The sequence below is a fragment of the Oncorhynchus keta genome, chromosome 20 (assembly GCF_023373465.1).
Source record: "Oncorhynchus keta strain PuntledgeMale-10-30-2019 chromosome 20, Oket_V2, whole genome shotgun sequence".
Classification (NCBI taxonomy): Eukaryota; Metazoa; Chordata; class Actinopteri; order Salmoniformes; family Salmonidae; genus Oncorhynchus; species Oncorhynchus keta.
Genome location: NC_068440.1, coordinates 3,914,921 through 4,059,099, shown reverse-complemented (window position 1 = coordinate 4,059,099; position 144,179 = coordinate 3,914,921). Strand labels below are relative to the sequence as shown.

The following is a 144,179-nucleotide window of genomic DNA, read 5'->3' as shown; positions in this document are numbered from 1 at the left end:
GTTGTCTGTGAATTTATAGCACGACTTTTGATGTTCCTTGGTTGGGGTCTGAGCAGATTATTTGTTGCAATTGCAAACATAATAAAATGGTGGTCTGATAGTCCAGGATTATGAGGAAAAACATTAAAATCCACAACATTTATTCCATGGGACAAAACTAGGTCCAGAGTATAACTGTGACAGTGAGTAGGTCCTGAGACATGTTGGACAAAACCCACTGAGTCGATGATGGCTCCGAAAGCCTTTTGGAGTGGGTCTGTGAAATCCACAACTTGGATCCCTCCACAGCCTCATAGAGTATCTAGATCCTTTTTCTAACCTCTCTGGATTACAAGCAAATTATGATAAGTGTACTATATAATGTATTGGATCACCCACCCATAGCACTCGCTCCAGCAGGTATATTTCACTGGTCACCCCCAAAGCCAACTCCTCCTTTGGCCGCCATTTCTTCCAGTTCTCTTCTGCCAATGACTGGAACGAATTGCAAAAATCACTGAAGCTGGAGACTCATATCTCCCTCACTAACTTTAAGCATCAGCTGTCAGAGCAGCTTACAGATCATTGCACCTGTACATAGCCCATTCTGTAAATAACCCACCCAATCTACCTTTTGCCAATGCTTTTCCCCGCCCGTGCGCCTATACAATCAATGGCTTTAAGGACTTTGTTCACAATAGGGGAGAACATGTGCCACACGAGCTGAGACCACTGCTTAACTGTACATATCTCCATTGCTTGACTTGGGCAGGAGCTCACTAGAGCTGAGTCCCAGCACCTCAAATGTTCTACTGCTTGAGCTCCTGTTCCTCTTATAGAATATTAGCGCAAAAGTATTCTGGAGCTCCTGCACCTAAATAAACAGTACCAGCACCAGCACCTAAAATTAGAACCTATTTCAGTCTAAATCCTGCATATCTAATTTCCTGCAGCGCCAGAGTGTGAGACGGGGTTTAGCTACGTTAACCTTATCACACCAATGAGTTCTAGGATCCATATTCACCATGTCTGCCTTGATGTTCATGCAACTCCATGGTTCCCCTCTTGCGCAGTAGAACACAGATTGATATGTGAGCAGGCCAGAGGAGCCACAGCAAAGCCCAAGGAGACTGACCCTCTCTGGAAGTTGCTTGCGCCCGGCTTGGGATATTTTAGCCTATATTGGCTATTGCTTGAGACGCAGCCCCTGTTCTGGCTTGGTATGTCAGGGTGGGCAATTGGAAATGTGAATTGGTCCAAGTTGGCAGTAATAATGCATTAAGGTAATAGTTTAACGCACCACACCAAAAGCTTAATTTAGTTAGTTTTCTGCAATTCTATATAGTAATGTTATATGTTCAGTACTTGGCCAATTGATTTGATACCATTTTTAATATCTGCAAATAAATATGAATTGATAGTTCACCGTTTTTCTTTTATTCTGTAATAGGGTTTACTGTAACCATGTGTTCAAGCTAATCAAATCAAAGTTCATTTATGATAGTGTAATGTAAGCTACACAATACAATGAGATGCCTACTCGCAACTTAAGCTCTCCTCGCAAACAATATAATGATATTTAGCAATATGCGTTTGCATTTACATTAGGCTATAGTCTACAAATAGCTACAGTATACCATGTAGTCGTAGACCTATGGAACATAAACACAAGGAGTCTGGAAGCAAAAGCAGTATGAGTTTAATGAAAACGAACATGGGAACTAATACAAAACATGTCCAACAAGGAAAACATAACCAATACTACCCGAAGAGTGATGCTAGGGAGTGCTAGATTTAAAATCAAATCAAATGTTATTAGTCACAATACAACAACCTTACAGTGAAATGCTTACTTACGAGCCCCGAACCTACAATGCGGTTTAAAAAAAATACAGATAAGAATAAGAGATAAAAGAAACAAGTAATTAAAGAGCAGCAGTGAAATAACAAGACAGAGACTATATACATACGGGGGGTACCGATACAAAGTCAATGTTGTTTGAGGTTGTATGTACATGTAGGTAGAGTTATTAAAGTGACTATGCATAGATGATAACAGAGAGTAGCAGTGGTGTAAAGAGGGGGTGATAGAGGGTGGCGGGGCACTGCAAATAGTCTGGGTAGCCATTTGCCTAGATGTTCAGGAGTCTTATGGCTTGGAGGTAGAAGCTGTTTAGAAGCCTCTTGGACCTAGACTTGGCGCTCCGGTACCGCTTGCCATGCGGTAGAAGAGAGAACAGTCTATGACTAGGGTGGCTGGAGTCTTTGACAAGTTCTAGGGCCTTCCTCTGACACCGCCTGGTATAGAGGTTTTGGATGGCAGGAAGCTTGGCCCCAGTGATGTACTGGGCCGCTCGCACTACCCTCTGTAGTGCCTTGCCGTCAGAGGCAGAGCAGTTGCCATACCAGGCAGTGATGCAACCAGTGCTCTTGGTGGTGCAGCTGTAAAACATTTTGAGGATCTGAGGACCAATGACAAATCTTTTCAGTCTCCTAGGGGGAATAGGTTTTGTCGTGCCCTCTTCACGACTGTCTTGGTGTGCTTGGACCATGTTAGATTGTTGGTGATGTGGACACCAAGGAACTTGAAGCTCTCACTGCAGCTCTGATGATGAGAATGGGGGCGTGCTTGGCCTTCTTTTTCCTTTCGTCCACAATCATCTCCTTTGTCTTGATCACGTTGAGGGAGAGGTTGTTGTCCTGGCACCACATGGACAGGTCTCTGACCTCCTCCCTATAAGCAGTCTCATCGTTGTCGGTGATCAGGCCTACCACTGTTGTGTCATCGACAAATGTAATGGTGTTGGAGTCGTGACTGGCCTTGCAGTCATGAGTGAACAGGGAGTACTGGAGGGGACTGAATATGCATCCCTGAGGGGCCCTGTGTTGAGGATCAGCATGGCAGATGTGTTGTTACCTACCCTTATCACCTGGGGGCGGCCCGTCAGGAAGACCAGGATCCAGTTGCAGAGAGGTGTTTAGTCCCAGGGTCCTTAGCTTATTGATGAGCTTCTTGGGCACTATGGTGTTGAACGCTGAGCTGTAGTCAATGAATAGCATTCTCACATAGGTGTTCCTTTGTCCAGGTGGGAAAGGGCAGTGTGGAGTGCAATGGAGACTGCATCATCTGTGGATCTGTTGGGGCGGTATGCAAATTGGAGTGGGTCTAGGATTTCTGGGATGATGGTGTTGATGTGAGCCATAACCAACCTTTCAAGGCACTTCATGGCTACAGACGTGAGTGCTACGGGTCAGTAGTCGTTTAGGCAGGCTAGTAAAAAAAAGTTAACATGAGCCAAAACTCAGTGGGCAGGATATATGCTTTGATTGAAACAAAATACAAGACATGTTAGTCTTTTGTAAATACCATCTCCTCTAATTCGCCCACAAAACATTAATTCTAAATGTCGAGGGGTAGGTACAGTATGTAGGTTTGTGGGGACCTTTAGCACCAGTGTTCAGTTTGTCAACAATGACTATGTTACGAATATCTTTTGGCCCGACAGTCTAGGGGGGATGGTAATGAGACCCGTAACAACTCATGCAAATTATAATTGTGACAAAGTAAAAGTGAGAACGAAATAACCACGACAACTGAAATCTACCGTCAAACTCAGGGTTTATTAATAAACACACGGTAATGGGGGGAGCAGGGAAAGGGGCTGAGCTGGACCCAAGGAAAGAAACAATAAGTATTCAAAAACACCCCTAAGCTAGACTAGCCTACTTTAACAACAGCTAACTAACCAAAAATACAGTGGGTGGTCCGCCCAGTTCTAACTAGTGTATTTAACAAAGTCTACCTACGGGTAATGTATGCCCATGGGTGACTTGTCTTGGTTTCCCCGTTTCCCACCAGCAAACAAACAAACACCATAACCAAAAACAATACTCACAGGTGAGGACAAAGTGCTATGGAGGTGCTCAAACAAAAGATAGCTCAATACACAAAGAGAGTGACACAGAAAGATCTACAGACATGGCATTTACAGAGAGATTGAGCTCTAGAGCAAACAACTGATGGGGTTTTTAAACCAAGGGAAAGGAACTGTGATTGGGTAGGAAACAGGAGGAGGTGTGTCTTCTGATTGATGATTGTTGACTGATTGGGGATTGATGATTTTCACCTGTGAGGGGAGAAGGAGAGAAAATAAACACACACACAGGATACACACACAGGATACTTGTATCCGTAACAGACTATGACAGAAAATATTTGTCAAATACCTATTTTTCCTGCGGAAAACTAATGCTGGTAACGAGACAAGATGCCCTGATAAAAATATAACTATTTACAAATTCTTTTTCATTCAAGTTGATTATTTATTTATTTTTATTCTATCCAATTTTGTCATGTCCAAATAAGATCTTGTGTCATCGCAGCAACTCCCGAACGGGCTCGGGAAAGGCGAAGGTCGAGTCATGCGTCCTCCGAAACATGACCAGCTAAACCGTGCTCCTATACACCCTTCCGCTTAACCAGGAAGCCAGCCGCACCAATGTGTCGGAGTAAACACCATTCAACTGACGACAGAAGTCAGCCTTCAGGCGTTGAGTTGCTAGAGCGCGATGAGCCAAAGAAGCCAACCCTGGCCAAACCCTCCCCTTACCCTTACCACGCCGCACTTTGGTCCTCCGATCCTTCTCGCCTCTCCTCTTCAGATGAAGAGGAGGACGTCCGTGACAACAGTGCTGTGAAGAAGGTAGAAACTAGGGCCTGTAGGTAGAGCAGCACTTTATTATGGACATACTTCTCCTCATCTTAGCTACTGTTGTATCAATATGTTTTCACCATGACAGTTTACAATCCAGGGAAACTCCAAGCTGTTGAGTCATCTCAAGCTGCTCAATTTCCACATTTTATTACAAGATTTAGTTGAGGTTTAGGGTTTAGTGAATGATCTGACCCAAATATAATGCTTTTAGTTTTGGAAATATTTAGGACTAACTGATTCCATGCCACCCACTCTGAAACTAACTGCAACTCTTTTTTAAGTGTTGCAGTCATTTCAGTCGCTGTAGTGGCTGAAATGTATAGTATTGAGTCACCCGTATACATAGACACTCTGGCTTCCCTCAAAACCAGTGGCAATTCATGAGTAAAGATTTGAAAAAAGTAAGGGGCCAAGACAACTGCCTAGACAATTAATGATTCTACCTGGAACATGCTGGATAGGCTTCCATTAAAGAACACCCTCTGTGTTCTGTTAGAAAGGTAACTCTTTATCCACAATATAGCAGGGGGTGTAAAGCCATAACAGACATGTTTTTCCAGCAACAGACTGATCGATAATGTCAAAAGCTACACTGAAGTCTAACAAAACACCAGCCACAATCTTTTTATAATCAATTTCTCTCAGCCAATAATCAGTCATTTGTGTAAGTGCTGTGCTTGTTGAATGTCCTTCTCTATAAGCATGTTGAACGTTTGTTGTCAATTTGTTCACTGTAAAAAAAACATTGTATCTGGTCAACACCATTTTTTCCAGAAGTTTACTATGGGTTGGTAAAAGGCTGTTTTGGTTGACTATTTGAGCCAGTAAAGGGGGCTTTACTATTCTTAGGGAAGTGAATGATTTTTGCTTCCCTCCAGGCCTGAGGGCACACACATTCCAGTAGGCTTAAATTGAAGATGTGGCAAATAGGAGTGGCAATATCATCTGCGATTATCCTCAGTCATTTTCCATCCAGGTTGTCAGAACCCGGTGGCTTGTCATTGTTGATAGACAACAATAATTTTTTCACCTCTTCCACATTAACTTTACATAATTTATGTGTAGTGTCAGCATTTGCTGCTGGCATATTATGCCTAAATTTACTAATCTTGCCAATGAAAAAATCATTAAAGTTCTTGGCAGTGTCAGTTGGTTTTGTGATGAATGAACCATCTGTTTCACTGAATGATGAGTCACAGGATTTCTCATTTTGCAGTAAGTTTGCCAATCGGTTGTGCAGCCAGACTTATTTGCCATTACTTTTGCTTCATCACGCCTCATACTTTTGCCTTAATTCCTGATCAATCAACAGTGATTTAACAATTTTTAATGCCATTTTTTTAATGGGTGCATGCTTATTAGCAACTGGAATAAGCAATTTCATAATTGTGTCAAGTGCAGTGTCTGGTTGTTCCTCATTACACACCATGGACCAACAGATATTCTTTACATCAATAACATAGGAATCTCTACAAAACTTCTTGTATGACCTTATACACTATATTAGGCCCAGCCTTTGGAACTTTGGTTTTCCTAGATATGGCTACTATATTGTTGTCACCAGATCCAATGGACCTGGATACTGTGTTAAAGCTCATTTCTGCAGCATTAGTAAAAATGTAATCAACACTTGGTGGTCTACAGCAGCTTCCCACCAGAATGGGCTTTAGGTGAGGCAGATTAATCTGTAGCTGTATTACTTCAGCAGTATTTGACATGAGATCCTCTCTAATCTTTATAGGAATGTGGTTCTGAATAGAAACAGCAACACCTCCACCACTGGCATTTCTGTCTTTTCGGTAAATGTTATAAACTTGTATTGCAAAACACTGTATCGTCAAAGGTATTATCTCAGTGAGTGTCAGAGATAGTCAGAACACGAATGTCATCTCTTAATAGCAAATGATTGATTTCATGAACCTTGTTTCTTAAGCTACATATATTAACGTGGGCTATTTTGAGCACTTGATGGACTGTTGCTTCTCTTTGCTTATTTGAGCTGTTCTTGCCATAATATGGACTTGGTCTTTTACCAAATAGGGCTATCTTCTGTATACCACCTCTACCTTGTCACAACACAACTGATTAGCTGAAACGCATTAAGAAGGAAAGAAATTCCACAAATCAACTTTTAACAAGGCACACCTGTTAATTGAAATGCATTCCAGGTGACTACCTCATGAAGTTTGCTGAGAGAATGCCAAGAGTGTGCAAAACTGTCAGCAAGGCAAAGGGTGGCTACTTTGAAGAATCTCAATTGTGAAATATATTTTGATTTGTTGAACACTTTTTTTGTTACTACATGATTCCATATGTGTTATTTCATAGTTTTGTTGTCTTCACTATTATTTTACCATTTAGAAAATAGTCAAAATAAAGAAAAACCCTTGAATGAGAATGTGTGTCCAAACGTTATATATTTATTTATATAATATTTTCCTGCTGTTGCTCTGGCTCTATAATAATCACTTTGTTGCTGTACACATGTATCAGAATCCCACGGTTATTACCTTTCTAAGAGTACTAAGAATACATTTGTAGGACTTGTAGTTTTGAAATCAAAATGTATTTAACGAAGGTAGTTTACAATTTGTGTCATTGACAAAATGCCACCAGAGGGTGTCAGAGTTTAAAAGGTTAAACCATTTTTAAGGGAATCACTATTATTTACCTATCACAAGATTATGATGGGGAGAAAATCTGAGCTAGCGGCCTAAATTGTTTAAAGTGTATCCAAGGCTTTGTATTCTATATGGTAAATTATGGCTGGTATTGGTTACAATCTGCTGCAATAGCAATGTTTCCAGTTATATGAGGGCCAGGTTGAACTAGGCTATCTTAATGTGTACATTATGGAAGTTACAAGTAAATATGAGTTATTTCATGGAGAAAGAACAGTTTAATGTGATTAAAATGGCTGTGACTACAACTAGACAAAATTTTTTAGTTTTAGTAGATTGATTATGACGACAACTATGAACGATGAAATGACTAAAATGGGACTAAGACTAAAAAGTATTTTAGACAAAAGATTTTTGTTGGTTGGATTTAAGATGGTCATACCAAGGATCATTTAGGTATTTGATTTGTAATTTTAGGGCCACTGTAGGTATAAATATATATATTTTTGTATTATTTAATGAAATATTGAATTTGGCCTTGCTGGTATTATCCCATAGAAACGCATTGAATAACATATTCATACTTATAAACAGATAGTAAAAAAATACATTGAAAGGAAGTAGGTTTTGAAGTGTCTGTCCTTTATCTGAGAGAAATAAGGATTTATTTAAAAAAATAAAAAATGACCCATTTTTAATAACCTCTTAGAGCAAGGTGAGACGCCATCAGGAATGCAAATGCGCAACGCCAAATGCTAATAGTACTCGCTAAAACTCAAACTTTCATTAAAACACACATGCAGGGTACTAAATTAAAGCTACACTCGTTGTGAATCTAGCCAACAAGTCAGATTTTTAAAATGCTTTTCGGCGAAAGTATGAGAAGCTATTATCTGATAGCATGCAACACCCCGAAATACCTGAAGGGGACGTAAACAAAAGAATTAGCGTAGCCGGCGCTACACAAAACACAGAAATAAAATATAAAACATTCATTACCTTTGACGAGCTTCTTTGTTGGCACTCCTATATGTCCCATAAACATCACAATTGGGTATTTTTTCAGATTAAATCCGTCCATGTATACCCAAAATGTCCATTTATGAATCCCGTCTTATCCAGGAAAAAACTGCTTTACAAAACGCAACGTCATTTTTTTAAATTAAAAAAGTTGCCTATAAACTTTGACAAAACACTTCAAACTACTTTTGTAATCCTACTTTAGGTATTAGTAAACGTTAATAATTGATCAAATTGATCACGGGGCGATGTGTATTCAATAGCTCCACGTCTTGAAATGATGGTCGATATTCTCCCTTTCAAAACTTCCTGTCGTGTATCGGATGACATGAAGTGCCTCTTCTTCATTTCACCAAGGATCAACTTCAAGCCAATTGCCAAGACATGCGACATCGTGTGGAAGCTGTAGGACTTGTAAACTGGGAGCTATATCTATTTTCCCTTGTCATAGACAATACAGCCAACTGGCGGATTGATTTTTTTTTTTTTTTTGGTGATCAGTTTTCCTTGGGGTTTTGCCTGTTAAACACGTTCCGTTATAGTCACAGACATGGTTTAACCAGTTCTATAAACTTCAGAGTGTTTTCTATCCACACATACTAATCATATGCATATACTATATTCCTGGCATGAGTAGCAGGACTTTGAAATTTGCGCGGTTTTTAACAAAAAAATACATAAAAATCGCGCTATCTTTAAGAGGTTTTAGCCTCTTTTTGGGGGGGCACTAAAGTACTTCCATTCTTTCAATCATTTTTTAAACTGGTACCGGGTTACCTTCAGATGAGTCTTGTGGGCGTCACAGAGCAAACCATGTACATGTTCATGAGAGGATCAGCTTTCGATGGTGGGGGGTAATATTCGTTTGTAGACCAAACCATTCGAATGATAAAGACGTTTTCGTGAGAAGACCAGTTTTGGGGATGTCTCCTGGTCTGACAAACACGCCGTAGCTCTGCAACATTCCAACACAGATGCTGAAGGCCGACCTTAGCGGATGCGGTGGATTGAGATGCAGCATGTCAATTGACTCTAGTGGGTCTATTAAGGACGAACTACATACATGTTTGATAGCTGGGATATACACTATATATACAAAAGTATGTGGACACGTCTTCAAATGAGTGAAGACTATTTCAGCCATACCCGTTGCTGACAGGTGTATAAAATAGAGCACACAGCCATGCAATCTCCATAGAAAATATTGTCAGTGGAATGGCCTTAACTGAAAAGCTCAGTGACATTCAACTTCACACCGTCATACAAGGCCACCTTTCCAACAAGTCAGTTTATCAAATTTCTGCCCTGCTATATCTGCCCCGGTCAACTGTAAATGCTGTTATTGTGAAGTTGTTAACGTTACAGCATACAATTACATTCTAGATGATTCAGTGGTTCCAACTTTGTGGCAACAGTTTGGGGAAAGCCCTTTCCTGTTTCAGCATGACAATGCCTCTGTGCACAAAAATAAGTCCAATTAGAATTGGTTTGCTGAGATTGGTGTGGAAGAACATGACTGGGCTGAACAGAGCCCTGACCTCAACACCATCAAAAACTTTTGGGATGAAAAACCTGGCCTAATCGCCCAGCATCAGCTCCCGACCTCACTAACGTTCTTGTGGCTGAATGGAACCAAGTCTAGTGGAAAGCCTTCCCAGAAGAGTGAAGGTTGTTAAAACAGCAAAGGGGGGGACCAACTTCATAATAATTCCTATGGTTTTGTAATGGATTTTTCGATGAATACGTGTCGACATACTTTTGGTCATGTGGTGTATCAGTTAGCAGTTAACCATTTACAGTAACAACAGTTCAGTAATAAGTTATTAAAACCTATCATTGTTGTGGCTAGCTTACATGACTAACCTTAACTCTAAAGTAGAAATGGAGAAATACCACGTCATCTTGGCATTAAAGCGGGAATCTGTAGTTGAAACAATAACAAAGCGTTCACCTTGCCACTTTTTCTTGTAAATTGGTGAGAGATAGGCCTGTCACATTCATAGACAGACCTATGGATGCAAGGTCTGACCGTCCATGTTCTCAGAATTATAGTTCTAACCATGTCTTGAGTCGATATACAGTCTTGTTAACATTTACAGTGTTGACAAAGTTTTGATGGTGTGCGACAGTTGAACTAAGCTCATAAGGCATACATTTTATTCTTCAATAATCAATGGGTATATATCATTAATTAGTCAAATTAAGGATTCTAGCATTTACAGATTAATGAATAGCTTGGATTGATGGATAATATACAGTTGAAGTCGGAAGTTTACATACAACTTAGCCAAATAGATTTCAACTCACTTTCTCACAATTCCTGACATTTAATCCTCGTAAGAATTCCCTGTCTTAGGTCAGTTAGGATCACCACTTTTTTTTAAGAATGTGAAATATCAGAATAATAGCAGAGAGAATGATTAATTTCAGGTTTTATTTCTTTCGACACATTTCAAGTGGATCAGAAGTTTGCATACACTCAATTAGTATTTTGGAGCATTGACTTTAAATAGTTTAACTTGGGTCAAACGTTTACAGTAGCCTTCCACAAGCTTCCCACAATAAGTTGGGTGAATTTTGGCCCATTCCTCCTGACAGAGCTGCTGTAACTGAGTCAGGTTTGTAGGCCTCCTTTTTCGCACATGCTTTTCAGTTCTGCCCACAAATTTTCTATAGGATTGAGGTCAGGGCTTTGTGATGGCCACTCCAATACCTTGACTTTGTTGTCCTTAAGCAGTTTTGCCACATTTTTGGAAGTATGCTTGGTGTCATTGTCCATTTTGGAAGACCCATTTGCGACCAAGCTTTAACTTCCTGACTGATGTCTTGAGATGTTGCTTCAATATATCCACATAATTTTCCTGCCTCATAAAGCCATCTATTTTGTGAAGTGCACCAGTCCCTCCTGCAGCAAAGCACCCCCACAACATGATGCTGCCAGCCTCGTGCTTCACGGTTGGGATGGTGTTCTTCGGCTTGCAAGCCTCCCACTTTTTCCTCCAAACATAACGATGTTCATTATGGCTAAACAGTTCTATTTTTGTTTCATCAGACCGTAGGACATTTCTCCAAAAAGTACAATCTTTGTCCCCATGTTCAGTTGCAAACCGTAGTCTGGCTTTTTTATGGTGGTTTTGGAGCAGTGGCTTCTTCCTTGCTGAGCAGCCTTTCAGGTTATGTCGATATAGGACTCGTTTTACTGTGGATATAGATACATTTGTACCTGTTTCCTCCAGCATCTGTTTCCTCCAGCATCTTCACAAGGTCCTTGCTGTTGTTCTGGGATGGATTTGTACTTTTCACACCAAAGTACGTTCATCTCTAGGATGCAGAATCTCCTTCCTGACCTGTATGACGGCTGCGTGGTCCCATGGTGTTTATACTTGCGTACTTTTGTTTGTACAGATGAATGTGGTACCATCAGGCGTTTGGAAATTGCTCCCAATGAATCAGACTTGTGGAGGTCTCCAATTCCTTTTCTGAAGTCTTGGCTGATTTCTTTAGATTTTCCCATGATGTCAAGCAAAGAGGCACTGAGTTTGAAGGTAGGCCTTGAAATACACCCACAGGTACACCTCCAATTTACTCAAATTATGTCAATTAGCCTAGAATCTTCTAAAGCCATGACATGATTTTCTGGAATTTTCCAAGCTGTTTAAAGGCACAGTTAACTCAGTGTATGTAAACTTCTGACCCACTGGAATTGTGATACAGTGAATTATAAGTGAAATGATCTGTCTGTAACCAATTGTTGGAAACATTACTTGTGTCATGCACACAGTAGATGTCCTAACCAACTTGACAAAACTATAGTTTGTTAACAAGAAATTGGTGGAGTGGTTGTAAAACAAGTATTAATGACAACAACCTAAGTGTATGTAAACTTCAGACATTAACTGTATTAATAGAGTGGAGTTAGATGGGTGAACTATTTTAAATGGACAGGCTGTGCATTTGGTTGTCACGGACATCGTAAGAAGCGGACCAAGGTGCAGCGTGGTGAGCGTACATATTCCTCTTTATTAGAATGTCGGCAACAATAACAATAAACAATAAAAAACGACCATGAAGCTTAACAGGGCTATGATGCCTCTAACAAAGTTAACTTTCCACACTGAAAGGAGGGAAAAAGTGCCACCTAAGTATGATTCCAAATCAGAGACAATGATAGACAGCTGTCCCTGATTGAGAACCATACCCAGCCAAAACATAGAAATAAAGAAACATAGAAAACAAAACATAGAATGCCCACCCCACATCACACCCTGACCTAACCAAATAGAGAAATTAACCGTCTCTCTAAGGTCAGGGCGTGATAGACCCCCCCCCAAAGGTGAGGACTCTGGCCGCATCTATCCGGGTGGGCATCTTTCCGCGGTGGCGGCTCTGGTGCGGGACGTAAACCCCGCTTCACCTCTGGCTCACCCCACTTTGGTGTCGCCTCTGGTGTGGGGACCCTCGCCGCCGACCCCGGACTGGGGACCCTCGCTGCTGGTCCCAGACTGGGGACCCTCGCTGCTGGCCCCGGACTGGGGACCCTTGCTGCTGGCCCCGGACTGGGGACCCTCGCTGCGGGCCTCAGACTGGGGACCCTCGCTGCGGGCCTCAACTGGGCACCCTCGTTGCGGGCCCCGGACTGGGGACCCTTGCTGCGGGACCCAGACTGGGCACCCTCGTTGCGGGCCCCGGAATTGGCACCCTCGTTGCGGGCCCCCGGACTGGGAACCCTCGCTGGAGGCTCCGGACTGGAGGCCGTCGCTGGAGGCTCCGGACTGGAGGCAATCGCTGGAGGCTCCGGACTGTACACCGTCGTTGGAGGCTTCGTGCCATGACTTCTCACTGGAGGCTTCGTGCCATGGATCATCACTGGAGGCTTCGTGCCATGGATCATCACTGGAGGCTTCTTGCCATGGATCTTCAATGGAGGCTTCATGTCATGGATCATCACTGGACTGGAGAGACACACAGGAGGCCTGGTTCTGGGCACAGGCACAGGACTCACCAGGCTGGGGAGACATACAGGAGGCTTGGTTCTTGGCGGAGGCACTGGATACACTGGGCCGTGGAGGTGCACTGGAGGTCTCGAGCGTAGAGCCTGCACAACCCATCCTGGCTGGATGGTTACTTTGGCCCGGCACGTGCTGGGCGCAGGCACAGGACGCACTGGGCTGTGCAGACGCACCGGAGACACAGTGTGCAGAGCTGGCGCAGGATATCCTGGGCCGTAGAGACATACTGCCGGCCAGATGTGCTGAGCCGGCACCCTCAGACCTGGCTGGATGCCCACTCTAGCCCGGCCGATGCGGGGAGCTGGAAGGTAGCGCACCGGGCTGTGAACGCGCCCTGGAGACACCATGCGCTCCACCGCATAACACGGTGCCTGACCAGTACAACGCTCGCCACGGTAAGCATGGGGAGTTGGCTCAGGTCTATAACCCGACTCCGCCATTCTCCCCGTGTGCCCCCACCAGTAAAAATGTTTTTGGGGCTGCCTCTCGGGCTTCCTTGCCAGCCGTGTTCCCTCATAACGATGGGCCCCTTTACCAGCTGCCTCCGCCTTCCTGGCTGCTTTCACCTGTTCCCATGGAAGGCGATCCCTTCCGGCCAGGATCTCCTCCCATGTCCAGGATCCTTTGCCATCCAGGATGTCATCCCATGTCCAGTCCTCCTTTTTACTACGCTGCTTGGTCCCTTTGTGGTGGGTAGTTCTGTCACGGCCGTCGAAAGAAGTAGACCAAAGTGCAGCGTGGTGAGCATACATTTCCCTTTGATTTTAGTAAATGTCGCCAACAAAACAACAAACGAAAAACAACTGTGAAGCTTACAGGGCTATAGTGCCACTAACAACAATAACTACCCACACTGAAAGGAGGGGAAAAGGGCTACCTAAGTATGATTTTGAAGTAAGAGGGGATGTATCCAGTGATCAGGGATGAGTTGATGAGGGAACTGAGAAATGGTTAGAAGGTCTCCAGAGATTGTCTGGAGGAGGAGATGGGCTTGATTGGGCAGGTTGTCGGGCAGCCAGACCTCACTAGTCTCAGGACTTAATCTGGTTGAGAGAGGGGAGAAAGAGGTCAAGGAGTAGCGTAGTTCTGTGTAAGTGGGACGAGTCAACTCAATAGGCTGAATGAATGAGGAGCGGATGTTTTTTTTCAAAGTGGTTGAAAAAGTTGTCCTCAGAGAGGTAGTAGAGATGAAGAAAAGGAAATAAACACATATACACAGACAATTTATACATTGTATCGACTTTGGATGAGCACAGTTTTTAAAAATAAAAAACTAGAGTCTATTTATTGATGCACTAGTGTATCAATCTAAGTAACATAATAAAAAAATTCCCATACAAATCTGTCAGTTTAAGATTGAGATATCTGCATCCGTCTATTGCGGCCTTCCACATTCGCGGTTGAAGGTGGCCGAGAGGTGTTTGTCAGACCATGAGACATACCGAAAATAGGTCTAGTCACGAAAACGTCTTGTCTGAAGTTGGTTTCTGTTGATGTGCCAACTTTTCTTTATAGCGTCCAAACCGTTTGGGCTACAAACAAACCCCACTGTGGAAAGGGGATATTCTCACAAACACAATGTTGTCCTTTTTGCTCTATGACCCCCACAAGTGTCATGGGGCTTTTCTGAGTGTAACCGGCACGATTAAAAAATGAATGGAAGTATGGAGGCAGTTTTGTGTTTACCAAAAAAGGTTAATATGTGTAAAAAAAATATATTATGTATATTGCCTGAGATTTCTTATATATCTTATGTATAGGACAGACACTTCAAAACCTTATTCCTTATTATTTATTTTTTGACTGTCTTTCTTGCCATCTTTCTATGAGCTATTGAAGTAAAGGCCAAATTAAATATTTTCTTGGGGGATACCTAAATTACTTCAGAGGGCACTATCAGACACAAACCCCTTGAATGGCCTACTCCATGAAGTTGGAGTACTGTCTAAAGAACACTATTTTGTGCAAAACATGTTGTTTTTTTACCCATAAGTATGTGTACACTGCATTTATACATGGGAGAATGTTCCTTCAACAGGAAAAGTAAAAAAATGTATGTAGTGCGTCCTTAATAGACCCACTAGAGTCGATTGACACGCTTCATCTCAATCCAGGTCGGCCTTCAGCATCTGTGTTGGAATGTGGCAGAGCTACAGCGTGTTTGTCAGACCAGGAGACATCCCCAAATCTGGTGTTCTTACAAAAACGTCCGAACAGTTTGAACTACAAACTAATCCCACTATCGAAAGCTGAACCTCTCATGAACATGTCCATGTTTTGCTCTACGACGCCCACAAGACTCATCTGAAGGTAACTTTAGTGCCCCCCAAAAAGAGGTTACATATGTGTATTTAAACAAAGAAATCGGGAGCTTTCTAATAAATTGCTGCACAGCTATTTTCATGTCTCTCCAGAGATGTTCTATCTGGTTCAAGTCTGGGCTATGGCTGGGCCACTCAAGGACATTCAGAGACCTGTCCTGAAAGCCACTCCTTCATTGTCTTGGCTGTGTGCTTAGGGCTGTTGTCCTGTTGGAAGGTGTACCTTCGCACCACCACCATGCTTTACCATAGGGATGGTATTGACAAGGTTGGCCAGGTTGACGCTTGGCATTCAGACCAAAGAGTTCAATCTTGGTTTCATCAGACCAGAGAATCTTGTTTCTCATGGTCTGAGAGTCCTTTAGGTGCCTTTTGCCAAACTCTGTCCCCAGTCCACCTGACAGGTCCTGTGTGAATCTAAGTGTGCGTTCTCTCATTCTCTCCTTCTTTCTTTCTCTCTCTCGGAGGACCTGAGCCCTAGGACCATGCCCCAGGACTACCTGACATGATGACTCCTTGCTGTCCCCAGTCCACCTGGCCATTCTGCTGCTCCAGTTTCAACTGACCTGAGCCCTAGGACCATGCCCCAGGACTACCTGACATGATGACTCCTTGCTGTCCCCAGTCCACCTGGCCATGCTGCTACTCCAGTTTCAACTGTTCTGCCTTACTATTATTCGACCGTGCTGGTCATTTCTGAACATTTGAACATCTTGGCCATGTTCTGTTATAATCTCCACCCGGCACAGCCAGAAGAGGACTGGCCACCCCACATATGCTCTCTCTAATTCTCTCTTTCTTTCTCTCTCTCGGAGGACCTGAGCCCTAGGACCGTGCCCCAGGACTACCTGACATGATGACTCCTTGCTGTCCCCAGTCCACCTGACTGTGCTGCTGCTCCAGTTTCAACTGTTCTGTCTTATTATTATTCGACCATGCTGGTCATTTATGAACATTTGAACATCTTGGCCATGTTCTGTTATAATCTCCACCCGGCACAGCCAGAAGAGGACTGGCCACCCCACATAGCCTGGTTCTTCTCTAGGTTTCTTCCTAGGTTTTGGCCTTTCTAGGGAGTTTTTCCTAGCCACCGTGCTTCTACACCTGCATTGCTTGCTGTTTGGGGTTTTAGGCTGGGTTTCTGTACAGCACTTTGAGATATCAGCTGATGTACGAAGGGCTATATAAATACATTAGATTTGATTTGATTTGAAAAGGGTGTTTCTATAAACTTGTGCACCAATGAGCATTTCCTACACTGGACAACTTGTTACACCTGTCGATAAGTCACTGACAATGATCTGCCAGTTGTGTTCATGTCATAAAAATGTTTAGCCTTTTATCATAGTTGGTGTCTTGACGGAATCATCCAAAATCATGACTTTTCTGTCCTTGCATTTATGGCAGTTTTGTCATTATATCATATATTAAGGATTAATCAGTGAAATTAGACATTGACATTGAACCCTGTAAGAATCCTGGATCTAGCTGTCGGACAGTTTTTCGTATAGAGATTTCAGAAATGCAGTGTAACTACATAACATTTATGTTACAGGGTGAAAACTGTTTTTATAGGCAGACAAATACAAAATAATAAATGCAATTGCAAAATCGAATGCTTCGAACCGAAAGAGTCACCTTACCATGACACTTAAAGCTGCAAAATGTAACTTTTTGAGCTACCTGACCAAATTCACTTCTAAATGTGTGTTATTGATCTGTCATTCTAAAGCAAGTCTAAGAAGCGATAAATATGTTCTGTGTGTTCTATTTCGATGCTTCGGTTTTACATCTTTTACTTTCAGTTTTGTACTGCTGAAAATACCATATTTTTGGCTATGGAAAATATTTTGCACAGCGGTTTAGGTGGTACAATAAATATTTACAGTATACTTGCTTGTTTGTCACATCAACGGAAATTAGGTAAGCTATTCAAATTTGAGCAACCAGGAAATGGCAGAGTGATTTCTGCATAGTGCACCTTTAAAACCTAAATAGATACTGTCATTAACGTGGTTCTTCAATAATTATGCATAATACTTGTTGGATGTGCATTTGGTGTCCAGCTGATTGGTTACAGCATGATATTTTCACACTTCATCTGATCCAGGAAGGACATTTCCGAATGACAGCCAAGTGGCGAACAGCTGTTGTGATGCATGCAATGCAACAACAGCCCTAGTGCTGGAGAAAAGGTGTTCGCGAGGACTGTCCAGACTATTTTGGTGTCTCATTCACTATGCCAGTGAAGAAAGTTGTGCCTGGATCCACGTTGGATCTAACATCCCTAGCGAATTGAGGTTGATCATCGGTTGCTGGCTGCTTAATTTACAGCAGGGTCTCCGTAAATTTAACAGCGAGAACATCAAGGAAATGAGGTCATGTTTTCATGTGTTTTCGTGCCTCAGATTGGACACTGAGTCTACGGTGCGCAATTGTGTAGGACAGACTGTCGCACAATACTCAATGTTCTTCCTTCTAATTATTCTGCACATACTGTTAATGACAAATTACATAGATGGGTGGGCCTACTCACAATATGATCTGGTAATGAAATTACATGACATGTACATTTTATTTTTCATGTTACACCTGCAATTGTGAACAGTACAAGAGGCTTGAAGTAGCCTACTTGAACCTGATTTTGGAACTCAGAAATTCAAGCACTGGAATAGGCCTACCTTGAAAATCAGACATTTGGGCCAATACAACAAAAAAATGAACATCCCTCCCCACTGTAAAATAAATGGAATACCCTCCCCCATCAGAATTAACTCAAAATAATGTTTACGACCACAAATAACAATATCTGTAGCAATATCTGTAGCAACCCTGTGTTTATAAACATCATCAAGTTTGCGGACGACACAACAGTGGTAGGCTTGATTACCAACAACGACGAGACGGCCTACAGGGAGGAGGTGAGGGCCCTCGGAGTGTGGTGTCAGGAAAATAACCTCACACTCAATGTCAACAAAACTAAGGAGATGATTGTGGACTTCAGGAAACAGCCGAGGGAACACCCCCCTATCCACATCGATGGAACAGTAGTGGAGAGGGTAGTAAGTTTTAAGTTCCTCGGCGTACACATCACAGACAAACTGAATTGGTCCACCCACACAGACAGCATCGTGAAGAAGGCGCAGCAGCGCCTTTTCAACCTCAGGAAGCTGAAGAAATTCGGCTTATCACCAAAAGCACTCACAAACTTCTACAGATGCACAATCGAGAGCATCCTGTCGGGCTGTATCACCGCCTGGTACGGCAACTGCTCCGCCCACAACTGCGGGTAGTGAGGTCTGCACAACGCATCACCGGGGGCAAACTACCTGCCCTCCAGGACACCTACATCACCCGATGTCACAGGAAGGCCATAAAGATCATCAAGGACAGCAACCACCCGAGCCACTGCCTGTTCACCCCGCTATCATCCAGAAGGCGAGGTCAGTACAGGTGCATCAAAGCTGGGACCGAGAGACTGAAAAACAGCTTCTATTTCAAGGCCATCAGACTGTTAAACAGCCACCACTAACATTGAGTGGCTGCTGCCAACACACTGACACTGACTCAACTCCAGCCACTTTAATAATGGGAATTGATGGGAAATTATGTAAAATATATCACTAGCCACTTTAAACAATGCTACCTAATATAATGTTCCCTACATTATTCATCTCATATGTATACGTATATACTGTACTCTATATCATCTACTGCATCCTTATGTAATACATGTATTTCTAGCCACTTTAACTATGCCACTTTGTTTACATACTCATCTCATATGTATATACTGCACTCAATACCATCTACTGTATCTTGCCTATGCCGCTCTGTACCATCACTCATTCATATATCTTTATGTACATATTCTTATCCCCTTACACTTGTGTCTATAAGGTAGTAGTTTTGGAATTGTTAGCTAGATTACTTGTTGGTTATTACTGCATTGTCGGAACTAGAAGCACAAGCATTTCGCTACACTCGCACTAACATCTGCTAACCATGTGCATGTGACAAATACAATTTTATTTTATTTTATTTTATTTTGATCTCCTTTGCTTTTGAGTTACAGTCAATGCCACACAGGGCTACGTGCCAGAAAGTTGAGGGTTCGCCGACCACCAGAGAAGAGCTCACTTAGGGAACTTCCCTAAGAGCCTGTTTCATTACTTTAAGATCAGAGCCAGTTGCAGGCGGAAATCCGATTTAAAAAAATTTGATGGCAGAATTATTTAAGTGATTATTGCCTGTGAAGCCGCGGCAAACCGTGTCAATATATTTTCTAAACCCTGGCTTCCAGGGCATAATCAACTTTATACAATGGGTTACCATTATTCAAATAATGATTGTCACGAATCCCGCCGAAGGTGGTTCCTCTTCCTGTTCAGGCGTCGCTCGGCGGTCGTCGTCGCCAGCCTACTAGCTGCCACCGATCCCCTTTTCTGTTTCAGTTAGTTCTGTCTGATTTGTTACACCTGTTTCTTGTTTGGGTTTTGATTTAGGCTATTTAAAGTCATGAGGAGGATAAACGAGGTGTGTTATAGATTACAACTCCCCTCTTACTATCTTATTAACCCCTCGTTTCATGTGTCTCTCTTCAGGCCGGTGGTAGCTGGTCCCCTACAAGAAGGTGAGGTGCCGGAGGTCCCTCCGCCCCCTCTGGACATCGAGGAGTCTCCGGCGTACACGGTACGAGCTGTTCTGGACTCGAGACACCGGGTGAGGGGCCTGCAGTACCTCGTGGACTGGGAGGGGTACGGTCCGGAGGAGAGGTGCTGGGTACCGGTGGGAGACATTTTGGATCCATCACTACAAAGGGATTTCCATCGCCTCCATCCGGATCGCCCTCAAGGCCGGGGTCGGCTCGCTGCGGGAGCCGCTCGTCAGGAGGGGGGTACTGTCACGAATCCCGCCGAAGGTGGTTCCTCTTCCTGTTCGGGCGGAGCTCGGCGGTCGTCGTCGCCGGCCTACTAGCTGCCACCGATTCCCTTTTCTGTTTCAGTTAGTTTTGTCAGATTTGTTACACCTGTTTCTTGTTTGGGTTTTGATTTGGGCTATTTAAACCAGGTATGCCCGCCTGCTTTTGTGCGGGATTGTTTTTCTGTTCGTGTGTGTGTGTATACTCGTGGACCTTTTTCTCCGGACTGTTTAGTCCTGATTTTGGGCTGGTTAAGGTGTTAAGGTGATGCGCCTTAGTGATTGGCGTTACCGTTGCTTTAAAAGATCACGATTGAACTACCTCTGCTCTCTGCGCCTGACTACTCCACCCACTACTCCTAGAAGCCATAACAGATTGACATTCAGTACCAGTCAAAAGTTTGGACACACCTACTCATTCCAGGGTTTTTCTTATTTTTTACTATTTTCTACATTGTAGAATAATAGTGAAGACATCAAACTATGGAATCATGCAGTAATCAAAAAAGAGTTTTATATTTGAGATTCTTCAAAGTTGCCACCCTTTGCCTTGATGACAGCTTTTCATCAAATGTTTCAAATTTGGTCTGATTACATCAAACTTGTGACTCTATAAACTTCTTGGATGCATTTGCTGGTTGTTTTTGATGTGTTTCGGAAAGTATTCAGACCCCTTGACTTTTTGGGGTGTTTTGTTACATTACAGCCTTATTCTTATATGGATTAAATACAAATGTTTTTTTGTTTTTTTGCACATTTATTAACAGAAATACCAGAAATACCTTATTTGCATAAGTGTTCAGAGCCTTTGCTATGAGATTCAAAATTGAGCTCAGGTACATCCTGTTTCCATTGATCATCCTTTAGATGTTTCTACAACTTGATTGGAGTCCACCTGTGGTAAAAGAAATTGATTGGACATGGTTTGGAAAGGCACACACCTGTCTATATAAGGTCCCACAGTTGATAGTGCATGTCAGAGCAAAACCAAGCCGTGAGGTCTAAGGAATTGTCCGTAGAGCTTTGAGACAGGATTGTATCGAGGGACAGATCTGGGGAAGGGTACCAAAAAAATTCTGGAGCATTGAAGGTCCCCAAGAACACAGTGGCCTCCATCATTCTGAAATGAAAGAAGTTTGGAACCACCAAGACTCTTCCTAGAGCTGGCCGCCTGGCCAAACTGAGCAATCGGGGGCGAAGGGCCATGGTCAGGGAGGTGACCAAGAACCCGATGGTCACTCTGACAGAGGTCTAGTTCCTCAGTGGAGATGGGAGAACCTTCCAGAAGGACAGCCATCTCTGCAGCACTCCACCAATCAGGCTTTTATGGTAGAGTGGCCAGACGGAAGCCATTCCTCAGTAAAAAAGGAACATGACAGCCCGCTTGGAGTTTGCCAAAAGGCACCTAAAGACTCTCAGACCATGAGAAACAAGATTCTCTGGTCTAATGAAACCAAGATTGAACTATTTGGCCTGAATGCCAAGCGTCACATCTGGAGGAAACCTAGCACCATCCTTATGGTGAAGCATGGTGATGGCAGCATCATGCTGTGGGGAAGTTTTTCAGCGGCAGGGACTGGGGGACTAGTCAGGATCAAGGGAAAGATGAACTGAGCAAAGTACAGAGCGATCATTGATGAAAACCTGCTCAGAGCACTCAGGACCTCAGACTGGGGCGAAAGTTCACCTTTCAACAGGGCAACGACCCTAAGCACACAGCCAAGACAACGCAGGAGTGGCTTCAGGACAAGTCTCTGAATGTCTTTGAGTGTCCCAGCCAGAGCCCGGACTTGAACCCGATAGAACATCTCTGGAGAGACCTGAAAATAACTGTGCAGCAACGCTCCCCATCCAATCTGACAGAGCTTGAGAGGATCTGCAGAAAAGAAATGTAGAAACTCCACAAATACAGGTGTGCCAAGCTTGTAGTGTCAGACCCAAGAAGATGTGATGCTGTAATCGCTGCCAAAGGTGCTTCAACAAAGTACTGAGTAAAGGGTATGAATAGTTATGTAAATGTTATATTACAGTTTTTGGAACCACGATTCTGTGGTTCCAACTTTGTGGCAACTGTATGGGGAAGGCCCTTTCCTGTTTCAGCATGACAATCCCCCCATGCACAAAGCGAGGTACGTACAGAAATAATTTGTTGAGATCAGTGTGGAAGAACTTGACTGGCCTCCACAGAGCCCTGACCTCAACCCCATCGAACACCTTTGGGATGACTTGGAACACCGACTGCTTGCTAGGCCTAATCGCCAAACATCAATGCCCGACCTCACTAATGTTTCTGTGGCTGAATGGAAGCAAGTCCCCGCAGCAATTACTGAGATGCTTTACGAGCTGGTGTCCACATACTTTTGGTCTTGCAGTGTAGATCTAAAACAGCTATCCCCCATCTCCACCAGGGGCAGTAGCAGCTCTGATGTTTAACAGCAGAAGTGGAGCAGGAAGGATGTTGTTAATTGTGGCTGTTGGACCTCCAGCATGGCTTTGGCTGCTCTCAAGGTAGGACTGAGCAGCAAGAATATATACATCAAGTTAAATGACTTACTCTGTATTCTACACAATGATTTAAACAAAGTTGGACAGATATCTTCCTCATGCACAAGTCTCTATCAATAGTTACTTTCACTTGCCATTTCTCAGCACTGATGAAGTGACTACTAAAGTCTTGCGCAAACAACTTGTGCAACGGTGGATATAACTGAGCTAGACTGTGTTTGAATAGAATATGAAGTTGAGAACCAAGCTAATCACCTGACACTAGACAGGAGTAATTGAAGGCTTCTCAGAGGGCAGATCTTTACACTTTTCCACCGCAGCACCTCTCTCTCTCTCTCTCTCGCTCTCGTTCTCTCTTTCTCTCTGGCATTATCTCCTCTGAATATCCCCCCCATATTCGAGGTATATTTTAAATACATCTGTCTATAGTGAACCCGTGCTTTGTGACAAGTTGTGTCTATATCTCCGGTGCAGGGTAGCAGAGCTAATGTCACTGTGACGTGACGTGGCCTACCATCTCCCACTGACAGCTCAGGGCTTCCCTGGAGGGAGAGTCCCTTTGTTCCCGCAGTCATCGTGAGCCACTCCTTTCAGGAAGAGATCATACCAGAAGGTGAGGTCAACTATAAGAAAACTCCAGACAATAGGAGCTGGAACTGGATTTAACGTTCCACAAAGCAGAGCTGTGTTCTTTGAAGATTTTGTTTCCCCCTGTGAGGGCTAATTAAACAACAGCCAGATTGGGGTTCAACAACCTTGGCTGGAACAGATGAAAATAAAGACTAAATTCTGGAAACATTAGCAGCACATGCATCATTATTATCATGTGTTTAGAGCTTGCAAAAATGGAACTGTACTTGTACATGTGAACTTGAAACTTTTGTTGTGGATTAATTTAATATGATGGCTATTTCAAAAACAAAAAAAAGGCATATGTCCCAAATAATAACTGTCTCAAATAAGATTATCTGCACAACCAATACAAAAACAGTCAAAAATATGAAGAAAAAAAACAGTGAAAATATGAAAAATATTCATATCAGCAGAAAGAGGGACTGTGTCCATTATTTTATTTTCTTCCGTCGTATAAATCAAAATTGAACTGAGGATTGGCATAATGTCCATTCACATAGATTTTCCCTTTTTTTTTCTTCTGTCAAACATTTTAGAGCATCTTTGAAACTCAAATTCTCTGTAATCTCACATTTTTGTGTTGTCTGCCCTTCCATGTCTTGTGTTGTTGCTTTCTGGGGCCCTCAGTGGGATGGTTAGTTTGTGAAATGACAGGACATGCCAACAAATTGCATCACTTCTGGCTAAGAGGCCAAGGACAATGCCATGCCATATGCCAATGAGGGGGATGAATGAATTGGTCTCATTTCCATGGACCCTCCCTCCGTACCCCCCTCACCCTGCCGAGAGCCTGCCTGGCCAGTGGTGTGACACAGATGAACGAGCTGATACAGCCATTAGCCAGAGTAAAACATCCAGAGATACATTACAATACACAAATGGGCCCGAGGAATACCTCTGCTCCCATAGTAGGCTGTTGTCCTTACCCTCCCTGACTCAACTTGTCTGTCCTCACCTGACTCCATGGTGTGTGTGTGTGTGTGTGTGTGTGTGTGGCAAGTAGAACATCTGAGGAATGATGGTTGGTGATTAAGCATCTCTCTCAGTTGACATGAGATACTAATTAGGCTGAAATTAAAGGTCAGGACCTGGATCGGGGCATAATGCACTCTTTGCCCCAACACACACGTATGCAGGCACTTACACATGTGCACACACTCCCAGGCACTTAGTGCCTTCACTAACATGAGAACAATATGTTCATAATAATTCACAGTGTGTTAGCATTGCTGGTCTCCCTATTCAAATGGCGAACTCGGACATCTGTTAACTAAAAAGGTAAGTGTATTGTTTAAGTGGCTATGTATTGTAGATGTATTATAAATGTATATATTACAATTCAACATGAACTTCCTCTTTGTAAAAAATAATTGTTTTGGCAATAGAGAAGGGAGTGTGAATGAACGTTATGGTAGCTTTAGATGGTGAGATTCTCACTTCTATTACATTCACACTATCAGGTATGTATATCAAGTTTTTTAACCTTCTTTGGAGGCCATTTTGTGCAATTACTCTAGCCACCTCTTCCTTGGGCCAATGCCAGGTGTTCTTTCAACCTTATTTTATTTTTAAACCAGGCAAGTCAGTTAAGAATAAATTCTTATTTTCAATGGCAGACTAGGAAAAGTGGGTTAACTGCCTTGTTCAGGGGCAGAACGACAGATTTGTACCTTGTCAGCTCGGGGAGTTGAACTTGTAACCTTTCAGTTACTAGTCCAACGCTCTAACCACTAAAGCTACCCTGCCTCCCCGTGTGGCTTGGTGTGGGATGGGCCACACAGATGCTTTCAATCAGTCCCTTGTACTTAGTAGCCAGATGCCAACAGTACAACCCCAGGTAATTTTAGGACCAGGATATTGGAATTGTGGCCAATAACACTGAATGCCACGATACAGGTCATTTGCAGCAAGCTTAATTTGTGACGCTATTAGTTTTTTCATGGCATTAGCATTAGCACAATCACATGTAACAACTGATAAGGCAAAGCCAAATCATTATCCTGCTAATACACACCTACAGTATATGCCAGTTTCAAAACATGATCAAACATTTACTCTGTCTTTGATGATTTTGTATGTGTGGCAATGTTTTAACATCTGTTTAGTTAATCATTTTCAACAGAATAGTCTTAAACTATAGATTAAGAAGTGCAACTAGGGATATTCAAATGGAAATCAGCAGGCATTGATACCCCCTGTTGGGCAAGACAAGATTGGGAGGACCGTTCTAGAAGAGCAGAAGAGAAGCGGAACTGTACTGACAGATTCATTGGTGATTTCAATTCTGAACACTTCATATACAGTGCCTTCAGAAAGTATTCATACCCCTTGACCTTTCCACATTTTGTTGTGTTACAGCCTGAATTCAAAATGGATTAAGTAGATTTCTTTCTCTCTCACCCATCTACACACAATACCCTATAATGACAAAGTGAAAACATGTTTTTAGACATTTTAGCAAATGTATTGATAATGAAATACAGAAATATCTCATTAACATAAGTAATCACACCCCTTCGCTATGACACTCCAAATTGAGCTCAGGTGCATCCAATTTCCATTGATCCTCCTTGAGATGTCACTACAACTTGATTGGAGTCCACCTGTAGCCAATTCAATTGTTTGGACATGATTTAGAAGGATCACACCTGTATATATAAGGTCCCACAGTTGACAGTGCATGTCAGAACAGAAACTATACCAGGAAATCCAAAGAACTATCCCTAGATCTCCAAGATGGAATTATGATGAGGCATATATCTGGATTGTTGAAAGTTTTCAAGAGCACAGTGGTCTCAATGGAGCACTGCCCAGACTCTTCTCAGATCTGGCCATCCGACCAAACTGAGCAACTGGGCAGAAAGGAGCTTGGTTAGGGAGGTGACCAAGAACCCAATGACATACTCTGACAGAACTACCGAGTTCTTTGGCTGAGATGGGAGAACCTGCCAGAAGGACAACACACACAGCACTTCACCAATCTCGGCTTTATAGGAGAGTAACCAGAAGGAAGCCACTCCTGAGCACACCTGGAATTTTCAGAGGATAAGGCAACATATTCTGTGGTCTGATGACACAGACATTTTACTCTTTGGCCTGAATGCAAAGCGCTATGTCTGGAGAAAACCAGGCAAGCTCATCACCTGTCTAACTTCATCTCCACCGTGAAGCATGGTGGTGGCAGCATCATGCTATGGGGATGCTTTTCAGCAGCAGGGACTGGGAGACTGGTATAGAGCAGCGTTTTCCAAACTTGGTCTTCAGGACCCGAAGGGGTACATGTTTTGGTTTTTACCCTAGTACTACACAGCTGATTCAAATAATCAACTAATCATCAAACTTTGATCATTTGAATCAGCTGTGTAGTATTAGGGCTTTAAGATGCACACCTTGGGGTCCCGAGAATCGAGTTTGGGAAATGCTGGGATAGAGGGAACAGTGACTGGAGCCAAATACAGGCAAATCCTTGATGAGAAGCTGCTTCAGAGCGCAAACATCCTTAGACTGGGGTGGAGATTTAGTCCTTGAGTGGCCCAGCCAAAGCCATGACTTGAGTCTTATTGAAAATCTGTGGGAAGACTTGAAGATTGCTGTTCACCACAGCTCCCCATATAACTTAGCAGAGCTTGAGAAAATATGTAAGGAAGAATGGGAGAAAATCCCCATATCCAGATGTGCATAGATGATACAGACACCCAAGACAACTCAAAGCTGTAATGGCCGCTAAAGGGGATTCTACAAAGTATTGACTCGGGCATAAATGAGATATTTCTGTAATTCATTTTCAATAAATTTGCAAAAAATTCTAAACATATTTTCACTTTGTCATCATGGGGTATTGGGTGTAGATGTGAGATTTTAAAAAATATATTTAATCCATTTTGAAGTCAGTCCATAAGACAAAATGGAGTATGAACTTTCTGATGGCACTTTTAAGTTTATCCTCCCACTTTTTTCCCTCAACACATACATTTTTGTACTCATTGTGTCTTTTTTTTTGGTGAAACTATAAAACATTTGACTTTCGTTGCATGTTGTAATGTGGGAAGGTAATCGCAATTACATATGCAAATGTGTTTATATTTACATAGTCTTTTTTTAACGTTTTCTTAACATACTTTTAAGGAGCGAGGACGTCCTGTGGGTGATTGGCTTCTTTTTTTTGACCCCGTACTTTTTTCCCCCACTTTATTTTCTCGAAAAAGATGAAATATTTCTGCTTGAGAAAGTCTTTTTAAGTCTGTCGCTGACTGCTGTCCTGGCCCCTCTGTCATTGTTTCTGCACACAGAGCCTCCTCCAAGCCCCATAGTTCTCCCTCATTTTGCCATTCCAAAATGTGGGGGAAAAAATGTAATCTTCTGACAAAGAATAGAAAAGGAGCCTATAAAGGAATTTTTCTGCAAGTGACCTCTTTATTGGTTGGGGGATGGGTGAGGGCCTTAAACCAATGGGTCCTACACAATATCCACACACAATACGGTTCCAATCTGTCAAATAATTAGCCGGTGTGGAGGGACAAAGGTATTATTTGCGTGAATTTCATACATCACTGCTTGAATACTTCATCACTGTATTGTGATAGGTCATGGGAACGTCAACTTTTGGGGGGCTATTCACAAAAGACAGAGAAATTGACAGCTAAGGGAGCATATTTCATTCCTAATTTATACATGTTCATACTTGTTTTGATGGATGACCAGGCTGTATTAAGGAGACTTGTTGATATCGAAGTCAGGATTTTTTTTGTGTGCAATGGACTGTATTGAATAAATGCAACAGTCACACCTGTGATAAACAGAGTTTACATTGTATACTTAATATGCGCTTAAATGTTTACATCAGATACAATCCTTGTAAATCTAGGCGTATTTGATCGATATACTACATACTTAACTAGTTAATTCATTTTGCGCTTAACTTCTTTACTAATACATTAAACATACACTGAAAGAGAAGGACAGAGGGGGAGAAAAGAACATTACCTGAGTGCAATTGAGAAGAGTCAATAGTAAAAAAGATGGATTACCTTCATTCTCCACCATTCACACAGCCTCATACTGGCTCCCTCATTGATTTCTGAAGTGTTTAGGTCATCCCGCTCTCATCACCTCTCCAATGGCTGTTAAGAACACTTAAATGTCCACTTGGTCAATTCCAGCTTCTTCTGTGGCAACATTAAGAATGCTTTCTTTTAGTACGGTGTTCATTATGAAAAATGTTTTCAAGTTTTCAATACGCAACCAAATTGTGTTTTTTTGTTGTTGTAGTGTTGGTGTCCATTGGCCCGTAGTGAATTAAAACTGCATTAGAAACTGCCGATTTTTGGGGTAAAATCATTGAATTCTACAGCCCCTTGAAACGGTAGCAGATATGGTCCAACCATTGTCTTTTCAATCTTAGCAGTGTATAAGTCATTGTCAATAGTGTGAGGAGTTAATTTCTCTCTAAAGCTTTCTGAAAACACTCTATTTTTGAAAAGTCCTTCAACATGATTCATTTGGATTGAAGTCAGATAAGGATTTTTACTCTTACTGCTACACCTTACTGTCTGTGTCTGTCTTTCCCCCTTTCCTACGTTTCACCATTCAATTACTAGGCCTGGGTATCAGACCTCTATATGCCTATTGTTTGGTATCATTGAAGCATTGCACCAGTCTGTCAAACACTTATCTTCAGAACTGAATTGATCCAGTAATGATGTTAGAGGGACTTTATTTCTCAGGATCATTAGTGTCTCCATACTGTATGTAGGTGAGGGTATAGATAGAGGATTTTAAGGGTACCTTTGGTGGGGGTCAACAGCTACAGGGGACAGCTCAGCTCTTCTTCCTTAGTCCTTACCATAGCTGGGCTGAGAGAAGTTGGCTTTGCCCTCAGTCGCAGACAAACATTTATTACTGAAGAGCCAAGGCTGCTGAAAATCAGCTTAGGAAGTGTGATATCTGTGTTGGTGGTGAGTTTTTTTTTCTCTAGAAATTGGGAGGGGAAAATGGGTCAACTGTGAACACTGACCACAGTCTGGACCTATAGGTTGGCATGTGCTGGCCTGGTAAAGTGATATACTGTAGGCTTCTGGGTCTCACATAATGGCTTGAAGAAGATCCCTTTGGCATTAAAGACATGACTTTGGGCGACTACTAAGTATTTTTTCAAACTCCCGCTTTGTCCTGGATTTGTCAGTTCATACAGTACATGCATAATCTATGAACAGAATTACTCTCTTACCTCAATTAGCCATGGAATCTCCAGTTTGAATGTAACTGTTTTTCTGGAAGCCCTTCTCCCTACATTTCCCCCTATGTGGGCTACCCCCATACAGTAGCAATTCGAGTTCAACCAATGAGCTTCAAGATGCAACTAGCAAGATGCAGATGATACAGCCACATTAGGGCTTCAGAGACAGAGCAATGATGTGTTGCACATATCTGCATATATGTGACATAGTACAGTACACAATGTTTGGGGACCACTTTTGGCTCATGAGCTACTTTCAGAACTACAATGCATTCGGAAAGTATTCAGACCCCTTTATTTTTAACCTCATAAATCTACACACAATACCCCATAATAACAAAGTGAAAAACTGGTTTTTAAAAATGTTTGCAAATGAATATATATATATATATATATATATAAAAAAAACAACTGAAATATTACATTTACATAAGTATTCATACCCTTTATCCAGTACTTTGTTGAAGCACCTTTGGCAGCGATTACAGCCTCGAGTCTTGGGTCTGACACTACAAGCTTGGCACACCTGTATTTGGGGAGTTTCTCCCATTCTTCTCTGCAGATCCTCTCAAGTTCTGTCTGGTTGGATGGGGAGAGTTGCTGCACAGCTATTTTCAGGTCTCTCCAGAGATCGGGTTCTATCGGGTTCAAGTCTGGGCTCTGGCTGGGCCACTCAAGGACATTCAGAGACTTGTCCCGAAGCCACTCTTGCGTTGTCTTAGCTGTGTGTGTAGTGTCATTGTCCTCTTCGAAGGTGAACCTTTGCCCCAAGTCTGAGATCCTGAGCGCTCTGGAGCAGGTTTTCATAAAAAATCTCTCTGTACTTTTCTCTGTTGATCTTTCCCTCGATCCTGACTAGTCTACCAGCCACTGAAAAATATCCCTACAGCATGATGCTACCACCACCATGCTTCACCATAGGGATGGTGCCAGGTTTCCTCCAGACATGACGCTTGGCATTCAGGCCAAAGAGTTCAATCTTGGTTTCATCAGACCAGAAAATGTTGCTCATGGTCTGAGAGTCCTTTAGGTGCATTTGGCAAACTCTGCAGCTGTCATGTGCCTTTTACTGAGGAGTGGCTTCCATCTGGCCACTCTACCATAAAGGCCTGATTGGTGGAGTGCTGCAGATATGGTTGTCCTTCTGGAAGGTTCTCCCATCTCCACTGAGGAACTAGACCTCTGTCAGAGTGACCATCGGGTTCTTGGTCACCTCCTTGACCATGGCCCTTCACCCCCGATTGCTCAGTTTGGCCGGGCGGCCAGCTCTTGGAAGATTCTTGGTGGTTCCAAACTTCTTTCATTTCAGAATGATGGAGGCCACTGTGTTCTTGGGGACCTTCAATGCTCCAGAATTGTTTTGGTACCCTTCCGCAGATCTGTGCCTCAACACAATCCTTTCTCTGAGCTGTCCGGACAATTTCTTCGACCTCATGGCTTGGTTTTTGCTCTGACATGCACTATCAACTGTGGGACCTTATATAGACAGGTGTGTGCCTTTCCAAATCATGTCTAATCAATTGAATTTACCACAGGTGGACTCCAATCAGGTTTTAGAAACATCTAAGGATGATCAATGGAAACAGGATGCACCTGAGCTCAATTTCGAGTCTCATAGCAAAGGGTCTGAATATTTATGAAAATAAGGTATTTCTTTTTCTCAAAACCTGTTTTTCACTTTGTCATTATGGGGTATTGTGTGTAGATTGATGAGGGAAAAATATATTTAATCAATTTTAGAATGAGGCTGTAACGTAAGAAAATGTGGAAACATTCAAGGGGTCTGAATACTTTCCGAATGTACCGCACTGGTTAAGAACTATACAAAAGTAACAAATAATCCCTTTAAAAACAAGCAAAAATACTAAGACCATGACTAAATCAAGCTGACCAGAAAAACATGATAATTGATATTAAAAAAGGTCTATAATAGGATGCTAGAGATTTCCATTCTAAATGTTGCTATATGTTATAATACAATTTTTAAGAACTAAACTTACACAATATTCTAATTCTGATATCAAGGGAACGTGACTTTCTCAGTTCTCATCTTAGAGAGAGTGTTTTTCTTTCTCCCCATTTTGTTCTCAGCCTCTTGATTTATACCCACAACATGTTGCACAAAGGGAGCCTTGTTTGCTTAAATGGGATAGCCTTAATGGAGACTTATATTTCCAGGATTATATCTGTATTCAGTTGCAAATTATTTTTGGGGGTGTTTAAATGCTCTGCCTCTGTCTCTATGAATAATAGTATCATTTGAATTAAGTGGACACCTGGTGCAGTGGCTAAGACTCTGAGGCGGGCTGTTGACCCGTCACCACTGCCAACTTCCCTTTTTCCCAGCCTGTCCTTATCCATCCCACCGAGCCTCCGATTTCATTCTCCCTCTGCAAAATGCCACACACTTGTAACTTTATTCTCCCTGGGTAAAAACTTGCTCTCTCGTGAAAGACAAGGGAAAGAAAAACTTTAAGAGAGAAGGAGTGAAGGGGGAGGGAGGAAATTCTTATCAAGCTCCTCTTAGATTTGGGCAAAGTCATTTGGAAGCGGGGTGTAATGTTTCAGGAAAACCTTCCAATTAAATACTGCAAAAAGATAAAATAACAGTAGCCTCGGCACTGCCCAGTGCTCGTATTAAAGCCCTCTTTTGTTGATTTATTGTACATTAACCACTGAGCCATGCAAGGAATTGGCCATTTTAGAGGGGCTTCTATTTGTATGCATCCTGCGTCTACTCCACACACAATAAGGTCTGTATTGCGTTTTGCAAATTTATACCAGGATGTAGGTTTAGAGTGTTTTGCTGAAAAAAAAGTTTTTCAAGTGTCTGCTTTCATGAGCACAAGTGATCGAGGCACACAAACAAACCATTGTTTCAAAACTCCGAGATGTACGACCCAAGCCTAGCTTTGTCCTCCACCCCTGAGAAGTATTCATAGATTTTGTGTTGGAGTACAACACTGAATTGTTCAAAAATACTTTTAGAATGGATGTCCAATATTAACCTAAGCTTTCCCAGGACTATATTTTCCACCCAAGATTCAATTTAATAGATCAGATAGGAAGGCAGGAGTCTTTCTCTTGCTCTCAGATAGTTTGTTTTCTTCTTTTAATTGACTTTTTCTAGTATTGGGTAACTAATAGGACATTAAGGTTTTTAATATAGAAAACATTATTTATTTGATTTGATTTATTAGGATCCCCATTAGCTGACGCCAATGGCGACAGTCAGTCTTACTGGGGTCCAACACATAATAAAAAATACATTACTGACAAAATACTTTACAATTTACATACAGTAAGAGTCAAAGGTTTGGACACATCTACTCATTCAAGGGTCTTTCTTTATTTGGACTATTTCTACATTGTAGAATAATGGTGAAGACATCACTATGAAATAACACGTATGGAACCATGTAGTAACCAAAAAAGTGTTAAACAAATCAAATATATATGTTATATTTGAGAGTCTTCAAAGTAGCCATACTTTGCCTTGATGGGAGCTTTGCACAATATTGGCATTCTCTCAACCAGCTTCATGATGAAGTCACCTGGAATGCATTTCAATTAACAGGTGTGCCTTGTTAATTTGTGGAATTTCTTTCCTTTATGCTTTGAGCCAATCAGTTGTGTTGTGACAAGGTAGGGATAGTAGACAGAAGATATCCATATTTGGTCACCTCCCTGAGCAAGGCCCTTCTCCCCCGACTGCTCAATTTGGCCGGGCGGCCAGCTCTTGGAAGATTCTTGGTGGTTACAAACTTCTTCCATTTCAGAATGATGGAAACCATTGTGTTCTAGGGGATCTTCAATCCTGCAGAATATTTTTGATACCCTTCCCCATGTACCCAACGCTCTTCCACCCGATTCCTCACTTTGGCCCGGCGGCCACACTCTTGGCATTCTCTAAACCAGCTTCACCTGGAATGCTTATCCAACAGTCTTGAAGGAGTTCCCACATATGCTTAGCACTTGTTGGCTGATTTTCCTTCACTCTGCGGTCCAACTCATCCCAAACCATCTCAAATGGGTTGAGGTACGGGTGATTGTGGAGGCCAGGTCATCTGATGCAGCACTCCATCACTCTCCTTCTTGGTTAAATATCCCTTACACAGCCTGGAGATGTGTTTTGGGTCATTATCCAGTTGAAAAACAAATGATAGTCCCACTAAGCTCAAACCAGATGGGATGACGTATCGCTGTAGAATGTTGTGGTAGCCAGGCTGGTTAAGCGTGTCTTGAATTCTAAATAAATCACTGACAGTGTCACCAGCAAAGCACCCTCACACCGTCACACCTCCAAAAATCTTGAATTTGGACTCATCAGGCCAAAGGACATAAACTCAGCATAAAAAGAAACATCCTCTCACTGTCAACTGCGTTTATTTTCTGCCAACTTGACATGTGTCAATATTTGTATGAACATAACAAGATTCAACAACTGAGACATAAACTGAACAAGTTCCACAGTCATGTGAATAACAGAAATGGAAAATGTGTCCCTGAACAAAGGGGGGGTGTCAAAATCAAAAGTAACAGTCAGTATCTGGTGTGGCCATCAGCTGCATCAAATACTGCAGTGCATCTCCTCCTCATGGACAGCACCAGATTGGCCAGTTCTTGCTGTGAGATGTTACCCCACTCTTCCACCAAGGCACCTGCAAGTGACATTTCTGGGGGGAATGGCCCTAGTTCTCACCCTCCGATCCAACAGGTCCCAGACGACCATCACCTCTGGTGAGACAAAACCACGACTCGTCAGTGAAGAGCACTTTTTGTCAGTCCTGTCTGGTCCAGCGGCTGTGGGTTTGTGCCCATAGGCGACGTAGTTGCCAGTGATGTCTGGTGAGGACCTGCCTTACAACAGCCCTCAGTCCAGCCTCTCTCAGCCTATTGTGGACAGTCTGAGCACTGATGGAGGGATTGTGCTTTCCTAGTGTAACTCGGGCAGTTGTTGTTGCCATCCTGTACATGTCCCGCAGGTGTGATGTTCGGCTGTACCGATCCTGTGCAGGTGTTGTTACACATGGTCTGCCACTGCGAGGACGATCAGCTGTCCATCCTGTCTCCCTGTAGTGCTGTCTTAGGCGTCTCACAGTATGGACATTGCAATTTGTTCCCCTGGCCACATCTGCAGTCCTCATGCCTCCTAGCAGCATGCCTAAGGCATGTTCACGCAGATGAGCAGGGACCCTGGGCATCTTTCTTTTGGTGTTTGTCAGAGTCAGTAGAAAGGCCTCTTTATAGTGTCCTAAGTTTTCATAACTGTGACCTTAATTGCCTACTGTCTGTAAGCTGTTAGTGTCTTACCGACCACTCCACAGTTGCATGTTCATTCATTGTTAATGGTTAATTGAATAAGCAGTGTTTAAACCCTTTACAATGAAGATCTTTGAAGTGATTTAGATTTTTACAAATTATCTTTGTAAGACAGGGTTCTGAAAAAGGGACGTTTCTTTTTTTGCTGAGTTTATTTCCACCGGTCTAATGTCCATTGCTCATGTTTCTTGAACCAAGCAAATCTGTTCTTCTTATTGGTGTCGTTTAGTAATGGAATTTTTGTAGCAATTCGACCGTGAAGGCCTGATTCACACATTATCTTCTGAACAGTTGATGTTGAGATGTATCTGTTACTTGAACTTTGTGAATAATTTATTTGGGCTGCAATCTGAGGTGCAGTTAACTCTAATGGGTCTTACTTTCCTGTTGCAGTCCTCATCAGAACCAGTTTCATCGTAGTGCTTGAGGGTTTTTATGACTGCACTTGAATAAACTTTCAAAGTTCTTGAAACTTTCCTGATTGACTGACCTTCATGTCTTTAAGTAATGATGGTCTGTCGTTTCTCTTTGCTTATTTGAATATAACAATATAGACCTTACCGTGAAATGCTTACTTACAAGCCCTTAACCAACAGTGCAGTTCAAGAAATAGTTCATCAAAAAGTTACCAAATAAACTAAAGTAAAAATAATGAAAAGTAACACAATAGCATAACAATAACGAGGCTATATACAGGGGGTACCGGTACAAAGTCAATGTGCGGGGGTACAGGATAGTCGAGGATAGGGCTATCTTAATGCTGTTGAGCCAATCAATTGTGTTGTGACAAGGTAGGGGTGGTATTGTATTAAGAAAGAAAGAAATTCCACAAATTATCTTTCAACAAGGCACACCTGTTAATTGAAGTGCATTCCAGGTGACTACCTCATGAAGCTGGTTGAGAGAATGCCACGAGTGTACAACACTGTCATCAAGGCAAAGGGTGGCTAATTTGATTAATCTCAAGCATAAAATATATTTTGATTGGTTTAACACTTTTTTGGTTACTAGATGATTCCATATGTGTTATTTCATAGTTTTGATGTCTTCACTTTTATTATACAATGTAAAAAATAGTAAAAATGAAGAAAAACCTTGGAATGAGTAGGTGTGTCCAAACTTTTGACTCGTACTGTACTTTCAAAAAACATTTTAACATGTAGTGTGTGTGTGTGTGCAGTTATCAATTGCGCATACATGTCAGTACATACTGTACAAACACCAAGTAGGTCACCTGCAAGGCGTTGTGCCGTGAGGTGTTACTTTATTTGTCTCACATATTCAACATAAACATGTATAACAAATATATGTGTAAGCATAAGATAAGTGAAAATATTAAACAAAAGCCACTGCATTTTTTTTTTTCATGAATGTCTTTTATTATTGTTATTATCATCTTACAGTATATGCCCTGAACACCATTTGAGCTCTATCTTTATCCAAGTTTTTTTTCTGAATATCTAGCAAAACAACTATGTTAATTAAATTATTATTGTCACAAAAAGTTGACACGGTGACAAAAATTTATTTTTTAAAAATGATGGCGCTGGTCAAATGTAGTCCACTACATAGGTACTGTTCCACTACATAGGTACTGTTCCACTACATATGGATGTAGCCCTAGTGAATCTGCCAAGCTGACCTGGGTTTGTTAAATTCAGTTGTAAATCTATTAGTGGTCGAAGGAAGTTATGGATTAGCTACTTTTGCCTGAAGTGGATGCAGCTGATTGTGTGATTAAATCAATGATCACTCCTTGATTCATTCCTGTGTAGTTCTGAGGCTTAGTAATTTGCCTCAGTAAAAAGCAGGGATGTTGGTATCATTCACCCCAAAAAATATGCATTTTTGTTGCGTATAACATCAACCGGTTCTGTCAAAAGTATATGATGAATTAATGTATGGGAATATAGAAAATATGTTTAAAAACATTACATTTGAGTAAAGTAAGCCGTTGACAAGTGAGCCATGTCAAAGCCAGAAAATAAACTAATTACATTCTACTTAACATTTTACAAATGGCGTAGTTGTTTATGTCTTTTTTATTCTGATTTTTCTTTCATTTTCCCTTTTTTACTGTAATTTTCCTGTCAAAGATTTGCAGTGCACTCCTACTATACTATGCCTCTACCTCCTTTGTTGTGTCTAGACTACAGGAAATGTGAAATTGCATTTGTTTACAACCGTTAGGAAGTCAAAGCGGGTGGCGGTTTAAGTGTAGCACCCAGTGAGGATGGCTCAGAGAGGCGGAGAACAACACATTGCTGTTTTTCTGAAGGGGGCCGGATATGAGGCGGGTTTGACTGCAGGCAGTCAGTCAGATCCAGCCCAGGATGTGCTGTAAAACTGCTGTAAAGTATATTGGACTATTTTACTGTTTACATCACGTAACGGGTTTTTTTCTTCCCTTCTTTTCGGGTAAATGGCCTCTTTGACACACATGCTGCCATTTTGTGTGTTTGTCAGCCGTGTTTTAAATGAGAGCAAACGCATATAACCAGGTAACAAGAGATAAACATCAGTGGTTCTTGCCTTAGGTTTTACAGGAGAATGCATGCGTACAAGTGTGTGCATGTGGATGTGTGTGGCCGTAGCGATTAAATCGGCATTCACGAAGCATCAGCCCTGCAAAACATATGTCGAGGTGGTGTGATATTCCTGGTGTTCACACATCCAGTGCAGGATGACCAGACATATTGTAAACATTACATTGATGACAGCCTTTATCCAAGCAGTCTATGCTGTCCAGCTGCCTATCCCTGGATTTTTAGATTTTACCCCCTTTTTCTCCTTAATTATGTGATATCCAATTGCGATCCAATTACAATCTTGTCTCATCGCTGCAACACCCTAATGGGCTCGGGAGAGGCGAAGGTCGAGTCATGCGTCCTCCAAAAAATGCCTTAACAAACCATGCTTCTTAACACCCACTTGCTTAACCCGGAAGCCAGCTCCACCAATGTGTCGGAGGAAACACCGTTCAACTGACTATCTAGGTCAGCTTGCAGGCACCCGGCCCACCACAAGGAGTCGCTACAGTGCGATGAGCCAAGTAAATTACCCATCATCATCTGGGTCAAAATATATTCACAACATCTGACCTGTCACTAGAGGTTAATCAAATAAATCATACTAACTCCATCTACCATGACTTTTTTACCCCCCTATATTTTATTGGATCATCAATGCGTGTGTGAGCTAGATAGAGGTCTAAAACCAGTCAAGAAACATGTTTTATTTGATCTTTAGGACTAATTTAGACCTCTATCTAGCTCACACACTCATTGATGATCCAATAAAATATAGGGGGGTAAAAAAGTAATGGTAGATGGAGTTAGTATGATTTATTTGATTAACCTCTAGTGACAGGTCAGATATTGTGAATATATTTTGACCCAGATGATGATGGGTAATTTACTTGGCTCATCGCACTGTAGCGACTCCTTGTGGTGATAGAAGATAGAAGATTACATTGTTTGACATTAATACTTTTTTCTAAAAGTCTGTCTTTATATGTTTTGACACATATGTGTTTAAACCCGACCCAAGAAAAACTACAAGTGCCAGAGAAAAATGCTCACAGGGAGGCTGAACTTCCTGATTTGGCCTTGTTTTTCATTTTGGTCGTTAAGAAATGCAGCGGCCATGACGAGAGTTGTCTTAGGGTGGTGGTTTAATGTGGGTGTCTCTTGTGTATGTGTGTTCATACATGGTAAGTGTACAGTAACTCCGCCTTCTAGATAGCTTGAAACAGTCTAACCAGTCTAACCAGGTCTCGTGTCTTGAAGTAGCCTAGGCTAGCTAGTGCTAGCCAACCTCTTTAGCCAATTAGCTTCAGCCTGCTGGTGTGCAACCGTGACATAGTTGGTTTGAGATTACATAGCCTATCTCTGGGGCTAGTTAGAGACCGTCAATAAATTACACAATGTAAACGGAACAATATTTTCATGTTGCACATCTTTAAGTTACCTCATTAAATGCTTTCAATATTAATTTTTACAATTTATAATTGGTTTGAGGCTTTTAAGTCATTGAAATTTGGAGCTATTGACATTTTAAAAATATTGTCCCTTATACATACATTGTATAACTTACTGATGGTCCCTAACTAGCCCCATAGGGATATGGAATCTCAAACCCAATGGAGAGGGCATTACAATCTCGCAGCTGCTCTCCGAATTGATGATTACTTGGGTGCTGCCAACTGCGGGTATGTGGGCAGGATTCAAATAAACCCAACCCAAGTAAAACTGTACAGTACCCTTCATCCTGTGACATACACTTTTTTCCTATCATCTTGAAAATCTCAGTTTAGGACAAGAATGACTTTATGACCAAAATTATCCCATTTACACTTTGTAGTCAATTTTGACATTTACAATAAATGTTTCAGACTCATATTGATTCGCCATAGGCCATTTCAAAACGAGAAGTTGCTTTTTAGGGGCAGCTGCTCTTAAATTGCACAACATATGCGAAATTCACAGGTAATAAAAAAGAAAACTCCAACCGAGAAATGATGACCCCAATTTATGAATTTTCCAAAACAAACAAGTTATATATTTTACTGTGGGATTGTAAAAGAAGAACATCTCACTGTAGCAGAGGAAAACCGTCATAAAGTCTATGGATGGAGCCTTTACAGTCTCTCCTAATCTCTCCTAATCTAGTCTCCATCTTCTTAGCCCTTTGATGCTGTGGCATTTATTTACAATCTCAATAAGTAGTTGCAGAAACCCATCACTCCAGTATCCTCCCTGATAAATGGAGGATGCTAACTTTAAGTGTCATAGAGAAACACTAATATCACCGAAGAGGACAGGAGAGCAAGGGAGAGGAAAAGAGACCCTGGGAAGCCGTCGTGCCGTTTATGGCTCCTGTCCTCCGCCCCCCCTCCGTCCTATGATCCCCTGGGTTTGTTTGGACGAGTTCACTTTTTCTCTGAACCGCCGAACATGTCATTATGTGGAACCCTATAAAACAAAGCTTGCATTAATGAGGATATTCAGAAGAACATGCGAAGGATGGCCTGTGACAGACTTATAGAGGCACTGCAAATGTCCATAGTAAGAATGAGGGGATATGGGAAAACATTGCTGTTGAACCTGTTATTGAGTTCTCTTGATCACTGAAACATTAGGTATGAACCTACCTTGTATATGAGACTCATATATTAATGAATCTTGTTCTTGTTTATCTCAAATGTACATGAGAAGGCAGCGTTAGGATCATATCTTTGGACTTTTGGATTAAAAAAAAGATGTCTTCCAGGCACTGAAATGTACAGTAATGTCATACTTACAACCTTAGTGGGGAAATCTGTGTTTTGAGGCTATAGAGTGGTTGTTCACATTTACTTGTTTTATTCCAATGTTTGTAAACAAACTAAATGTAAACAACCACTCTATAGCCTCAAAACATGGTCAAAACTATACTTTTGATATCATGCATGGTGACTCCTTGACTCCATAGCTCTGTGTAGGAATTTGAGAGTGGTCTAAAACATTTGTCAAACAGTGTTGTGGGAGTAAGCTTTGTTATTATTTCAACTGCTGAGTGTCGCTTTAAAAGTTAGCTTTGATTTAACTAGGGCATTTTAGAGGTATAAGACACACTGACCTGTCCCAACTCCCAACACTGCAGAATATATTTGGGACTCAATGTATTGGAGACCAGTAACAAAGCGTAACCATGGGAATGTGTGCCATCTTGCATGATAAATATCTTTGATTGCTTCAGGCTTCAGACTGACTCACAGGAAGTCCCGGTTTCAGACAGTTTACACAGATGGAGACCATTCTTAGTCAACATTCACATAAAAATGGGTCTGAGACTTTTTTCATGCCTCTTTTTCAATGTATGCAGACAGTGACAAAAGATTTAGAGTGTAAAAGCGTTTGAATGGGTAGGAGTAAAATCACTTTGTTTGCCAGCCTTGCTGAACTTCATTGAATTCTATTCATTTTCAAATTGCCCGAGCCATCTCTTGTTTATAACCTACACTAATTCAACATATTTTTGGGGGAAAGGTAACACTAATTTCCGTGAAGAATAAATGCAATCCTACTCAAATAATTGTTTAGTCCTCCCAGGTTCTGTTTTGTTTGAAATGTCTGTTTGAGGAGATTTTACAGGCAGAGAGGAATCCAGCTAATTCATAAATTCAGACACGTCATTGCCACCGTCTGTTTATTCCCGATCGGTGTACAGAGCTTCAAAACTACAAATGCAAGCATCTGTGATCTCACACAAGTGGCATGTAAGTAGGGGGAACTATTTTCAGACACACCATCTTGTCGAGCATTTCTAAAAATAAAAATAAACTATTATATGCATCTGAAATGCACTATGGTTTACTTTTGCTGTACTTATGAAAAGTGTAGATGTACGAATGTAGAATGACATTTCTGTATGTAAAAGTGCAGGAGGAAGTGGTTTCATTCTGGTTAGTTTCTGGTGTTCATGCTATACCATCCTCGTTCATGAGTCATTCATTTATGTGGGTAATCAGGTGACAGTTGTATAGGTGAATTATGAGTACTTAAAAATGGTTATGTGTTTCTCCCAGCATGCTTTAGGGATGAGTTTCCAAATCGTTATCTTGTCCCCTGTCTCCTACTGAGACTCACATGCTGGATAGAGGCTCCAGAATCTTTACATATGTTGCTTTAATGTGTCAAAGATGCTAGTTAGTGTAGCGTTACAACTTCAGCAAATGTTTCACAGTTTCCATTTCAATGACAAATGCCAATGTCGACATTGAAAACCTAGTAGGATTCTTGCAATTCAGGACAATCCTTGTCCAGCAGCGAACATTAATTGTCAACTTGATTTATTTTGATGTTGCATTATTTGAGATACAAAATAAAAGTAGTGGAATTTTAGGGAAAAGGGAAAAGATCTGTTTTTGAAATATTCTAAATATTTTCTATATTATTCATTTCCACGTCGACTCTATGCCCAGAAATGCCCTTCTCGGGAGCAAAGGATCCCAATTTTAAACTCTCCAGAAAAGCAATAATTAATATTAACTGAAAAGATATCTTATGTAGTTTCTTGCAATAGCCCTCTCTGACTTTGCAGCCCTCTCTAAAAAGTTTGTCTGGACATATTGACAGCTAAATTACCGCTGGACTGGTATAAAAACTTGGTTTTGCTAAAGCTAGAAATCAACAAAGGGATATCAGTAGGTACGCTATTAGAAAAAAAAGGGTTCCAAAAGGCTTCTTCAGCTGTCCCCATAGGAAAACCCTTTTTGGTTCCATGTAGAACCCTCTCTAGAAAGGTTTCTCGATGGAACCAAAAAAGGTTTCTTCAAAGGGTTCTCCTATGGGGCCAGCCGAAGAACCCTTTTTTATAAGAGTGTAGGATGCTTTTTGAGGAAGGCTACGAAAGGACTCCTTGGTTGTCCTTTTATCTAAAAAAACATTAACGGGACATCCTGAAACAACACAAACGACATCCTACTGGTACATCCAATAATATATTCCCCTTTTTTCTCCAAGAAAACAGCTATGATAAAGGTCTACAATACTCTCATTTGTAGTATTCAAAATAGTTACAACGACCTTATATATCCTGTAACTTTTGGAGAGGCTGGTCTCACATGGTATCAATATAGGTTGCTACTAAATAACCTTTGCCACATTAAGACACACTGAGATCAACACATAAACGATTTGATACCTTCCCATACTTTAACCATTCTCTGTAATAACAGGGTCTTTACTAGTTCAAGTCTTAAATGTGTCTGAATTATATTGTGCCTTGAGTCTTCTTTTGATGTTGTATGCTCGCAGGCTTTATTTAACCACTGTTAGATGTTATATGCTCGCAGGCTTTATTTAACCACTGTTAGATGTTATATGCTCACAGGCTTTATTTAACCACTGTTAGATGTTATATGCTCACAGGCTTTATTTAACCACTGTTAGATGTTATATGCTCACAGGCTTTATTTAACCACTGTTAGATGGTATATGCTCACAGGCTTTATTTAACCACTGTTAGATGTTATATGCTCACAGGCTTTATTTAACCACTGTTAGATGTTATATGCTCACAGGCTTTATTTAACCACTGTTAGATGTTAGATGCTCACAGGCTTTATTTAACCACTGTTAGATGTTAGATGCTCACAGGCTTTATTTAACCACTGTTAGATGGTATATGCTCACAGGCTTTATTTAACCACTGTTAGATGTTATATGCTCGCAGGCTTTATTTAACCACTGTTAGATGTTATATGCTCACAGGCTTTATTTAACCACTGTTAGATGTTAGATGCTCACAGGCTTTATTTAACCACTGTTAGATGTTAGATGCTCACAGGCTTTATTTAACCACTGTTAGATGTTATATGCTCACAGGCTTTATTTAACCACTGTTAGATGGTATATGCTCACAGGCTTTATTTAACCACTGTTAGATGGTATATGCTCACAGGCTTTATTTAACCACTGTCAGATGTTATATGATCACAGGCTTTATTTAACCACTGTTAGATGGTATATGCTCACAGGCTTTATTTAACCACTGTTAGATGGTATATGCTCACAGGCTTTATTTAACCACTGTTAGATGGTATATGCTCACAGGCTTTATTTAACCACTGTTAGATGGTATATGCTCACAGGCTTTATTTAACCACTGTCAGATGGTATATGCTCACAAGCTTTATTTAACCACTGTCAGATGTTATATGCTCACAGGCTTTATTTAACCACTGTTAGATGTTATATGCTCACAGGCTTTATTTAACCACTGTTAAATTGCACTCATTGTTGTAATTTCCATGTACTCCCTGGAGGTGGTTAAAATAAATCATTTCCATAAATCCACCATTTTGTTTCAGATAGGGTTGTTATACAAGCTTAAATGCCAACAAAACTCCCAACCCTATCATAAAAAGTCACCTACTTGTTTGAGGATGTCAGTCCTAGAGGTGTTATAATGTTTATCCAGTCTGTTACTAGATGTGTTAAATTAGAGAATTAGCTAAACGCCTTGTCTCTTGTGTAACTACAAAATGAGGAAATCCACTCACTTAATAATTAGAAAAGTGTTGTATATTTCTGAGGTAATCACACCTGTATGTTAAATAAACCATAATGTTAGTTATAAGGAATTTGCATAGTCATAATTGGAACTGGGCATTTGATTGATACATTGACAAATACATGACAATGTCATGACCATATGCTGTGAATTGAAATAACAATGTCCCAGGATAGTTCTACTCATAGAGTCAGAGCAAATATTTACAACAGTCATGTCCCATGCAGAGGTAGAATGTAGATTTAGGTGTAAAAGGTTGTTTTGTTGTAGTTTCCATCTAAGCTCCTCTCATCATCTCTATCCCAGGCCAGTGGTATCGTCATCCAGCTTGTTTATTTCTGGAAGGCAATCCTGACACACTGGACATCATGTGAAACCATGAACGACAGGAGGCAATAAGGTGGAGAATAGCAGCAATCTGGAGGAAAACTCACCATTCACTCTGGCTCCCTTAGCGCTCTGTCCTGTTATCCAGCATTAAAGATAAAAAAAAAAAATCAATACTGTAACACAGTGCCAGATAAAAGCAGTGGGTGAGAGAGAAACAGAGAGAGAGGCTCCCTGGTCGGATATGGTGAATTAAAGCGATCAGAAATGTCTCGTCCACTCAGCCCCGCTCTACATAACCTAAAGCTGTCTATCACTCTTTGTTCATTTCCCTTCTTTCTTCACTTGTGATTTATTTTTGAACTTTGTGATGAGGTACAGTACCTGCACCCATTTAGTTTCTATGGCAGATTAGTTAAGGTTTGGTATATTAGCTTGCCTTTCTGAGCTGTATTATCAACTTAACAATATTATATTGGGGTCTTGAAAAACATATGTAGTTCTCCTTCTTGTTCATCCTTGTTGGGACAAAGGCATACTGTACCTGTAGCATAAAACAACATTACAGTTTCATTCAAACAAGTCATGCCGACAGGGGGCACAAGGGCACGTGTCCCCTCAGATCTGTCCTGTTTAAAAAAGATTCACATGTTAAATTAACTTCCAGACTTCATTTTTAAGCCCACGATCCTAATTATTTATACAACTATTTGTCAGTGGTATTTTGCAGAGGGGGCACACTAGCTGGACCAGACAAAAAGTACCGTCCCCTATTCTCCCTAGCAAGTGGTTCCTTCCAAGGTGCACCACAGAGCAAAGATATGCTTGGCAGGGCGCTAGATACTCTAGTGCGTGCAGACAGTATCGTCAGTGGGGGAGAAAGAGTGTAGTGACACACACTGCGTTTGATTTGATTTTAGCTGCTGGTGATGTACAGGACTCGCAGGAGGTATGTTTGTAAATTAATTTGTAGCCTATTGATTCCTTCTTGATGAATAAATAAAACAAAAATGTTTTGTTATTTCTCTGTAATACTAGCCACCTAGCAATGTTATGAAGTTGGCTTTAGCGAGCCAGCTAGATAGGTTCCCAATCTCCCAACCTCATAACTACACTCTTAGGGAAAAAAGGGTTATTTGTAAGGCAAAGGGTTCTACACAGAACCTTTAACATCCAAAGAACTGATTTTGGAAGAAAGGGTTCTTTGATGATTATTTAGAAGGCAAGAATGATTTTTTTGGAAGGCAAGAAGGGTTCTACATTTAGCCATATTTCCCAGTATGCTCTATTGTGTTTTTACATGTGCATTGATTGGTTGATTCATTTAATGCTACACAAAGATAAATAAATAAATAAATAAATAAATAAATACATAAATTCTAAACTAATCCAATCTGTTAGTAATTATACCACTTATTGCACCTGGTACTGGGATGGTTGTTCCAGTTTATATGATTGAGTTAGTCTAAGTATTCAATCTTTCCTACCCTGGCAGTCATATTGAATGCAAGTTGCAAGTGATAAAAATATCAAATTGTTGGATATCCTAACTCTGGCTGGATTCCAATAGGATTTATACATCACTTTGCAAGCCAGCATAATGTGACTTGCAGGCCTGACGTGGCCTGTAAACCGGGAGTTTCCTAATCAATCAATCAAATGTATTTATAAAGCCCTTTTTACATCAGCCGTTGTCACAAAGTGCTATACAGAAACCCAGCCTAAAACCCCAAACAGCAAGCAATGCAGATGTGGAAGCAGGGTGGCTAGGAAAAACTCCCTAGGAAGGCAGGAACCTAGGAAGAAACCTAGAGAGGAACCAGGCTATGATGGGTGGCCAGTCCTCTTCTGGCTGTGCCAGGTGGAGATTATAACAGAACATGGCCAAGATGTTCAAACATTCATAGATGACCAGCAGGTTCAAATAATAATAACAATCACAGTGGCTGTAGAGGGTGCAACAGGACAGCATCTCAGGAGTAAATGTCAGTTGGCTTTTCATAGCCGAGTCAGAGACAGCAGGTGCGGTAGAGAGAGAGAGAGTCTAAAACAGCAGATACGGGACAAGGTAGTACGTCCGGTGAACAAGTCAGGGTTACATAGACGCATGCAGAACAGTGTGTTAGGGTAGAACTAGGCCCTCACAGAAAAGCCTTTTGTACTTATTGTCATAAAGAATTTTATTTTAAGGGCTAATAAGGCTGGTGGAACCATCCATAGACGATTCTAGAAAGAACCCTCCAAAGATAAAATGGTTCCTCGGTAGAACCCTTCATAGATGGTTCCAGCAATTGCTCTTGGTAGAACCCTTCATAGAGGGTTCTATGGAGAACCCTTCATATAGGGTTCTAGGTAGAACCATTTGCAAAAGTTTCTACATTACACCAAAAAGGTTTATCCTATGGGGACAAACCGAAGAACCCTATATGGTTCTATTAGTGTAGCTATCAAGCCAATTCAGGGTATCAATCAAGTAGCTTGTGTAACTATCTTAGCTGGCATGCCTGCTGGAAAGGTTGCTAAACTTTAGAAAAGCAAGCAATTACTAAATGTACTGAGTAAGACTCACATTCCTTTCAATCTTTTCCCCAGATTATAGCAGAGATGCAGAGAAGCATATTTATTTTCTTTAAAAAAAAAGAACCACCAGTCAGGAGGATACAGACAGCTCAAGAGGTATGCTTAGATATGCAGAAAAATCCTTGGATTAAATGTAATCTGGCACGTTATGACAATATCAGATTTGTGTATTAATTATGATGCCATGTTATATGCCTCTATTGATAGCATATGTTGTGATTCTATGTACTGTGTTGTAATTTGGATGAAATATCCTAGCCATTAGTGCAGTATATTGAGATGTGTGATTTACAACGGTCAGAATGATACCCTCAATAAAATGATAATTGAACAGGTGAAGAGGTATACTTAGATAACGTATGCAGAAAAATATATATAAAATATTTTTTTTATGATTATGGCTCTAGAATGCAGGAAAAGGCTGTTGTGCCTCCTCTAAAATAATGGTTTCATTACTAGGAGAAATATATATATATATATTTAATTTTTACCTTTATTTAACTAGTCAAGTCAATTAAGAACAAATTCTTACCCCGGCCAAACCCTAACCCGGACGACGCTGGGCCAATTTTGCGGCGCCCTATGGGTCTCCCAATCACTGCCGGTTGTGATACTACCTGGAATCGAACCAGGATCTGTGGTCTAGCAATATCTAGCACTGAGATAGAGTGCCTTAGACCGCTGCACCACTCTGAAGCCCCCCACTTTCATGTCAAGGGATGTGTGGACAAAAACAAAACCCTTCTTTCCCACGCACATGCCATCATGTATAGAAGGCAGAGCTGAAGAAGCACACACACACACACACACACTATACTGACTCTTGTTTCGCAAACTCTTTACACCTATAGGTTCTTGATCCCAACTACATCTGATTAACGGTTACAGATATCAAGAACACCTTTGGTGCACTAAAGGGACAGAGCTTAGATCATAATATTTCATGATATAAGGTCTGACTCTCTGTCATGTATTAATTCAAATCCAAATACCCAGTATTGATTGTGTTATCAGGCCATTGCAGCCAGGCCCCACTGTATTGATCCAGGCTGTGATTGATGATCATTTTCAAGAAAAATCTCTTTGTGTGATTATACGAGGAAACAGACCCTCAGTATGGGTGTAATTATTTTGTTATCTATTTTGTAACGGTGTAGCGTGCAGGCGGACTGCACAGAATGTTGCCAAACATGGTGCTCCTCTGATAACCCTTTTGTGGAATGATATTTTCAAATAAGTAATAGCAAGTGATAACTATAGAAGCTTACTATCAATAGTGCCAAACTGATAAGTAACATGCTTATGTAATGTTGCTACAATAGTAATTACAGCGTTACTACACAGGTGCCAGTTAATGTAAGGTGTTTCTTATGTGGTAAATAGTAAAACACCTACAATGTTGCTCAATGTCCGAGAAATGGTGTTGTCTCTCCAAATAGATGTGAAAGTGTCCCAAAATAATTCAATTTTTCTTCCTTGTACAGCCCTCACCAGGCCTGTTGGTGTCAGTCATCTGTTGTCTAACCCATAATGCAAAGCTTAGCATTTTGCGGTTGCTGTCTTGCTGATCAGTGTGTTTGAGCAGGGACAGGGACAGGGGTCACAGGATGTCATATCTTCATTGTAGGTCACCAAACCCACATAGTACACACATTCCTCAGCTGACAGATCCTGACGGAGGGGGGTCAAATCTGCTCATCCGTTTGGCCAGTAGTAAATCACACCCCACTGTAATCAATGCACACAAAAGCATGCCACAGGAAGCACTTCCATATGTACACTTGAGCACTGGCCTCCAAGACGTTGTTTGCCTTGAAACGAGCTTCTTGTTTCGTGGAGACTTTAGTGGCACAGACAAAATGCAGTAAACATGTTTTTTGTATACACATACAATTGTTTACCATCTATAACAATGTATTTTGGAAGAAAAAAAAAATCCTGCATGCACATATCAGGATTGAGAAAGTCTAACTGGGCCCCACGGTGAAAACAATCTAAAGTAGGCTGATACTGTAAAAAAATAAATCTCAATAATCAGAAGGTTGAACGAACAGAACACCACAAATCTCCCTGGTCCCTGGGAAAGAAACACTTCCCTAAACCCTTCCCTCTACTGGAGCTCATGCACTTCTTTGTTATAGCATGCATGTGATGCACTATCCTATTGGATTAAATCATTTACTCATACATTCAGTTTAAGTAGGCTGATCTGTGTCTGTACTGCATTGTGCTTCTCTTTGGTAAAAGTACAGTACTGAAATGAAATCATACAAACTGTTTCAAAATAGGATTTTCTTTGCAGAAGCAGGAGATCAGTGTTCCAGCATTGTAGTTGTACATGATAGTGGTCAAGTAGGTAGTTTGTGTGCCGAGCTAGTTATAAAGAATCAATATTATATCAAGGAGGGTTAAGTTTCGAGATAAGACAGCTCTCAACCACTCTCGCTACTCATCATAAGTCTGCAGGAAGCTGATAGGTCAAAATAAATTGTATTCCTCAAGGAGTGGGTCTTCTTACCTCTCTATACCAAGGGAATGGGAGACAAGGCGATCAATACAAGGTGTTGTGTAGTAGTCCTATATGCAGTTATTAACAGCTGATTCTGCCCTCTCCAGGCAGGCCACATATTTTAACACCATAATTACAGACTTTTAAACAATAGCTGATGAGAGGGCCATAACTAAAACACCCACTTTGATACATTTAATTTCAAACATAATATTATCTCAGACAGGGAATGATTAGTGAATTATAGCCACACAACTCTTACAACCGTGTATTGTTAGTAAGACGTGAAACCTCAAAAGTGACATTTGTAATTTAATTATCTATAGGCTAATTAATGTTAGTTACACTCAGTTTGATTGTTTGGGAAAACAACTTATCAACCCAGTAAAATGGCTCCATAAGCCAACTGAAACATCAGCTGTGGGAGGTCGCTGAAACTGAAGTAACGCTTCCAACACCTTCTGTGGCATCCTAGCGGTCGCCTATCACATTCGGCTGCAGGGCTTCTCATAATGGACTAGAGGCGGAGGCTTCTAAAGAATAGCAGCTGCGGGCAAGGAAGACCAAGAACCCGCTCCACGGAACGACCATCGCAATGAGATTCGCCGTCGGTCTGGGAATACGCAATAACTAGATAGGGATTCGATCACGGCCCCGTGACATCTTTTTGGGCACCTGAACCGGACTCTTGCTATCTTCATTTTTTTGTTTTACTTTCCCCCTCCTCCGCTCAGCTTCATGAGAAATAGAAGACGAGGAGGATAAAGGCAATGGGCAACACTTTTCCAGCCAGGACTTTGTTATCCATGTGTAGACCTCCAAAATAAAGTACAATACTCAATGCGTGGGAAAAAAAACAGAAATGGAAGTGGAGTAAATTAAAAGAAAGGACTTGTGATAACAATGGGACTTAAACTTAAAGACGCGTTGGGGAAAAGGTAGGCTACAATAAAAACGAATGGCACAAATACATTTACAAAAGTGTGGCGGGTAAAAACAGAACAAAACCAACCAGAAGGGAGATAAATGTTCTCGACTTAGTAATGTCCATCACTGTTGTATGGTGGACCGTGCGGAAAGACAGGTGGATAGGAAGCAAAGTGTAGTGTAATTATCAAATCCATCCCTCATTTCCATATCTAGTGTGGGTCAGCTGGACCTTAGCCAATCCCCCATCGAAAGCCAATCCCCCATCGAAAGCCACCAAGAGTCATCAAGCATTATCCTCCATCATAATTACACCGACATGCGCAATCTGCACATGGGTAAGTAACACCAGCTAATAGGTTATCCCTTATTTCACAGACCCGACTCTCTCTGACGGGTTTTATTTGTTAGATGCTGATGTATCCGCCAAATGCAACAAGAGCAACTAGCAGAGAACTGACAACATGTCCCGCCGCAAGCAAGCGAAGCCACAACATCTCAAATTGGACGAAGAAGCGTTGCAAACTGACGTCGCCACAGAACATGGTACGTGAGATTCACACACACTTTTATCCAACAAAAAAAAGCATTAAAAAAAGTTCTCATATGCATATTTGATTGCCAGACTATACTAGGCTACAGCAGGCCTATTTAGCTCGAATAGTTATTAATTAATATCTTATTATAATCCTTCCTAACCATTCATATATTATTATAACCCTTTGCCTTATATATATATTTTTTTTATTAGAGTCAGGGACTTAAAAAAAACGATTTTATTATTTCCTTTACTTCCCAAGTTGTCACAAAAAATCAGGACTACTGTGAATGAGAGCAGATGTTCAACGGTCTTTATCCTGCACCTCAGTGGGATATGTCTTATTCAATATAAGAAAGTGTTATAAATAAATGTTCGTTTATAGCCTGGATAAATAATATACATTAGCATAAATACATAAAAAATCCCTCGGATATGATAAGATAACTCCGGATAGATTATTGTCTGATCGATATCAAAGCACACTTTCATGAGCTATGCGTGCAATTTTGCCCACAGGTAATGGTAGAAATGTGTCCTGAGAGATGTGTAGCCTATCTATAGGCTATATCCTTTCGATGTGAAGGAATATTGAAACAGTTTGGCCCTACAAGTACATAAAAAAATGTATTGTTGTTGTTATTACATTTATCATGAAGTCATATGACATTATTTTGACCCATTTATAAAAAGGAAGTAGTTTCAAAGAGGATCCACGTCAGCTCCCTGTCTGTGTATATTATACTTTAGTGTAACTGTATAATGTTAATGAAAAGCTATGTCATAAAAAATGTTCATTGTCACACATATGGTAGGCAACTATGGTACAATTGACATATGATTTACACAAGGAGTTATAAGTCTAGAATGAGAGTTCGGTTTTGGATTGTGGAAGTTTCCAAGATAATTAGGGCAGGTCCATTAGCCTACTTCGTTTTTTGAAAGAGGTAGGCTTTATAGGCTATTTTAGTTTTTTTATTAAACTGTATTGATCCTCAGGTATGGAAAAGAAAACGTATATGTCATATAATTTTTCATATTGTACTGTAATTGAAAGTTTGCAAAAACTGGTTAAATCGACGTTGTTTCAAGGTATTTTGTCAACATATAGTGACGTAAAATCTACATTGTATTTGAAAAAAAAGCATAGAAGTAAACTGTTGTTTTGAGGGTGAAATTTAAACCACAGGATGTCATCATTGTAACCATATATTAACATAGACAAACCTAGTATAAAATATGTTGAATTTGTACCTTTAAAACAATGTCAGATCTTCAACATTATTTCCACTATCAGAAAAAAAACAATAGGCTGGGCAGCACCTCCTACTGGAGAATTGATCTATCTACAGCTACCCTCTGATCTCCCACCAAAGGTTCTAAACAAGCCCTGCTGAGCTATGATATTTGTCACTGACTATGACCAATGTGCTATGGAGAGAATGATTGTTGAGAGATCTCCACTTAAAAATGAAATAGATTTTCTGTTGCTATCAATGTCATAAAAAAGGGTTAGTTTAATAGAGCAAACAAAATGTGACCGTACTTTATCACTCACATCATCAATTATGCTATTTAAGCCTATATAGCATTTGCAAAATTGTCAACAGCTATTGTTTCAATTCATCCAGGATTCAACCAAAAACAGTCAACAATACAGAGGCTTAGGGTTTCAAGCTCGGGTTGATTTCAAATGTAATGATATTTAGTGATGTTCAATTGTGTTTGGTTGTCAACGCAACCAAATATCAACATTTGAAGGCCATGTATGTTCTAATTAGATAGTTCTGTGCCACTGACTTGGTTCCAGTTTGTCTACAAATGAATAATGTAAAATGTTGGAATCACATCTCCATCTCATCCAAAAAGTGAAACAATAGGACTGTGATTTTAAATAGTTGAAAGCGTAGTGATAGACATTTGGGTGGCAACGAAACCAAAAATCTGATATTGTTTTAACAATGGAATTTGGTTGTGCTATTAGATGGTTGAAAGCGTAGTGATAACACAATGGAAATTCAACTATATTTTGGCTGTCTTTTTGAGTGGAGGAATATAGGTTGTAATCTCATTGATCAATGTCTCAAACAAATATTACCAAATGATCCATGTTGAAATGCCCAGTGGGAGGCTAATGGTCAGAAAATGATTCGCTGATTAGATTCATATTTTACAGATACAGTAGCCTATATGTATAAAATATGAATATCAACAAAAATATAGTATTTATCCCGTTAATCTATTCAATCCATTCAAGACAAGAAATTGCATTGTTTAAATATTTATCTGAGCCACACTCAAACATGACTATTTTAATTTAGTTCTATTTGAGACAACGTATTTTATGCTTTTTACACATTTCTTAAATAGTCTTAAAGTATTTTTTTCCCATTTTCCATAGATACAAATTCTAGATGACAGTTTTTGTTTTGTTTAAGATATTCGTCATTTGTACCAATTGCTATTCCCTCCCTCCAAATCAAAGGCTAAATGTTTTTAAAGTTTTCTGGACAGCACATAAGTGTAGGCCAATATTGTTCTCATATGGCTGATGGATATATCAACTTAAATAAATATATTTTACAGTAATAGCACATTTATCCTTATGATAATATATTATATATTTCATGGTAACATTAATTTGTGATAATTAAATAATCTAGTTTTGATATGTTTTAGAAGTGTTATGGTGGTAAACGGGTTGTAATAGGGTTTGGCACAATGATTAAATCAGAATAATCAGAATCTTGCTCAGAGGTCCTTAAACTCAAAATGATTCATTACTATCAGGTTTATTACATTATCTGCACGGTATTTATTTGAGTAATTCTTTAAAAATATCCCCCCCCAACCTCAGTCAAAGATTGTGTAGGATTTATCCGTTATTCAATGTTAGGCAACCTATCAGGCCGTTTTTTTTCTAGGGTCTTCGTGCTTGGCCTGTATTGTTGACAAATGTGGCAGATTAGTAGGATGAAAAGGTGGGATTGCATTGAGTGCCAACAAGGCTCTTCTTTGTCCCTTCCCCCACCAGGCAGGGGGTGTGTTCTGAGATGAGCTTTGATTGAGCCTGCTGATTTAACCTTTGTCCACCTCACCCTACAAGGGGCAAGTGCTGCATGTCAGAATCATAATGCAATTAGTACATCTGTGCCATTGACCTCTGAAGCATGTATTGCTGTGTAAACTGATTCCTCACTCTGATCTGTTTGTTTCCAGATCAAAATATCAATTGCTGTGAATGATTTTGCTTTCCACTGTAAACAAACAATACAAATATATTTTGGCCATCCTTTGTTCCTGTGTTTGGATAGTGCATTGTGTCATTTATTTCGCGTCAGAGTCATAATATATCCACCTAGATTATCAAAAGTGTTTCTGTTTTTGTTGTTGAGGTAGCTTTCTGATACAGCAACAACTTTCCCTATATTTACTATGAAGAATGATAGTATTTGAATTATCAATTAGAAAACATATTTGTAATATTTTTTAGAAAATCCAACTCGAGCTAATCATGGCATCATTGTCTTACTTCTGTTTGCTCAGTAACTTACCATTGGTGATCTTGAGGCCACCCACTTAGATGAGCCAATGACACTGATTCTCTACTGAAATGTTTTGTATGCTGTTTAGGTTATTAAATCAAAACAAATAATATTGTATTTGTCACATGCGCCGAATCCAAGTGGTGTAGACCTTACCGTGAAATGCTTACTTACAAGCCCTTAACCAACAATGCAGTTAAAATATGTACAGATTAACTAAATTTAAAAAATAAAAGAGCAACAATAAAATAACAATAACGAGGCTATATACATGGTGTACCGGTAACGAGTCAATGTGCAGGGGTACAGGTAAGTCGTGGTAATATGTAAAGTGATTATTCATAGATAATAGATCATATATTTTTTTAAAGAGTGTGGTCAATGCAAATAGTCCGGGTAGCCATTTGATTAGCTGTTCAGCAGTCATATGACTTGGCTTGGGGGTAGAAGCTGTTAAGAAGCCTTTTGGACCTAGACTTGTCGCTCCGGTACAGCTTGCGGTGCGGTAGCAGAGAGAACAGTCTATGACTCGGGTGGCCGGAGTCTGGCAATTTTTAGGGCCTTCCTCTAACACTGCCTGGTATAGAGATCCTGGATGGCAGGAAGCAAGGACTATGATAGTTTGTTGGTGATGTGGACACCAAGGAACTTGAAGCTCTCAACCTGCTCCACTACAGCCCCGTCGATGAGAATGGGAGTGTGCTCGGCCCTCCTTTTCCTGTAGTCCACGATCAATTATTATTGAACTTGGTATGACAATAAATTAGTGCAGAAATGTCTGCTATTTTCTAGGTTTTAAACAACTAATTGACCAACATCGGTTCAATTATTTTTATTCGCCTTCGTTTATTTTTTGGCAGTTTCTCTAAAGATAAATCTGATCAATCCTGACCTGTGTCATGTAGTAGGGAGTTGTAGTTTCCAACAGGCTAATATTCTACATAGTTTTGAGTTGGAAACAAGGTTAATTAACTACAATGCCCATAATCCATTGCACACCTACTTGTCCAGTCTGTGTGTTTCTTTTACGCCTGGCACGTTAGGTTAGTGTGGTCCAGACACTGACAGTGAGAGAAGAATGTGCGATCAAGAGGGATTAGAGAACAGTTGTTTCGCTGGTATCTCTACCTGAAAATATCTAAGGTATCTGAAAATACATGATATGATTGTTAGTTGGTATTCAGCAGTCATAAAAGTGTGTCTTATTTACTTTGAAGAACTACTAAACAGTGATTTGTCAGCATAGGCAGCAGATCTATAGAGATGAGATGATGACTCGGAATGAAATAATAAAGTCTTCAAATAAAACAAATGTATTAAACACAACTGAAATATTTTATGAAAGTCAAGTAATGTGAACAAATTATGGTTAATAAGAGATAAGCAGTAACTACCATTATGGGACTTTTATTAATTATTTTATTATGTGTTGTTACAGCATTGCACTCTCATGATGCATAGTGCATTTAATGTTAGAAAACAAAACAATAGGAACTGAAATTGATAACCGTTTTTAAAAAAATTATCAAACTGAAACCGAACTGACTTCAAAAAGCACTCATCACTAATCCCTCAGAACTACAATTTATTTACCACAGAGTATGCCAGACATTGTTGGACATGCGCGCACACACACACACACACACACACACACACACACACACACACACACACACACACACACACACACACACACACACACACACACACACACACACACACACACACACACACACACACACACACACACACACACACACACACACACACACACACGCGCGCACATTATCGAAGCTGCTTTGTGTATGCGCTGTCACAATGGCCCTGTTTTTCAACCAGTGCCACGAAGGCACTCAAAAAGAGTAAGAAACAAGTTTTTAAGCACCCCCCAAAAATGTTTTTGCTACAATGTTTAGTTTTTTAACAAACAGTGATCCAAAAAACATGTCAATTTTATTTATTTGTTGTACTGAAAAGACTAAACCTTGGATAGATCACAGCACTCATGTTTTGATGATAAGTTTAAGCCATATCTCCATTCTATCTTATTCTATAGAAGGGTAAACATGCACAGTTATCCCTTTTTTTCTGATTTTATAGATTTATAGACTGAATTTATTCATCACACAATGCCCATTGAAAAGTTGTTTCAATACACATTGAAAAGCAACTTGGGTGTATGTGCAATAAAAGAAAGGTTGAAAATGGAACCCTGTGGGCGCTGGTCAAAAGTGCACTATATAGGAAATAGGATGCCATTTTGGATGCACATAACGTATTGTTTCGCTGGAAGTTCCCAGCATTACCCAGCTGGCATGCTCATCAGCCAGCCTCCTAACAACACACAGCTTTAACAGATGCCATGGCGATTTCCCTGTCAACTGCATTGATTTGAGGGCATTTAGGAGAAGCTTAATGTCTAAAAGAATGAAGCTCTCTAGACTTTTTACAGTTACTGCAGCTGCTAGAATATCACTGAGGATACTGAACAAGAGGCCATGAGATTGTAGGAACGTCTGTTTATTCCTTATATAATTTACATCAACATAGCTGTAGCTATTGCATGTCCAATATCTAGATAAATATCATGTTAAAATATAATGTTTTGTGTGTGCAAGGGAGGTATTTGCAGCCAGGAATAAAAAAAAAATGCTTTGCTATGTGCTTATAGCTGGATTGTGTAGCTAGGTATTAGTGAAGTTATTTAATATCAACATCAGACCAATAAATACATCTTTTAATGATCTACATTGATAACATGTTAAAATAATTATTACTTTCAAATAGAAGCAGCATTATAGATGAATAATTTAAAAGGTTCCTATAGAATTTATTAAATGAAGATCAATTATTGGGATTTACCTGTTTTGTTCTTTAAATTACTACACTATAAATATAATCTCACATGAATTCACAGAATGTAGTAATTCGAATGAAATATGAAATATTATTTGGAAATATTGCTGTTTTATGAACTTGTTTTCAGCTTGTTTACAGAAGGTCATTTTGTAAACAATTTCACAAAGATAATGGTGCATTTTTCCCAGGCATGCTCTAATAGACTGTGATTTGTTTGTTTGACAGAGCCAAGCGTTGTGGAATAGCATTTGAAATTCCTGCTGCGGAAATTAGAGTGGTTGATTGCAATAGGGAATGAGCCATTCAAAGACCCAATTTGTACTCAACGGACATGGCACTTTAACTGTATGAATGCATTGGGAATCAATAATCAATACATTTCATTAAGTTTCAGTATGCACAATTGGTAGGTCACATAATTTGATTGATTAACCAAATCAAATTAGCAGCTGCATACAAGGAGATTGAATTGAGTAGAAACTGGGTCTAATATGATGCAATTAATCTACACATTTAGAATGAAAACTATAGATTTAGTTTATCGTTGAAAATGTTTACTCTTGCTGTAGTTATATTAACTAACAATTATTTTCTTCTCCCCCTGTTTTCCATGCAGCTCTATTGGAGGGAATGGATGAGGAGGAGCGCCGCAGTGGCATTGAGGAAACCCATGTGTGTAGAAACATTGCTGAGTACTTCACCTGGGCCGAACTGTATGAGCACCAGAGAAGCTGCACAGAGGACCTTCCTCAGGTCCTCATTGTGAAGGAAGATGAGAGGATCCCTGAACCTGAGGGGTCCCCAGCTGGATCCTCTCCAACCCTCAGCCTGGCCATTCTTAGCCTGGCCCACAGGGACTCAGCAGACATGGAGTCAGCGGACGGGGGCCTTGAACTGGTGGAGCCTATGAATTATAATGATAATGACAGCGCAGATATGTTAGAGGAGATGAACATGGGTGAGAAGGAGGATGAATCCATGGAGGTGGAGCAGCAGCACCACGACAAATATAAGTCATCTAGCCCCCAGAATCCCCCAGATATAACTGAGTTGGCTGTCCCTTCAGCTCAGTCGTCCTCTGTGACTAGCAGCATGCCCAGTACGAACGTAACGCTGGAGATCCTCCACGGTACCCGGGTGGCTGTTGCCCAGTTCTCCCAGAGCCTCCACAGTAGTGGGGCAGGAGGGAAGGCGGCCACAGCGGCCATCCCAGTGATCCTAGAGCACCTGCTGGCTTTGCAGCAGCAACAGGTCCACCAGTTGCAGCTTATTGAGCAGATCCGTAGCCAGGTGGCCTTCATGAACAGACAGCCCACACAAACAGCACTAAACCCAGTCTCCAGGGCCCTATCACTGGCACCAAACCCTTTCCCCTCCCAAGGCCTCATCACTCCCCCTGTCCTACCACTGTCTGGGACCATACCCTCTGCTGTTAATGGGCAAGCGTCTGTGTCTTCGGCATCTGTGCTTGAAAGGTCCCACACACTCTCCAAACAAACTTCATATGGACAGGCCCACATGAGAGATGCTAGATGTACCTCAGCTCCCTCTGACGACTCTGCCCCTCCCCCTACTAGCTGCAACAATATTTCCTCATTACATCCTCCCTGCATGGGTTCATACTCACACACAAGCAGTAGCTGTACTCAGACCCTGACCTCGTCCAGCCCACTCTCCATGCAGGACCAGAGCAACAGTCTCCTCAGCTCACCATCCAGCCTGCCGTTTCTACCTCAGAGCCCCCCCAGCAGTGTCATCTTCCCCAACCCCCTGGTCAGCATCGCAGCCACGACTAATGCCCTCGACCCCCTCTCCGCCCTGATGAAGCACCACCGGAATGGCAAGCTGCCCAGTGTGTCCATGTTCGACACCAAGCCCAGCCCCGAGGAGCCCTTTTTCAAGCATAAGTGCAGGTTCTGCGCCAAAGTGTTTGGCAGCGACAGCGCACTGCAGATCCACCTGCGCTCTCACACTGGGGAGAGGCCCTTCAAGTGCAACCTCTGCGGCAATCGCTTCTCCACTAAAGGGAACCTGAAAGTCCACTTCCAGAGACACAAAGAAAAGTATCCCCGTGTTCAGATGAACCCTTATCCAGTGCCGGAATATTTAGACAATGTGCCAACGAGCTCTGGCATTCCCTATGGCATGTCATTCCCTCCTGAAAAAACAGGAGCCACTTGGCTGGATAGCAAGCCTGTTTCAGCGACGGTACCCACCTCTATGGGCATTCAGCTTCCCTTCACTCTCACTACTATGGGAAGCTCAAGTGGATCTCTAAGTGTCACACCACCCATCAAATCTCATTTTAGGCCTTCCCCAGCCTTAAGTGAATGTGTGTCTTTGTCGCTGAACACTACAGGCAATGAAACTAGTGTTCCCACAGCTTTAGAGTCTCCACAGTCTAATCAGGAGGGGGAATCCTCCCATGTCTTGAAAGCAGAGGAAATTCATCTGTCCCAGAACTGGATGACTAGACCCAGGGTGAGTCCACTTACTGTGGCAACAAGTAAAGCCATGACTATTACCACATCCACACCTGAGCCCAGTGCTCGGACTTCCAACTTTTCACCACTTTCCCTGGCCTCTGACCCGTTCAAAGCAACGTTTCCATTCGGTGGCCTCCTGGACTCTATGCAAACGTCAGAGACCTCAAAGCTCCAGCAGCTGGTGGAGAACATAGACAAGAAGATAACAGACCCCAACCAGTGTATCCTCTGTCACCGTGTGCTCAGCTGCCAAAGCGCGCTGAAGATGCACTACCGTATCCACACTGGGGAGAGGCCCTTTAAATGTAAGGTGTGTGGCAGGGCTTTCACCACCAAAGGAAACCTGAATACACACATTGGTGTCCACAGAGCAAACCCTCCTCTCCGGGTTCAACATTCATGCCCCATCTGCCAGAAGAAGTTCACCAACGCTGTAGTTCTACAGCAGCACATCCGCATGCATATGGGGGGTCAGATCTCAAACTCACCCTTAATGGACTGCCTACAGGACCTCGACAATGATCTCTCCTTCCACGAGAAGAACTTTGACAGCCTGAATAACTATGACAATGACCTCATGTATGACAACTCCATGGGGGAGGAAGAGGATGATGATGAAGAAGAAGAAGAGGTAGAAAATATGGAGGGGGGTGTTGATACCCTTAATCTCCTGAGCTCTGTCTCTAGTTCTCCTCCCAACTCTGATGCTGTTGTCTTCAGCATAGCTGCACTGGAGAACCAAATGAAAATGATAGACTCCACCATGAACCTAAACCACTCCTTTGGGCTAAAGTCAATGATGAATGGTTTTATGGACAGTGAGCGCCGTGCTTCTATCCACTCCTCTATAATGGGAGAAGGACAGAATCACAATGCAGCCGGCAGCCCAACTGTGTCTGAATCGTCCACCTGTATGCATGTACCAGTGTCACCTGCGCAAAGCAATTCTGAGGTCCAACTCTGCAATTCCCCATCTGGGAAGCACAGTGGAGAGTCCCAAGAGATCACAGCCTCAGTGAAGAGTGAGCAATTCGATTCGCCCACCTCAACTCCGGTACTGGAAAATGGAGTGACTTTGGATCTGAGAGGGTTGCAACCTAACAGGCAGTGTGTGAAACAGGAGAGTCCTTACAGTACGCTGTTCTTGAGTAAAGAACGTGGTAAGATAACAATATCAACTGATAATACCTGTTGTGTAGAGTAGGTGTAATAACAATGTAAAAAGGTGTTCCCTTTTTAAATGCTCTTTGTCACTACAACTGTTGAAAATGTTGTTTTCCCCCTTCACTATCTAGCAAATGTCGATCTTATTAAGTTATCCCCACAACTGATTAAAACTCTAAACATCCCTTTATCTAATTGTTTTAGGTTCCAGCCAAAGCATTCCTAGCCTGATTACCAGCATTGCGCCAAGGATAATCAAATCTGAAATGAATGGGCACCATCGACCAATGAACTTCAACGAGGGGCTGCATCATCCATTCAGCCTCCAGGTCCCTGCTGCTCCTCCATCTCTGGTGAGCCCAGGAATCACCTCTCTGCTTGGGCCACCTCAACTTCGACGGACCCCGAAGCAACACAACTGCCATGCGTGTGGAAAGAACTTCTCCTCAGCCAGCGCTCTACAGATCCATGAGCGGACCCACACAGGGGAGAAACCTTTCGGTTGCTCCATCTGTGGCAGGGCATTCACAACTAAAGGAAACCTGAAGGTACTACACATTTTAATGGGATTATAATGACTGTATTTTCTCCCCAAACACTCTTAAGACTCAGTACCTGCGGTTTAAACTATTTCAGCATATTTTTAGCTTAGCTAATAGCTATGACTAATGTTCATGTATTTGGGTTTTATGTCCTCCATCCCCTCTCCCCCATTTCTCTTTAGGTACACATGGGCACTCATATGTGGAACAACGCACCAGCCAGAAGAGGCAGGCGTCTGTCGGTGGAGAACCCCTTGGCCTTGCTGGGTGGGGAAGCTGCCATGAAGTTCGGAGAGATGTTTCAGAAGGACCTGACGGAACGGGCCATGAACGTGGATCCAGGGTTCTGGAACCGCTACGCATCAGCTATAACCAACGGCCTAGCCATGAAGAAGAATGAGATCTCAGTGATCCAGAATGGGGGGATTCTACAGCTTTATCCCATGACGGCAGGCATGGACAGAGTCAGCACTGGGGGTAGCCCACCAATGACCAGTCTTGGAAAGACAGCCATGGACCTTGGAATTAACCGACCCGACACTTTTCTATGTTAATTGGTGACAGAGATTGAGATCAATTTAAATAAATTGAATGGCAGATTAATAAAATATATAGATTATACAAACAATGTAGAGAATAAATGATTGATTTATTTGTAAAAACAAGTTGACTATGTATTATATAGAGATAAAACATGTTTTATTAATTCACAGACCTACAGTATTTCATTCTTTTTTTATTGAATTGTCCATATGCAAATGTTGGTTTTGCCCACACAAACAGGTTGTTTCACTTCGTCCATGGTGCTTACTATAGACACACACTCTATTACTCTAAAAAGGGAAAATGTGATATAGAACTGCAAAGAGATGAATCTGTCGGTTACTCACTGCTGCTAGTTGGTGCAAAGCACAAATGTCTTTATAACGAGGCCTCACATGTAGGCCTGCAGCATTTCAAATTGAAGAATTTGTGCAAGTAATTGAGCAAGCCTAAGGTTGGACAATCATTTATTGAATTTACTTCAGCTTAAATTGCATGTCCCATTTCTTCACTGGACTTTACTCTTGACTTTATGCAGTCTATTCAGCATTTATTTCAGCTTCATCATTTAGGTTATTTTCTCTGCATCCAAAATGTATATTAGATAAAAATGTGAAAACAATCAATTGGCTTACAGATGCATACATAAACATAAGCTAAGCTATATGGTTTAGTCAAAAAGTTGCATTTTTTGTTTATCTTGTTGTTAGAGATTGAATCATTTTATCTCCTCCACTGAGAACTGTTTTTTAGATTTCTGAATTTGATGTACAGAAGAGGCATCACAGATACAAACTAGAGACATTTGCCTCTTTTCTGCATGAAGGCTACAGACAACAACAAAACATTAGTGTGCATATGGTAGGATGAGCTAAAAAGCAATGGAAGTGTTCCTCTCAATCTCAGCAAATATTTTTACAAGCAAAATTTGCTGGGCTGACAGACATCTACTGAAAGAAAATAATTTATTTGTCTAGATTACAATATTTCATGCTACTTTAAATAAATATCTACAATTTGAGAAGTGTGATTTTTCCAACTTTTACTGTGTTAAGCATTACTGCTTAACATGTAGCGACATTAATTCATAATTGTAGACTACAAAACGAACTGAGTTTATAAAATCCCACATTCGCATCTGTCAATCCAGCCAAACCGAATAACGGTGCATTCGAGCCAACTGGGAACTCGGAAAAATGCTTGGTGAAATCACGGCGTCAGTCAGTGATGTTCAAGTCGGAAAGTCGGAGCTCAAGAAAGAGCCCTGTGTTCCCGAGTTGGATTTCCGAGTTGGATGACCGTTCAAAATATTTTTTTCTATTCGGAGCTCGTTTTTGTTCGAGTTCCCAGTTGTTCGTAACGCACTGAAGTCGGAGGTCAGAGATTTCCGAGTTCCCAGATACGTTGAACACAGCATACTGTAAGAAAAGCATTTTCCGGTGCTGGCAGTGACGTCAAGATGTGTATAGTCCAGCCAAGATGGCTGACAGCATCCCGCTAAACTCGATGCGGAAGGGCTCGAAAAAAGTAGCTTATTACAACACTCCAAGACATTCTAGGTATGGGACACGTTTTTTTGTTCAACCGGTGGAGACATCGTTATAAGTATTTATTTTGCATTTCAGTAGTTTGGGACGTTGATACAATAACGTTAGTTGTTCTGTGACTAGCCGCGTGAGCTAATAAGCAATTCTTACCTCTGGCTTCAACAAACGAAGCAGGCTTATTTGCTAGCTAATGTTAGCTGTATGATAACCGCTAATCTCTCTTGACTAGGAAAAGTAGACAAGACCTATTGCTATTTTAGGGATGACTAGGACTCAGGAGCCCTTTATTTGCCAAGCACCGCCAGATAGCAGAACAGCTTTGCTGACACGCCAAGCGTCACATGACGTTTTCGCCCCTTTTGTCGTCTGGTTATTTATCTAGTTTGGCTAGTTACATTTTAATTTTTTTTTTAAATTTTTTTTTACATTTAACCTTAATTTAACTAGACAAGTCATAAGAACATAAAAACAAATTCTTATTAATTGGCAAACGGTGCTTATAATTCCACATTTCCAAGTGATAACTTATGATTTACCTAATGAAATACAATGCGACCCCATCTGCTGGTCCGGGTTGGCTCGGAGAAGGAAGAGAATTGGAGGCAGAGTGCGTGACCAGCTCACGGATCAATAACCTGCTGCTGAAGATATGTCCTTGCTAATGGACCCCGAATGTGGCCATTATAAAGACATTCACTGCTGAGTCTATTAGTGCATTTTTAAGAAAGCAATGCCAGCAAATGTTTATATTGAAAAGGTGTTGTCCCTTACTTTCACTCCTCTTCATCAAGCCATGGACATTCAGCATGGTCTGAGTTTGTGAAAATGTCACACTTCATTTTTTTCTAGATATTTATTATATATGCCTAGCTTAGTCCTACTCATTTTTGTTTTCCAATTAATCAAATCCTCAATGATGATGTCAGCAGTGCAGTTTCTTTTGGAATGACTTCCAACTAGACAAACTCTCTCCACCACAGCATATGTCTGACAGAAAATCTTACATTTCTGATAAGCAGGAACATTAGTAGGGAATCTGCCTGATTTCCCAGTTCATAGAATCGTCTGCCTTGGTGTATTGCACTGCTCGGTAGAGTTTAAATGCATCAAGTGCTACTGGATGGGTTGGCCCTGCGATTGTACTAAAGCCCTCCATCTGCACTTCATGTTAATATCATTTACAATTACAACAACAGCACATTTTCATCATCAATTGTTGCCTTTGTACATTTTTGTGTAGTTGTTGGTGGAATGAAACGATTAATCAACAAATGCTTGGCCAGGTTATTATGCAAGGCCTAGCATTTGTCTTGGGCATGGCTCCTCACTTCTCCATTCGAATGTAGGGGAACCATTGTTTCAATGTTGCATTATGTAGGCCTTGGCTATGCATTGGAATTGATACAGTGCAGGTATCATATTTTGCACGTTTTCATGATGAGACTATGCATTGTTGAAAATAAATGCTAGACAATGTAGGCTGACCCAAATTAGATGGGTCCTTTGCACTTGCTAGCAACTTTCAATTTTGATCCATTATCCCTTTGATATTTTGAACTGGCCAATTATTCCTCAGCAAAGTGGTTTGTAAATTTTTATTTTTTACAAAGGATCAATTGAAGAAATAGAATAGCTATTACCTACTTATAGAATAACATGAATATAGAAATGAAAATAGCAAGGGGTTTACAGTAACCAGGGGAGAAGCTCTTCTAATCACCAGTATAGCCCAGTGTTAGGGAATCTGATACCCTCATGGGACTAAACCAGTTGCATTTTAGCTTATCTATCAAAATGTGTCTGTGTTGCATTGGAGAGTTGTGGACCCATTCAATGACTGAGGATAAGATGAACAGAATCTACAGTATGTTGTGTAGTTAGTCCAGCTCATTGAGAGGCCCTCCTTTACCTGGTATTGTAGTAGATCTGCTTCCTAATTCCTTAAGTCCTTATGCATAAGACATTATGTCCCCAGGAGACTTTCCTGTGTGCTCTTAGTGCTCATGTGAATTGTGTGCTACTCCAGGACATAGGAACCAAGCCAACCTCTCCTCTGGCTTAATTATATTTGTCAGTAGTCTTTCATTCCTACATCAGCGATGTTACTGCTTTAAAATGCAGTAGAGATTAGTCAAGACTGTTAGGGTCCATACATGTTTGGATCTGGATGCTAGGATCCTATTTGTTAAGTGAAAAATGTGGCCCAGTGGAATCGATGTAATGCAATAAAGTAGGAGGAATGTGTCAGCAAATTAATTAATTGAACCTTTTCTTTATCAGAGTGGTAGTGAATCAGTGAAACCAACTGACAAATGTTCAAGTTCCCCTGCTTTAAGGTTGCAATCAATACAGATCCTCACCCTGATAGGCCTTTGTTGTTGTCTGGGTAAACAACTGTCTACAATTTTCTGCCCTCGTCTTCATTATTGTTAGTTCCCAAGTTCTCACTTTTACCATGAGTTCCTTCCTGTCTTTGTAAATATTTTGCTGTAACAACAAGCCCAGTTATCAAACGTCTGTATTTTATAGGAATACATGCGTTTGCTGTAAGGTCTCTTCTGTCAACATGTTCACTGCAGGTTTGTTAGTATCTGTGCCTGCTTGAAATGAACTTGTGTATATAGCTGTATTATTTACAGTAAACATGTTGTTTTTCCTTTCCAGGTATTCTTTAGAAGATGAACCCTCTAACTTGGATGAGATGCCCCTGATGATGTCTGAGGAAGGTTTTGAGAATGATGAGAGTGACTACCACACCCTGCCTCGGGCCAGGGCCAACCAGAGACAGAGAGGTCTGGGGTGGCTCCTCATGGGAGGCTGGAAGATCCTCTGTGGCAGGTAGGTGGGAAGTGGAACCACTAACTGTTGGGCTGCAACCCGATTCTCCACCCTTCTCCTGACTTGCACACTCCCTGTCAAAGATTTAACAATGTTGGAAACTTATTCTAGCTAATGCTTGCACAAATCCAATGCTTTTATATCCATGTCCTGAATGTGTAAGTGCACACTTTGGGAGGAGGGTGCAGAATTGGGATTCAGCCTTGGTCATCCAGGAGCTCTCAAAAGGTTTTAGTTTTTTCATCAAGCAACCAGTGGCTTTATTGAAAGATGAGCTATACTATATATTTTTTAAATTGGTTATTAAAAAAAGAAGAAATGTTTTTAACAAGGCAAGTCAGTTAAGAACAAATTCTTATATACAATGACGGCCAAACCCGGACGATGCTGGGCCATTTGGCCCCCGTCCTATGGGACTCCCAATCACGGCCGGATGTGATACACTTGCACTGAGAGGCAGTGTCTTAGACCGCTGCGCCACTGGGGAGCCCTATATGGCGATGTAGTTTTAGGGACTTCATTTCAAATCACAAAAATATAGTCATTCCCTGCCCCAAAGTGTGTGTGTTGGGGAAGAGGGGAGAGGGCATTATTGGTATATTTGTATTGTATGCCAGAGAAGCTCAGTTTGGATTTCCAACGCACTGGTAGCTGTGCATGAAGTGAGCAGTGGGGATGTTTTTGGTTGAGTTCCTCGATACGCACTACCAGTCCCAAAATACTTTGAGGTCAAACAATACAATGCGGCTTATCCAGCTAATGATTTATTTGACGGGTTTTGTCCTCTACTAAAATACAATTTACAATGTGTTAGAGTGAAATATTTATCAGCACTAACACCAATAAAATGTAATAAGGTGTGTAAACAAATGGAAGAGGGATATTTTAATGCTAAACAAATAACTTTTTGTAATGTTTATGTATGAATTTGATAGAATACTACGTTTTCAGTGTCGTTTGGTTATCAGTGGTGCATCTCCAGCCCAAAACTGCGTATTGATCTTTTCCCTAATGAACAAATCGGATTTTTCACAGCTGACCAGTTTGATGCTTTCCAGTAATTTTATGTATGCTTAGCCGAGGATTATAAAACACAAATAATTCACGCAGAATAACCCCTGCTTATTCAAATGTCCTATTATTTAAATAGTATTCATTTGTGCAAATAATCTCACTTATGAATCTGGACGGTGGCATGTAGAGAAGGGTTACATAGAAGCCAACACAAACACATATTTTTTTCAAAGTTGATTTATGTTGTGTTTTGCCAATGTGCTTAAAGAGTGTATATGCCAAGGCAATCAGCATGACGGTGTACACCATGAGGCCAGACTTTCTCTTCTCTCTAGTGCCAGAGTTTAGGGCAGAGGCCTAGTCAGATGCATCTGAATATAGACCCATACGTGTTAGCTATCCCTACCACTAGCTAGTTGTCTAAAGACAAGCAGTTGTATCACACACAGTCCACATCAAGTAGCCATTATGCATGTCAAATGTGTTTGCAGAGACTGTACTGAAACCGATATTCTGGCCTCTTTGCAACCTCTTGTAGACTCAGATGCATGGGAAATGGCTAATCTCTGGATGTTACCCGTGCCACTCAGCCACCCCGGGCAAAACTCACTCAGAACCAATGGAGTAGACTATATGTAATTATTACATAATTCCCTAAAAAGCATTTATTCCATATGTCTGGCTCTTGAGTGAGACTTGACTCTTCTCTTCAGCTGGCAATGAAGTCTGGCTGCTGTAACATTCACATGGGAATCCGCCCTGGAGTGCTCCTAACCTTTTCAGTTAATTTAAAGTGCTAAAAGAGCTTTCTTGTAAATTGTGTCAAAGCAACCCAGTAGATCTAATTAACAGTGACATGGCTTAGGATATAATTAGCAGGCTGGACCACCACATTGTTTCTCCCCAGCGATGCTATGAACGATGAGAGACCTAGCCTGCTCTGGGAGAATGTGAATGTGTACTCAAGAATCTGTACTATTCTCTACTTTGCAGTATCCAGGCTGAACCCCAGTAATACAGTACAAATCCCATGATAATTGTGTAAAGTAACCGTTCCATAGCTAGAGGTTTATTTACATTATAAAATCTACCTGTAACCGTTACGCAACTTCCTTTGGTAGCTCACCTGACCTATTTTATTTCCATAGCAGAGATGCCACACTTCAGACCTTTGCAAAGGCCGTCCATGAGGAAGGCCGTCTGAACAAAACGTGTTTAGTGTTAGGCTATTTATTTAGGGTTTTCTGTTTAATTGAAGATAACCATGAAAGCAAAACCCTTGTTTGGGACGTATGTAGTTACACTCCAATTGTGTTTCTTAAGATGTCATTCTTTTTCTCCTTTTGTTTGGATTACCTATCTGTAACACCTTTTTTCGTTTCATCTGTTCTTGGACTACTACTCACGGGAAATAAGGGATTCTCATGACAACGTCACCCGTGGCTTGTTTTTCACAGCACATTTCTTAGTGATGGTGATGACGTTCTTCATTCTGTCCCTCAGCTGCTGTGACTGCTTGGCTCGTATGTGTCGGAGGACGAAGGAGCTGAAAGCCCGGACAGTGTGGCTGGGCCACCCGGAGAAGTGTGAGGAGAAGTACCCCAAGAACGCCATTAAAAACCAGAAGTACAACTTCTTCACCTTTGTGCCTGGGGTGAGTTTACACACAGTGCTGAATGTTAGCTTATCTATCAGGATGCGCTTTAGACATATTTGAAATGTGTCGTTCTAAAGGACAAAGTTAAAACTTATTACGAACTTTTATATTAGATGTGTCATGTACCAATTTATAATAGTTCAGGGTGCATACAATTCCAACATATATTTAGAAAAATGTATAGAAGAACATGCTGTGAAGAAATTGCTGTCACGAACTGAGGTGTAATGTAAAGTTTCCAACAAAGCTCAGATCAACCAAAGCTCAGTTTTATTTACCAAATGGCTTTATGATGAAGAGACTGGTTTTTAGCCAGTGTCATTAAACTGTCTCTCAGAACCGTATTCTCATCCATATAGAGCCAAACCCTCTGCTTTTCTCCTACACTTTGAATTATTAAATGGTTTAGCAGTATGAGTCATAAAATTTCAACTGTCTCAGAAACATACATATTCTCATTCATATTGAGCCAAACACTCTGCATTTCTCCTACACTTTGAATTATTAAATGGTTTAGCAGTATGCTTTATCCTAAAGGTCAAGGAGTTCATTAACTATAGAGCGTCATTCATTGCTCCCATTGGCTCTAATAATCTGGGACTGGAAGCAAGCGCTCATCATTTTGATCATTACAAAAAAATGAATTTGGCTATCTGTGGGACTAGTGGGAGTCTAACTCCCACAAATGGGAGACTAGTGTACTCAAAGCATGCGCAGACCAACTGGCAAGTGTCTTCTCTGATATTTTCAACCTCTCCCTGATCGAGTCTGTAATACCTACATGTTTCAAGCAGACCACCATAGTCCCTGTGCCCAAGGAAGCTGGGGCCAAGCTTTCTACCATCCATGACCTATATAGTAGGCGGTGTCAGAGGAAAGCCCCAAAAATTGTCAGACTCCAATCACCCAAGTAATAGACTGTTTTCTCTGCTACCGCACGGCAAGCGGTACTGGAGCGCCAAGTCTAGGACCTGTATATAGCCTCGTTATTGTTATTTTATTGTTACTTTGTTATAATTTTCTACTTTAGTAAATATTTTCTTAACTCTTTCTTGAACTGCATTGCTGGTTAAGGTCTTGTAAGTAAGCATTTCATGGTAAGGTCTACGACACCTGTTGTATTAGGATCATGTGACACAGTTTGATTTGATCTAGCCCATCCGGTGTGCTATGACTGTTATCTGCGTTCTTTCTTCAGTGCAGATATTCACTCATCATTTTCTTATTCTTCTCAGGTTCTCTACCAGCAGTTCAAGTTCTTCCTCAACCTGTACTTTCTAGTGGTGGCCTGCTCCCAGTTCGTGCCATCCCTAAAAATAGGGTACTTGTACACCTACTGGGCACCTCTGGTAAATGTGTTTTTCACTTTTCAGGATTCGTGTGAATGCTTTGTGTAGGCTAACCTTTGTGTTTTTGAACACACAAACTGACGTTGTCCCAGTCCTAAATATGAACACACTTGTATTACATCCTGTCAGTATGTGTGTTAAATGTCAACGGTGTGTTTTTATTTCTGCCACCCAGGGCTTTGTGATGGCTGTTACAATGGTACGTGAGGCCGTGGACGAGGTCCGACGGTACCAGCGGGACAAGGAGATGAACTCCCAGCTCTACAGCAAGCTCACAGTGCGAGGTTCATAACAAAACATGTTTCCTCCTCCGTATGGATGAAGATACTACTGTAACTGTTATGGAAATGGATACTCCTCTGTGTGGATGAAGATACTACTGTAACTGTTATGGAAATAGCTACTCCTCTGCTCACACTTGATTGGTCACATGATGCTGAATGATATTGTAGTTGTACTTAAGCTTGCCCCATGCAATTAAGGAACAACACTCACAGGGTTCTGCATTCTAACGAAAGTCATTCTACTTGCTATAATTGCATTGATTTCTTTCCAAGACTGCAAACAGTTGTGTGTGTGTGGATATCCTCTAGTGTGATATCCATGACACGGGAGAGGGATGTCAGTTTCACACACACATTCTGTGTGCAGGGATGGGCAACTTGGGTGGGGGCCACAAAAAAGGGTCTCGTGGGTCTGCATACACACATCCTCCCACACCTTGCGGGAAAAACATTTTAGAGGCCGCCCTCGTGACAGCAATGATAACAGCATTTAAGTTTCCTGAAATTCTGCACATTTTGCCATGGGGCGTAGAGAAAACGTTGTTGTTGAGCGTCTGCTAAATGACTTAAATGTAATGTAAATGTTAAAGCAAGTTCGCTGCAATTCCACATATTTTGTCATAGGATGGAAGCAAATATTTTCAGTTTTTAATATGATAACTGATGATCAGTGGGCCCCACCCCAGTCGGTAATTCGACCATGCTTACTACACGATTAGATAGCTGGCCATTGATGATCAGTGGGCCCCACCCCAGTCGGTAATTCGACCATGCTTACTACACGATTAGATAGCTGGCCACTATACTAACTTACCAATCTAAAAAATATTAGCTGACATGGGCAAATTGAGTGACTGCTGGTTGTGCATCAGCAATCAAATGTTGAAATTGCACGTGTATTTTGTTCTAACTCTCAAGAGCCCCCTAAAAAGAAATCCCCCAAAAATGAATGAATTAATGTTTTGTTTGTTGTAATTGGTCCTCGGCCCACAAACGGAATGCGGGTCGACAGTTTCCCACACCTGGTCTATTGTGTGTGTGTCTCCCTGTCTTTCTGTCTAGTGTGTCTATGTGTCGGAAAGAGGGTATTGAATGGATATAATTGAGAGTGACCTGGTGTGCCCATGTTTTTGTCTATGCCTCAGACCAGGGATCAGAACAGAAGGGTATTACATTTGCATGGGCAAGGTAATCAATCTCTTCAAAGTTGAGGGAGTGAGAAGAAGAGTGCTGGAAAAACAGGGTTGTGGTTTTAAGAGTCAGCATCACTTTCAATGACCAAAGATCAATACATGCATTTTATTTCACCTCTGTTTAGACATTCATAGTGTGTCTTATGAGGTAGTCAATCTACAGTCAATGTGTCTGTAAAGGAGCCACTTTAGAGATTGCTTTCTGTGTTTCTGTCTATTTACAGACATTTGATCTTGGTTCTCTTTATTTTTCCCTCAGGTAAAGTTCAAGTGAAGAGTTCTGACATACAAGTTGGAGACCTCATCATAGTTGAAAAGGTGGGTCTCTTATAGCTCTTGTGAGCAATGTTGCAATCCTGTCAATTCACTTTGTGTTTGAGTATCATATGGCCCTAAGTGATTCATATGACGGGATCACCGTAACTGCCTAGTCAGGGAAGTGACCTTGTTCAATTATTCAGGAATATCCCAGGACTACTGTTACTGCGCTCGCTAACATTTTGACAACCATACTAAGCTCACTTAGTGGCCTTAGTTGACTAGCTAGTTCTCACCTCATCTTTTTCTGTTTTTATCTCATAATGTTTTGTTGCAGAACCAAAGGATCCCTGCAGATATGATATTTCTAAGGACATCAGAGAAGACTGGTGGGTTGTAGCGTCTCAGTGTCTGTAACATGGAATAAACACAACATTCCCAAAGCACAACAAATACCATCAGTGTAATTATACCGAACAAAACTATAAACTCAACATATGACAATTTCAATGATTTTACTGAGTTACAGTTTATATAAGGAAATCAGTCAATTGATATAAATAAATTAGGCTTGAATCAATTGATTTCACTTGACTGGGCAAGGGAGTGGAGCTAGGCCCAGCCAATCAGAACGAGTTTTTCCCCACATAAGGGCTTTATTAAAGACAGTAATGCTCCTCAGTTTCATCAGCTGTCTGGGTGGCTGGTCTCGGATGATCCCGCAGGTGAAGAAGCTGGATGTGGAGGTGCTGGGCTGTTGTGGTTAGACGTACTGCCATTCTCTAAAATGACATTTGAGGCAATTTATGGTAGAGAAATGATTCCTGCAGTCAGCATGCCAATTGCATGCTCCTGCAAAACTTGAGACAGGTGTGACATTGTGTTGTGACAAAACTGCACATTTTAGTGGCCTGTTATTGTCCCCAGCACAAGGTGCACCTGTGTAATGAACATGCTGTTTAATCAGCTTCTTAATATCCCACACCTGTGAGGTGGATGGATTGTCTTGGTTAAGGAGAAATGCTCACTAATAGGGATGTGAACAAATTTGTGCACAACATTTTAGAGAAATAAGCTTTTTGTGCATGAAGAATTTCTGTGATTTAAAAAAAGTTTTTACATTTTTTTTTTCAGCTCATGAAACACAGGACCAACACTTTACATTGAGCATTTATAGTGTAGATAATAAAGTTTGACATTAAGACTACAAAGTTATGAAGTCCATATAAATGATTAGGGGAAGGGATTGTTCAATTATAGTAGTGTTATTACATTATCCAGTCAGTAACTTTATGCTTTCCCCTGTCATGTTTATCTTGGCTAATATTTACAGGCAATTTTGGTTATACAATAGAGCAGAGAAAGTAAAGTCATGACAGTTCAAATATCCCACCTTGTCTTTCTATCTAATTCAGCTGTAGCTCACTGAAACAAACCTTTCCTGAAAAGTCAAGTTGAGTTTCATACAACTTTTACTAGAAAAAAGTACTGTAGATTGAATAAAGATATTGGATTTGGGAATGATAAAGACCCAAACAAATTCTTTACAGTTATGATAGTGATGAAATGTATTTGATATAAACACATTCCAATTTCCAAAGAATTAGATATGCTAATACAGGACTGCCAAAGCCTGTTCTCACAGAATTAAATACTCCTCTCTTGTCACATTATAGTAAAGTAGCAGGATTTAATCTAGATCTGGCTCTCTGTCCAGAAAAACACATTATAATTTATCGTAGATTTAGGGACTATCCTGTGACCTATATGTGTAATGAAAAACCCTGCCCACGAAAGTACAGTATTAATCAAAATCTTAACTATTTTTCATTTACAAGCAATAAAACAAGCATGTCCACCTTTTTGAATAGAACTAATAAAGAAACCTCAACATCAATCCATGATTTTACTATAGATACAGAATGTAATGTGTGAAATGAGCCTTTGACTGGCGATAAGGGACAGTATTGAGCTCAGTGTGGCTCGTCTCATCAGAGGCCTCTGTGTTCTCTACCATCAGCTGATTGGCTGGGGAATGGAAACCATATGCCAGACTCCTCCAGTGACTGATGATTTAAATATCAATTAATCAATGGTTCCATCGGGTCTCGGGCTCTTCTCTGAGAGGTATCATGAGAAATAAAGGCTCTGGACATAATTTCCATCGATCTCCTATGTGTCAATATGCCCTCGCAGGGAGCACTGATGTCTTTATGCCCTCACAACAGTCAGTGGTGTTATGTGTGCAGAGTCATCATAGCAGCCATGAATCATCCTCGGCGATATGTTTTCCATCATGCTTAACCCCCTGGGCCCATTTAAAGCTGACCTTTAGCCTCTCTGTCAAATAGCCGTCCTCGTCCATCAGTTTCATAAAGAATATTACCTCAGATCCATACAGTTCATGACCTCTAAGCATTTGTTAGGCTCTTGTGGACGGCTAAGTGGCTTTCTCATGGCTCTATATCGTGCAGTGCACACATGTTGAAAGCAGACATTCTGTAATGGTTTGACCATTAGTACATTAATACTTTCAGGCTAAGAACTGATATTTATAATATGTATACATCTTCTTTCACTGTACTGCATATCTTTCATATTTTAGGTACTGACTAAACCCAAACGTCTCTGATTACACAGTTATTTTTTTACCAGGGATTAAAAGCGTACCTACTGTAAAACCTTTTGTTTTTCTAGGTTCATGTTTCATCAGGACGGACCAATTAGACGGAGAGACAGACTGGAAGTTGAAAGTTGCTGTTGTTTGCACACACAGACTACCTGCTCTTGGGGTATGTACATGACCTGTTCTCAGTATGTGACTAATATAACTGATAAATGTCATGTTATATTCAGTGATTATATTTTGTGTTATTAAAAACATTATTGTCAGTATTAGGTTGTTTTTAATGAGGCATGGAAACCTTATCCTCATGATAGCCAGAATGCCATAGAACACAGTACCTTCTTTCTCTACGATGAGATGATACTAAACACTTCATATTTATGTTTGTTTTTCTGTCACTACTTAATGTGACCACAGAATTCAAGTTTCAGCAAGTCAACTGGACGATTTCATTACCATATAAGGTTTCCAGTTGATGGGGGATGGCAATCACTTCTTTATTACTTTTTACCCCAATTAAACCCATCCTCCCTACTTATTGTAACAGGATCATTTTTAGAAGGCTGTGGGGTCATTTTAACGTTCAGTGAATTGTGACAAGCTTTTGAGAAGATCCATACAGTTGTTAACCAAATCATATTCTGTCAATTTGATGAGGTCTATTGAGCTGCTTGGTTCTATCTTATTAGTTATATGTCCCATGTGTTATGATTGAATGATCTTTGTACAGGGATAACCTTTCACCCAATAACACTTGAGAGTGAATTGAAATGATGTTGGACAGAGCAGGAAACAACATAATTCAGTATCGCTATTTGACCAGATTACTAATCGAGGTTACAAATTCTAACTTCAGATACACTTTTCTCATAAAACTTTCTTGTCCACATAAGCAAGTTATTTATTTGAACGTTTGATTCGGAACCCCATTAATTTCCTTTTTTTATTTCCTATCTTGATGAGACATTTAGTCTATGTGGTAAGACACTTGCTGCAACTGTGTCTCAGAAAGTGACATAATTCTGCCTCTATTGTGTCTGGCTCTAGAGAGTCTGTATTTCATCCGTGGGAGGAATCTACTGGCAACGGCTCTACACTGGGGCTGAGTAAGATAATCTTCCCCTCCCTGCATGTTTTCACCCTGAGAGCACTATGTGAGCATAACTGACGGTACCTGGTGCATAGAGGCAGCCTGGCTGAATAATTTAATGTTTACAATCAATTCTATTCCACAAGGGGAGTGGGCTGCAGTAAGATCGGCGACAGGTCACGCAACTGAAATGGAGCTTTTGCACCTTTAATTACTAGGCAAGTCAGTTAAGGAAAAAATCTTATTTACAATAAATGGCTTCCCCGGCCAACCCTAGCGATGCTGGGCCAATTGTGCGCCGCCCTATGGGACTCCCAGTCACGGCCGGTTGTGATACAGCCTGGAATCGAACCAGGATCTGTAGTGACGCATCTAGCACTGAGATGCAGTGCCTTAGACCGCCGCGCCACTCGGGAATCCTCAACTTGATACAGTTTTTAAGGGGGTTGGGATAATAGAAGAGAGTAAGGGAGTGTCTGTACTGTATGTGTGTTTGCAGTTACATATTTTTTACGTTTTGGGTTGTTTTTTACTGTGTCACACACTTTTCGCTGACACGATAATCCCATCCTTTTATAGCAGGTGTTATCTTTGGCAAGCCTCACAGGTTTCTTCAACTCCTGACACTTTGATACTCTCTGGGAGAGTTGGGAAGGCTTTTTATGAAGGGAAATATTTACTTGATTACTTTATTCAGGTCATTTCTACCCCTCTCTCAGGACCTCTTTTCCATCAATGCTTATGTCTATGCCCAGAAGCCTCAGCTGGACATCCACAGTTTTGAGGGAAACTTCACAAGGGTAAGTGGCTCACTGACATCACACTGTCAAACAAATGTGAAAGGTACATGACATGAACACAAAAATAGGATCAACATCACAAAGGGATATACCACGTTGAGAAATGGCAACAATAAAGAATAGTGTGAGCAGCAGCAGTATCTCCAGGAGGCATGGTGCTGAGTGCTGACATCACAGGATGGTCCTCCCTGCTCTCCTCCATCCGTCCCCTCACTTATTTTATTTTATTAATAGCAGATTAGTGCAGCCCCCAGAGAGAGTAGAGCCCCAACACAGAGGGGCTTTGTGTATCGCCTTCACTCTTGGCGCCACACCAGGCTTAGTGAGCGAGCACTTCCTCTGCTCATTCATCCTCCGCGGCCTTCCTTTGCATAACGTGTACTTTAGGTCCCGGCCATTCCCACTGACCCCCTTCAACTAAACGTACCTATTTATGAGGCTTTCCTTCCTCAAGACGGATATGAAGCTTTGTTTCTTTCAGTGTTCCCTACTTCTACATTCAGTGGTCAGACTCTGAGAACGATGTGGGAAATTATGTCAATGTCAGAGTGGGCAAGCATTCAGCCAACCTGCCATTTTATTTTTCATGCACCTTTTCCCCTGTTTTAATGAATTGACCGGATGTGGGTGCTTGGGTATCATAGTTATCATATCAGGCATGCAATTTGATCTGAAATCGGATCCTCTGCCTCGGCACTCATTCTGACTTGAGCTGTTTTCAGCGTACGTCTTTATTTAAGAGCATCGGGGGTGGGGGTACTACTCTGAATCGAGGCCCTCTGGGGGCTTATGTATCACTGAAATCTCATCTGCAACCCCACCCAGGACTCTTTTAAAGGAGCCTCTTTCCCCACTATTGCCACATCTTGTGAAAGTATCGATAAGGGAGTATGTAGCTACAGTATGTAGCTCGGACCCATGGTAGCAGGTGTTTATGGAAATGAATGGTACTGAATGGCAGTCTGGTATTCTGACTGCACCGTCTGAGGATGGGTGGTCAGGTATTACCATATAAACATTTACATTTAAGTCATTTAGCAGACGCTCTTATCCAGAGCGACTTACAAATTGGTGCATTCACCTTATGACATCCAGTGGAACAGCCACTTTACAATAGTGCATCTAAATCTTTTAAGGGGGGGGGGGGGTGAGAAGGATTACTTTATCCTATCCTAGGTATTCCTTAAAGAGGTGGGGTTTCAGGTGTCTCCGGAAGGTGGTGATTGACTCCGCTGTCCTGGCGTCGTGAGGGAGTGTGTTCCACCATTGGGGAGCCAGAGCAGCGAACAGTTTTGACTGGGCTGAGCGGGAACTGTACTTCCTCGGTGGTAGGGAGGCGAGCAGGCCAGAGGTGGATGAACGCAGTGCCCTTGTTTGGGTGTAGGGCCTGATCAGAGCCTGGAGGTACTGAGGTGCCGTTCCCCTCACAGCTCCGTAGGCAAGCACCATGGTCTTGTAGCGGATGCGAGCTTCAACTGGAAGCCAGTGGAGAGAGCGGAGGAGCGGGGTGACGTGAGAGAACTTGGGAAGGTTGAACACCAGACGGGCTGCGGCGTTCTGGATGAGTTGTAGGGGTTTAATGGCACAGGCAGGGAGCCCAGCCAACAGCGAGTCTCAGTAATCCAGACGGGAAATGACAAGTGCCTGGATTAGGACCTGCGCCACCTCCTGTGTGAGGCAGGGTCGTACTCTGCGGATGTTGTAGAGCATGAACCTACAGGAACGGGCCACCGCCTTGATGTTAGTTGAGAACGACAGGGTGTTGTCCAGGATCACGCCAAGGTTCTTAGCGCTCTGGGAGGAGGACACAATGGAGTTGTCAACCGTGATGGCGAGATCATGGAACGGGCAGTCCTTCCCCGGGAGGAAGAGCAGCTCCGTCTTGCCGAGGTTCAGCTTGAGGTGGTGATCCGTCATCCACACTGATATGTCTGCCAGACATGCAGAGATGCGATTCGCCACCTGGTCATCAGAAGGGGGAAAGTAACCTTGTACTTCTTGAATGTTGAGCGAAGATAAACATATTTTTGAATTCTCCCCTCTAGGAAGACGGTGATCCACAAATCCATGAGAGTTTGAGCATTGACCACACCCTTTGGGCCAGCACTATTGTGGCATCTGGTAAGTAAAAAGAACTTCTCAACTGTGTGGTTTATGATAGGTTGACTCTAAATTTTTGTTTTGCATCCAAAGTTTGCAATTAAGCTTTATCTAGACATTTCTGATGTGTAGTTGTTTATGACTTGGGATCACATTTTCCATCCAACCCAATTACTTTTTGTAGTGAGATACAATGACTCGGAAATGGGAGATTTAAATACATTTCAATTAAATGTGTTGAGCTTACAGTGTATAACTTTCTCCTACCTCAGCCTGCTAAGCTTAATTCCCCACACCACAGTTGTCTCAGTAGAAAGTGTTTGACACTTTCTCAGTCATTCTCCACACCATTGATCTGTGGTTTCCCTCTCTCCCTTGGCCTGACCTTGAACACAAAAACACACATCCTTTATTGCCCCCAACCCACCTTTACTTACACACACACACCTAACTTAGACCTCTGACATCATTCTTGTAAGGCTTTGTCATTGTGCACCACATAACTCTCCTTGGCTTTCATCAGAAGGACACTCGATAGACTTAGGTCTTTGTCTGGGACTGGTAAAGCACTCCTCAGATGATCACAGTTTTGCTCTATTAGGTGTGATGAGTCAAGTTGTGAGAAGTTATTCACATACAGTGGGGCAATTTTGTTTTTGGTGTCCTTTGACAGCTCTTTGGTCTTGGCCATAGTGGAGTTTGGAGTGTGACTGTTTGAGGTTGTGGACAGGTGTCTTTTATACTGATAACAAGGTCAAACAGGTGCCATTAATACAGGTAACGAGTGGAGGACAGAGGAGCCCCTTAACCTCTTCAACCTATGGGGGCGCTATGTCATTATTGGATAAAAAGACGTGCCCGTTTTAAGCGCAATATTTTGTCACGAAAAGATACTCGACTATGCATGGAATTGACAGCCTTGGAAAGACAAAACTCTGACGTTTCCAAAACTGCAAAGATATTATCTGTGAGTGCCCCAGAACTAATGCTACAGGCGAAACCAAGATGAAGTTTCATACAGGAAATGCCCCAGATTCTGAAGGCGCTGTGTTCCAATGTCTCCTTATATGGCTGTGAATGCGCCAGGAATGAGCCTGCCCTTTCTGTCGTTTCTAACCAAGGTGTCTGCAGCATTGTGATGTGTTTGTAGGCATATCATTGGAAGATTGACCATAAGAGACTACATTTACCTGGTGTCCCGCCCGGTGTCCTGTGTCGAAATTATTGCGTAATCTGTACGTCCATGCGCGTTCCATTTCTTCAGAAGAGAAAGTCAACTGCCACGAAGGATTTTATCATCGATAGATATGTGAAAAACACCTTGAGGATTGATTCTAAACATTGGTTTGCCATGTTTCTGTCGATATTATGGAGTTAATTTGGAAAAAAGTTCGCGTTTTAATTACTTAATATTATTATTTTTTTTCCCTTACCCAAACGTGATGAACAAAACGGAGCGATTAGTCGACACAAATAATATTTTTTGTAAAAACGGAACATTTGCTATCTGAGAGTCTCCTTATTGAAAACATCTGAAGTTCTTCAAAGGTAAATGATTTTATTTGAATCCTTTTCTGATTTTTGTGAAAATGTTGCATGCTGAAAGAGAGGCATAATCCTATGCTAGGCTATCAATACTGTTACACAAATGCTTGTTTAGCTATGGTTCAAAAGCATATTTTGAAAATCTGAGATGACCGTGTTGTTAACAAAAGGCTAAGCTTGAGAGCAAATAGATTAATTTCATTTCATTTGCGATTTTCATGAATAGTTAATGTTGCGTTATGGTAATGAGCTTGAGGCTGTAGTCACGATACCGGATCCGGGATGGCTCGACGCAAGAAGTTAAAGAAGAAGTTACATGTCTGTGATAGCCAGAAATCTTGCTTGTTTGTAGGTGTCCAAATACTTATTTTCCACCATAATCTGCAAATAAATTCATTCCAAAATCCTACAATGTGATTTTTCTGGATTTTTTTCTTCTCTTTTTGTCTGTCTTAGTTGAAGTGTACCTATGATGAAAATTACAGGCCTCTCATCATTTTAAGTGGGAGAACTTGCACAATTGGTGGCTGACTAAATACTTTTTTGCCCCACTGTATTTAAATGAAATCTTGTCTGTGCCAAAACCATTTGTCACATTTTTGCCCTTTTATCTTCAGTCAAGGTGATTCATTACATTTGATTTGTTTCCTCACCGAATGTTCTCTCCTAATCTTTCAATAGTTTTCTCTTTACCCTTTTTCTCACCCAGTCGTGTCCTCTCTCTTCCTCTTAGCCTTTTTAGTTGGGGGATTGCATGGGCTCTATTTAAGTTTATTAGTGGTCTTGCTCTCCCATTTAAGCTCATTTAATATTAATGGCACATTCGTCTTCTGTAATAAGGGTGCCTTAATGAATCTGCAAATAAAGATGGTGGAGTATCGATTGGCTTTTAAGAGCTGCTTCCATGGGAAGTCTGGCCAGGGACCAGGAGCCTAGCACATTAAACCTCTGTCTCTGTCTGTGGGGCTACAACCATAGAGCATAGCCTCTCTGTGCTTTGCATTGTTTTTTTCTACCTTTTTAAATATCTAGGTAAGTCAGTTAAGAACAAATTTGCAACCTTTCGGTTACTAGTCCAACGCTCTAACAACTAGGCTACCTGCCGCCCGCTTACTTGACAAAGATGAGTCTGATGTGTGTGTGTTCCAGTTAATGAGCAGCATTGCTTTCCTGTCTCTCTGTTTGACAGGCACAGTGATAGGGGTGGTGATCTACACAGGAAAAGAGACCAGGAGTGTACTGAACACGTCCTCGCCCAAGAATAAGGTAAATGTTTTTTTGTGTACAGGCAGAAAGAAGTTGGCGATTTGTGTGTTTATATGTGCTTGTTGTATGAACAGATAACCCATAACGTTACACCAAATATAACCCCTCTATTTTATTTAAAGGGGCTCTTTTGGGGTTTTGGCAATGAGCCCCTTTAACTACTTCCCCAGAGTGAGATGAACTCATTGATACCATGTTTATGTCTGCATGTTGTTTGAAGGAAATTGCTAACTAGCGTTTGCGCTAATGCTAGTTAACAATTGCGCTATGCCTGGAAGTCTATAGGTGTCTGCCAGCATGCTAGTACATACCCATTGCTAACTAGCATTAGCGCAATGACTGGAAGTCTATGGGTGTCTGCTAGCATACTAGTAGATACCCATAGACTTCCAGTCATTGCGCTAACGCTAGTTAGCACTGGCTCTTGAAACTACATCGAACTTCCTTCATACTAGACACGGAGACACAAAAATGGTGTCCATGAGTTCATCTGCCTCTGAGGAAGTAGATAAAGGGCTTCATTGCCAAAATCCCAAAGTATCCCTTTAAGGCTCCCTTTATTAAAGATGTACAGTAAGCAGCTACAAAAAAACTGAAATGTTGTCATACCATTTATAACATTTCAGTGGTGTTAGATTTGTAAGATTATAAGCCTCAAAAGTTTCAAGGCCCGTACAGCATTGAGAACCAAAGAACTCCTCTCTCCGTTCCGCTGCCTTTCTCTAATCAGTAATCAATCACTGATGACCTGTCAATTCTAAAGGTCACCCCCATGCTAATTAACCTGGAGGGAAATTAACCAACCCAGGATTTAAATTACATTTTCAGCACAAAGTTAATCCTGCAGAATCCCCATTGAGCGTTTATTCTCCCCAGAACGAGGAGATTAATGAAAACGCGTTCCTAAATATAAGATTTCAAACACAAGATCTTCAGATTAGATGGACGTGGGTCAACTGATAGAGAGCAATCGATTAGATCCCGCTGTCTGGCACTGTTTTGGCAACAGTAGAAGGAAGAATATCTCTGGCATGCACTGATATGTGTACAGAGTTCTTACCTAAAGATCTTTGCCACAACCACACTCTTCTGTGTTATCCTTTTTGTTGGTTGACACTCTCCTCACTATGGACATTTTTTGACACAAGTTCCTTTTAATAAGATCGCTGATGTTGCCGGTCGAACAGCAAGGGCCAGTGTTTTGTGTAAGCTCCGCGGCTGAGAGGAATTCAATATTTCAAGGAGATGTCAGAAGTGCCAATATGGGGACTGAGATTGGGGAGAAAGTCAATACAGTGTGGCTAATGTCACAAGAAGGTTTTTGCCTCAAAATCTATTGTGACACAAGCCAGCACAATGCACTTGATCCGAGTGACAGGACATCAGGTGTAGCTTCTCTCTCTTTATTTGGATGTTGTTAAAACAGAACATCAACATTCTGTGATGTGAGACATTCCCCAACGTCTATTCCTCATTGAACCCTGTACTTATTATTTCCACTGGTGCTTCGCAGAGCACATTGGCAGTTTCTAGAATGATTAACATGATATACAAAAAGATCCGAAATGCTTTCTCTGCTGATTTGTCTTTTTTCCCTTTTCTTTTATGCACAATCATGTGGAATGTTACTGAATATACTACCTGCTTGTTATTTTTGCCATGGTCTTAGTGTTAGGATTCTTTGGCTTTTGCTCAATGAATATGCATGTCTCAAGGCTGTAATTCATCATCAAATTTCACACAAACACAGCCGTGCAGCCAGATTAAATAATTCCTTTCACTTTTAATGGGTTTGGGATGAATGGAGTAAAATATGCACTTTTATTCATTGATAGCATCTTTAGGTTGAGGTAATTGAGTCCTTTCCCCCCCTGACTGAATGAATAGTGACTTCATCTGATCCTCAGCGAGCCTCAGAAAATGAAGGTTGGTCCATTGTTCAGGCAAAAGGGTATCCTTTGCTTTTCAGCCATTAAACTGTGTCCTCTGTCTTAAATTTTTCTTAATTTTAATCTACCAAACCCCCTATTTTTCTCAATAGCTCAAGCATGAACCTTGTAGTGAGGCACTGGGGTGGGGGGGGGATATTTCTTCCCCCCTCTACAGCGGGGGTTTAACTACAGCAGATAAGTCACTCACTGCTCTCTCAGTGCTCTCAGTTCTCTGGGGAATGGGGCTGGTAGGGGCTTAGCAGCACTGGAATTCACCTGCTTTATATACACCCCCCATCCTCCTCCTCCCCCCTTTTCAATCCAAGTTCCTTTATTTAGGGGGAGATGTTATGGTTTGCTGTTTTTGTTTGCATGGTGCGGAGATGAAAGACCTCTGTGTTCGGTGCTTTGCTGCGAGCCCTGCCAGAGAGGGGAAGGGCACTTCTTTTTTTGACATCATTTTCCCACATGCTCCATTGGCTGAGCGATGCACTTGAGAAATAAAAGAAAACTTCGGACCTTTTGAAGGAAAAGCCATTTCAATATGGGAACTTTCTCTTTTTTGGCTTCTTTTTGTGGTATTCAAGGAGGTTTGTGACAATTCAGTTTATGGTTTACCAGGAAGTGCCACCAAGAAACTCATCTCTGCCCAACAACACGGTTTGCATGATAAAAGACTGCAAGTGGAGTCTTTCGCTTGATTATTCTCGTGTTCTTCACCCTTGACGTAATAAGGTTGAGGAACTCATTATGCTAGGAGGGGATAAAAAAAAATATGTCCTCTTGAAAGTGAGACTTAAGGAATGGCTTAAGCATTATTTGCCTATCAGTAACTAGCTTTATAAGTTCATACACTAGGGAGCCTGCTGTCTCTATATAAAGGAATACTTCTATATGAATGCCTCTGTCGATCCTACAGATTTTGTCAGCAGTAATCATGCGCCTATGAACCTGAGTTATACTTCAGTGCTATCAGCTCAAACACTACCATCACCGCCATGTCTCTCTCTGATGAGCCTAGCAGTTTAGCAATAAAATCAATCAATAATCCCAGAAAAGTGCAAAAACATTGTCCAGATCAACATATGTATCCTGAGAAACAATTCCAGTGGGTCAGAAGTTTACATACACTGCATTTAAACAGCTTTGAAAATTCCAGAAAATTATGTCATGGATTTAGAAGTTTCTGATGGGCTGATTGACATCATTTGAGTCATTTGGAGGTGTCCCTGTGGATGTATTTCAAGGCCTACCTTCAAACTGAGTGCTTCTGCTTGACATCATGGGAAAATCGAAAGAAATCAGCCAAGACTTCAACAATTTTTTTGTAGACCTCCACAAGTCTGAATCATCCTTGGGAACAATTTGTGTGTGTGTGTGGTGTGTGTGTGTGTGTGTGTGTGTGTAGGTAAGTAAATGCATAAAACAACAGTAAAAATACATTTCAAAAAAGAGTAGCAAGGCTATATACAGACACCTGTTAGTCAGGCTTATTGAGGTAGTATGTACATGTAGGTATCGTTAAAGTGACTATGCATATATGATGAACAGAGTAGCAGAAGCGTAAAAGAGGGTTTGGGGGGGGGGGGCTAAACGGGTGATGATTTAGCATTGTCGTTGCACCAAACCTAACCATAAATATCAATGCCTTTCTTTAAAGTCAATATACAATTATTTATTTTTAAACCAGCATATTAGTTAATATTTAGTTAATATTGCCTGAATTTCTTATAATTAGGGAAATTGTCACTTCTCTATTTATTTATTTATTTTATTTACATTTACATTTACATTTAAGTCATTTAGCAGACGCTCTTATCCAGAGCGACTTACAAATTGGTGCATTCACCTTATGACATCCAGTGGAACAGCCACTTTACAATAGTGCATCTAAATCTTTTAGGGGGAGGGGGGTGGTGGGAAGGATTACTTATCCTATCCTAGGTATTCCTTAAAGAGGTGGGGTTTCAGGTGTCTCCGGAAGGTGGTGATTGACTCCGCTGTCCTGGCGTCGTGAGGGAGTTTGTTCCACCATTGGGGGGCCAGAGCAGCGAACAGTTTTGACTGTCGCCTTGCAGATTTGATCTGTCCACCAAAGCCTTTAACGGGACCGACTTGGACCGACCGCTTGGTTTTGAAGTATTGAAACCAAACCATATGGATTTGAATGAAAAGTATTTGAATAAACATGAAAATGTGAATGTAAGAAGCATAATTTGAAATAGGCAACATCATATTAAACAGCATAAACACACACTAAACAGGTCAGGAGCCAGACAGGGAGCGTAAGGAACAAAAATAAATTATTTAGGCTATTTCAAGGCTATAAGCTACATTGTGAAGCATGTCCGAGTGCTACACAATTGGCTGGTAGGAACATGAAGCGCTCAGTATTTAAACAACATTTTGTTGTATTAAATCATTATAGTCAAATTGCAAACATAAGCTGTAATTTACAAATTAAGTGAAAAAATGACTTACTGGTGCATTTAAATGACTTTTTTTGAAACACAAGTTTGGCCGGTCTGTGGCTTCAAGCTCATGCAATGGTGCCTGGAGAGCAGGCCATCAGTGGAGAATACCCTCTCCACACTTGCAGAGCCACTGGGGATGCTAAACACTCTTTTGGCCACTCTAGGCAGAGATCGTTTTTTGTTGTTGTTTTCTATAGGTTAGACAATCAAAACGTAAAACTCTTTGAATGTGGGAATATACCAGGCGTATTGGGCCAAACTCAATTATGACCTATTGTAAAGATAAATGTTTAGTTCATTTTTGTTGCATTAAGAGATCAGATTTTGTCTATAAATACTTTGCTATAATGACACACTTAGTTATCTACCCAACTCATTCCTTTCTTTTATCATGTGCACATAGTAAGTACAACATCATGCTTTAGGGTACGTGTCTTTTCAGATTCCACAATGATTATTTAGTTATGGACACTACATCACCGCACTCCCTCTTTTGCTCTTGTTCCTGTGTGTTCATCAGTTTCTTTATGAAAATGTAAATAGTTTGCTAACTCCATGACAGTAGCTAAAGCAGCACACAAGTATACTACAATGCATGCTGGGCCAGGCATGCCCTGAGCTGGTGAATTTAAAACATTTTTATTTATTTAACTATGTAAGTCAGTTAAGAACAAATTCCTATTTACAATGACGGCCCACAGTGGGTTATCTGCCTTGTTCAGGGGCAGAATGACAAATTCTTACCTTGTCAGCTCGGGGATTCTATCCAGCAACCCTTCGGTTTCACCTTTATTTAACCAGGTAGGCTAGTTGAGAACAAGTTCTCATTTGCAACTGTGACCTGGCCAAGAAAAAGTGTAGCAATTTGACACATACAACAACAGAGTTACACATGGAATAAACAAAACTTACAGTCAATAATACAGTAGAACAAAAGAAAACAAAAAGTCTATATACAGTGAGTGCAAATGAGGTAAGTTAAGGAAATAAATAGGCCATGGTGACGAAGTAATTACAATATAGCAATTAAACCCTGGAATGGTAGATCGGCAGAAGATGAATGTGCAGGTAGAGATACTGGGGTGCAAAGGAGCAAAATAAATAAATACCAGTATGGGGATGAGGTAGGTAGATAGGCTAAGTACAGGTGCAGTGATCTGTAAAATGCTCTTAAAGCTAGTGAGGGAGATGTGAGTCTCCAGCTTCAGAGATTTTTGCAATTCGTTCCAGTCATGGGCAGCAGAGAACTGGAAGGAAAGATGACCAAAGGAGGAATTGGCTTTGGGGGTGACCAGTGAGATATACCTGCTGGAGCGCGTGCTACGAGTGGGTGCTGCTATGGTGACCAGTGAGCTGAGATAAGGTGGGGCTTTACCTAGCAGAGACTTGTAGATAACCTGTAGCCAGTGGGTTTGGCGACGAGTATGAAGCGAGGGCCAACCAACGAGAGCATACAGGTCGCAATGGTGGGTAGTGTATGGGGCTTTGGTGACAAAACGGATGGCACTGTGATAGACTGCATCCAGTTTGTTGAGTAGAGTGTTGGAGGCTATTTTATAGATGACATCACCGAAGTCGAGGATCGGTAGGATTGTCAGTTCAAGAGGGTAAGTTTGGCAGCATGAGTGAAGGATGCTTTGTTGCGATATAGGAAGCCGATTCTAGATTTAATTTTAGATTGGAGATGCTTAATGTGAGTCTGGAAGGAGAGTTTACAGTCTAACCAGACACCCAGGTATTTGTAGTTGTCCACGTATTCTAAGTCAGAGCCGTCCAGAGTAGTGATGCTGGACGGGCGAGCAGGTGCGGGCAGCGATCGATTGAAAAGCATGCATTTAGTTTTACTTGCGTTTAATAGCAGTCGGAGGCCACGGAAGGAGAGTTGTATGGCATTGAAGCTCGTCTGGAGGTTAGTTAACAGTGTCCAAGGAGGGGCCAGAAGTTTACAGAATGGTGTCGTCTGCGTAGAGGTGGATCAGAGAATCACCAGCAGCAAGAGCAACTTAATTGATGTATACAGAAAAGAGAGTCGGCCCGAGAATTGAACCCTGTGGCACACCCATAGACTGGCAGAGGTCCAGACAACAGGCCCTCCGATTTGACACACTGAACTCTATCAGAGAAGTAGTTGGTAAACCAGGTGAGGCAATCATTTGAGAAACCAAGGCTGTCGAGTCTGGCCAATAAGAATGTTGTGATTGACAGAGTCGAAAGCCTCGGCCAGATCGATGAATATGGCTGCACAGTAATGTCTCTTATTGATGACTGCTTGAGTTCCATGCAAGCAGTCAGGGTATATGCAGCAGTTTGGGCCGCCTGGCTCGTTGCGAACCGTGTGAAGACCATTTATTCCTAACACAGGCCGTAATTAATTTGCCAGAATTGTACATCATTATGATATAACATTGAAGGTTGTACAATGTAACAGCAATATTTAGACTTAGGGATGCCACCCGTTTGATGAAATACGGAACGGTTCCGTATTTCACTGAAAGAATAAACATTTTGTTTTCGAAATGATAGTTTCCGGATTTGACCATAATGACCAAAGGCTCGAGTTTATGTGTGTTATTATTTTATAATTAAGTCTATGATTTGGTATTTGATAGAGCAGTCTGACTGAGCGGTGGTAGGCAGCAGCAGGCTCGTAAACATTAATTCAAACAAGCACTTTCGTGTGTTTGCCAGCAACTCTTCCCAATTTTTCAAGCATTGCGCTGTTTATGACTTCAAGCCTATCAGATTAGGCTGGTGTAACCGATGTGAAATGGCTTGCTAGTTAGCGGGATGCGCGCTAATAGTGTTTCAATCGGTGACGTCACTTGCTCTGAGACTTGGAGTAGTTGTTCCCCTTGCAGAGTTCCCCTTGTTCCCCGCAGCTTTTATGGAGCGATGGTGGCCATAGTGCAGTTTGGAGTGTGACTGTTTGAGGTTGTGGAAAGGTGTCTTTTATACTGATAACAAGTTCAAACAGGTGCCATTTAATACAGGCAACGAGTGGAGGGCAGAGGAGCCTCTTAAAGAAGAAGTTACAGGTCCTTGAGAGACAGAAATCTTGCTTGTTTGTAGGTGACCAAATACTTATTTTCCACCATAATTTGCAAATAAATTCATTAAAAATCCTACAATGTGATTTTCTAGATTTTTTTTTTCTTCTCATTTTGTCTGTCATAGTTGAAGTGTACCTATGAAGAAAATTACAGGCCTCATCTTTTTAAGTGGGAGAACTTGCACAATTGGTGGCTGACTAAATACTTTTTTGCCCCACTGTATGTCTCTTGGGCAATAGAACAGAGTTACTTAATGTGACGAATTTGCACTGATCATTGTTGGTATGGTTACAGCAGCTAGAGTAATCCTTAGAATTTGGAAGGGTCATGGCACTCTTACTCTGAAACAGTGGATAGAATCAATGTTGGAGGTTAGCATCTTATGAACAAATGCTTGCTAGGATCACTTGTAGAAACAACAATTCCAGAAGCTGGATACATTTGTAATGTTATTTCGAAGACTGGGAGTTGATGACTTGAACCCTTTTAGTTCTGTATTGTAGCTTGTGAGATACTATTTGACTGTGTGCTATGTTGGAGGATATGTCTGGATGTCATGCTCAATGTTTTTATGCGGTACAAATGCTTTTTAAAATTTGTAACAAAAAAAGAAACTGTACTATAAATTATATAAAGAATGATAGTAAAACATTTTGGAGTATCTTAAATGAAATTTTGGGCAAAAATGCCAACTGTGCTCCATCATTCATTGAATCAGATGGCTCATTCATCACAAAACCCACTGATATTGCCTACTAGTTTTTCATTGGCAAGCAACAAACGCTGACACTACACATCCAAGTGTAACTGAACAAATTCTGAAAGACAATCATTGTAATTTTGAATTCAGTAAAGTGAGTGTAGGAGGTGCAAAAAGTGTCTATCGACAATGACAAGCCACCTGGGTCTGACAACTTGAATGGAAAATTAGTGAGGATAATATCGGACGATATTGCCACTCCTATTTACCATATGTTCAATCTAAGCCTACAAGAATGTCTGTGCCCTCAGGTCTGGAGGGAAGCAAAAGTTATTCTCCTACCTAAGGAGAGTAAAGCCCCCTTTGCTGGCTCAAATAGCTGACCAATCAGCCTGTTACCAACCCTTAGTAAACTTTTGGAAAAAATTGTGCTTGACAAGATACAATGCTATTTTACAGTATTCAAATTGACAAGACTTCATGCATACTTATAGGGAAGGGCATTCAACATGTACTGCACTTACACAAATGACTGAGGATTGGCTGAGAGAAATTGGTGATAAAACGATTGTGGGAGCTGTTTTGCTGCACAGTGTGTCTTTTGACATCCATCATAGTCTGCTGCTGGAAAACTTGTGTTATGGCTTTACACCCCCTGCTATATTGTGGATAAAGAGTTACTTGTCTAACAGAACACAGAGGATGTTCTTTAATGGAAGTCTGTCATATATAATCCAGTTAGAATCAGGAATTCTCCAGGGCAGCTGTCTAGGCCCCTTTACATTTTTCGATCTTTGCAAATGACATGCCAGTGGCTTTAAGTATGCGGATGACTCGACACTATACACATCAGTCAATACAGCAAGTGAAATTACTGCAACACTTAACAAAGAGCTGCAGTCAGTTTTTGAATGGGTGGCAAGAAATAAGTTAGTCCTAAATGTTTCAAAAACAAATAATTCACTAAACCCTAACCCTCAACTAAATGTTGTAATGAATAATGTGTGAATTGAGCAAGTTGACATGACTAAACTGCTTGGAGTAACCCTGGACCATAAACTATCATGGTCAAAACCTATTGATATAACAGTAGCTAAGATGGGGAGAAGTATGTCCATAATAAAGTGCTGCTCTACTTTCTTAACAGCACTATCAACAAGGCAGATCCTACAGGCCCTAGTTTCTACCTTCTTAACAACACTATCAACAAGGCAGATCCTACAGGCCCTAGTTTCTACATTCTTAACAACACTATCAACAAGGCAGATCCTACAGGCCCTAGTTTCTACATTCTTAACAGCACTATCAACAAGGCACATCCTACAGGCCATAGTTTCTACCTTCTTAACAACACTATCAACAAGGCAGGTCCTACAGACCCTAGTTTCTACCTTAACAACACTGTCAACAAGGCAGGTCCTACAGTCCCTAGTTTCTGCCTTCTTAACAACACTATCAACAAGGCAGGTCCTACAGGCCCTAGTTTCTACCTTCTTAACAACACTATCAACAAGACAGGTCCTACAGGCCCTAGTTTCTACCTTCTTAACAACACTATCAGCAAGGCAGGCCTTAGTTTTGTCGCACATGGACTACTGTCCAGTCGTGTGGTCGGGTGCCATAAAGAGGGACTTAGGAAAATTACAATTAGCCCAGAACAGGGCAACATGGCTGGCCCTTAAATGTACATGGAGGGCTAACGTCAATCTCTCCTGGCTCAATGTAGAGGAGAAATTGACTTCATCACTACTTGTATTTGTGAGAAGTATTGACATGTTGAATGCACCGAGCGGTCTGTTTTAAACTACTGGCACACAGCTCAGGCACTCCTGCATACTCCACAAGACATGCCATCAGAGGTCTCTTCGTAGTCCCCAAGTACAGAACAGAATCTCGAAGGTGCACAGTACTATTTAGAGCCATGACTACATGGAAATCTGTTCCACATCCTGTAACCCATTCAAGCAGTTAAATCAGATTTTAAAAAACAGATAAAAATACACCTTATGGAACAGTGAGGACTGTGAAGACTCACACAGACACACACATGATAACATAAGCATTATACACACACAGACAAATGGATTTTGTGCTGCAGATATGTAGTAGTAGAGTAGTGACCTGAGGGTACACAGTTAATGTGTTATGAAATGTAATGTTTTTAATTGTATATAAATGCCTTAATATGGCAGGACCCAAGGAACAGTAGCTGCTGTCAATGGGGATCCATAATAAATACATGCATGCATTAAGAGTCAACGAAACCAAGCATATCTAGTCCCAGTGGATGATTTGTCTGTCTTTTTAGCCTTTAACCTCTGAACCCTGACCTCTTTCGCCTCAACAGGTGGGTCTGCTGGACCTGGAGCTAAACCGCCTTACCAAGGCTCTGTTCCTGGCTCAGGTTGTCCTGTCTATTGTCATGGTAGCGCTGCAGGGCTTTGTGGGCCCCTGGTTTCGCAACCTGTTCCGCTTCATCGTGCTATTCTCCTACATCATCCCCATCAGGTACAGCACATAGAGGTACACACAGTGTAGATAGTGTATCTAACTATGGTACAGCATGGCATCCATTTCACTGCTCTAATTAGTCTTTGACTCTTGTTGGGTAACATTATTATTTTTTGTTTATTAACCCCTCTTCGGGGGACAAATTTCGTAGTTTTTTTCAGCTTTTTTGCTACATATACATTTCACATACATGGTACTTTTAAATAAAGCAGTCACGTAACTATAATACATTACCAAACATAAGCTCTTTAATCTCAGCCACTCTCAGCCCATCCCACCTATCACCATGTGCCATATATTTTTCAGTTGTGATGTTTTACATTTTTAACCTTTCCAAAATCGTATATTATTGGGTGACATTGTTTGAGTACAATCATGGTAGTTGGATTTAATTTTGCTTGCTTAAAACATACACTGCTCAGAAAAATAAAGGGAACACTTAAACAACACAATGTAACTCCAAGTCAATCACACTTCTGTGAAATCACTGTCCACTTAGGAAGCAACACTGATTGACAATAAATTTCACATGCTGTTGTGCAAATGGAATAGACAACAAGTGGAAATTATTGGCAATTAGCAAGACAACCCCAATAAAGGAGTGGTTCTGCAGGTGGTGACTACAGACCACTTCTCAGTTCCTATGCTTCCTGGCTGATGTTTTGGTAACTTTTGAATGCTGGCGGTGCTTTCACTCTAGTGGTAGCATGAGATGGAGTCTACAACCCACACAAGTGGCTCAGGTAGTGCAGCTCATCCAGGATGGCACATCAATGCCAGCTGTGGCAAGAAGGTTTGCTGTGTCTGTCAGCCATGTGTCCAGAGCATGGAGGCGCTACCAGGAGACAGGCCAGTACATCAGGAGACGTGGAGGAGGCCGTAGGAGGGCAACAACCCAGCAGCAGGACCGCTACCGCCGCCTTTGTGCAAGGAGGAGCACTGCCAGATCCCTGCAAAATTACCTCCAGCAGGCCACACATGTGCATGTGTCTGCTCAAACGGTCAGAAACAGACTCCATGAGGGTGGTATGATGGCCCGACATCCACAGGTGGGGGTTGTGCTTACAGCCCAACACCGTGCAGGACGTTTGGCATTTGCCAAAGAACACCAAGATTGGCATATTCGCCACTGGCACCCTGTGCTCTTCACAGATGAAAGCAGGTTCACACTGAGCACATGTGACAGACGTGACAGTCTGGAGACGCCGTGGAGAACGTTATGCTGCCTGCAACATCCTCCAGCATGACCGGTTTGGCAGTGGGTCAGTCATGGTGTGGGGTGACATTTCTTTGGGGGGCCTAACAGCCCTCCATGTGCTCGCCAGAGGTAGCCTGACTGCCATTAGGTACCGAGGTGAGATCCTCAGACCCCTTGTGAGACCATATGCTGGTGCGGTTGGCCCTGGGTTCCTCCTAATGCAAGACAATGCTTGATGTCATGTGGCTGGAGTGTGTCAGCAGTTCCTGCAAGAGGAAGGCATTGATGCTATGGACTGGCCCGCCCGTTCCCCAGACCTGAATCCAATTGAGCACATCTGGGACATCATGTCCCGCTCCATCACCAGGAGTTGGCGGATGCATTAGTCCAGGTCTGGGAGGAGATCCCTCAGGAGACCATCCGCCACCTCATCAGGAGCATGCCCAGGCGTTGTAGGGAGGTCATACAGGCACGTGGAGGCCACACACACTACTGAGCCTCATTTTGACTTGTTTTAAGGACATTACATCAACGTTGGATCAGCCTGTAGTGTGGTTTCCCACTTGAATTCTGAGTGTGACTCCAAATCCAGACCTCCATGGGTTGATAAATTTGATTTCCATTGATCATTTTTGTGTGATTTTGTTGTCAGCACATTCAACTATGTAAAGAAAAAAGTATTTAATAAGAATATTTCATTCATTCAGATCTAGGATGTGTTATTTTAGTGTTCCCTTTATTTTTTTGAGCAGTGTATTTTGACGCTACCCATCCCGTTAGCGGGATCCTTTTCGTCAGCAACCGCTGAATAGCATAGCGCAACAGTCAAATAATATTACTAAAAAATATTAATATTCATGAAATCACAAGTGCAATATTGCAAAACACAGTTTAGCCTTTTGTTAATCTACCTGTCGTCTCAGATTTTGAAATTATGCTTTACAGCGAAAGCAATCCAAGCGTTTGTAAGTTTATCGATAGCATAACATAACATTATGTACACTAAGCATTAAGTAGCTAGGTCACGAAAATCAGAAAAGCAATTAAATTAATCGTTTACCTTTGATCTTCGGATGTTTTCACTCACGAGACTCCCAGTTACACAACAAATGTTTCTTTTGTTCCATAAATATTATTTTGATACCCAAAATACCTCAGTTTGTTTGTCGTGTTATGTTCAGACATCCACAGGAAAGAGCAGTCACAACAACGCAGATGTATATTCCAAATAATATCCATAATGTCCACAGAAACATGTCAAACGTTTTTTTATAATCAATCAGGTTGTTTTTATAAATATATATTTGATAATATTTGATAAACGGGTGTTTAGGTTTTTCAAAAACACCGGGAGAAACAATGGCCGCTTTACTCTGTAGAGCAAAACTCACTGAGTGCCCCCACCTATCCACTTACGCAATGTGATCTTTCACGCTCATTTTTCATTTTTCAAACAGTCTAAAGACTGTTGACACCTTAGGGAAGCCATAGAAAATGAATCTGGTTGATATCCCTTTAAATGGAGGCAATATTTTTATAGTTTTGGAAACTTTAGAGTGTTTTCTATCATAATATGACAATTTATATGCATATTCTAGTTTCTGGGGCTGAGAAATAGGCTGTTTCAAATGGGTACGTTTTTTTTAGCCAAAAACAAAAATACTGCCCCCTACACGCAAAAGGTTAACACATATTTGACTTGACCTCTGTTTTATTTGTATCTGCAGCTTGCGTGTCAATCTGGACATGGGGAAGTCGGCCTACGGTTGGATGATCATGAAAGATGAAAACATCCCTGGTACTGTGGTACGGACCAGTACCATTCCCGAGGAGCTGGGCCGCCTGGTTTACCTACTGACTGACAAAACAGGTGACAGGACACAAAGCCACTGTAGTATGACCAAATGTAACCATCAGGGATGCAAGCTTGTCGCTTTTCGGCGATATTCACTGTTTTGATGTCAAAATAGGCCGTCCACATGAATTGTGTAGATCTGTATAATTTCTCATTTCGAAATCATTGACTGTGCGCAGAATGCATCCCAACGCATCCTACAAAAAGAATGTCAAAGAAAGGGTTGTCAGATATGTGATGTGAGTGTGGTGCTGAAATAAAACATAGTTGTTGTTTGGGTTTACCAGAAGGTCTATTAAAGTGTGACTTTGTTATAGTTTCTTGGCTATTTACATAGTTTTGTTAGGTTATTTTTCAATGTTAGTTTGCGATTGATGCAACTGCTAACTAACCAAGAGATGTCAGAGATTCTCGACAGTTACCATGGCAACCTACCGTCCTTAAAGGGGCAGCTGAACATTTTTTTTCTCACCTAAGTCACTCATTTGAGGGTACAATGTGTTTGATTGAGCATGGAACACTCCAAAAACCTTTTATTCATTAACTTTCATGTCTTATTATTAAATCCCTCAAATACTTCAAATAATATTGTATTGGTCGCATACACATATTTAGCAGATGTTTTTGCGGGTGTACCGAAATAGGAACACAACTAACGCCAACAGTGCAGTAATATCTAACAATCCACAATAATACACATGTAAAAGATTGGAATTAAGAAATATAGGATGAGTAATGTCGGAGTCCTGAATATATGTACAGTTGAAGTCGGACGTTTACATTTAAACTCCGTTTTTCACAATTCCTGACATTTAATCCTAGTAAGAATTCCCTGTTTTAGGTCAGTTAGGATCACCACTTTATTTTAAGAATGTGAAATATCAGAATAATAGAGTGATTTATTTCAGCTTTTATTTCTTTCATCACATTCGCAGTGGGTCAGAAGTTTACATATACTCAATTAGTATTTGGTAGCATTGTCTTTACATTTTTTAACTTGGGTCAAACGTTTCGGGTAGACTTCCATAAGTTTCCCACAATAAGTTGGGTGAATTTTGGCCCATTTCTTCTGATAGAGCTGGTGTAACTGAGTCAGCTTTGTAGGCCTCCTTGCTCGCACACGCTTTTTCAGTTCTGCCCACACATTTGCTATAGGATTGAGGTCAGGGCTTTGTGATGGTCACTCCAATACCTTGACTTTGTTGTCCTTAAGCCATTTTGCCACAACGTTGAAAGTATGCTTGGGGTCATTGTCCATTTGGAATACCCCTTTGCGACCAAGCTTTAACTTTCTGACTGATGTCTTGAGATGTTGCTTCAATATATCCACCTAATTTTCCTACCTCATGATGCCATCTATTTTGTGAAGTGCACCAGTCCCTCCTGCAGCAAAGCACCCCCACAACAGGATGCTGCCACCCCCGTGCTTCACAGTTGGGATGGTGTTCTTCGGCTTGCAAGCCTCCCTCTTTTTCCTCCAAACATAATGATGGTCATTATGGCCAAACAGTTCTACATTTCTCCAAAAAGTACAATGTTTGTCCCCATGTGCAGTTGCAAACCGTAGCCTGGCTTTTTTATGGTGGTTTTGGAGCAGTGGCTTCTTCCTTGCTGAGCAGCCTTTCAGGTTATGTCGATATAGGACTCGTTTTACTGTGGATATAGATACTTTTCTACCTGTTTCCTCCAGCATCTTCACAAGGTCCTTTGCTGCTGTTCTGGGAATGATTTGCACTTTTTGCACCAAAGTACGTTCATCTCTAGGAGACGGAACGTGTCTCCTTCCTGAGCAGTATGACGGCTGCGTGGTCCCATGGTGTTTATACGTGCATACTATTGTACCTTTTAGTCTTTTGGAAATTGCTCCCAAGGATGAACCAGACTTGTGGAGGTCTACAATTGTTTTTGCTGTGGACTTGGCTGGTTTTTCCATGACGTCAAGCAAAGAGGCACTGAGTTTGAAGATAGGCCTTGAAATACATCCACAGGTACACCTCCAATTATGTTAATTAGCCTGTCAAGCTTCTAAAGCCATGATTTTCTTGAATTTTCCAAGTTGTTTAAAGGCACAGTCAACTTAGTGTATGTAAACTTCAGACCCACTGGAATTGTGATAATGAAATAATCTGTCTGTAAACAATTGTTGCAAAAATTACTTGTGTCAGGCACAAAGTGGATGTCCTAACCTACTTTCCAAAACTATAGTTTGTTAACAAGGAATTTGTGGAGTGGTTGAAAAATGACTTTTCATGACACCAATCTAAGTGTATTTAAACTTCCGTGTGTGTGTATATATATATATATATATAGATAGATAGATATATGCCTTGATGACAGCTTTGCACACTCTTGGCATTCTTAAACTGTTGGAAAATCATTCCAGGTGAAGCTGGTTGAGAGAATGTCCAAAGGGTGGCTACTTTGAAGAATCTCAAATATAAAATATATTTTGATTTGTTTAAAACTTTTTGGGTTATTGCATGATTCCATATGAGTTATTTCATAGTTTTGATATCTTCACTATTATTCTGCAATGTGGAAAATTTGTAAAATATAAAGAAAATCCCTGGAATGAGTGTGTGCCCAAACTTTTGACTGGTACTGTATATGTGTGTATATGGAATGTATAGACAATATCGACAGTATATGGATAGAATATGTAGTATATCTGAAGAATGGTATATGTATGGCGATGTCATGATGAGCCCTACTCCCCCTTACACCGGGACACTATTTTTATATCTGTATTATGGACCTGTTATTCTCAAAAAATAACCAAATGTTCTTGCACTCCACATGGATTTTTCACTAATTTCCGTGCCCAAAAAACGTGGTCACCTTTTGAGGCCCTCACCTGTTTGCACCCCTGAAAATGGTAGAATTCACATGAGATTGTTAGTTAATTTCTCTTTTGTTTATTCTACATGTATTCTTTCTCTGACTCTTTTAGAACAAATGAGTGTCCTTTCCAAGAACCAAACCTTATATCAAAGTGATCAACTCTGGGGGTGGTCCCGACATGCTTCTTTGTCTTACCAGGCAGAGTAGGACTAGATTAGCCAGCCTCCTTACCTATTTATCCCAGTTGATAGTTAAACCACATGGAAAGAAAGCAAAAAACTATCAATCCATTAGAATTGGATAACCTTGTCGGCCCGTGATGTTATTGGAAGGTAGTTGCCCCCTAATCAGGTTTACGCTGTATCAATACACATTCTGGCAAGCAGCATCCATTAAACGAGAGCCGCTGCCTCCATTTTCAGTAGTTTTTAGTCGGAACACTCAGTATCTCTTGTATGCTGTGTTGGGTTGGTTGGAGAGGACAGGGAGTCCATACGGGTAATGAGATGCATGATGGTACGTGGTCATTAGGCATTCTTCTGAGGACAAATGTCTGTCCCCCCCACTAAACTCTGCCACCAATGCTGAAAGAAGTCCTAGGTGTAACACTGTAGCTATAAGAATGCATACATGACCCACTCAAAAATGACTCTATGATCAGCAGTATGTGAATTATGTGCTGGTATAGAGAGACTCTCGCTCATGAACTTGTTGTTTGCCTCTAATACGAATCTCACTTCATTCTGCTTTGTGAATTGAAGGCACTCTGACACAGAACGAGATGATCTTCAAGCGGCTGCACCTGGGGACAGTGTCCTATGGGACGGACACCATGGACGAGATCCAGAGCCATATAGGGCAGTCATACGCACAGGTGATCCCACATTCTTAGTGTTGTCCTAAATGGTTCACTGAATTTGAGAAACTTTTAGTAAACATGTGCAAACATCACCTGTCATTTAGGGGAATAAACAGGAGAAAGGTTAGCTATTGATCTCTTTTGTTTTATTAACTTTCATAGGTACCAGGAGAGATCATGGCTCACAACTCCTCATAAAGAGACACGTAGTTAAACCTCTCTCTCCACTACTTCTCCTCTTGGCCTCTTCATTGTTCATTCAAGCTCAGTCCCTGAGCGTTACACTGACATACAGTAAAATACAGCGTTCCCTCTAGGTGGTTGATCTCTAGATGAAGGCATGACTGAATTATATTGTTCACACTCAGGCAGGCCCCTAACAGCTGTGCTGAGGATGGAACCATCTGCCTGCACTCTGTTTAAGCTTGGCTAATGAAAGATGAGTCTTTTTAGCACATTGCTCAATAGCAGCTAGCGCTTCAGCGCCATTGATTTGTCGTGCTGGTGTGTTTCATGTTCCCTTTATTACTGAGATGACAGAGCGGGTCAGAGGTTGATTGTAAACGCTACGTGGAAATCTATCATAACCTCATTATAGGTCCCTGCGGGTAATGGTTTGTGACGAACAAAGGGCATATAGATATCAATGTGTGAAATTGAATTATGCAGGCATCTGTAAACATTATGTAATTCATAGGAATAAATCAATTTAATATAATGTGCAAAGCTATGGTGATGCCATTGTTACATTGAATGTACACTATAGAGCGCAGTTGTGTACAGATCTGCCAACTCGGTGGAAGTAATTTATTAACTACAGATGTCAATGTAGACAGAGGAATCAAATAGATGTTTATCGCTTTAATCAGACAGTTTTTTTACCCACCCCCGGTGTAAGTGATTGAAACAGAGAGTGAAGGGTTTTCTGAAAAGAGAGCGAGAGGGATGAAATGAAACATGATGTTAATGGCAGCTGGCAATAAAAGGAGCTCTCATAACTTGACTGACTACCTCTCCCATTCTTCATAGTGAAGTGAGCACTCCATTGTAGTAGGCTTGCTGAAGTGTTTCCATTTTGCGTCTTTGTAGGAGTCTCTCTTTCTAGCAGCAATAAGGGTTAATAAGGCGAAACCATCCGCTTCAGTGGAACACATCAACTCTGTCAAACCTAGCTGGCACAGTGGGCTGCCGTGAGACGCCACTGAGTTGAATTGATGGGAGTTGTCAGAGAACACGTTTTGGAACATTCAGATAGAAATATGCTATGTAGAACAAGCATGCTAATCCGACATGTAGAACAAGGAGTCATGTCGATTCCAATTTGTAAGTCGCTCTGGATAAGAGCGTCTGCTAAATGACGTAAATGTAATGTAAATGATTCTAGTCATGGCATTTCTATCTGCAACATTCGAGAATGTTTGGCAACTGAATGTGGCCCAGTGCTATTTGGAATTCCCTATAGGGAATGTCTGTTTTTCATGTCATCATAGTCCACTCCCTGTATGCAGAATAATAATAAATGTCGTGTACTTTGCCTCCACAGCCGAGCTCCCAGACCCAGCAGTCCAACAGCAGCAACAGCTCCTCCCCATCTAGGAAGCCCCAGCCAGCCCAGGCCCCCAAGGCGGCGGCCCCCAAGGTCCGCAGGAGCGTCAGCAGCCGTATCCACGAGGCAGTGAAGGCCATCGCGCTGTGCCACAACGTCACGCCCGTCTACGAGTCCCACGCCAACGGGGAGACTGAGTCCACTGCCGCCGAGGCCGACCAGGACTTCAGCGACGACAACCGCACCTATCAGGCCTCCAGCCCTGACGAGGTCAGCTCGAACTCCACCGAGTTGTATTTATTACTCACACCAAAGCAAAATGTTTTGCAACGGAATACCGAAACAAGCGTTTCTTATTGGACAAGTACATGTAGCCCCTCCCTGTTTCAGTCCATTGTTTTCCATTTAGTCGCTACTGAATACAACCCTGGTTTCTCTCTGATGTCCGTCTTCAACACTAAATTATCTTTGTCGTTTGTCATAATGGCCATTCCATTGAGGCCCAGGTTAACGCAGAGGCCATAAAGTTGTCAGAGGTTAAGCTATTTTAATCAGAGGCGTTTGTGTCCTTTATAATTCATAGCTCTAATTAAGGAAGAATCTGGACTGATAAAGACCCCAACGGCAGTCCTATGGCGTCACCTTCCACTGCCTGTCTGTGTAATCCTAGAGTAGGGCCGTTTATGAGTACCAGGCGGTGCTTACCCAATTATTTATTTCCATTCTGATGGAAATATGGTTGCTATTTTTTTGAGAAATCCAAGAAAGTCCTGGATGAATATTGAATACATACATGGCACAGGGACAGATTGCTGGATGAGGAGTCTTCGCCATATAACTTTGTCATAAATATGCAATACATCTCAAAGGATCGCTAATCCCACCATATAGTGAAGTGTTTCTCACCCATGACCCAATGATTTTTTTGAAGCCTTTGTGAAACTTACCTTGACTTGCACTGGGCTCGAGCTCAACCTAGCAGTCCAAATGAAGATAAAACGGTTACAAAAGATATATCTGGGTTTCCCTCTTTGTCTGCTCTGGAATTGCCTGCCTGCTCGCCCGTCCTGTCCCACCTTCATGTGTATATTTATTTATTTCCCTTTACACTCGGCTCTATCTCCCTCTGTTGTCTGGCACTGCTTGGATTGATCAATATTTAATTTTCTCTGAGAGACGGTGAGAAGGGTCTGTGGTTGTTCAGTTCCCCCTCACCCACCCCTATCTGTGTCTCTTTTCCTCTCCATCTCTGCTCACATCTCTCTCTCCTTCTCGCTCTCTTTGTTCTTTCTCTCTCCCCTCAGCTCTCCTTTCCCTCTCTCGCTAGCCTCAGCCTCATTGACAACAGTGGCAGAGCCCTGTCAGTGCAGCGCTATGAGGCCCATATTTAATTAGCTGACTCTCGCTAATGTAATGAGCCGTCATTAAGGAGATGGAGTGGGCCGACCCGAGGTCAGGGGTCAGTTGACCTTCTGGTCAACCATGCTGTGAACAGGGCCCTGCTCTAACCTCTGACCCTGTGATGTCAGAGGAGGGCTGCATCTCAAATGGCACCCTATTCCCTATATATTCCACTACTTTGGAACAGGGCCTACATTGAATAGGGTGCCATTGGCCCGAGAATGTTTGACCATGGCATTTAATGACCGTGGAGTCTCATGAAGTAGGAGTTTATCATCTCCAATAGGAGGTAATAGGATATCCGATGGAAAAAGGGGACCCCAATGGGAGTACCAGGCAAAGGAGCAATTCATTGGTTTGGCTGTTTGACTTGCATATGCAAGGACATTTATTTACAGAGTCGGCATGTATGAATGTTTTACATAAATGCACGTATTAGCTACAGTGCCACAAGCTAGTATTTAGAATTTTGACCACCCTAAATCAATTAAGAAAATTATATTTAGTGAGTGCTGTTAAAATCCTAGTTCTGATTGGTAATGACATGGTGGGAAGAATTGAGCTATTACAGATCCATTTTCATCATGAAATGCTTAGCCGCTGCTCATTTTAAATGCAGCTCTGCCATGTTGATATACATGATCACTAGAACTTTGGGAATGCTATTGAAATGATTGATTGGGTACTTTAAACCGGTCTGCCATTGTCGTCAAGTAGTCACGGGTAGTCTCTTACATTACTTGTGTAACACATGATTTACATACAGTTTGTATCAAAGTTGACATGGCTTTAAACAGTTCCCATGGAGCTGATAAACTTGATTGAGGAGGTAGGTATTAAATCCTGACTCTGTACGCATTTGTACACACATATGTGCCGCACGTACGCCCATGCGATTATGATTCACAGATGTGTGTTAAGTAAATACAGCCAGCTCTAGCACGGACCTCAAAGGGGAAACAGAAAGAAATTATGGGGTATTAGCAGGAAGTTCCAATTTGTAGGTCAGGAGTATAATAACAACCTTTGAGTGAGCAAATTGAAAATGAACCCGTGGAGAATTGAGTCGTGTGCAGCTGAACACTCACTTGGGGGGCAGGAGTTCCTGCTGAGGAGTGGAGGGAAAAGACAACAGGAAAAACACTCCTCTGTTTGTGAATGGACTCCACTCCAGAGATAAGGCACCTAGAGCATTGTATACAGAGTATTTGTAAGGCAACAAACTATCAATATTACAACTGTGGATGCTTCAGGATTTTGGGTTATATCCAGTAAAGGGCTGTACTGCATCACAATAGTGTACTGGACTCTATTTTGAAATGCAAAGCATGTTCTTGTAGTTCAATGTGTAATACAACCAGTTGTTAAACCACAGAATGTATTTATTTTGGCACACTGAGCATGGATGTGTTGGTTGAGCATATGCCCCATTATTGGGGAAGGGACACGCACACGCACACAAAGATCCCCATTCATTATGATAACTAAGTAGAGCCCAGTTTTACTACTTGCCTTTCTCTTTCAATTATTGGCCATGTCACCTTTTTATGCTTTTTGACCGCAAGTGATACTTAAGATAATTGGACAAAACAAATGATCCAAATGTGTATATTTTTTTGTTTATTAACCATTATAATGGTCCTGGATAACACATTTGTCCCTTCACCATATGTCTTAATCTAAAGCATAGCCTATCACTTCAGGATTATTCACCATTCTTCTATTGTGTAATAATTGGCCACTGAGTTATAGTTAGTCCTTCTGTTACTATGTGGCCAACAGTCTCCTTCTGTCTCTCATTGTATTCCCTCTCAGCTGTGAATAATACTTAACAATGAACCAGTTACTTTCCTGTGTGTTTCCTTTGATTCAAGGCGATCATGAAGTTGACCCTGTGAGCGTACACAGAGCCCCTAACCTTGACCTCTGAACCCTCTATGTGGACCCGTAGCTAGCCCCTAGTGAGAGGCACAGAGGGCCTGGGTCTGTGTAGTAGTGCAGGTGTGTTCCTGACCATTGACCTTAGTGTGTGTGTGTGTGTGTACGTTGCTCCTCTTCAGGTGGCGCTGGTGCGGTGGACGGAGAGCGTAGGGCTGACTCTGGTGAACAGGGACCTGATCTCCCTGCAGCTGAAGACCCCAGCAGGACAGGTCCTAACTTACTACATCCTGCAGATCTTCCCCTTCACCTCAGAGAGCAAGAGGATGGGCATCATCATCAGGGTATGGATGTAGTTACCATCCATGTAATTGTCAACAAAACTACAGTATCAGTAAAAAGTTTGGACACAACTACTCATTCCAGGGTTTTTCTTTATTTTTACTATTTTCTACATTGTAGAATAAGAGTGAAGACATCAAAACTATGAAACAACACATATGGAATCATGTAGTAACCAAAAAAGTTGTAAACCAATCAAAATATATTTGAGATTCTTCAAAGTAGCCACCTTTTGAATAGATGACAGCTTTGCACACTCTTGGCATTCTCTCAACCAGCTTCACCTGGAATGCTTTTCCAAAAGTCTTGAGGGAGTTCCCACATATGCTGAGCTCTTGTTGGCCCACTTTTCCTTCACTCTGCTGTCCAACTCATCCCAAACTATCTCAATTGGGTCGAGGTCGGGGGATTGTGGAGGCCAGGTTATCCGATGCTGCACTCCATCACTCTCCTTGGTCAAATTACACAGCCTGGAGGTGTGTTGGGTTGTTGTTCTGTTGAAAAATATATGATAGTCCCACTAAGCACAAACCAGATGGGATGGCATATCGCTGCAGAATGCTGTGGTAGCCATGCTGGTTAAGAGTGCCCTGAATTCAACATAAATAACATGGTGTCACCAGCAAAGCACCATCACACTACCTCCTCCATGCTTCACAGTGGGAACCTCAAATGCGGTTCACCAACTCTGCGTCTCACAAAAACACGGCGGTTGGAACCAAAAATCTCAAATTTGCACTCATCAGACCAAAGGACATATTTTCACCGGTCTAATGTCCATTGCTTGTGTTTCTTGGCCCAAGCAAGTCTCTTCTTATTATTGGTGTCCTTTAGTAGTGGTTTCTTTGCAGCAATTCGACCATGAAGGCCTGATTCACACGGTCTCCTCTGAACAGTTGATGTTGCGATGTGTCCGTTACTTGAACTCTGAAGCATTTGTTTGGGCTGCAGTTTCTGAGGCTACTAACTCTAATGAACGTATCCTCTGCAGCAGAGGTAACTTTGTCTTCATTTCCTGTGGCAGTCCTCATGAGAGCCAGTTTCATCATAGTGTTTGATGGTTTTGTGACTGCACTTGAAGAAACTTTAAAAGTTCTTGAAATTTTCCACATTGACTGACCTTCATGTCTTAAAGTAATGATGGACTGTCATTTTTTTGTTATTGCTTATTTGAGCTGTTCTTGCCATAATATGGACTTGGTCTTTTACCAAATAGGGCTATTTTCTGTACACCACCCCTACCTTGTCACAACACAACTGATTGGCTCAAATGCATTAAGAAGGAAAAAAATTCCACAAATTAACTTTTAACAATTAACATCTGTTAATTGAAATGCATTCCATGTGACTACCTCATGAAGCTGGTTGAGAGAATGCCAAGCGTGGGCCAAATACATTAAAACTCAGTTTTTCACAATTCCTGACATTTAATCCTAGTAAGAATTCCCTGTCTTAGGTCAGTTAGGATCACCACTTTATTTTAAGAATGTGAAATGTCAGTAAATAAATTCTTCTCTCTACTATTATAATCTTTTATTTCTTTCGTCACATTCTCAGTGGGTCAGAAGTTTACATACACTCAAATAGTATTTGGTAGCATTGCCTTTAAATTGTTTAACTTGGGTCAAAGACTTCGGGTCGCCTTCCAGAAGCTTCCCACAATAAGTTGGGTAAATTTTGGCCCATTCCTCCTGTCAGAGATGGTGTAACTGAGTCCGGTTTGTAGGCCTTCTTGCTCGCACACACTTTCTCAGTTCTGCCCACACATTTTCTATAGGGTCGAGGTCAGGGCTTTGTGATGGCCACTCCAATACCTTGACTTTGTTGTCCTTTGCCATTTTGCCACAACTTTGGAAGTATACTTGGGTTCATTGACCATTTGGAAGACCCATTTGCGAGCAAGCTTTAACTTCCTGACTGATGTCTTGAGATGTTGCTTCAATATATCCACCTAATTTTCCTACCTCCAGATGCCATCTATTTTGTGAAGTGCACCAGTCCCTCCTGCAGCAAAGCACCCCACAACGGGATGCTGCCACCCCCGTGCTTCACGGTTGGGATGGTGTTCTTCTGCTTGCAAGCCTCCCTCTTTTTCCTCCAAACATAACAATGGTCATTATGGCCAAACAGTTCTATTTTTGTTTCATCAGACCAGAGGACATTTCTACAAAAAGTACGATCTTTGTCCCCATGTGCAGTTGCAAACCGTAGTCTGTCTTGTTTTATGGCGGTTTTGGAGCAGTGGCTTCTTCCTTGCTGAGTGGCTTTTCAGGTTATGTCGATATAGGACTTGTTTTACTGTGGATATAGATACTTTTGTACCTGTTACCTCCAGCATCTTCACAGGGTGCTTTGTTGTTTGCTGTTGTTCTGGGATTGATTTATACTTTTTGCATCAAAGTACGTTCATCTCTAGGAGACCACGTCTCCTTCCTGAACTGTATGATGGCTGCTTGGTCCCATGGTGTTTATACTTGCGTACTATATTTTGTACAGATGAACGTGGCACCTTCAGGTGTTTGGAAATTGCTCCCAAGGATGAACCAGACTTGTGGAGGTCTACACATTTGTTTTCTGAGTTTTGGGCTGATTTCGATTTGATTTTCCCATGATGTCAAGCAAAGAGGCACTGAGTTTGAAGGTAGGCCTTGAACTACATCGACAGGTACACCTCCAATTGACTCAAATTATGTCAATTAGCTTCTAACGCCATGTCATTATTTTTAGGAATTTTCCAAGCTGTTTAAAGACACAGTCAACTTAGTGTATTTAAACTTCTGACCCGCTGGAATTGTGACACAGTGAATTTTAAGTGAAATAATCTGTCCGTAAACATTTGCCAAAACTATAGTTTGTTAACAAGAAATTTGTGGAGTGGTTGAAAAATGAGTTTTAATGACTCCAACCTAAGTGTATTTAAACTTCAGACTTCAACTGTATTTGGACTTTTTTGGTTGCTACATGATTCCATATGTGTTATTTCATAGTTCTGATATCTTCACTATTATTCTACAATGTAGAACATTTTAAAAAATAAAGAAAAACTCTTGAATGAGTTGGTGTGTCCAAACTTTTCACTGGTACTGTGTGTGTGTGTGTGTGTGTGTGTGTGTGTGTGTGTGTGTGTGTGTGTGTGTGTGTGTGTTAGTCAGTCCTGGGTTTAAATACTATTTAAAATCATTTCAGAGACTTAAGCTGTGCTTGGTTGAGCTTTCCTGCTCTAATGGAACCCGTAGAAAAGTCAGAATGGTACAAACCCCATCTAGACATGTTAACAAAAATTATATTTGAATTCAGGTCTGGTGTTCGTACTATATGTACTGGAATGTTTTTCATATGATTATACATCTACATTTTCTCTCATTCTGCTCTAGGAGGAGACCACAGGTGACATCACGTTTTATATGAAGGGTGCTGATGTTGCCATGGCGAGTATCGTGCAGTACAATGATTGGCTGGAGGAGGAGGTAAGGCTTCCATCCAGATTGTTGTACGTATGAACAAAATGTATCGAACACATGCAGGGTAATTACCTCTGTTGTTAACCAGGACATTCATTCATCACAAGATCAACAGGCCCTCCCATGACTGGGTGTGCAATACTGTATGTTCATAATTGTATTGGCAATATTGAGTCATTTAGGACCAGGGGCTGTTTTTGATTTAATTAGTGACCAACATGAAGTGGATTCCTTTCCTAGGAGGCATTAATGTATGCGTCCCAAATTGCACCCTATTCCCTATTTAGTGCACTATTTTTGACCAGGCCGTTGGTTTAATATAATACACTATATAGGGAGTAAGGTGCCATTTGGGACGCATCCAGTATGTCATATTCCTAACAATGGTGTTAATGATGTTCCATTGACTGTAATATCCCGTAGACTGTCCAAGCAGTGGTGCTATATGGGTACCATGTCAATAAGCAATCAGCGCGTCACTTTCAGCCCATTGGCGTTTCATATAAAACAATAAATTGTGGTTTTGTGTCCTCTGAACTTTCTCCCGAGGCGACGTTATTCCCCATTGATTTCTGTCTTTGTTGGTTGACTGTACGTGCTGTTCTGATGCAGCTGACTCTCAATTAGATGAAATGATCTATCCCTGTACTGTATGCTATTCAGCATATGTTAAACCTACTGTATGCCATATGAAATTTGTTGAAACATAGTGTTTGTTTAATAAATATGTATCTGACTGGACTATACAGAGTAAGTTTGTCTCTACAAATGTTCAGTAATTTCTGGTTTTATCATATTACATCACTCTTTCCTAACTATCCCCTCTTTTGTTCTCAGTGTGGGAACATGGCCAGGGAAGGGCTTCGGACCCTGGTGGTGGCTAAGAAATCTCTGTCTGAAGAGCAGTATACAGACTTTGAGGTGCAAAACATAATGTTCCTCCTTAATTAATGTCCTGCTGAATTGAAAATAATCTTCAAACTGAATGAGCTGCCAACTTGCCCTCATTCCACTTATTTCCTATTTCCTCTTTTGCCCGATGCGCTACACACTTTTGCAACGGTTATTTATTTCTCTCTGATTTTCTCCCTTTGACTGGATTTCTACCTCCCTATCTCTTTCATTATCACTTCCTTTCTCATCTCTGCCTCCCTCAATGACTGACTATCTTTCCCTCTTGTGTAGAACCGTTACAACCAGGCCAAGCTGAGTATCCATGACCGGGCGCTGAAGGTGTCAGCAGTGGTAGAGAGTCTGGAGAGGGAGATGGAGCTTCTGTGTTTGACTGGGGTTGAGGACCAACTACAGGCTGACGTCAGGCCAACCCTGGAGCTCCTCAGAAACGCTGGGATCAAGGTGTGAGACCACACTATTCTTCTGTGTTTTACTACACCTGCGAACTTGTTAAATGTTGGCTGCATTTATATTGCGCTGTCCTTTCCACGTACAGTATAATGTTAGCTGTGAAAAATACGTATTCCATGTCATACCAGAATCTGACGAGTCCTTGTATAATATGAAATACGGTAAAATGGTGCTTTTAATGCTGTCACTGATTCCATGTCATGGTTTTGTTATCTCTTCAGATATGGATGCTTACCGGGGATAAGCTGGAGACAGCTACTTGTATCGCTAAAAGCTCCCATTTGGTGTCCAGAAGCCAAGATATTCATGTATTCAGATCGGTACGCTTCTCTTTCTTTTTCATCTTAAGATAATAATCTGTCACTTGATGAGTGTTAAAGGGATGAAGAAATGGTCCTGTACCTGTCCTTCCACTAATTGTATTGCCCGGCTCTCGAGCAGGTCTCCACCAGAGGAGAGGCCCATCTGGAGCTCAATGCCTTCAGAAGGAAACACGACTGTGCTCTGGTCATCTCTGGAGACTCCTTGGAGGTACTAGAGCACAAACACTTCTCACAGACTTCTCAAAGCAGATTGTAATGTAGATGCAGCCAAAAAAACACAAACTGAGTGGTTTGAGCCCTGAATGCTGATTAGCTACCAGCCGTGGTACAGTGAGGGAAAAAAGTACTTGATCCCCTGCTAATTTTGTACGTTTGCCCACTGACAAAGTAATGATCAGTCTATCATTTTAATGGTAGGTTTATTTGAACAGTGAGAGACAGAATAACAACAAAAAAATCCTGAAAAATGCATGTCAAAAATGTTAAAAAATTGATTTGCATTTGAGGGAAATACCATGACTTGGTGGCAAAACCCTTGTTGGCAATCACAGAGATCAGACATTTCTTGTAGTTGGCCACCAGGTTTGCACACATCTCAGGAGGGATTTTGTCCCACTCCTCTTTGCAGATCTTCTCCAAGTCATTAAGGTTTCGAGGCTGACGTTTGGCAACTCGAACCTTCAGCGCCCTCCACAGATTTTCTATGGGATTAGGCCACTCCAGGACCTTAATGTGCTTCTTCTTGAGCTCCTTTGTTGCCTTGGCCGTGTGTTTTGGGTCATTGTCATGCTGGAATACCCATTTTCAATACCCTGGCTAAGGGAAGGAGGTTCTCACCCAATATTTGACGGTACATGTCCATCGTCCCTTTGATGCGGTGAAGTTGTCCTGTCCCCTTAGCAGGAAAAACACCCCCAAAGCATAATGTTTCCACCTCCACATGTTTGACGGTGTGGTTGGTGTTCTTGGGGTCATAGGCAGCATTCCTCCTCCTCCTCCAAACACTGCGAGTTGAGTTGATGCCAAAGAGCCTCATTTTGGTCTCATCTGACCAAAACACTTTCACCCAGTTGTCCTCTGAATCATTCAGATATTCATTGGCAAACTTCAGACGGGCGTGTATATGTGCTTTCTTGAGCAGGGGGACCTTGCAGGCGCTGCAGGATTTCAGTCCTTCACGGCGTAGTGCGTTACCAATTGTTTTCTTGGTGACTATGGTCCCAGCTGCCTTGAGATCATTGACAAGATCCTCCCGTGTAGTTCTGGGCTGATTCCTCACCGTTCTCATGATCATTGCAAATACACAAGGTGAGATCTTGGATGGAGCCCCAGGCTGAGGGAGATTGACAGTTATTTTGTGTTTCTTCCATTTGCGAATAATCGCACCAACTGTTGTCACCTTCTCACCAAGCTGCTTGGCGATTGTCTTGTAGCCCATTCCAGCCTTGTGTAGCTCTACAATCTTGTCCCTGACATCCTTGGAGAGCTCTTTGGTCTTGGCCATGGTGGAGAGTTTGGAACCTGATTGATTGCTTCTGTGGACAGGTGTCTTTTATACAGGTAACACGCTGAGATTAGGAGCACTCCCTTTAAGTGTGCTCCTAATCTCAGCTCGTTACCTGTATAAAAGACACCTGGAAGCCAGAAATCTCTCTGATTGAGAGGGGTCAAATACTTATTTCCCTCATTAAAATGCAAATCAATTTATAACATTTTTGACATACATTTTTCTGGATTTGTTTGTTGTTATTCTGTCTCTCACTGTTCAAATAAACCATTCCATTAAAATGATAGACTGATAATTTCTTTGTCAGTGGCAAACGTACAAAATCAGCAGGGGATCAAATACTTTTCTCCCTCACTGTATATCAGACCGTATACTACTGGTATGATAAAATATGTATTTTTACTGCTCTAATTACATTGGTAACCAGTTTATAATAGCAATAAGACACCTCTGGGATTTATGGTATATGGCCAATATACCACGGCTAAGGGCTGTATCCAGGCACTATGCGTTGTGCAGAAGAACAGCCCTTGGCTGAACACCCTCTCTGGCCTTGTTGCTTAATTATAACACCATTGATTGACAGGGCGACAGGTAGCCTAGTGGTTAGAGTGTTGGACTAGTGACCGAAAGGTTGCTGGATATAATCCTTGAGCTGACAAGGTAAAAATCCGTCGTTCTGCCCCTGAACAAGGCAGTTAACCCACTGTTCCTAGGCCGTCATTGTAAATAAGAATTTGTTCTTAACTGACTTAAGTAGTTAAATAAAAGGTATAAAAAATAATGATAATGGATCTGAAGAGATGGTACAGTAAATACTTCATTATGTAAATGTGCTTGTGTGGGTCCGGATGTGTTTGCATTTTCCAAATCGATATGTTTCTCTTCCCACAGGTGTGTCTGCGGTACTATGAGCATGAGTTTGTGGAGCTGGCGTGTCAGTATGTTTCTCTTCCCACAGGTGTGTCTTCGGTACTATGAGCATGAGTTTGTGGAGCTGGCGTGTCAGTATGTTTCTCTTCCCACAGGTGTGTCTGCGGTACTATGAGCATGAGTTTGTGGAGCTGGCGTGTCAGTATGTTTCTCTTCCCACAGGTGTGTCTGCGGTACTATGAGCATGAGTTTGTGGAGCTGGCGTGTCAGTGTCCAGCAGTAGTCTGCTGTCGCTGCTCCCCCACTCAGAAAGCCCAGATTGTCCACCTTCTCAAGCAGCACACAGCCAACAGAACCTGTGCCATAGGTGAGCCCCTTTGCACCCTGGGCCAGACCCAGATGCATAACAACTAACCACTCTCATCCTTTGTATCAGACACAACTGCTACAATGATCTGTGTACAATGAATGCCAAATGATTAAACAAGTCAATTGTAGAAAATTCCTACCAGTAATATACCTCACTAATTGAAAAAGAAGCAACTAGACCCAGTACGAGAAGGTACACACACCTATTATGTCCACAAGATGGCAATCAAACAGCACAAGCATGATTGTTAACATTGTTCTGTCATCATCCTGGGGCGTAAGCCTTATTTCCATATGGCTCTTTTACTTAATATTATTGAGCCTGTGGCTGATGTGTGGTCCTCTCTTGTCTCTCCCAGGTGATGGAGGTAACGATGTCAGTATGATCCAGGCAGCAGACTGTGGCATCGGCATTGAAGGAAAGGTAAACAACCCATATCACTCCTCTTATCCTATCCACATATTATAACGTTAAATAGTCAAATCAAATGCTAAACCTGTTATGGGTGCCGTATTGATTCGGTTATGATGGGGGTGTGTCCTTCCGTAGAGTAACATTACACACTTATGCTCTCCCCATGCAGGAGGGGAAGCAGGCATCCCTGGCGGCAGATTTCTCCATCACTCAGTTTAAGCACATTGGCCGGCTGCTCATGGTCCACGGCAGGAACAGCTACAAGCGTTCAGCAGCCCTGGGCCAGTTTGTCATGCACCGAGGCATGATCATATCAACCATGCAGGTAACATACCTGAACATGTTTATGTTACTAGTACTGAATATGGAAGGACTTGAATGAAATGTGTCTCATCTCTCCCTCTTTGCAGGCAGTGTTTTCCTCCATTTTCTACTTTGCATCAGTCCCTTTGTACCAGGGTTTTCTCATGGTTGGGTATGTGGTTGTCTATATTTCTACTGTAATTGTTTCCATTGGTGCGTACAGTATGTGCATGCATCTAAACATGAGGTGGTGAGACCCTTTCTATTGATGCACTGGTCCAGTGTTCTGTATTACCTCAGTCCTGTGTTCTCCCCTTCTGTGCAGGTATTCTACCATCTACACAATGTTCCCTGTATTTTCCCTGGTGCTGGACCAGGACGTGAAGCCAGAGATGGCCCTGCTGTACCCTGAGCTTTACAAAGACCTTACCAAGGTAAAATGGCAACCTTTCCTATATAATACAGGCTGATGGGGAATGGATGGTCAATTTACTCTATTTTCATTAAGGGTTTAACAGGTTAAAGTGAATTCAAAAGTTGTAGTTTGACAGGAATTAGATTATGATGTCTGCAATTCTGTATTTTTCTCTTCTTCTAGGGTCGTTCCTTATCTTTCAAGACTTTTCTCATTTGGGTGTTGATCAGTATTTACCAAGGTAAGAGAATTGACAGGATACTGCAGTTTTCTGAGTTAGATTTCCAGGTGTACAGTTCTAACGATGGATACTAACACACAGGGGAGGGTGCTACTAAACATGATGGACATTATGAAGATGATGGATACTAACACACAGGGGAGGGTGCTTCTAAACATGATGGATATTATGAAGATGATGGATACTAACACACAGGGGAGGGTGCTTCTAAACATGATGGACATTATGAAGATGATGGATACTAACACACAGGGGAGGGTGCTACTAAACATGATGGACATTATGAAGATGATGGATACTAACACACAGGGGAGGGTGCTTCTAAACATGATGGACATTATGAAGATGATGGATACTAACACACAGGGGAGGGTGCTTCTAAACATGATGGACATTATGAAGATGATGGATACATGATGGATATTACACTAACACACAGGGGAGGGTGCTTCTAAACATAATGGATATTATGAAGATGATGGATACTAACACACAGGGGAGGGTGCTTCTAAACATGATGGATATGTATGAAGATGATGGATACTAACACACAGGGGAGGGTGCTTCTAAACATGATGGATATTATGAAGATGATGGATACTAACACACAGGGGAGGGTGCTTCTAAACATAATGGATATTATGAAGATGATGGATACTAACACACAGGGGAGGGTGCTTCTAAACATAATGGATATTATGAAGATGATGGATACTAACACACAGGGGAGGGTGCTTCTAAACATGATGGACATTATGAAGATGATGGATACTAACACACAGGGGAGGGTGCTTCTAAACATGATGGATATTATGAAGATGATGGATACTAACATACAGGGGAGGGTGCTTCTAAACATAATGGACATTATGAAGATGATGGATATTAACACACAGGGGAGGGTGTTTCTAAACATGATGGATATTATGAAGATGATGGATACTAACACACAGGGGAGGGTGCTTCTAAACATGATGGATATTATGAAGATGATGGATACTAACACACAGGGGAGGGTGCTTCTAAACATGATGGATATTATGAAGATGATGGATACTAACACACAGGGGAGGGTGCTTCTAAACATGATGGATATTATGAAGATGATGGATACTAACACACAGGGGAGGGTGCTTCTAAACATGATGGATATTATGAAGATGATGGATACTAACACACAGGGGAGGGTGTTTCTAAACATGATGGATATATGAAGATGATGAAGAGGGTGCTTCTAAACATGATGGATATTATGAAGATGGATACTAACACACAGGGGACTAAACATAATGGATATGATATCAACACACAGGGATGAAGATGATGGATACTAACATACAGGGGAGGGTGCTTCTAAACATGATGGATATTATGAAGATGATGGATACTAACATACAGGGAGGGTATTAAACATGATGGATATTATGAAGATGATGGATACTAACACACAGGGGAGGGTGCACTAAACATGATGGATGAAGATGATGGATACTAACACACAGGGGATGGATATTATGAAGTGCTGGATACTAACATAAACATGATGGATATTATGAAGATGATGGATACTAACACTAAACATGGATATTATGAAGATGATGGATACTAACATACAGGGGAGGGTGCTTCTAAACATGATGGATATTATGAAGATGATGGATACTAACAACACTAAACATGGGAATGAAGATGATGCTTGCTTCTAAAAACATGATGGATATGAATGAAGATGATGGATAAACATACAGGGATGGCTTCTAAACATTATGGAAGATGATGGATACTAACACACAGGGGAGGGTGCTTCTAAACATGATGGATATTATGAAGATGATGGATACTAACACACAGGGAGGGTGCTTCTAAACATGATGGACATTATGAAGATGATGGATACTAACACACAACACACAGATGGGAGGAGGGTGCTTCTAAACATGATGGACATTATGAAGATGATGGATACTAACACACAGGGAGGGTGCTTCTAAAACATGATATTATGGATATTATGATGGATATTATGAAGATGATGGATACTAACACACAGGGAGGGTGCTTCTAAACATGATGGATATTATGAAGATGATGGATACTAACACACAGGGATTCTAAACATGATGGATATTATGAAGATGATGGATACTAACACACAGGGAGGGTGCTTCTAAACATGATGGATATGAATGAAGATGATGGATACTAACTAAACATAAACATGATGGATATTATGAAGATGATGGATACTAACATACAGGGGAGGGTGCTTCTAAACATGATGGATATTATGAAGATGATGGATACTAACACACAGGGAGGGTGCTTCTAAACATGATGGATATTATGAAGATGATGGATACTAACACTAAACAGGGAGGGTGCTTCTAAACATGATGGATATTATGAAGATGATGGATACTAACACACAGGGGAGGGTGCTTCTAAACATGATGGATATTATGAAGATGATGGATACTAACATACAGGGGAGGGTGCTTCTAAACATGATGGATATTATGAAGATGATGGATACTAACACACAGGGGAGGGTGTTTCTAAACATGATGGATATTATGAAGATGATGGATACTAACATACAGGGGAGGGTGCTTCTAAACATGATGGATATTATGAAGATGATGGATACTAACACACAGGGGAGGGTGCTTCTAAACATGATGGATATGAATGAAGATGATGGATACTAACATACAGGGGAGGGTGCTTCTAAACATGATGGATATTATGAAGATGATGGATACTAACATACAGGGGAGGGTGCTTCTAAACATGATGGATATTATGAAGATGATGGATACTAACACACAGGGGAGGGTGCTTCTAAACATGATGGATATGAATGAAGATGATGGATACTAACATACAGGGGAGGGTGCTTCTAAACATGATGGATATTATGAAGATGATGGATACTAACATACTCTAAACATGATGGACATTATGAAGATGATGGATACTAACACACAGGGGAGGGTGTTTCTAAACATGATGGATATTATGAAGATGATGGATACTAACATACAGGGGAGGGTGCTTCTAAACATGATGGATATTATGAAGATGATGGATACTAACACACAGGGGAGGGTGCTTCTAAACATGATGGATATTATGAAGATGATGGATACTAACACACAGGGGAGGGTGCTTCTAAACATGATGGATATGAATGAAGATGATGGATACTAACATACAGGGGAGGGTGCTTCTAAACATGATGGATATTAATGAAGATGATGGATACTAACATACAGGGGAGGGTGCTTCTAAACATGATGGACATTATGAAGATGATGGATACTAACACACAGGGGAGGGTGTTTCTAAACATGATGGATATTATGAAGATGATGGATACTAACATACAGGGGAGGGTGCTTCTAAACATGATGGATATTATGAAGATGATGGATACTAACATACAGGGGAGGGTGCTTCTAAACATGATGTATATTATGAAGATGATGGATACTAACATACAGGGGAGGGTGCTTCTAAACATGATGGATATGAATGAAGATGATGGATACTAACATACAGGGGAGGGTGCTTCTAAACATGATGGATATGAATGAAGATGATGGATACTAACATACAGGGGAGGGTGCTTCTAAACATGATGGACATTATGAAGATGATGGATACTAACATACAGGGGAGGGTGCTTCTAAACATGATGGATATGAATGAAGATGATGGATACTAACATACAGGGGAGGGTGCTTCTAAACATGATGGATATTAATGAAGATGATGGATACTAACATACAGGGGAGGGTGCTTCTAAACATTATGGATATTATGAAGATGTTGGCCAGGTGCACAACTCTTATATCCAAATGATCCATCCGCACAGTAAGGCAGCTCTTCTGAATGCAACCTGAACGAAGCGCAGCTTAAACACCTTTTATTACTGACCGTCCAGGCACCACACTTATATTTCATCATTTTTACTATGTGCGATACCGTCAGTCCCCTGGCTCCCTGACTCTCAGACAGTCCTGTTTCTCAGTAGCTTAGGTTTCCAAGCATCATCTGCAGTTACACGCAGGCTTTTGTCTGTCCAGTAAATCGATATTTCTGTAATCGCTAAGCCATGCAGCGTATTGAGAAAGATCTATGTTCTCACTGGAGCGTCACTTCCTGACAGCTCTCGTTTTTTAATTAAAGGTCTATTACCAAAGTCCAATGAAAAACAGGGAGATATGAGGGGGGGAGAAAAAATATCAGGCCACTATCATCGGTTTTAATTTATTACAGAGTTTAACTCCCAGGAATGTATGTAGACTGTATGGAAAAGGCAATTATGTGATCAGTAATAGGCCATTAAGCTCAATTTGCGCCGTGTTATAATTAAATAAAAGGCTATCAAAATACAGTAGGCACCACTATAGAATTGATGAATGAGTGTCAAGCTACAGTACTCAGTGGTTTACCTGGTTGGTTTTTGGATACACTTGGACCTATTGTCTGTTTGCCCTCATAAATACTGTAATTGAGTCAGATCCTGTGTCTTAAGACTTACTTGAATCCTAATACATATTTTGAATAACAGACTTTCAGTGAGCAATGGGGATCAAAGTAACTTAAGAAGTAAACCAAAACAAAGGCCTAATGTACTTGTCATATTTGGTTCCCTAAAAGAATAAGCTGGTACATTTTATGTTAGGTCTTATTGTTATTAACTAGAAACAAGTTGATTCTAGTTGATGACTAGAATTCATTCTAGTTGATCATTCTCTAGTTTCTTTCTCAAGCTGGTTAACCTGTCGGTTAGCGGAAACCCACGCCAACAGCCAATGAAGTTAACCTGTTACTCAACCAGTACTACGTCACTAACACTTCTTTGTGGCGCCCCCAGGTGGCATCCTGATGTACGGCGGACTGGTGTTGTTTGAGTCTGAGTTTGTGCACGTGGTGGCCATCTCCTTCACTGCGCTGATCCTCACCGAGCTGCTCATGGTGGCGCTCAACATCCGTACCTGGCACTGGCTCATGGTGCTAGCAGAGTTCCTCAGTCTGGGCTGCTACATAGCCTCGCTTGCCTTCCTCAATGAGTACTTCGGTAAGCAAATGTTGTTTACCTGAGGGGGGAAAAACAACTCAATTAAATGTTATTTATCCCCTTAGGGCCAAAGTTTAAAAAAAAAAAAAAAATTTGATGCTGTTTGCTATTCTGCTGATAAGTGTTGAGGGAAAATTATTTGATGTTGCTCTTTGCTTTTTGTTATGTGGAGGGCAGTTTTTTAACACTTTAATCTTGTAGTGGAACAGTCTCACCCTTTGCACTACAGCTTGTATGTTTTAGTTTGATGCACTTATGTTTGCGTTAACCCAATTAAACCTTGGAGGTCTGTGCTTTGTTTGTGTCTGCCATCTTTTCTCTCCCTCTCCCCTTCTCCCTCGCTCGCTCCTGTATTACTTTCCCTGTTTTTTTTTCTCTCTCATGCACTCATTTGGTCTCTCTCTCTCTCTCTCTCTCTCTCTGCTGCTCATCCTCTCTTTTGCTACTGTATGTGTCCTTGGGACAGGCATAGGCAGAGTGTCCTTTGGAGCATTTCTGGGTAGGTGTGCAGCACTGGAAACACTACCTCTTCTCTTCCACTTCCTTTTCACACTCTCCTCTCATCACTGTCTTTGACCGTGCTGTGACTGCTCAGCACTGTTCACGTTCCTTTAGTGACCAGACTCTGACCATGTCTTTTGCAGCCATATTTGATGTGACGTATTGAGCATATTTTCCTGCTACTTATATTGTTTTACCATTCCACTCAGTCATGTCTCATTCCAGGCATGTGTGCAAAAGCTCTTTTTAAACAGATGGCATGGATCCATAATTATCAACCAAATCTTTTGAATAAAGTGATAATAAATGAATGTATATCAACATGTTAGTGCCTTGCACATATTGTATGTGCTGTTATTTGGACAGATTTCTAACCTGTGTTTGTTTTTTTTTTATATCCCAGACCTGGGCTTCATCACGACACCGGCCTTCCTTTGGAAGGTGTCAGTGATCACCGTCGTCAGCTGTCTCCCTCTCTATATCATCAAATACCTGAAGCGCAAGTTCTCACCACCCAGCTACTCCAAGCTGTCCTCATGAGCCATTTTAAGCTCTATCCTGCTCACACAACTCCCCTAATTATCTTTCTCGTGCTCTCTATGATTCCAACCTTTCTTTTCAGCGCTTTTTGAACTGGTCCACAGTGATTGACAGACGGGGAACCTAAAGAGGTCACTAGAAGCAACAACATGAGTAGAGTATTGTATGGATTCATGTCACTGGAATGTGGTAATACTTGTGAAGACAGCGCCACACAAATGCTAAAAAGGGACAGGGAAGGGGTAAAAACAGAACAAATAACCCTTTGAGGCACTGGACGGGAAGGCTCGGGTCAATTTGCCTTCTGCACTTCCAACCCAATTGCTTCAAGTGTCTTTTTTGAATTTTTATAACTCGATGACTATGGTTTCCGCGTTGAACTTTTTGTATATGTAGTTCTGCATTAAAAGGTGTTTTATTCAACTTTATTCATCTCTGTGCTGAGTAGAGATACCAGTATGATGGTTTAATTTGTGATTTACAACTTTGATTCCTACTCACTTAACGCGTGCACAATTTTACTACTGTACCCTGACGCTTAACTGTACTTACAATAACGGTCAGGGTTTTTCTTTCTTTTACTTTTTTCAACATTGTAGAATAATAGTGAAGACATCAAAACTATTAAATAACACATATGGAATCATGTAGTAACAAATATATTTCTCTATTCGATATTCTTCAAATAGCCAGATTTGCACACTTTTGGCATTCTCTCAACCAGCTTCACCTGGAATGCTGTTCCAACAGTCTTTGAGTTCCCAAATGCTGAGCACTTGTTGGCTGCTTTTCCTTCACTCTGCTGTCCGACTCATCCCAAACCATCTTAATTTGGTTGAGGTCGGGGGATTGCCAGGTCATCTGATGCAGCATTTCATCACTCTCCTTCTTGGCAAAATAGTGCTTACACAGCCTTGGAGGTGTGTTGGGTCATTGTCCTGTTGAAAAACAAATGATAGTGGCACTAAGCGCAAACCAGATGGGATGGCGTATCACTGCAGAATGCTGTGGTAGCCATGCTGGTTAGATGTGCCTTGAATTCTAAATAAATCACAGACAGTATCACCAGTAAAGCACCCCCACACCATCACACCTCCTCCTCCGTGCGTCACGGTGGGAAATACACATGCGGAGATCATCCGTTCACCCACACCGTTGAGATGTCTGTTACTTGAACTCTGTGAAGCTTTTATTTGGGCTGCAGTTTCTGAGACTGGTGACTATAAGGAACTTATCCTCTGCAGCAGAACTAACTCTGAAATGTTCCGCGTTGACAGACCTTCACGTCTTAAAGTAATGATGGACTGTATTTTCTCTAGTCTTATTTGAGTTGTTCTTGCCATCATATGGACTTTGTTTTTTGCCAAATAGGGCTATCTTCTGTAAACCCCCCTACCTTGTCACAGCACAACTGATTGGCTCAAATGCATTAAGAAGGAAAGAATTCAACAATTTTATAATTCAAAACTTTTAACAAGGCACACCTGTTTATTGAAATGCATTCCAGGCGACTACCTCATGAAGCTGGTTGAGAGAATGCTAAGAATTTTTGGATTTGGATTTGTTTAACACTTTTTTGGTTACTAGATGATTCCTTATGTGTTATTTCATAGTTTTGATGTCTTCAATATTATTCTACAATGTAGAAAATAGTAAAAATAAAGAACAACCGTTGAATGAGTAGGTGTTCTAAACCTTTTAACCGGTAGTGTACTTAGGGAAAACGTACATTAACCAAAATAAGCTACATTTTGCAAATGATTTGTTCTGGGAACAACACCCAACTGACTTTGGATGTTCTCTCTTTGTACAATAAGTCCTTTACATTTCCAGATGCTGAATATCATATCAAATATCTTCATGAATTCCTGAGAGTAGAAACCAGCACTCCATAGTTAATTCGATTTAGGCAATTGTATTCCTTGCATCCTGGCCTTGAACACAGTGTATTACGCTATCGGGATGTGTATTTGTCATTGGCTGCCAGCCCTGGTTGCTGGACATGCCAGTTTGCGTTTGTGCCTCATTGTTTGATTGTTGCGTTTTGAAAATGTCTCTCATAGCTCTGATTTGTCAATCACAGGATTAGATAGACTAGCTAGAGTATTCTGTTTCTTATTTGAAAGATCTCCTGGGCCAGCAGCTTGACCACAAGGGATATATATACCTAGCTGTAACCACTCTCTTCTGACAATATTTCACAATGACCACTGTTCTTTCTCAATCTTAAACAACCACAGAATATTAAGGCTGTAGTTTTGTAGGCATCCTCTTGACAATTACTAATATGACAGTATCTCTATTAACCTCTGATCATGTCTTCTGGGCTTGAGATGAAGCTGACTTCACCCTGCTATGGATGCAAAGACGAAACCTGACAGCGGTTTGGGGGAATGAGTTTTATCATTCTTGCCATGTGAGTGTGTGTGTGTTTTAGTTAGATATAAATGCCTAGTCCAAACACAATTGAATACATGTATCACGATGCTCACACTGATCTATTTTCCTGATTTGTCTTTGTATGTACAGTAAGTGTTGTATATTTCTCTGTGGAAGAGGTTGCCATGTTTTTGTATCCCATTTGAGTTGAACTCAGGTAAATCATTCCTGTATGTCCTGAATAGAATTGTGGCAACCATACTGTACACTGCAACGCTGTATGAGACAGACTGGGCTGTTGTGTTTATTTATGAGTGAAGTATGGACATGGCTGTCATTGTAATACAAATATATATTTTTTAAGTTAACTTGATCCCAATTGTCTAACAATGTGTTTTCTGTTGATATTTATGCTCTGTTTGTATGGCGTTAATCAGGTTTAATCTGTCGAGGACTTGCATTCTACGTCATAGACTGCAATTTATGGTATTACTATTGATTAATGAGCAATAAATTGACATTTTAACAAATAATTGCTTCATATGGTGTGATTGCTTAACAACCGTAAGGTCCTTTACTACTTTAGCCCATAGAAACGCATTCGTGAATGGCTAAAAAGACAGCCGGAAAGAAAGTAGATCAGAATCAGTGGTGACCATCATTGAGTCCCACCTGTTTTGAGCCCTACATTTTTATTAACAAAATAAATGATCTATATATATTTTTTGGGAGTGGGGTCTTGACAATTTTGCATGTTATTTTGGCATTAATACTTGTCACACATGAAGTTTGCAAACAATGTAAAAAATATATATCATTGAGTTAATAAAGCTGCATACAAACACGGTCTCTTTTTTGCTTACTTGAGTAAGTCAGCTCCAAAATGCAGGTGTTTCAGCCTAGCTCAGTGCTTTCTGTGGTGGTGGGGCAAGCCAGCAGAAAATAGGAGCATTGCGCTGTGATTGGCTCAGTGTTCTGTCACTTATGGGGACACTACGTCACAGGCCAAGTCTAAGTCCTTAGTAAGGGTAGACATCGAACATTTAAGCCCTTTGGGTCCTGCCATAGATTACATACACTCAATTAGTATTTGGTTGCTTTGCCTTTAAATTGCTTAACTAGGGTCCATTTGGAAGACCCATTTGCGACCAAGTTTTAACTTCCTGACTGATGTCTTGATGTTGCTTCAATATTAATTTTCCATCCTCATGATGCCATCTAGTTTGTGAAGTGCACCAGTCCCTCCTGCAGCAAAGCACCCCCACAACATGATGCTGCCACCCCCGTGCTTCACGGTTGGGATGGTGTTCTTCGGCTTGCATGCCCCTCCCTTTTTCCTCAAAACATATCAATGGTCATTATGGCCAAACAGTTCTATTTTTGTTTCATCAGACCAGAGGACATATCTCCAAAAAGTACAATATTTGTCCCCATGTGCAGTTGCAAACCGGTTTTGGAGCAGTGGCTTCTTTCTTGCTGAGTGGCCTTTCAGGTTGTCGATATAGACTCATTTTTTACTGTGGATACAGATACTTATGTACCGGTTTCCTCCAGCACCTTCACAAGGTCCTTTGCTGTTGTTCTGGGATTGATCATCTCTAGGAGACAGAACACATCTCCTTCCTGAGCGCTATGACGGCTGTGTGGTCCCATGGTGTTTATACTTGCATACTATTGTTTGTACAGATGAACGTGGTACCTTCAGGCGTTTGGAAATTGCTCCCAAGGATGAACCAGACTTGTGAAGGTCTACAATTTTTTTCTGAGGTCTTTGCTGATTTATTTTGATTTTTCCCATGATTTCAAGCAAAGATGCACTGCGTTTGAAGGTAGGCCTTGAAATACATCCACAGGTACACCTCCAATTATGTTAATTAGCCTGTCAGAAGCTTCTAAATCCATGACATCATTTGCTGGAATTTTCCAAGCTGTTTAAAGGCACAGTCAACTTGATGTGTGTAACTTCTGCCCCACTGGAATTGTGATGCAGTGAATTTTAAGTGAAATAATCTGTCCGTAAACAATTGTTGGAAAAATTACTTGTGGGGGTGTGCTTTGGCACAAAGTAGATGCCCTAACCAACTTGCCAAAACTATAGTTTGTTAACAAGAAATGTGTGGAGTGGTTGAATGTTGACTTTTAATGACTCCAACCTAAGTGTATGTAAACTTCCGACTTCAACTGTACATGATCCTAGGGGCATTGGCAAACACAATGTAAGTAACTTAATTTATGTGCCCCTAATTGCACGAATACCTCTGTTTATCCTACAGTTATTGTATGCAGTAATCATTAGCCTATGAACCAGAGTTAGACTGTTTGCACTGAGGCGGTGTGCCCTAGTAGGAAGACCACTTTGTGCAGCTCACCCTGCACTATCAGCTCCAATACATGAGTACGTCTACTTCAGATAAGCTTCCCAGTAAAGCATTAAAAACAACCAAGCAAAAGAAAAGTGCTAAAAATAGGTCATATTATCATAACCCGGAGGATGCAGATGACATTCATATTCTATCTCTGAAACATCACTTAGATAATACATTTGATGATACAGTGGTAGCAATATCCGGTTATAACATCTACCAAAAAATACAGAAATGTCAACGGTGGGCAGTGTTGCGGTCTATATTCAGAACCACATTCCTGTAAATCTTAGAGACGATCTAATGTTAAATGCTGTTGGAAGTAATATGGCTACAGGTTCATCTGGTCTGGCCCAGGAGTGTGAAGGTGAACGGAAAGGCACTGAAGTAACGAACTGCCTTTGCTGTCTCTGCCTGGCCGTTCCCATCTGTCCACTGGGATTTTCTGTCTCAATCCCTATTACGGGGGCTGAGTCATTGGCTTACTGGTGTTCTTCCATGCCGTCCCTAGGAGGGGTGCGTCACTTGAGTGGGTTGAGTCACTGACGTGATCTTCCTGTCCGGGTTGGCGCCCCCCCTCTGGTTTGTGCCTTGGGGGAGATCTTCGTGGGCTATACTCTGCCTTGTCTCAGGGTAGTAAGTTGGTGGTTGAAGATATCCCTCTAGTGGTGTGGGAGCTGTGCTTTGGCAAAGTGGGTGGGGTTATATCCTAGGGGGGGGTCAGTCTGTTATATCTGGAGTATTTCTCCTGTCTTATCCGGTGTCCTGTGTGAATTTAAGTATGCTCTCTCTAATTCAATCTATTTTTCTCTCTCTTTCTCTCGGAGGACCTGAACCCTTGGACCATGCCTCAGGACTACATTGCCTGATGACTACTTGCTGTCCCCAGTCCACCTGGTTGTGCTGCTGTTCCAGTTTCAATTGTTCTGCCTGTGGCTATGGAACCCTGACCTGTTCACCGGTCGTGCTACCTTGTCCCAGACTTGCTGTTTTAAACTCTCTAGAGACAGCAGGTGTGGTAGAGATACTCTGAATGATCGGCTATGAAAAGCCAACTGACATTTACCCCTGAGGTGCTGACCTATTGCACCCTCAACAACCACTGTGATTATTGTTATCTGACCTTGCTGATCATCTATGAACATCTTATCTGTTATAATCTCCACCCGGCACAGCCAGAAGAGGACTGGCCACCCCTCATGGCCTGGTTCCTCTCTAGGTTTCTTCCTAGGTTCCGGCTTTTCTAGGGCCGGAACCTAGCCTCCGTGCTTCTGCACCTAGCCTCCGTGCTTCTGCACCTGTATTGCTTGTTGTTTGGGGTTTTAGGCTGGGTTGATGTAAGAAGGGCTTTATAAATACATTTGATTTGATGAGGGGAAGGTATGGAAAATAGGTCTGGCAGCCCAACTGATTGGCAAACGTACTGCAAATTTGAAAAACCATGTGGAGAAATAAAAATAAACTATACTATACTATGAAACGAGATAAATGACCTACAGAATTACAGTAAAAAGCTTTGGGGCACCTTAAATGACATTTTGGGAAAAAAGGCCAACTCTGCTCTATCATTCATTGAATCAGATGGCTCATTCATCACAAAGCCCACTGATATTGCCAAGTACTTTAATTACTGTTTCATTGGCAAGATAAGCAAATCTAGGGATGACATGCCAGCAACAAACGCTGACACTACACATCCAAGTATATCGGACCAAATTATGAAAGACAAGAACTGTACTTTTGAATTCTGTAAAGTCAGTGTGGAAGAGGTGAAAAAAGTATTGTTGTCTATCAACAATGTCAAGCCACCTGTGTCTGACAATCTGGATGGAAAATTACTGCGGATAATAACAGACGATATTGCCACTCCTATTTGCCACGTATTCAATTTAAGCCTACTAGAAAGGCCTGGAGGAGAGCTAAAGTCATTCTGCTACCAAAGAATAGTAAAGCCCCCTTTACTGGCTCAAATAGCTGACCAATCAGCCTGTTACCAACCCTTAGTAAACTTCTGGCAAAAATGGTGTTTGACCAGATACAATGCTATTTCACAGTAAACAAATTGACAACAGACTTTCAGCATGCTTATAGAGAAGGACACTCAACAAGCACAGCACTTACACAAATGAGGGATGATTGGCTGAGAGAAATTGATGATAAAATGATTGTGGGGGCTGTCTTGTTAGACTTCAGTGCAGCTTTTGACATTATCGATCATAGTCTACTGCTGGAAAAACATATGTGTTATGGCTTTACACCCCCTGCTGTAATGTGGATAAAGAGTTACTTGTCTAACAGAATACAGAGGGTGTTCTTTAATGGACGGCTCTCATATATAATCCAGTTTGAATCAGGAATTCCCCAGGGTAGCTGTTTATGCACCTTGCTTTTTTCAATCTTTATGAATGACATGCCACTGACTTTGAGTAAAGCCAGAGTGTCTATATATGCGGATGACTCAACACTATACACGTCAGCTACTGCAGCGACTGAAATGACTGCAACACTTAACAAAGAGTTGCAGTTAGTTTCAATGTGGGTGGCAAGGAATAAGTTAGCCCTAAATATTTCAAAAACTAAAAGCATTGTATTTGGGACAAATCATTCACTAAACCCTAAACCTCAACTAAATCTTGAAATAAATAATGTAGAATTTGAGCAAATTGACATGACTAAACTGCTTGGAGTAACTCTGGACCATAAACTATCATGGTTAATCATATTGATACAACAGTAGCTAAGATGGGGAGAAGTATGTCCATAATAAAGTGCTGCACTGCCTTTTTAACAACACTATCAACAAGACAGATCCTACAGGCCCTAGTTTCTACCTTCTTAACAACACTATCAACAAGGCAGGTCCTACAGGCCCTAGTTTTGTCGCACCTTGACTACTGTTCAGTCGTGTGGTCAGGTGCCACAAAAAAGGACTTAGGAACATTGCAATTGACTCAACAGGGCAGCACGGCTGGCCCTTGGATGTACATAGAGAGCTAATATTAATAATATGCATGTCAATCTCTCATTGGCTCAAAGTGGAGGAGAGATTGACTTCGTCACTACTTATATTTATGAGAGGTATTGTAGAATGCACACAGCTCGGACACCCATGCATACCCCACAAGATATTCCAAGTCCAGAACAGACTATGGGAGGCGCACAGTACTACATAGAACCATGACTACATGGAACTCTATTCCACATCAGGTAACTTATGCAAGCAGTAAAATTAGATTTAAAAAACAGATTACAAAACACCTTATCGAACAGCGCGGACTGTGAAGCAACACAAACATGCACACATACACATGGATTTAGTACTGTAGATATGTGGTAGTGGTGGATTAGGGGCCTGAGTGCACACAATGTGTTGTGGAATCTGTGAATGTATTGTAATGTTTTTTCAATTGTAGACACTGCCTTCATTTTGCTGGACCCCAGGAAGAGTAGATGCTGTCTTCTTGGCAGTAGCTAATGGGGATTCATAATAAATACAAATACAACATATGTACAGTAGCTTTGATTGGATTGATCATGTAATTTCTTTCAAAGTCTTAGCTAGTAAGCTAGCAGTCATCATCATGAATCAAGTCGACAATCTTCTGGCAGATCTTTTTAATCCTTGTCATATGAAGAGAAATAAGGAAGAAAAAAATTATAGATGAAACGTATCGGTGCTCATCGGCCATTGGACATAAACATTACACAAGTTGGAAATCGCTAATTCAACAATGAGTGGTTTGGAAGGAATCAGTGGCTAACTGCAAGTATTGCAAAGCAATCATTAGCTTGCTATTTAATGGGGTGGCTGTGTTTTTTTCAGAGTTCCCACCATAAAACCAGAGAATGCCAGACTTTGATGACAAAATTTGCCTACACAGGACCGCCCCACCACCTTCCTGTTTAACTAAGCACAGCACAAGGTGAGTCCAAAAATGTATTGTAATGTTATGCTGCTGCATAAATGATGTAATATACCAAGGAGATATGTATACTGTTGCTAAGAAAGTAATATTATGTGTATATTGTGTAGTAAGCTGTTAGTAGCCCATGTGCCTCACCCTAATAATTTGGTATTTTTTTCCCCCTAAGTATTATAAACACATCATTTGTGGCCGGTGTGTGTGTCACGCTGGAATGCGTAATAGTTTTTTTTATTATACCCCAAATGACGGCGTGCCGTGTAAAGGCACGGGGACGAAGACCAAACAAACACTACAAAAACACAGGGTTGAAACCCAAACAAAAGAGTGAGGGGAGTACCTTGAATAAATACACACTCGCACAATGATTAACCCACAGGACAAGACCCGTAATCATCTGGGCACGAAAGCCCAAAACACACAGAGCACAAGTACTCACACGCACCAACGGACATAGTAGCAATAATCAACACCACCATGGTGAACAAAGGGCAGAAATATACGAGAGGTCAACCGATAAATTGTCATGGCCGATTTCAAGTTTTCATAACAATCAGTAATGGAAACTGCGTGGCAGGCTTGACCACCTGTTACGTGAGTGCAGCGTCAAAAGGACCTTGTGGCTGCAAGGAGCCATGGTAAGTTGCTAGCTAGCAATATATTTATCTTATAAAAAACAATCCATCTTCACATAATCACTAGTTAACTACACATGGTTGATATTAATAGGTTAACTAGCTTGTCCTGCATTGCATATAATCAATGCGGTGCCTGTTAATTTATCATCGAATCACTGCCTACTTCACCTTCGACAAACGGCTGATGATTTAACAAAAGCACATTCACGAAATAAGCACAATCGTTGCACAAATGTACCTTATCATAAACATCAATGCCTTTCTTAAAATCAGAAGTATATTTTTTTTAAACCTGCATATTTAGTTAAAAGAAATTAATGTTAGCAGGCAATATTAACTAGGGAAATTGTGTCACTTCTCTTGTGTTCAGTGCAAGCAGAGTCCGGGTATATGCAACAGTTTGGGCCGCCTGGCTCGTTGCCTACTGTGTGAAAGGCCATTTCTTCCTAACAAAGACCGTAATGAATTTGCCAGAATTTTACATAATTATGATAACATTGAAGGTTGTGCAATGTAACAGCAATATTTAGACTTAGGGTTGCCACCCATTCGATAAAATACGGAACGGTTCCATATTTCACTGAAGGAATAATGTTTTGTTTTCAAAATGATAGTTTCCGGATTTGACCATATTGTGCCTCACCCTCATAATGTGGTCTATTTTTATCTCTTAATTCCGCCTACTGTTCTAATTTGGTGGTGCACATAAAATGTTTTAGAGAAATGTAATCATTGAATATTGTAAGAGCTTTCATTGTCTGCTTATATGAACTCTTTATTTATCCTACGGTTCTGACTTGGTGTACAGGAGTACTCTGTAAGAACGGCCCATGTTCTGAATTCTGTCGCTGTACATTTCAAAAGTGCTGAACAAATAGTTATATTGACTACTGTAACAGTTTTGACTTGAGGTTATTATTTATAGGGGTGGCAGGTAGGTTGTGCCTACCAGAGAAAACATTGGTTTCTCCTTTTGGTTTGGGAGGGAGTCCCATCTGGTCCGTCAAGTCTACACCAATACAAAGGACTTATGTAAAAGTCAGGATGGAAATAAACTTTTCATAAACCCTTAAAACATTGGAAAGAACTTCAAAAACAACTATATTCTTTTGCGTGGGTTGTATTACCAACATAAATGATTACACACACATATAATAATATAACACAATGAGTTCTGGTTCCTCCATAACTTTCCTGTACCTCGGGCCTAAAAAAGAGTCCAGCCCGGTAAAGAAGTTCAGTGAGTTCAGGGAACTCAAGTGACCTTAGTCACGCAATGTTTGTCCGTTCCTACAAGTGTAGCGTAAACCCTGTATTAATCATACAATCAATATAACAATTATTTTACCACATAACTTTAAAGCGTATCAACTCTTACTAAGTTCTCAACTACAACTACATAAATCATCACAGTATACATCACATCAAAACAAATTAAATACCGTATACAAAAAGGTTGTAGTCGGTCTGTCAGACAATCCAATCCACGAACAGATCTCCACAGACGCAAAGAGTGGATCCGATCCTGGGTAAACTCTATGAGGCTACAAAACACACATTTAAAGGTAACAAAACAAACGGAATAGAGAATCTTCGGAACTGAGGGTTGAACACATCCTCATTCACGTCTCCATCACAACCCCACTTTGTGCAGCTGATGCTGGCTATTTAATTGGGAATTAAAGGGAAAACACCCTATTGGAAGGAGAAGCACTGAGACGTTCAGAAAATTCAGGGCCGTCACACACCCCTCCCTGGAAAAAGCCGACCATTGCACTGGAAGGCACATCTTGGTCGGGGAAACCGAGAAAGGTCTCCTCATCACTTTCCTCTACAAAAATATTAATGACTTTTTGGAGCTCGCGCTCTTCAGCTGGGGGTCACAGGTTTTAAGGTGTGAGACATCTGGGTCTGGGAATCTGAGAAAAGTCTCCTCACTTTCCTCTTCAAAGATATCCAGGACCTTGCGGCGCTCAATCTCCAATTCCTCAGCCGGGGGTAAAAGGCCTTAAGGCGTGAGACATGGACAACGCGCATATCTTCACCTGTGTCCTCTTTCACCACTCGGTAGTTCAAAAGGCCCATCTGCTCCACAATCCTATATGGTCCTTGACATTTAGGAGTGAGGTTGGCCGAGAAGAATTGTTCAGCTTTCGAGTAAGGATGAGAGCGAAGCCACACCCGATCACGAAGCTGGTACTGCATGTCTTGTCTGTTCTTATCATAATTTATCTTCTGCTTGAGTCGAGCCTGGATCATGTTCTTTGAGACAAGAGCTCTCAAGTCATGGAGATGGACTACCTGGTCATTCTGTAGCACAGTTGGTAGAGCATGGCGCTTGTAACGCCAGGGTAGTGGGTTCGATTCCGGGACCACCCATACGTAGAATGTATGCACACATGACTGTAAGTCGCTTTGGATAAAAGCGTCTGCTAAATGGCATATAGCAAGCAGCATCTGGAGTAAGCTACTGGGGCTGTAGCACCATATCCAAGGGTCCTCGGGTACGACTTAGATTCAGCTCTGCAGGTGTGACTCCAGTGGACTCTTGCACAGCAGAATTCAGGGCAAATCGAAACTCGTGAAGGTGCCTGTCCCAGTGTTTGTGCTGGGTCCCTACATTGGAAGCAATCATTGTCTTCAAGGTTCGATTTACCCTCTCAGTGAGGTTGGTCTGTGGGTGATAGGCCGTGGTCAACTTCTGTCTCAGGTTCCAGCTTTGGCGGGTCTCCTCAAAGAGATCAGAGACAAATTGGAAACCTCGATCAGACAGGATGTAATCAGGCACTCCCCAGTGACTCAGGATGTCTTTCTGATGTTATAGACAGTCCTTGCTGTGGCCTGACACAGGGAAAAGAGCTCCACCTACTTAGAATAGTAATCAACAAAAACAAGCATGTGCACATTCTGATTGGAGCTTCTAGGAAATGGACCCATCAAATCCACTCCTAACATTTCCCAAGGTCGGGTAACCACCGTTTGCTGCAACTTGCCAGCAGGCTTTCTACCTTCTGGTTTATACATTTGACAAACCTGACAGTTTCGGATGTGTGACTTCACATCCATGCTCAGATGTGGCCAGTACAGTAATGCTTGCAACCGCTTGTAGGTTTTGAACCTGCCCAAATGACCAGCTAATGGGTCTTCATGGAAATGTTAAAGCAGTTGAAGGCGCAGAGGTTCAGGTATGTACATTTGGTAGAGTGTTCTGTGAGGTAGTTGTACAATTCGGCAGACTTTGTCTTCAATGATGGTCAGCTTTGTGGTAGGATTGACCATCTTTTCTCCATCTTCCAGGATAGTCTGGTACAAAGCCTGCACTTCTGGATCATCCTGTTGGGCTTTCCAAATGGCCTCAGAGATGGGAAAGTCAGTTTTGGGTGAGTCTCGACTGCTTGACAGGACAGTAGCACATGTAAGATGAGGGCTACCATTACCACTAGCAGGAGCTCTGGATAAGGCATCTCGAACAGTATTGTATTTTCCTTTCCTGTATTCTACTGCAAAGGTGACCTCTTGCAACGGTAGAGCCCATCTGATGAGTCTGGTACTTGGTTTGTTGGTCTTGAACACCCCCACAAGGGAGGAATGGTCAGTGACCACAGTGAAGTGTCTTCCCTCCAGGTATAGTACCTCCCCTTTTCCTAAGTCCAGACAACTGCAAGGCACTCTTGCTTGGTTGTGGAGTAGTTCCATTCTGCTCCATTCAATGTCCGACTGGCGAACGCTAGCACTTCTTCAGTGCCAAGTCCAGTCTGTTGGACTAGGACAGCACCAAGTCCAACATCACTTGCATCAGTGTAAACAACAAAAGGGCAATCAAAGTTGGGATGACCTAAAATGGGAGGTGTGACAAGGTGTCGTTTCAGAGTTTCAAGGAGGTCTGGCACTCTGCCGTCCATTGGAATTTCGCTCCTTTTCGCTTCAGCGTTGAGGGGTTCTGCCACCTGGGAGAAGTTCGACACAAACCGATGGTACCATCCAGCCATACCAAGGAACCGTTGAAGGGCCTTGAGTGTGGTTGGCACAGGGAAGTCTTGTACAGCCTTTGTCTTTTCAGGATCCACATGAATGCCGTCGAAAGACACAATATGGCCCAGGAACTTCAGGTTTGGCAGAGGTTGCTCTTCTTCATATTCAAGGTCAGACCAGCTTCTCTTAGCTTGTCCAACACTGCTTGAAGATCTTGAAAGTGTTGTTCTCTGTTCTGGGAGTAGATAATTATATTGTCCAGGTAGACGAAACAGATCTTCCCTTTGAGCTCACCTAACGCAATCTCCAGTCTTTGGAAAGTGGCAGGTGCATTCTTTAATCCAAAAGGCATCACCTTAAAGGAAAACAAGACCTCAGCACAGACAAAAGCAGTCTTGTCCTTGCTTTCCTGGTCCATCTCAACCTGCCAATATCCACTATTGAGGTCAATGATAGTGAACACAACAGCACCAGACAATGACTCTAGGATCTCGTGGACGGTGGGAAGAGGATAGGCATCAGTCTGGGAAACATTGTTGGTCTTCCTATAGTCCACACAAAATCTAAGAATCGTTTTTGGGATGAGGACAACAGGAGCAGCCCAGGGAGAGGAGGAACGTTCAATTATATCTTGTGTTAACATATCATTAATGAGTCCCTTTTGGATGATTAGCGTCGCTGGGTACAAACGATATGGCTTTTGCTTGATCGGCATTTCCTGTGTAAGGAATATTTTGTGCTTCAGGAGCCCGGTGAGTCCTAGCTTTGAAGTACATACATCAGCATTATTCTGCAGCTGTTCCAACAGCCTTAACTCCTCTGGTTGTTCCAGCTGAGCTCTTCTCACAGCATGTAAAAGGAGATCATCAGAAGGATTATCAAGGGTTGGTGGTACCGGAGCAACGGCAGAGAAGACTGCCACATTTGAACCCCAATCATGTAACTTTGTAGCTTCTGATTGGAAGAAATGCTTCTTGCTCAGATTGTATGGAAACCAGTAGCAATTGTGTGCGATATCAATCTGGACACCACTGAAGTACATGAAATCAATTCCCAACACGACAGGAAAAGCAAGGTTCTTGGTTTGTAGGATAACAGAAGGAATCATATAGGAGCGGTTACACAGGCGGAACTCTACCTCACTCCATCCAAGTGGTCGTTTAGCCTCACCATCAGTCAGATAGAGTGGACCTTCTGTCCACGGCTTCAAGTTGTATTGTGGACCTTTAAGCTCCTTCCATAGTTTCTCATTGAGCAGTGTGCAGGATGACCCGGTGTCCAGATGGCTCTTCCTGTCCATGGGCCTATGGACAGGGGTAACACCAGTTGGTGCGGTATTAACTGAAATGAAGGGGATGACGATGGGAGGGCGTAGGCAGTGACTCTTGCGGTTTCAGCACTGTTTAAAGCACCCAGAGTAGGATGGTCATTCCTGCGAAGAGAGTTAGGTGTGTTGGCCTGTTGTGATTTGTGGTTTCTGGAAGGGTTTACTTGATACAGTCTTGGACATGTAGCTGAAGAATGTCCCTTTTGGCTACATCTCCAACAGAACATGGGAGGGGTCTTGGCTGGAGACTCTGGCTGTTGTTGATGGTCTGGCTTTGGTAACTGTTTGGGGGTATGTTTCTTTCTTTGGTCATATTGCTGTTGGCATTCTCTGTCCTTCTCAAACTGCTGTCCCAAGCGAACCAGTCCATCGGCAGTGGTGACTCGTTCTCGGAGTTGACTGGCTAGTAGTGGGTTGATGTTCTTCAAGATCAATTTAATGACCTCTTCCTCCTCAATGCCAGGTTTCCACCTTCTGCACAGGGAGTGGTAACCGTGTGCAACATCACGGATACTCTCTTTCTCTTTGCACTCGATTTCTGACTCTTTCTGCCAACTCATCTGTGTAGTCCTCAGACAGAAATGCAGAGGAAAACTTGGCCTCAAAGTCAGCCCAGGAGGTAGTGGTGAGACGTGCCACATCCCACCAGTCTCGAGCTGTCCCAAGCAACACATTCCTCAATGTGGCAAGGAGTTCTTCGTCAGCCAGGGGATTGAGGGCAAGAAAGTCACGACATCTTTCCAGATACATTCGCGGATCAGGACTGTCATCTTTTTTTCCCAAAGGTGTGAAATTGCAATTTAATGGGCATCGCCTCCGCATGACGTCTACTCAAATCACCATGAACAAACGAGCTAGGAGGGATTGAGGAAGTAGAGGGGGAGGGGTTATCGGACCATGAAAATGAACACCAGGATGCATGGTGGATTGCATCCTGCAAGGGGTGGTTGCAGCATGGCCTTGTCTTGGCTGTTCAGAGGTGCCAGCTTGGCCATCAGTGGTCTGAACAGAAGTGGACACCAGAGAAACTCTGTGCAAGGAGTTGTGCCTAATGGAGGCCATGTCCACAGACATGTCATCCAACATTTTAACACAATTCGAGAGCTGGGTCTGCAAGTGGTCTACAGTGTTAACCATGAGAGAAAAAAACAGAATTAACATCCTTGAGGACCTCAGTGTGGTGATGTTGCAGGCGCCATTGGAGAGTGGCAGTGAGTTGGTTTCGTTGGTAGTCAAACTGCCTGTCCATGGCACCAGTAATTTCCCGTCTTCCACTCTCACTGAGCTCTGTCAGCGTGTGGGTTAGAGTGCTCAGTGAGTTTCTGAATTCCATGGCACTCTGTTGTTGCTCTTCACTAAGACATTTGAATTTATGGTGGATTAGAGTTTGGAGTTGTTGAGTCCGACGAATATCAAGGATGTCACCTTGAAGTTGTAAGACTACAACCTACAACAAACAAGACTACAACCTACAACAAAGAAGTTCAGGGAAACCAAGTGACCTTAGTCACGCAATGTTTGTCCATTCCTACAAATGTAGCGTAAACCCAGTATGAATCATACAATCAATATAACAATTATTTTACCACAGAACTTTTTAACAACTCTTACTAAGTTCTCAACTACAACTACATAAATCATCACAGTATACATCACATCAAAACAAATTAAATACCGTATACAAAAAGGTTGTAGTCGGTCTGTCAGACAATCCAATCGGCTAACAGATTTCTAGCGGAGAAAGGCGAAGAACTAAGAACAGAGAGGTGTAGTCCATGGACGCAAAGAGTGGATCCGATCCAAGGTAAACTCTGAGGCTACAAAACACACGTTTATAGGCAACAAAACAAACGGAATAGAGAAGCTTCATGACCTTGAACACATCCTCATTCACATCTCCATCACAACCCCACTTTTGCGCAGCTGGTGCTGGCTATTTAATTGGGAATTAAAGGGAAAACACCCTATTGGAAGGAGAAGCACTGAGACGGTTCAGAAAAATTCAGGGCCGTCACACTACGTCCGTCCTAGCTCGCTCATTATTGTCTAAATCGAAATGACGAATTGCCTCTTATCCGCTTGTTGTCCCCTTATGCAATAGTTTGTACATCTCAATTATCAGTAGAAACCACATTTGTTTAATCTATACGGGATCGGTTGAGCTAACGTGCGCTAATGTGATTAGCATGACGTTGTATGTAACAATAAAAATGTCACAGGACATAGACATGTCTTATATGGGCAGAAAGCTTACATTCTTGTTAACCTAACTGCACTCTCCAATTTACAGTAGCTAATACAGTGAAAGAATACCATGCTATTGTTTGAGGAGAGTGCACAATAACAAAAAACTTTTATCACGGCAACTGGTTTGATACATTCATCTCTGAAGGTAAATAATGTACTTACATTCAGTAATCTTGCTCTGATTTGTCCTCCTGAGGATCCCAGAGATAAAATGTGGCAAAGTTTGTTTGATAATATCTATTTTAATATTCAAATGTAGGAACTGGGTTCTACAGTTTGAACCCGTGCTGACAGTTTGAAACCCCTTGACTTTTTTCCACGTTGAGTTAAGTTACAGCCTTATTCTAAAATCTATTTAAAAAATTGACATAAAACTACCTCCATACTTCCATTCATTTGCATGGGTTACATTCAGACGAGTCCAATGACACTTGTGGGGGTCAGAGAGCAAAACGGAGAACACCACCGTGTTTCTGAGTCTCCCCTTTCCATAGTGGGGTCATATTAGCTCAAACAGTGCAGACAGAAGTTGGCACATCAGTGTTACTGACATCTGAGGAGTCTGAATATTCAGACCCCTTGACTTTATCAACATTTTGTTACGTTACAGCCTTATTCTAAAATTAACTAATATGAACCCACTATGGAAAGGGGAAACTCACGAACACGATGGTGATCTCCAAGTTCCAAACTCTCTCTCTGGACGCAACGTCAACACAATAACTGTTTGTCGGGAGCTTCATGAAATGGGTTTCCATGGTCGAGCAGTAGCACACAAGCCTAAGATCACAATGCCAAGCATCAGACGTTGGAGCTGTCGAAACACGTTCTCTGGAATGAAGAATCACGCTTCACCATCTGGCAGTCCGATCGAGGGAATGGAAGCAAGACCCATTTAGTGGAAAGCCTTCCCAGAATAGTGGAGATTGTTATAGCAGCAAATGGAGGACCAACTCCATATTAATGCCCATGATTTTGGAATTAGACGTTTGACGAGTACTTTTGCACATGTAGTGTATCTCTAGCTTAAACTGACAGATTTGGATGGGGTTTTGTATTATGTCACTTTGATTGGCACACTTTAAAAACAATTCCCTAATGTCATCATGCTCAAGGAACTAAGTGGATATTTTATATCTCGTTAAAAACTTTGTCTGATTTGAGTGGTAACTGTTGTATTAGAGAGTTTTTAAAACCAAGCTACTGTACTGTCTTTGGTTATAATACTGGTAACCCTCAGTATTGTATTCATGCTGATGGAGAATCATTTTTGACCACAAGATGGTGGCAAAGACCAGACATTGGAAAGATATGACAATTAAATCTAAAAAGGTTGTTTAAGAATCCAGTACATTTGAAGACTGTTGAGGTGTTTGCTTCATCCCGCAACGAGCCATTCTGAACAATGGCTCGTTGAGGTTGAAGCAACTGAAGTGTATGCAGGACTATGCTCTTAACATTTGTGGTGTGGTATACGTTTCTGCAACGATCTCTGTGGTACCCATCCCTCATAGGCCCATCAGGTTGCCTCATGTTAGTCTGTGGGCTCATCTATTCCTCCTATTCCATCTATTCCTCCTCTATTCCTAGGCACCTCCAAATAATCAGACTAACCATTTAATCAACTTTTCCCAAGGCAGTAATTGATTCCGAATGTATAGTAATACAAACGAATGACTTGATCAATAGAAAACTCATCACTATGCGGAAGCAGTAATTAGACTGCTTTCTTATATTTTACCTTCAGAGAGGGGGGTTACGATATACTGTAAAAACAGTATTCAGGTTTGAGCTGCTCACTAAGCAGAAAACAATGTGTTGTCAATTTCCCCCCTGGAGAGTACTAGGAAACACTGTGGATGGTGGGTGACCCAGCGATGAATATGATGGTCTGATGGCTCATGTTAGGAAACCTTCACTTGCATCTCCCCCTTGTTTTCACACACAGCTTCACATTCACAAAGAGGAAAAGGTACTGTAAGAAGAAAGAATAGCCTTTTCTATGTGGTTATTTGGAAAATGACAATACCTGGTTTACTTGACATTGCAGTATACTAAAGATAAATACAGAGTTTCAAGCACTGTAAATCAGCTTGTTTATTTTTTGACCTTTTTTGCTTAATAACACAACTAGTTAATGTGTTCTATGACTCCCTGGTTTGGATGTTTTCTTTGTTAGTCAACTTGTTTGGCAGTCAAATCAGATTCTGTACACGTGTTGTGGAAAGTCTACACAGGTGAGTGCACAATGTCAAAGCTACTCTAAACCCATTACTCCCAATAATATAGTTACCTTCAATAGAATGAAATATAATCTGGGCCTCGCAAGTGGCGCAGCGGTCTAAGGCACTGCATCAAGGTGTTGCGGCATCACTACAGCGTGGGGTTTGATCCCAGGCTGTGTCACAACCGGCTGTGACCGGGAGTCCCACAGCATCGTCCATGGTTAGGGGAGGGTTTGGCTGGGGGGGGGGCTTTACTTGGCTCATCGCGCTCTAGCGTCTCCTTGTGGCGGACCGGGAGCCTGCAAGCTGACTTCGGTCATCAGTTGAACGGTGTTTCCTCAGACACATTGGCACAGCTGGCTTCCGGGTAAGTTGAGCGGGTGTTAAGAAGCGCAACTTGACAGGTCATGTTTAGGAGGATGCATGACTCGACATTTGCCTATCCTGAGCCCATTGAGGAGTTGCAGCGATGAGACAAGATCATAATCACGAAATTGGGGAGGAAAAGAGGGTGAAAATTACACACAAAGAATAATGAAATAGAAGGTACTAGGGAGTATTAGTCAATGATCAGCACAAACTAAGGGCTCATTTGAGCAAATTATCAAAGAGCTATAATAAGTGTCCAAATAGGATTTTAAGGTATACAGAGAATTCATATTATCAATCATTTGTAAGATGGTTGTGAGTGAGATCATTTTAAATGCTGCAGGATGATGCATCTATTTGACATTTCTTGACAAAATGATGTTAGCCATACCCTGGGTGTAATACTAAAACATTACAGAAATGTTAGATGTGTGGAGAAACATTTAGTCAAATGTGTATTTTCGATGACATCTTTTTATATGCTGGAAAGACCTACCATTATGCTATTATGCTACTGTATCTTGTTACTAAATGGGCAAATGCCTTATTCCATTTGACTGGGTTTGTTCTAGAATTCCAATGCAACCTGTTTGAATTAAGTAGGCAAGACGAACACAAATCAAAACAAATGTTATTTGTCACATGCTCCGAATACAACAGGGTTAGCCTTATTTTACCGAGTTAAAATATTTACTTAATAAATAAAGTAAAAAATAACAAACAAAATAAAGTAACAATAACGAGACTATATATAGGGGGTACCGATACTGAGTCAGTGTGCGGGGGTACAGGTTAGTCGATGTAATTTGTACATGTAGGTAGGGGTAAAGTGACTATGCATAATAAACAGTGAGTAGCATCAGTGTAAAACTAAAGGGGGGTATCAATGTAAATTGATAATTGTTAATGTAAATTGGCCAATATCAAATGGGTAGCCATTTGATATTGTTCAGTAGTCTTATGGGTTGGGGGTAGAAGCTGTTAAGGAGCCTTTTGGACATAGACTTGGCACTCCGGTACCACTTGGTGTGTGGGAGCAGAGAGAACAGTCTATGACTTGGAGTCTATGACAACGTTTTGGGCCTTCCTCTGACATCGCCTAGTATGTAGGTCCTGGATGGCAGGAAGCTTGGCCCTGGTGATGTACTGGGCCATACACACTACCCTCTGTAGCGCCTTACGGATGCCGAGCAGTTGCCATAGCAGGCGGTGATGCAACCGGTCTCGATGCTGCAGCTGTCGAACCTTTTGAGGATCTGGGGACCCATGCCAAATCTTTTCAGTCTCCTGAGGTGAAAAAGGTTTCGTCATGCCCTCTTCACGACTGTATTGGTATGTTTGGACCATGATAGTTCGTTGGTGATATGGAACTTGAAACTCTCGACCCGCTCCACAACAGCTCCATCAATGTTAATGGGTGCCTGTTCGGCCCAGCCTTTTCCTCTAGTCCAATCTAGAGGAAAATCAGCTCCTTTGTCTTGATCACGTTGAGGGAGAGGTTGTTGTCCTGGCACCACACTGCCAGGTCTCTGACCTTCTCCCCATAGGCTGTCTCATCATTGTCAGTGATCAGGCCTACCAATGTTGTGGCGTCAGCAACCTTAATGATGGTGTTGGAGTCGTGCTTGTCCACGCAGTCATGGGTGAAAGCCAGCGAATTGTGGCGAATCATCACGGTTGACAACTCCATTGTGTCCTCCTCCCAGAGCGCTAAGAACCTTGGCGTGATCCTGGACAACACCCTGTCGTTCTCAACTAACATCAAGGCGGTGGCCCGTTCCTGTAGGTTCATGCTCTACAACATCCGCAGAGTACGACCCTGCCTCACACAGGAAGCGGCGCAGGTCCTAATCCAGGCACTTGTCATCTCCCGTCTGGATTACTGCAACTCGCTGTTGGCTGGGCTCCCTGCCTGTGCCATTAAACCCCTACAACTCATCCAGAACGCCGCAGCCCGTCTGGTGTTCAACCTTCCCAAGTTCTCTCACGTCACCCCGCTCCTCCGCTCTCTCCACTGGCTTCCAGTTGAAGCTCGCATCCGCTACAAGACCATGGTGCTTGCCTACGGAGCTGTGAGGGGAACGGCACCTCAGTACCTCCAGGCTCTGATCAGGCCCTACACCCAAACAAGGGCACTGCGTTCATCCACCTCTGGCCTGCTCGCCTCCCTACCACTGAGGAAGTACAGTTCCCGCTCAGCCCAGTCAAAACTGTTCGCTGCTCTGGCCCCCAATGGTGGAACAAACTCCCTCACGACGCCAGGACAGCGGAGTCAATCACCACCTTCCGGAGACACCTGAAACCCCACCTCTTTAAGGAATACCTAGGATAGGATAAAGTAATCCTTCTCACCCCCCCCCTTAAAAGATTTAGATGCACTATTGTAAAGTGGCTGTTCCACTGATGTCATAAGGTGAATGCACCAATTTGTAAGTCGCTCTGGATAAGAGCGTGACTGGCAGATGTGTTGTTGCCTACTCTTATAACCCATGGGCAGCCCGCCCAGGATCCAGGTGCAGAGGGAGGTGTTTAGTCCCAGGGTCCTTAGCTTAGTGATGAGCTTTCTGGGCACTATGGTGTTGAATGCTGAGCTGTAGTTAATGAACAGCATTCTCACACAGGTGTTCCTTTTGACCAGGTGGGAAAGGGCAGTGTGGAGTGCGATTGAGATTCCGTCATCTGTGGATCTGTTGGGGGCGGTATGCGAATTGGAGTGGGTCTAGGGTTTCTGGGATGATAGCGTTGATGTGAGTCATGACCAGCCTTTTAAAGCACTTCATGACTACCGACATGAGTGCTATGGGGCGGAAGTCAAAGCAGGTTACCTTTGCTTTCTTGGGCACAGGGACTATGATGGTCTTCTTGAAACATGTAGGTATTACAGACTCGGTCAGGGAGAGGTTGAAAATGTCAGTGAAAACTCTTGCCAGTTGGTCTGCGCATGCTCTGAGTACACATCCTGGTAATCCGTCTGACCCCGTGTCTTTGTGAATGTTGACCTATTTAAAGGTCTTGCTCACATTGGTTATGGAGAGTGTGATCACACAGTCGTCCAGAACGGATGGTGCTCTCATGCATGCTTCAGTGTTGCTTGCCTCGAAGCGAGCATAAAAGGCATTTAGCTCGTCAGGTAGGGTTTCCCTTTGTAGTCTGTAATAGTTTGCAAGCCCTGCCACATCCGACGAGCGTCAGAGCCGTTGTAGTAGGATTCAGTCTTAGTCCTGTTTTGCCTTATTGATGGTTCATCTGAGGTCATAGCTGGATTTCTTGTAAGCTTCCGGATTAGTGTCCCATTCCTTGAAAGCAGCAGCTCTAGCGTTTAGCTCGGTGCGGATGTTGCCTGTAATCCATGGCTTCTGGTTGGGATATGTATGCATGGTCACTGTGGGGACAACTTCGGCGACACACTTATTGATGAAGCTGCTGACTGAGGTTGTATGCTCATCATTGCTCATTGGATGAATCCCGGAAACATATTCTAGTCTGTGCTAACAAAACAGTCCTGTAATGTAGCATCCGCGTCATCTGACCAGTTCCGTATTGAGCGAGTCACTGGTACTTCCTGCTTTAGTGTTTGCTTGTAAGCAGGCATCTGGGGGATAGAATTATGGTCAGATTTGCCAAATGGAGTGCTAGTGAGTGCTTTGTGTGTGGAGTAAAGGTGGTCTAGAGTTTTTTTTCCCTCTGGTTGCACATGTGACATACTGGTAGAAATAAGGTAAACCGAATTTAAGTCCCCGGCCACTAGGAGTGCCACTTCTAGATGAGCGTTGTCTTGTTTGCTTATGGCCTTATACAGCTCATTGAGTGCGGTCTTAGTGCCAGCATCGGGTTGTGGTAGTAAATAGATGGCTAAAAATAATATAGATGAGAACTCTCTAGGTAGATAGTGTGGTCTACAGCTTATCATGAGATATTCTACCTCGGGCGAGCAATACCTCATAATTTCTTTAAAATTAGACATCACGCACCAGCTGTTATTGACAAATTGACACTGACACTCTTACCAGACATAGCTGCTCTGTCCTGCCGATGCACGGAAAAACCAGCCCAGCTCTATATTATCCGTGTCGTCGTTCAGCAACGATTCGGTGAAACACAAGATAATTTAATGTCCCGATGGTAGGATAATCTCGAACGGAGATCATCCAGTTTATTTTCCAATGATTGCACGTTGACCAATAGAACGGATGGTAAAGGTAGGTTACGCAGTCGCTGATGAATTCTCACAAGGCACCCCGATCTCCGCCCCCTGTATTTCCGTCTTTTCTTCACGCGAATGACAGGGATTTGGGCATGGTCCTTGGGAAGAACTCATTAAAGAAGAAATCTTCATCCAGTTCGAGGTGAGTAATCACTGTTCTGATATCCAGAAGCTCTTTTCGGTCATAAGAGATGGTAGCAGCAAAATGATGTACAAAATAAGTAAAATGACCAGATATAATGTCCAGTCTTCTGGCAGGAGTTCAGTTTAGGGATGCTTAAAGAAGATATCTCAGTATAGTAGTCTGACATTGCCAGTATCTAAACTATACTTTGTAAGATAGGGAAATTCTATGTGCTCAAGGAAAGGAAGATCTCTAAACACCTATTAAAATACTGAAGCATACTGTGTGTTTAGTGGAGGTTGTGTTTAGTGCAGTGTTAGGGAGCTGTGAGTTCTCTCTCAACCTTGGGGGAATCGCTGCTTCGGAAAACTCCCTCTCCACTGGATGCCTGCCATTGTTGCCTGGCAACCACCCTACACAACAGGAAATGAACTGGGGGATTCCGTAACAGCGCCAGAGAAAAATGGAGCACATTGATGGGAGACAGGAAGGCTGAGTG

General features: G+C 41.6%; 2 protein-coding genes across 4 annotated transcripts; both read left to right on the top strand.

Annotated features, from left to right (window-relative positions):
• Positions 1 to 45,527: 45,527 nt before the first annotated feature.
• On the top strand, positions 45,528 to 63,375 carry sall3b (spalt-like transcription factor 3b). Of its 3 annotated transcripts, XM_035795029.2 has the most exons (5): positions 50,066 to 51,018; positions 51,092 to 51,226; positions 58,239 to 61,268; positions 61,477 to 61,820; positions 61,997 to 63,375. In XM_035795029.2, the coding sequence occupies exons 2-5, from the start codon at positions 51,145 to 51,147 to the stop codon at positions 62,366 to 62,368; spliced, it is 3,828 nt and encodes a 1,275-aa protein (XP_035650922.1). In that variant the 5' UTR covers positions 50,066 to 51,018; positions 51,092 to 51,144; the 3' UTR covers positions 62,369 to 63,375. The 3 variants fall into 3 exon arrangements, with proteins under 3 accessions (XP_035650924.1, XP_035650922.1, XP_052327867.1); XM_035795031.2 differs by lacking the exons at positions 50,066 to 51,018; positions 51,092 to 51,226 and adding an exon at positions 45,528 to 45,613; XM_052471907.1 differs by lacking the exon at positions 50,066 to 51,018 and having other exon boundaries at positions 51,042 to 51,226.
• A 397-nt stretch (positions 63,376 to 63,772) lies between these two features.
• Positions 63,773 to 122,821, top strand: atp9b (ATPase phospholipid transporting 9B). Its single transcript, XM_052471901.1, has 29 exons — positions 63,773 to 63,916; positions 66,569 to 66,742; positions 69,260 to 69,410; positions 70,649 to 70,762; positions 70,938 to 71,046; positions 72,499 to 72,557; positions 72,835 to 72,886; positions 75,195 to 75,289; positions 76,933 to 77,013; positions 79,059 to 79,134; positions 81,848 to 81,924; positions 92,427 to 92,587; positions 95,516 to 95,658; positions 99,246 to 99,358; positions 100,887 to 101,159; positions 104,351 to 104,512; positions 107,885 to 107,977; positions 108,809 to 108,892; positions 109,157 to 109,327; positions 109,558 to 109,656; positions 109,778 to 109,867; positions 112,262 to 112,406; positions 112,768 to 112,832; positions 112,993 to 113,148; positions 113,234 to 113,298; positions 113,452 to 113,560; positions 113,725 to 113,782; positions 118,665 to 118,868; positions 119,773 to 122,821. The coding sequence occupies exons 1-29, from the start codon at positions 63,837 to 63,839 to the stop codon at positions 119,907 to 119,909; spliced, it is 3,396 nt and encodes a 1,131-aa protein (XP_052327861.1). The 5' UTR covers positions 63,773 to 63,836; the 3' UTR covers positions 119,910 to 122,821.
• Positions 122,822 to 144,179: the final 21,358 nt, after the last annotated feature.

What these genes read in the sequence shown, in the direction of transcription:
- atp9b (XM_052471901.1), top strand. Translation starts at nt 63,837, where the DNA reads ATGGCTGACAGCATCCCGCTAAACTCGATGCGGAAGGGCTCGAAAAAA. An exon ending in AGCAGTATACAGACTTTGAG is followed by an intron (nt 108,893 to 109,156) that starts GTGCAAAACATA and finishes CCTCTTGTGTAG; the next exon opens with AACCGTTACAACCAGGCCAA. An exon ending in TCAGAAACGCTGGGATCAAG is followed by an intron (nt 109,328 to 109,557) that starts GTGTGAGACCAC and finishes TTATCTCTTCAG; the next exon opens with ATATGGATGCTTACCGGGGA.
- sall3b (XM_035795029.2), top strand. Translation starts at nt 51,145, where the DNA reads ATGTCCCGCCGCAAGCAAGCGAAGCCACAACATCTCAAATTGGACGAA. An exon ending in GTTCTTGAGTAAAGAACGTG is followed by an intron (nt 61,269 to 61,476) that starts GTAAGATAACAA and finishes TAATTGTTTTAG; the next exon opens with GTTCCAGCCAAAGCATTCCT. An exon ending in CAACTAAAGGAAACCTGAAG is followed by an intron (nt 61,821 to 61,996) that starts GTACTACACATT and finishes ATTTCTCTTTAG; the next exon opens with GTACACATGGGCACTCATAT.